The sequence below is a fragment of the Eucalyptus grandis genome, chromosome 3 (assembly GCF_016545825.1).
Source record: "Eucalyptus grandis isolate ANBG69807.140 chromosome 3, ASM1654582v1, whole genome shotgun sequence".
Classification (NCBI taxonomy): Eukaryota; Viridiplantae; Streptophyta; class Magnoliopsida; order Myrtales; family Myrtaceae; genus Eucalyptus; species Eucalyptus grandis.
The window spans coordinates 8,775,521-8,917,648 of record NC_052614.1 but is presented as its reverse complement, the minus strand read 5'-3'; the positions used below and the strand labels follow the sequence as shown (position 1 = coordinate 8,917,648).

At 41.0% G+C, this 142,128-nt stretch overlaps 12 protein-coding genes, 1 long non-coding RNA gene, 1 other non-coding gene and 1 pseudogene across 14 annotated transcripts; 10 read left to right on the top strand and 5 right to left on the bottom strand.

The window, feature by feature from the left end:
• Positions 1-14,219: 14,219 nt before the first annotated feature.
• LOC104436415 (thiol protease aleurain) lies at positions 14,220-17,093 on the bottom strand. Its single transcript, XM_039310087.1, has 7 exons — positions 16,813-17,093; positions 16,521-16,642; positions 16,260-16,375; positions 15,711-15,784; positions 15,310-15,574; positions 15,061-15,192; positions 14,220-14,851 (listed from the first exon to the last, which is right to left on the bottom strand). The coding sequence occupies exons 1-7, from the start codon at positions 17,007-17,009 to the stop codon at positions 14,687-14,689; spliced, it is 1,071 nt and encodes a 356-aa protein (XP_039166021.1). The 5' UTR covers positions 17,010-17,093; the 3' UTR covers positions 14,220-14,686.
• Positions 17,094-25,548: 8,455 nt separating this feature from the next.
• LOC104436409 (serine/threonine-protein kinase RIPK) lies at positions 25,549-27,961 on the top strand. Its single transcript, XM_010049169.3, has 5 exons — positions 25,549-26,154; positions 26,270-26,405; positions 26,534-26,670; positions 26,795-26,918; positions 27,029-27,961. Exons 1-5 carry the CDS (start codon positions 25,774-25,776, stop codon positions 27,574-27,576), a joined length of 1,326 nt encoding a protein of 441 aa, XP_010047471.1. The 5' UTR covers positions 25,549-25,773; the 3' UTR covers positions 27,577-27,961.
• A 2,945-nt stretch (positions 27,962-30,906) lies between these two features.
• Positions 30,907-32,070, top strand: LOC104439002 (RING-box protein 1a-like). The gene is made up of 4 exons (XM_010052137.3): positions 30,907-31,130; positions 31,293-31,343; positions 31,484-31,543; positions 32,018-32,070. The coding sequence occupies exons 1-4, from the start codon at positions 30,989-30,991 to the stop codon at positions 32,068-32,070; spliced, it is 306 nt and encodes a 101-aa protein (XP_010050439.2). The 5' UTR covers positions 30,907-30,988.
• Positions 32,071-34,437: 2,367 nt separating this feature from the next.
• LOC104436408 (RING-box protein 1a) lies at positions 34,438-37,785 on the top strand. Its single transcript, XM_010049168.3, has 5 exons — positions 34,438-34,684; positions 34,847-34,897; positions 35,028-35,087; positions 37,313-37,384; positions 37,479-37,785. The coding sequence occupies exons 1-5, from the start codon at positions 34,543-34,545 to the stop codon at positions 37,514-37,516; spliced, it is 363 nt and encodes a 120-aa protein (XP_010047470.1). The 5' UTR covers positions 34,438-34,542; the 3' UTR covers positions 37,517-37,785.
• An 884-nt stretch (positions 37,786-38,669) lies between these two features.
• On the bottom strand, positions 38,670-38,751 carry TRNAS-GCU. The gene has a single exon. It is a non-coding gene; the product is annotated as a tRNA-Ser (tRNA).
• A 2,250-nt stretch (positions 38,752-41,001) lies between these two features.
• Positions 41,002-43,497, top strand: LOC104439001 (subtilisin-like protease SBT1.8). The gene is made up of 3 exons (XM_010052136.3): positions 41,002-41,593; positions 41,695-42,714; positions 42,830-43,497. Exons 1-3 carry the CDS (start codon positions 41,002-41,004, stop codon positions 43,495-43,497), a joined length of 2,280 nt encoding a protein of 759 aa, XP_010050438.1.
• A 1,255-nt stretch (positions 43,498-44,752) lies between these two features.
• On the top strand, positions 44,753-45,241 carry LOC108958105 (subtilisin-like protease SBT1.8). Its single transcript, XM_018870007.2, has one exon. It carries the CDS (start codon positions 44,753-44,755, stop codon positions 45,239-45,241), a length of 489 nt encoding a protein of 162 aa, XP_018725552.2.
• Positions 45,242-54,808: 9,567 nt separating this feature from the next.
• LOC120291333 lies at positions 54,809-57,733 on the bottom strand. The gene is made up of 2 exons (XR_005549335.1): positions 56,354-57,733; positions 54,809-55,043 (listed from the first exon to the last, which is right to left on the bottom strand). It is a non-coding gene; the product is annotated as an uncharacterized LOC120291333 (long non-coding RNA).
• Positions 57,734-65,875: 8,142 nt separating this feature from the next.
• LOC104436407 (subtilisin-like protease SBT1.8) lies at positions 65,876-68,502 on the top strand. Its single transcript, XM_039307998.1, has 3 exons — positions 65,876-66,467; positions 66,573-67,589; positions 67,705-68,502. Exons 1-3 carry the CDS (start codon positions 65,876-65,878, stop codon positions 68,361-68,363), a joined length of 2,268 nt encoding a protein of 755 aa, XP_039163932.1. The 3' UTR covers positions 68,364-68,502.
• An 8,377-nt stretch (positions 68,503-76,879) lies between these two features.
• LOC104436406 (subtilisin-like protease SBT1.8) lies at positions 76,880-80,876 on the top strand. The gene is made up of 3 exons (XM_010049167.3): positions 76,880-77,642; positions 77,766-78,800; positions 79,815-80,876. The coding sequence occupies exons 1-3, from the start codon at positions 76,880-76,882 to the stop codon at positions 80,480-80,482; spliced, it is 2,466 nt and encodes an 821-aa protein (XP_010047469.2). The 3' UTR covers positions 80,483-80,876.
• Positions 80,877-90,551: 9,675 nt separating this feature from the next.
• LOC120291472 lies at positions 90,552-94,431 on the top strand (annotated as a pseudogene).
• On the top strand, positions 94,222-95,592 carry LOC120291615 (subtilisin-like protease SBT1.8). The gene is made up of 2 exons (XM_039309274.1): positions 94,222-94,416; positions 95,335-95,592. The coding sequence occupies exons 1-2, from the start codon at positions 94,222-94,224 to the stop codon at positions 95,590-95,592; spliced, it is 453 nt and encodes a 150-aa protein (XP_039165208.1).
• A 538-nt stretch (positions 95,593-96,130) lies between these two features.
• Positions 96,131-99,233, bottom strand: LOC104436404 (cation/calcium exchanger 4). The gene has a single exon (XM_010049165.3). The coding sequence runs from the start codon at positions 98,659-98,661 to the stop codon at positions 96,697-96,699; it is 1,965 nt and encodes a 654-aa protein (XP_010047467.2). The 5' UTR covers positions 98,662-99,233; the 3' UTR covers positions 96,131-96,696.
• A 3,825-nt stretch (positions 99,234-103,058) lies between these two features.
• Positions 103,059-107,578, bottom strand: LOC104436403 (methylthioribose-1-phosphate isomerase). The gene is made up of 9 exons (XM_010049164.3): positions 107,259-107,578; positions 107,065-107,120; positions 106,613-106,771; positions 106,289-106,388; positions 105,908-106,050; positions 105,715-105,820; positions 103,879-104,017; positions 103,506-103,774; positions 103,059-103,411 (listed from the first exon to the last, which is right to left on the bottom strand). Exons 1-9 carry the CDS (start codon positions 107,352-107,354, stop codon positions 103,337-103,339), a joined length of 1,143 nt encoding a protein of 380 aa, XP_010047466.1. The 5' UTR covers positions 107,355-107,578; the 3' UTR covers positions 103,059-103,336.
• An 18,684-nt stretch (positions 107,579-126,262) lies between these two features.
• On the top strand, positions 126,263-133,764 carry LOC104436401. Its single transcript, XM_010049163.3, has 13 exons — positions 126,263-126,836; positions 128,186-128,338; positions 128,460-128,672; positions 128,785-128,874; positions 129,024-129,140; positions 129,228-129,497; positions 130,332-130,488; positions 130,726-130,803; positions 131,031-131,128; positions 131,535-131,705; positions 131,811-131,885; positions 132,113-132,220; positions 133,155-133,764. The coding sequence occupies exons 1-13, from the start codon at positions 126,429-126,431 to the stop codon at positions 133,482-133,484; spliced, it is 2,268 nt and encodes a 755-aa protein (XP_010047465.2). The 5' UTR covers positions 126,263-126,428; the 3' UTR covers positions 133,485-133,764.
• The last annotated feature ends 8,364 nt before the right edge of the window (positions 133,765-142,128 follow it).

Here is a 142,128-nt window from a genome sequence, read left to right as displayed (position 1 = left end):
CTGATTGATGTGGGTCAGGTTCGGTCGAAGACCGGACTAGGGTTTGATTAGGGAGGGCGAGTCACCGCCGGGTTTGACCTAGCTCGTCAAGCCCTAGCAAGACCGGGCCTAAACTACAGGCCCAATCCAGCTCAAAAAAGAGTCCATCCGAAAAAAAGAAACCTAAATAAACTAAGCTTGGCCTAACACCAAAAAAAAAAAAAAAAAATCTAATATTAAACTGGCCCAAAGGCCTTGCTTGAGCCTAGACGCGGCCTGCCCGAAGAACAAAGAAGCCCGGATTGGCCAAAACCCTACCCGATTGATTGCACCTAGCCCGACTCTTTTGACACGGTTTATGCCTTCTTCTCTAAGGCTTCTTTGTGGTGTCGAGGGGGATGGTCAGGACGCCGTCAAGCAACGACTCAATAACGGTGGGGACGCGACGGGTGATGGCATGGTGGTGGTGGCTTGGTGCAGCGATGGCATTAGGATCCCGTGGTGGCTCAGAGCTGGTGCTGTGATGGGGCTAGCTTGGCACAATGGGGGACACGGATACAACGATAGTCATCAAGGATGCATAATGGCAAAGGCAAAGCAAGGACAGGCAGCGGCTACATCAGTGGCAATATCAACGGAGTCGAGCCGCAACAAGGACGATTGCGTCGGGGATAGAGTTGAAACGGAGGCGCGGCAGCAGTGGCACTTGTGGCTTCGAGCTAGGTGACAGCAGTGTCGGTGGCGTGGAGGTGCGGTGATGGGCAGCTACGGCAACGCAGGTTGCAAGCGTTGGGCAGAGGCACAGCGACAAGCGAATAAAGGCATAGCATCAATGGTGCTCGCGGCTTCGAGCTAGGCAACAGCAACAATGGTGGCGCGGTGACGGGTGCGGCGATGGGCAGGGTGTCAGCTTGGCTAAGGGATGCAACGGCGACGGCGTTCGGAGCTTCAGTGATCACGAAACAACAGTTGTGGTGGTGCGGCGAGGGGGCTTAGGCTACTGGTGTGGCGGTGCTTGTGGCTGCAGGTGTTGTACCGGCGTCAAGTTGAGGCGTGGTGGAGCTCCGGCTGCTAGCATCGGCAGCAATGGCAGTGAGTGCGGGGGTCCACGTTTAGAGCTCCCCCCGGAAGGAAGAGGGTGCTGAGCGGGTCCTCCCCTCGAAGAAGCCCCTGTTCTTCTTCTTTTATATTTTTTAATTTCTTCTCTCTTATTTTTTTTCCTCTCTCACACGTTCCCTCTCTCTACACCCCCATTGCTCTCCCCCTTCTATCCTTGCTCCCCTGTCTTTTCTCCCTGCTTTTTTTTTTTCTACAGGTCTTTGGGCGCAAAGATGGCTAGAGGAGTGGAGAAGGCTGGGGCCGAGCCACGCGGGGAAGGAAAGAAAAAGGTGGGCTAGGCTGGGCCAAGGCTAGATCTGGCCTAACCTGGCCCTTCCATGTTTTTTTTTTAAAATATTAATTAATTAGTTCATTAAAAAATTAATTTTTTTATGTACTTAATAACACAAATTAGATGTCAAGAGCTGCCCTTTTTTGAATGTAGCCTCGAAGAAGTTGTCTTAAAAAATAGAAGAGATCTAAATTATTTCGACAGTAAAGAGACCCTGACTGCATAGGCTTGCATCAAGTCAAGCTATGGAAGTATGTGTTGAAACCCGATTTTTTGTCGACATTTTAAACATCCTTTTTGCAAAAATAAAAAGCAAAAGAAAAAAATGAAATGAAATGAAAAGAGAAAAAAATTACAAATAAGGAAAATGAAAAAGAAAAAGGAGAGAAATAAAGAAAAATGAGAGAAAAGGAAAAAATAAAAGAAAGAAAAAAATTATAGAAAAGGGAATCGGGGAAAACTAGCGGGAAAGGAGGCTCTCACTACTCTCCGAAGGCTCTCTCTACTCTCCGTGAACTCTCTCTCTCTCTCTCTCGGAGACTCTCTAGATTCTCTCTCTTGGTAACTGCTGGAGCTTCCATCAGAGACTCTCTGGATTCTCTCTCTCGGTAACTGCTGGAGCTTCCATGGCGGATCTTGAAACCCTAGCCTCGCTTGCTGTCTACCAGAGGGAGCTTTCGCTTCCATCTCCAGCGGTTCTCCGTCGAGGTCCCTGGCTTGGCTCTGTTCGATTCTTGAAATCTCCAGCACGCAGCAAATCCCCTCGCTGAACGGAGCTTCCCTTTCCTTTGTCCCTCTCTTTCGGATTCTCTCTCTGGTTCACTCAATCGCAGCGACATCGGCGAAGACGGTGGCGGTTACAGCAACGGCAACGACACCAGCGGTTCTCTGCTCGCCGAATCTGGTTCTCTACTTGCCGGATCTGACTCGATCCCAGGCTGACGGCAGCCGTAGTGACGACGGCGGCAAATCTAGTTCGATGGATCACCCTTGGAAATCGAAGACCGATGGTCGGGTATCGCGAGGGAGGCTCTCGATCGCTCTCGGTTTTCTGGTACAAAGGCTCGCCAGACCCGAATCTCTCTAGATCAAACTCGCCAGATCGGTGAGCTCTCTTTCTCTCTCTTGATCCATTAAGTTTTTGGCATCTGGTTTCTCTCTCCCGTTCGCTCCCTCTGACTCGAACATTTTCTCTCGACTCTATCTTGCGCGCCGGATTTGACCTACTGGAACGGCCGATCGAGGAGCTTGGAGTTTAAGGCTTAAGACCGCGTCGTTGGCAGCCACAGCTTCGATCCTTCGCCGTTCATTCAAGGTTATCTATCTCTCTCTCTCAATCGATCTATCTCTAGTTCGACCAGGTGGGGAAGAACAAGTTTATCAAGTTTCTCCCGGTAAATGTCGTTTGTTTAGGCACTGCTGTTGTCGTCGTTGTTATTGATTGATGGATTTAGAGGATCTGTTTAGGCTCCGGTTCAGATTTGATCTTGAGCTGAGTAGATATTTGATTAAGCTGTGTTCCATGCTATGTAATCAAGACGAACGATTGTTGTATCGTACAGGGATGGAAATTGGTGTTGGAATCGTTGCTTGTATGCTTAGATTTCTCTATTATATCTCATTTTCCCCTGTCCGTATCACTCTGATGTGTCATCGCTGTGTATGTGGTGTGGCCAGCGATCGAGTGAGAGCTTGCCTCTTCAAATAGAAGTTTACTGACAGTGGTTGACAAGGCCACAATCATTGACTATGGACTCTCTGCATTTAGTTGTTTTCATTACTTGTGTTTCTTCTTTTCCATCCGCCATTCACATCTTTGTTATTGAGCTACTTCAATGCCCTGTTAACATGAAGGTGAGACTGTACAACATCCGAAGTTTAGAATAATTACAAACTATCTTTTCATGTTGAGTTGGGGAAGTAAGAAAATGAGTTTTACTCTTAGTTTGTCTATGAGTAGTATTAAGAGGGCATTAGCCATCAGTGAAGTTGTTTACTACTGAGGAGTGATGGTAGTATTCTTGACTGTTATGCTGTTGTGATTTGTTGTTATCATGTGTGCTTTTAGTGGGTCAAATGCGGGTCACGTACATTTGATGTTTGTTGTTCATGCATGCATTTTCTGTGTTAACTGATGTTAGATAGCAAAGCTTTTTATAACATAGAGAATCAAACTTCCTTTGTTGCCATATAACCTGGGTGGGATTTTATCTGTTCGCAAGATTTTGCTGCCATGTATTATTTCCCTTTGCTTTCAAGAGTTTCTGTTCTGTTATGCTTCAATGTCCGTGAAATGCTGTGTTCTTACATCCCAATTATATCATTTACTTAGTGACCTGGTTCACGATGCATGAATTTCCAAGATTAATACATGGGAATATTCTGCCATAAATTTCTTCTCTCCCATGAGTTGTTATGTTAGTGCTGGTGGTGGACCTGTTAATGCTTTTCGGTAATTCAAAGAAATGGTAAAAGCTTTGCATGGTGTTGGCATTGAGATCATTCTAGATGTTGTGTACAATCACACTAATGAGGCTAGTTTGGTTATGGATTGATGCCATTTTGATCAAGTAGACTCATACATGCTTGTGAGAAAATATGGCTTCAATTTCATGGCAATTTGTCATCAAACAATCACAATTTGCAGTCTCATGTGCTCTGTTACAATTCTGATTGCATGCTGGAAGTTGTGGATTAAGCATAGATTAGATGGAATTTGTCTTAGCTTATTTGCCCATGGGACAATGATATCACATGTTCAAGTCTCTTGTCAATTTCACATGTTCAAAAATGCATATTTTTTAGTAAGTGATCCTTTGTCAGCTCATTCATTTGTTTGATTAACTAAGAACCAATGTTATATGGCTTGGATGCTTGTCATCTTATATGCTTTGCATGTGATCATTAAATGAATGATTTAGGTGTGGCACATAACAATGCTGAACCTTGGGATATCACCTAAAATTTGATTTAGGGACTTCATGACTTTAGTCACCATTTCTGAACACAAAAGATGTCTTGTTTTTTGGTTGTTTTGATATGCATGTTTGTTTCTCTCATTTGTATGTACCTAGTTATTAGTTTCTTGGACTAGGTTTAGAATAGGATCCTAAACATGGATAAAGCGTGAAGATGGTGGAGGTCGATATCCACTCCAATCTTTATCATGTAATATTCGTTTTTCCCAACATATGTCTCGGGTTCCATGCATTGTATAAAACCCGACGAGTTGCGGGTTTCCTTTCTTTCCCAATTGTTTTCTCTTTTATATTTTTAGAATTGCATGATTAGGTTTACTGCTTTTCTTGATTGTTTAGTTGATGTCTTGTAATTTCAATTTCATTGATTGTTTTCTTTTCATTTTTTTAGAAATAGAATAGAATGAAAGTAATCCACCGCGATCTTTACAAAAAAAAAAGTAAGTAATCCACCGTGCATGATCACTTACTATAGAATTGATGATCTCGAAAATGTAGAAAGAAATGCATAAACATGTTAGGAAAAACACAACATACTGTTTAGGTATCGAAATGGTGCTAATAGAAGTATTAGCGTAACCCAAGTCCTTGAACATAGATATCTGGTTGTATAGGAATCGAGGGAACTCTCCCGACCCTCGATTGGGTTTTCTAGCCGACCCCCAAATAATGAGGCTAGTGGCGACTCTTGTCTATTTTTTTAGGTTGTTAAATACCTAGATCGTATAAATAAACCCGTTATCGTGCGGGGTATGAGCTTGGGATAGCTCGCAATCTCATGAGGGAACTCTCGTGATCAAAGTACCCCTAAACCCGACCTTTTCCCACCTTTGACATTTCAAGAGGCGGCAAGATCGGGTCGCGACAGTGTGTTGTGTCAATAAGAGGAAGAATGACCCCAGGCTATAAAAGTACGTCATGTCGTAGAAAGAAAGAGAGACCCCGGGCTACAAAATCACACTATGTTATAAGAAGAAAGAGAGACCTCGAGTTACAGAAGCATGCTGTGTCATAGGAAGAAAGAGAGACTCCGAGCTATAAAAGCATGCCGTGTCATAAGAAGAAGGAAGACCCCAGGCTACAGAAGCATGTTGTGTCATAAGAGAGAGAGAGAGAGAGAGAGAGAGACTTCGGGTTACAAAAGCACGCCGTGCCATAAAAAGAATGAAGACCCCAGGTTACAAAAGCACACGTGTCATAAGAAGAAAGAAAGCTGCCGAGTTACGGAAGCACACCGTGTCATAAGAAGAAGGTAAGACCCCGGGTTATAGAAGCACGTTGTGTCATAAGAAGAAAGAGAGACCCCAAGCTACAGAAGCACACCGTGTCATAGGAAGAAATAGAGACCTCAAGCTATAGAAGCACGTTGTATCATAGGAAGAAAGAGAGACTCCGGGCTACAAAAGCACGTCGTGTCATAAGAAGAAGGAAGACCCCGGGCTACAGAAACACGCTGTGTCATAAGAAGAAATAGAGACTCCGGGCTACAAAAGCACGCCATGTCATAAGAAGAATGAAGACCCTGAGCTATAGAAGCACGTCGTGTCATAAGAAGAAAGAGAGACTCAAGGCTACAAAAGTATGCCGTGTCATAAGAAGAATGAAGACCCCGGGCTACAGAAGCACACCATATCATAAGAAGAAAGAGAGACCTCGGGTTATAGAAGCACGCTGTGTCATAAGAAGAAGGAAAGACCCCAGGTTAAAAAAGCATGCCATGTCATAGGATGAAAGAGAGATCCTAGGCTACAGAAGCACGCCGTGTTATAGGAAGAAATAGAGACTCCGGGCTACAAAACCAAGCCGTGTCATAAGAATAAGGAAGACCAAGGGCTACAGAAGCATGCCGTATCATAAGAAGAAAGAGAGACTCCATGCTATAAAAGCACGCTGTGTCATAAGAAAAATGAAGACCCCGGGCTACAGAAGCACGCCGTGTCATAGGAAGAAAGAGATACTCCGGCCTACAAAAGCATGTCGTGTCATAAGAAAAAGGAAGACCCTGGACTACAGAAGCACGTCGTGTTATAAGAAGAAAGAGAGACTCAAAACTACAAAAAGCACATAGTGTCATAAGAAAAAAGAAATACCCCGGGCTACAGAAGCATGCCGTGTCATAAGAAAAAAGAAAGATCTCGGGTTACAGAAGCACGCCGTGTTATAAGAAAAAGGAAAGAAATGAGGTCTCACCGTGTAACAACGAGTTTCGACCGAGTTGAAAATGCATGATTTGAGGAAAACCAATGAACATTTGTAGATGTCAATCAGCATCATGTGGCGCAAAATTGTCATTTTTCTCGGGGATGTATCATTAATCATCAAATTCTCTAGAAGTCAAGTTTTTATCAGAACGGCTAAAACTCGTAACAAAGGCTTATTAAGCATGCTAAACTAGTACTTCTTAGTCATAAAGGGTTTCTCATATACTCTCGATAAAGTGGTTGCTTGATCTCATCTATTCATGTGGGAGATAATTGGTTGCTGAGGGTATTTCACATAACTTATGTCGAAGGCTTTCAGAAACATTAACGATGAGCACAATCTGATCGATCAAAAAAGTCTTTTGAAAGGACCGCAATATAGGCTCGATTAGGGCTTACACAAAGAGATTATTGCTTTGAGGCCAGTAAATGAATATTTGTCGCTATCTTCGTCGAGTTTACAAGTCGAGAACTTAGAAGATAAGACAAGATAGAATTGTTTCAACTCCTTCAAGCAGTAACTTCTTTGTGGCATTCTCATTTTCACTCGAACCATCCCAATCAGAAGAGACTTTGGCAGAGGGTTATAATGTTGGCTCAGGAGAGGCTCAAAAGACTTAAAATTTTCAAGGAGGCTTTTAAGAGTCGGTGATCATCATGGCATCATGACCAAGTCACTCAATCTTTTGAAATCATTTGGCTTTTGAAATACAGCACATCTCGAAAGTCCCTTGACTAATCATTTTTGCATGGGAGCTTTGCTCCTTTCTCTAATTTCTTTTGCATTTATGATTTTTTTTTTTACCGCAAGCACTTGGACTTTGATAATTTTTCTTTCATATAAGATGTAGCCTTTTGGCTCTTTTTTTTTTTTTTTTACGAGCATTAGCCTTACTTTTACTAGGCACACTACTTTTTCATGCCCCCCTAACTTGTCGAACTTTTTGCTCTTTGAACTTTTGGAGCTCTTATGACTTTCGAGATACTTTTCACGTTTTCTCATAACTATCAATTGTATTTGGTAAATTCTTATGCCTTGCCCTGGTGAAGGGAGATGATCACCGCTCAGGATTCAAAAATGAACAATCGGGCCCAAATTGGTTAAAGCAACAGGTATTAGTGTTTGGGTAGAGAATGAAATGCTATTCTTCACATTGGGATGAGTCAAGCTCTGATGAGAATTCCTCTGAAGCTATCACCAGAAGATTGATACAAGTGAGTAATAGAATTTTTCTCAATCCTTCGCTCTACAACACGATCGTAACCTCCTATGTTGCCCCAATATAGGATCATTCTCGACAGGGGTACTTTGAAAGATCATCTTTATTTGGCCCATAAGGGTAGCAAGAGATTAGTGCAATACTTAGGATTGATGAATGAAACGCATTTATCATTTTGATCTTTGCACTTAATGCAAATGAATCATTCGTCCTAAGATAAGGTCGCTTTTCACTCAACTTTCAAAAGTGTTTGAATGACGTGTTTGGAAATGGCTTACCTTTCTTCATCCTAAACACTTATTGTTTAGCATAATTAATGTTTCACCTTTCACTCTGTTGAGATCATTTGAGTAGATCAATCTCCATAGGGAAATTTGATTCAAAATGAATAACTCACAAAACAATAAAACAATTTTGAGATAAAAATGATGTTTAAAAAGTTTGTAGAAAGTTTTTTTTTTCTTTTCTCAATTATTCATTTTTTTCTTGTTTTTAGGAAAGTGCCAAAGGTTCTTTTTTGTAATGGAAATTCTCCATTTAAAAAAAAAAAATTGAGAAGAAGGGTACTTACCTAAGGCATGGTGACTCGGTAACTTTATAAAGAATGTGAAAGAATATGTTAGTGTACAAATCTTTAGGGATTGAAATGTTGGAAACGATATATTAATACACTTCACTCACTTTTATCCTTTGGGTGCTAACATTTCTTGGATTCACCCTCGTGGATAATTGGTAATTCGACGTTACCCTTCACTTGTATTTGCCTTTAAGTGTTTGATGTCTTCCCATTTATTGCCTACAAAGAAAAGATTAGGAATCATTTAGGAACTACACACATCCCTTTATGCCAAAATGAATAGTCAGGTCTTAGCATGATTCCTTGATGGAAGGCGCTGCTTCTACAATCAAGGTGCAACATTTTTCCCCATTTATCACCTTCATTAGTGGGGGGAAGGAGAGTTTTTTCTCTAAATCAAACATTGCTCTCCTACTCTTTATTTGACAAACCTTTCTTTTGTTCAAGTCTGTCTTGTACCAAAGAAAATGATATGTCATTTTTTATGTTAAAGAAAATCAAGTTTAGGAACGAAATATATCATTTTCCAAAGTCTGGCGATCAACATCCCAAGGTATCTCTTATGGAGGAAGGGATAATATTGCCCCTCTGTTTCATTTGAATATTTCTTTGTTTAAGATAAACATGACTTAATAATGCTCTATCACGTTTGTTGGAACATTACAAAGCTTGGTACTCTTGATACCTTCTTGACAATGGAAAAAAAAAAAAAAAAAGTCATGGTAGAAACAATTTACTCTTCCTTCAAATTTGCCTTTTGGATACTAGGCAACTCCCCTCGTTTGTCTCATCATGCAAAAGAAACGAGATCAATGGGCTATTTTGGCACCTAAGGCATCTCCAAATAAAGAAACTTCCAAAAACGGAATTCAACTTCATTCTGCCTCTATGGAAGATTGCGCCAACGAAACCTTGACGCATGCTTGCTCATCGAGTTCCATGAGCCTATACTTTTATCATTTAGAAGGGGCAAATGCCAATCTTAAATAAACTCTCATTTTACCTAAGAAAGTGACCACGCGAAGAGAGGGCCTTAAGCAAAGCTTTCTTGACATTCATTTTCAAAACATTTTGAAGATAAACGCAAAGGTTTGTTTGAAACACTTCTGAGTTTGTTTTTAAAAGGATGATTTTCCTTAAATTGAATTCCATCATTAAACAAATTGTGAGTCGCGTGATTTACAAAAGCATCAATTGGATTCACAATCAAAACCCAAAATGGAAAATATGATTATTAACAAGAATAAAAAAAATGCTAAAATACAATAAACTCTTGCATAGATAAGAGTAAAAATCAACTCTCGTCCTAGCTCTAGAATTCACTTCTCTATGTGGTCGAACACAAGAATGTCAAGGAGCATCGCGCATAACCTGCAAAAAGACAACAATGTTAGTATGTGAATGAGAAAATGATCTCTCAATGAGGTCACTTCTTACAACAAAATCAAGGCGACGGTACATGCCCCATAGTCCCTATTATGGGATTTTGGTATTTCACCAAGATTAGTCATAAGAGAAGGGGCATCATTAAAAAATCGATCGATAGCTATTGTCCACTCTACTCAAGAAGTTTCTTATGCAAAAGTGGCATTGATTTTTTTAAAGATTGATTTGTGATTTTACTCCTAGAAAAATGAAGTGGCTTTTATCTTAAGAAATTTGTACACGGTGTGATTTGCATTTCAGTCCCAAAATGTGAGAATGAGAGAATTTGATTAAAAATGCAATTTAATTTTGTGCCCTAATATTTAATCACAACTTGATTTTTTTTTCGAAATGTGATTTTAAGCCCATAAATAGAAATGTAAACAAAACCATATGTGTTCAACAGGGCCAAATCAAAGTGTTTAGAACTTGCATTCAATGTTCAATTATCAAGAATGATTGCTAATTTTTTTCAATTATAAGCCTACATAACTGAGAACATTCGATTGGTCTCCGCAAATTACTAAATGAAAATTCAATTAAAAAACGAGAAAAAGAAGAATGATACTTACAATGAGGGGCGACTTTATATATACGTTTCAAAATGGAGCCATGAGATCACTGGACCGAACCAACAAAATCGCGGCTAGGTCATGTTACCCATGACTCTGGCTTCATCAAGAAACCGACCCGTGTTGCATGGTTGCAAACCGGAGTGAGGACCTTTGATATCAAGAAAGAAGTTTCGAGGTTGAGATGGGCAACTCATACTACATGGTTGTAGTCGGAATGGTATCCACCTTAAAACTATCTTAAGTGATCCTATGCGGCCTAGGCCCAACGGCAGGTAGTGTGTCATGGTGTAGTGCAATGCAAGGAATACATACGCGATAGTCTATAAACAAACACTACTTAAGCTCAACACATAAACGTTTATTTACAACTCCACACCTACAAGACAAGGGATTAATAGTCATTCCTCCCCTTATAACTCCCAATTGCAAAGACATTCTCACGTTAGAGACATACCTAGTATTCTTGCTGCCAAACAAAAATTATTTTTAAACAAGATAGATTTAGTCCCTAGTAGAGTCGCCAAGCTGTCGCGATCTACCCCTCAGGGGAGGGAATAGGTTTAGAGATATTGCCTAAAAGATGAACCTAAAGCCTAGGATTAGATGCAAACTCTCCCAAATCCATATCTCGCGTGACATTCAATAATTTTTAAGGATTTTGCAAAAAGGAGTCGCTACTAGCCTATTGGAGTCGGTTAGAAATCAAGTGAAACATGTGAGTGTACCTCACTTCCTACGTAACCAAAGAATCTAGGATTGAGGACTTGATTACACTAATTAATCAATTAGTGTCATTTTAGTACATAATCTTGCTCATTTAAAAAAAAAATTGTTAGGTAATTTGGATTGATTTTATACTTATTCACTAACATGTAAAGTGATCATGTGGGTACGTAATCATTAAAGTGACTATTAGCAATCAAATTCCTAATTGCAGTGAAATTAGCATATGTAGCTAAACAATCACAAACATAATTAAATATGTAAATTAAACCTGCAACATAATCGATATACGAGCAAATAAAGGCCTAATTACACTAAGAATGCAAGACATAGTAATTCCTAACCAAACCCTGTATTTTTTTAATTTTCGAATTTTTTTTTAATTATGGAAAAAAAAAAATTAGGCGAATCGAGTCGTCCTGGTCTAACCCGACCTGGGTTCAGCCCGACCGATGTGGGTCAGGTTTGGTTAGAGACGGAACCTAGGTTCGGTTAGGGGAGGGCCAGTTAGCCTCGAGTCTAACCTAACTTGTTAGGCTATAGCAAGGCTGGGCCTGAACTATGGGCATAGTTCAGCTAAAAAAAGAGTCCATTTGAAAAAAAGAAACCTAAATAAACTAAGCCTAGAAAAAAAAATTAATATTAAACCGGTCCAAAGGCCTTGCTTCAGCCCAGACGAAGCCTGCCCGAAGAACAAACAAGCCCGGATCTCTCTCTCTCACACGTCCACTCTCAAGTCCCCTCTCTTCTGCCCCTGCTCCCGTCTTTTCTCCCTGCTCCCTCTTCTTTTCTGCAGGTCTTTGGGCGCGAGGATGGCTGGAGGAGCGGAGAAGGCTGGGGCCGGGCCGCGCGGGGAAGGAAAGAAAAAGGCCCCCCTTCCACCTTTTTTCAATATTAATTAATTAGTTAATTTTAAAAAAAACTATGTACTTGAAAACACAAATTAGTTGTCAACAAGTATAATAGGGTGACTTTTTTTGGTAATTTTCCCACAAAAATAGAAACTTTGAGGGCTTACATGGGTTGGTAAAGTGATCGATGATCATTCCTACTCGTGAATTGTTTCCATTATTTAGAATTCCACTCAAGTGTTTCTCTTAGAATTTCCCTTAAGGGACCTTAAAGTGATCGATGATCATTCCTACTCGTGAATTGTTTCCATTATTTAGAATTCCACTCAAGTGTTTCTCTTAGAATTTCCCTTCTCTCTCTCTCTCTCTCTCTCTCTCTCTCAAATTTCTTTGTTGATTTCATGGATGATGCAATCGACATCCTCCATAGAAGTTAGCTTTGAAGATCGAAGAGCAAGTACCTCAGAAGAATGTGCTCTATCTGGATTTGCTTGCTCACTCTGACTTCAGGTGCTTGCTTCCAGATAGTCGAGTACTCCTCAAGTCTCCAAGGCTCCTTTGTTGCTGCCTTCGGCAATTGGCTTATTTTTAAGTTTTCAACGGTCTTTCTACCTTTTGGTATTGTTGTGGTCTTTATATGGTGATGGTGCTAGGGACGCTAAACCTAGGCACGTACTGCCTTTTAGCAAAACCGTAGCTACTATAAAGGGATTTCTTGGTATGTGATCATCACTGATAATAATGTGAGATTTAGTAATCGGCCACTGATTGTGCTTAGATGCTATAATAGATCCCTTTTTGCGGAATGAGCTAGTCTCTACAAGTTGTACTAAGTTGATTTGCTTTTCAGATTTACTTGCTTTGTGAGATTGCATCTTTGTCTTGAAATTATGTACCTCTTTGATATGAAATGAAAATTTTCTTCCCGACCATATTATTTAAAAAAAAAAAATTTGCTATCAATCTCGACAAAGTAGTTCCTCCCAATTTATAAATAGTAAGATCAATATCATCATCGGCTTTTGTCCATAATTCAAATAGGCCCTAAGATGATAAAATCAATGTAGTTAGAGACATGAGCCCGCTAGAAATCTAGCCCGTTCCGCTGGATAACGGCCCAAACAATTGCATAAGAGCAAATAAAAATGCGAAATTTTTGTCAAGGACACATTTGATGGGGGAGGAAGATGGAAAAATGAAGAAGAAGCTTAATGTTTCAAGATCAACACTAGTGTGACATCCTAAATTTTCCTTCTATTTATTACGTTGGCCATTATAGTGCAATGTAGAAGTATGGTTTCACGTTACATACTTAATCTAAACATCAGTGACAAGCCAAAGATAGGCTCTACGTGTATATGGTTGGGTACCATTCCAATATTTAGAGGAGATTTTTTTTTTTTTGTCTGTCTTTATTGTTTTTAATTTGTTTGAGAATACCTTCGGATCATACCTCTAAAGCATCCTTTTTTATTCTTTTAAATGCAGATGGGTCTGCCAGATGAAGACATGGAGTCTTTTTGATGTGTTCTTTGAACTATTTAATAATATTTATGTGAATGGATTACCGTTTGGGGGGTTTTTTATTGGTAATGTTTACAAGTGACGTTAATATTTGAGAAGAAATCCAGGACATAATCGAGACTTCACGACAATTTTTGTAGTTGGGTTTTGTCTTTGATTTCATTTGGAATCCTTTAATATTATAGATATTTCGATTAGAATAATAATTCACTGGCAGGAAATCTGATTTTCATTTGAAAAAGTGATACTTAGGTAGGGGAAACCACCAATCCATTGTTTCTAACTATTTTTATGAAAATAGATATGTGTTTGAAATGGTGATCAATACTTGAAGAATAAATAAATACATCATCAATATAGACCATGAATTGAGAATATGGATTGAAAATATAATTTATAATCCTCTTAAATTCTGCAATGCATTTTTGAAGTCCAAATGACATGACATTCCATTAATTTATATCAAGATCTGAGAAAATTTTGGGATCGTGAAATCTACTGAATAGATCTTTCCTGTTTAGTATCGGATATATAAATCCATTTAAGGGCTTTAATCAATGGTTTGTCTTTGATGATTTGACGACGAGTCGAGGGCCTTTTCCGTCGAGTTTAGCAGTCGTATACACGTTGAATGCAAAACAATTCAGGGAGACTGACTTTTGTTAGCGAGTTTTTTATCTAGGAGAATCCTTTTGACAAAATTGCAGAACTAGTTCATTCACTCGGGAAGGCGTAGCTTTGCCGAGAATTTGATTTACCAAAAGTCGGGTTCATAATGAATGTAAGCAATACGTTTCTTCCTTTCCCAGAAACACAGCGTTGGTGGGAATTTGATGCGTTATTCTTGCAAAGATAGCGTTCCATGCCACACAAACATAGAAAGGTATTTACAAGGTCTTTGTTCATATAACAATAACCATACGGAGTTGCAGCTGTCCTGATGATTATTTTTTGCACTAAGCTAAACCCTTTTGTGCTAACACTATAGCATTCCAACTCAGGGCGGAGCAATTCTTCATGCGAAATATATATATCTCGAATTACCTGGCACAAAAACCCATTGATCCTCTGGAAACAATCTAGGCCACAACAGGGTATGATGCACAAGTAGCGACTCCTGCAATTTAAGAACATTAGATGAGCAGGGAGTAACTTACTAGGAAATTAATCAAAGAATGAATGGACATGAACTGAAAGACTGCGAGAATTTCAAAAGCGTATATTTTGGTTAATACTACTAAAATCAAAGAATTTTATATAGGAGGGGACTTACACACATGTTCTTTCCCATCTCCATCTTGAAGTATCCGTGGTCACCCCAGTCTGCTCCCCAGGAATTCTTGATGAGCCAGAACGGAACACCATCTTCAACTCCATAACCAACAGCGAGAACAGCATGGTTCACATCCTAATATAGGACATTCAGTTTACATTAGACGAGAGCATGAACATCGCCTTGCATGCAAAACTTATTCTCGACAAGATAGGTACTCAAGTAAATGTCATGGTTGAGATTTATCGACATATAGAAGGCTCTCTAATTCCTACACACTAGCATCCTTCAGACATGATCGAGATGGCGATAGTGCTCCTTTCATTATATTAGCAAATGCTCACCATGGAAGTGCTACCGCATGTATCGCTCGTGTAGACACCCGACTTGTACAATCTGAAGTCTTTCACGACCTGGAATGCCACACTCACTGGCCGGACGAAGGCAACTGCATGCTTTAGTTCATCCTCAGCACCCTGAATCCACCATGTATGCAAATATAAACAGATCAGCAATTTGAATCTATCTTTATGCAATTTCTTTTCTTTTTCCTTTAATTTTCGCTAAATCTACAGATAGTCCACAAAACTTACCAAGGTGATGTTAACAGAGTCGAGCACTTGGACACCAACATTATCAGCCGAGAATTTGCAGCTACCATCCACTGCGGTATAAGGATATGCTTCCTCGGTATCAAGGCCACCGTTGTACTTGACGTACTCAAAGGCTTGGGATGGCAGTCCACCACTACATCCAAAGTTGTTGAAAGCCCCAGCGCAGTCCACAAGCTGCTGCTCAGACAGAGAGATTTGTTTCCCGAATGCTTGGTGATAAGCAGCCTCAAGAGCTCCAGTGGTACTGCAAAAGTTCAAATTAGAAGTCACCAGCAGTCTAGCATAATGACATTTCAATGAGTTCCAAAGCTATAACTGTGTCTGTTATAGCTATACTACGGAGAGACAAATATGAATCTAAAAAGGAAATAAAGAAAAACCTGAAAGTCCAGCAAGATCCACAGTGCCCCTGATCTTTAATTGGGCTTACAATGCCCTTTTCTCTCCAGTCTTTCTGCACATATGAAGGATTGGAAGAAAATGAACATCTAATACTGACATAGGTCTCAATCTTCAATGATATGCTAACAGATTCTACAGCAATCAGCAGTTTAGTCCTAGGTCTCATGGGAAGTGCTGAAACCTTGAGCTGGGGAATGATCGTTTCAGCAAGCATTTTCATTTGGTAAACAAGAGAACAAAAAAGTTCAGTCGACATCATGGATGGAGCTAATGGATTTTTGGTGCTATAACTGAATCGTGTATTAAATTATTGGAAGGAAACGAAAATATGATGCCAAGGCAAGGCTGTGAGTAGCAGCTGAATAATTGTTCTAATGTAATTTAGCAGAGAAAACGCCAGTCGATACGGAAGACACCACACAGCAAAAAAGTAGCACAGCGGCTAGTCTAATTTAAGTTGTTCTATCCCATTGAACGAAGGATGATATAAGCGGAAAGCTTCTTCGAGTCATCGAAGCGAAAAATACCATCTCGGGAAGAGCTTCGTCGGTGAGCTTGTGGTTGCCCTTGGTGGTGGCAGAGCAGTTTTGAGCAGCTCCCAGTCTGTGCCTCCTGAACTCCTCCCAGCTCCAATCAGCAAACTCTGTCAAACCCATCAAGCACAAATCAAAGTCAACGATGACAGCAGCAACAACAGCTAAAACACCATCTCTAATCGAACGACTATGATCAAATTGATCGTCAGTTCTAAAAGCAAGAAATCGAAACGGAGAAATTTCCACACATACTATTGACACCGAGGGTGTAGGGCAAGCCCTTCTTGTTGGTGGATCGGATCAACTTGAGATTCTCCCTGAAGATCTCGAACCGCAGCTTGATCTCCTCCGCGGTCTCGTACCTCTTCCCATACCTAAACCACAAAACACCAACCAGTCAAGAACCACCAACCACCACCAAGAACCGAAAAAAAAAAAAAAAAAATCGGAAAAAAGGTCGAAGCTTTAGCAGAGAAACAGGCGAATCGACAGGCGGAGAGCACACCCAGATGAGCGATCGTCGAGCGGGTCGTCGTTATCTCACCTGTTGGCGAAGCGGGCGAAGGAGAAGGCGTGGCGGGTGCGGCCGACGATCTGGACGATGGAGGACTCGAGGTCGCGGAGGCCGCCGTCGGGGAAGAGCCGGATGGGGTTGGACTCCTCGAAGCTCGACGCCGCGGCGGAGACGGCGACGGCGACGAGGAGGAGGACGGCGGAGCACAGGAGCCTCGCGCGAGCCATTTCTCTCTCTCTCTCTCTCTCTCTCTCTGTGGATTCCAAGAAATGTGGGTCGGAGATCGGACAAGTGGACGAGGAAAATGCAGGGAGGATGGAATCTCTTTTAACCACGAAGTCTGAAGAGAAGCCGAGAAGATACCGACCGGGCAGCGCCCAACCGCGGATCGCCACGTGGGGGACCCCAACTGGGTCTTGTCTTACGTACCGAGAATGAAGGGGAGGGGCAGGTGACTGTTATTAATTCGTTTTTGGTTTCTTCCCCTCTTTATTTTTCCACGGGCCTGACGTGTGTGATGACGTGGAGTCACTATTGCTCACTTAAAATAAGTGGCTAATAAAAATATTTTTATTATTGATAACGACTTCTATTTAAATATTTTCATAAATAATAAAATACTTTTCCCTCTTTTAATTTTACAAACGATATAAACAATCGTTTTTAAGAAAGTATTTTCTAAATCATCTATTCTTCACGAAATAAATAAAATCTGAATAGAATATTAAGATACATATGAAATGATTTGTATGATTACCGTAAGATATACGTCCCCACGACAATTTTCAATTGTGTGATTTGTCTTTCAAGAAATTATAGATTCATTGCTTGAAATGGTGCTCTTGAGAGTGAAATGAGTATATTAAATAGTTCTCTAAGGCTAATGAGCAAACAATCAAGTTACATGTTAGCTATTCGAACTCAATTGACTAAAATTTGATCTTGAATTGAATCTTTTTCAATATGAGTACGTCAATTATGGGAGATTGAGTTCTTTTTTGTCATGAATTTTGTTGTAAAGGGCTTTTGAGGCACTTATCAAACAACTAAATGAGGAAACAGTGCATAAATGCCGATTATACCCATAATGCGCACAACCGTTGTTTAAAAAATTGCATATTTCCTCATTAGGCATAATTTAACAAATGCCCAGATATAGTCATTAGCAAGACCCCTTCCTTTTTAGGTTTGCTCCGAGTTGGAAGTCCAGCTTGGAAATGCGTGATTTGAATGGGTTGGTGAATCTAATATAATTAATTGGGTTCTCGTAAAATCTTAGTTCTATTCATACATTCACTATAGTAAGAAACGCGTTACTAATGTTTACTTTGATTTTTATGAATAGGATGGGATTTATGCAAAGTTTAAACTTGAATGAGCTTAGAATTTACTTTTGATATGTGATTAAGTTAGGTTACACGTGAAAAGAAATACTATATTAAATTAAAGTTAGGCATCCCACGTGATGAATATATTATGCGAGAAATCAAGCTCGCACAATTGACTTCACCCCTTCTATTCAATTCGAGTATATTGAGCTTAGTCACACCAAAACAAAGGCCAGCTCACGTCGTGTGGTCCACAAAACTTCGCTCAAGAAAGATTCTCTCTTTCTTGATTGGCCCAATAATCTAGAATTGAAGAATTTTTTTTGGCCAAAAATCTAGATTTGGTGATAAAATTGAGATCCAACACGAAAAGTCATAGAAAAGTCATGGAGATGGAAAGCTTCAACCTTTCCCCATTTTGATGATGAACGGCTTGGAATATGTTCATTAAGGAGATGCAAAAAAAGGAATATGAGGAATCAATGAAATCAAGCATTTAGCGCAACTCGAAATCCTGAGTTTATTATGTGCTGACTAATTTAGAAAAAAAGGACACCATAAATATAATGGTGCAATAATTATTCAAATGATTGGTCTTGATTTTTTTTTTTTTTTTTTAAAAGGATAAAACCACAAAAAGAAAAGTTGGTATATTCATATCACATTTATGTCAAATTAATTTTTACGTCATAAAAACTTTTGAATTGGTAGATTTGTGCCACATTTTTTAAACTGGTATATCCATACTACCTTCATTTTAAATCGGTACACCTATGTCATAATTACCCTATAAAAATCTCAAATTTACCATAAGTTTGGTGTAAAAGTAGCATAGGTATATGCTAATTAGAGACAAATATAGTACAAGTTTATCAATTGGAGATTTTTTGTGACATGGTCAATAAGATTGGAGCTAAATTGAAGTGTTTAGCATGGATAATCGACTCAAAAAGTACATCTCGATCCCACTCAATTCCTTGATCGAATTAGATCTTCATCTTATTTTTTCCTAAATTGCCATCCATGGTCATTGAAAATGATCACCTAAAGAGTCTGTTCAACCTATACAACCCCTTTTTGTCATATGTTAGTGGAGCGCACATGACCAGATTATTCTGCCTTGTACGTGTTGTATTATTCGACCACTTGAATTATTATTTAGAAAACAACAAGAAGCATGAGATCGATGGTAGAGATGAGATATTTTTTCAGCACAAGAAAATTGACAGAGAGAGACGCCTTGTTTTGTCTTGATTGATGGCGATATTGCTCCTATAACAAGAATCTACGAATAAAAACACACGACCTTATCACTTTGTGAACCATATGATGAATGTGAGATCAAGAGAGCTGACGGGGAATAGGATGCTCTTGCGTTTTTTCTAAGAGCTCTAGGTATAGATTCGATTTTCAACGTCATCGGATACGACTGATGGTGTCGTGCTTTGGCCTGAGCCTTTCATTGGGATTAGGCTTGTATTTGACCTTGTTCGTGAGGTAAGTTGAGGGTTTGATGGACTCAAGACTTAATTGATAGGCTTTCTTCGTAATAATTTGCTAGGCAAGTGGAAAATGACTTGTATGGTTTAGGATGAACCCACTGAAATCCCATGGGAGATCACTTGATCCCACAATTCATGTGAAACAAATTAAAACTTCATCCGATCATATGTAATAGAATTTAACCTATCTCTTAGGCGAAAAAAGTACGATTACGATAAGTCTTGCAAAAAGTAGCACATGATAATTTCGAGAAGATCTCGGAATTTAAAACTTCAAAGGGCTTGAATGAGAATGGTGAAGTGATGGATGATGATTCCTACTCGCGATGCTTTGCCATCGACTCACGACAAAAGCAATTCCTCCCAAAATTACAAAGAGCTAGAGGAATTGTCAGCATCGACTCTGTCCAAGATTCAGACAGGGCCTAAGATGACAAAATCAACGTATGAGCCCATTAGAAACCTAGCCCGTTCCAGTTGATAACGGGCCGTGCAATCGCACAACAATATATAAAATGTGGAATATTCGTTCGAGAAGGACGCATTTGCTGAGGAGGGAAGATGGTAAAAAGAAAAGAAAAGAAGGTTTATGTTGCTTGATCAGCACTATAATTGGGGGGCAAAAAAAAAAAAGCCAACTGCGTCTACCTTTCAGTTTTTATCCTCATCTAAAGTGGGTTTACATCTTAAAACACTGCAACGTCATTTAGCAACAGATTCATGTATTTTGACAAAATTTTTCTTATCTCGAAACACAAGTTTTAATGAAAGTTAATATGATTGGAGCTTTTCGCTAGCGTGCATGTCCATATGCTGGATGCAGGTCGGCTGTCTCTCCTTACGTATGCATTTCTTTGTCCCTCATCATCACGATATCGTGTTGTCTGTCCATCTCATTTTGAGCGTTCACCGCATCGGATTCAATCCCGCACGAATTCAAGCACAGCCGCTTTCCATCTCCTATGCACCTCAACCTGCAGCCGCCTTCCGTCGCCCACAAAACCACTCGAGCGCCTCCACCGGTTTGTCATCGTGTCCATCATCGTTGTCCAGATGTCCAATAGCCCATCTCCGCTCACCCTGTCGTCATGCTGCGCTGGGCTTGACGTCGACAATTCACGCTGCCGAGCTCGGCCTTTGACGAAGAAGAGAGATGAAAAGGTGACGCGTTGTCCAGATATCCAATAGCCCATCTCCGCTCACCCTGTCGTCATGCTGCGCCGGGCTTGACGTCGACAATTCACGCTGCTGAGCTCGGCCTTTGACGAAGAAGAGAGATGAAAGGGTGACGTGAGAGAGAGAGAGAGAGAGAGAGATGCGCGCGCCCCCGTCGTTGGCGCCAGCAATGGTGGTGGTGGTCGCTGTCGCCGTGGTAATCAAGCAAGGCGAGGGACGTGGCTGTTCATGGGGTTGTGCCAAGAGAGGGAGAGAGAGGGGCAGGGATGAATTGGGTTTGAGAAAACGATAGTATGGTCCAGTAAGGTTCGAAATAAGTTGGAAAGATGGCATGATCTCGTTTGGGCGATCATGGGGCGATGCATGACCCATGTCACGGGCATAGGAATGAGTTAAGAATGACTCATAATAATGTTCAATAGTCCCCGAAATAGGTGTCAGCCGATCGACAAGCACACCTCTAGACAAAGACAAATGCATCGCGTGGCTCCCCTCAAGCAGGCATCATGGCCGAGCACATGGGTCGTTTTCAAGCCAAGCGGGCATAGAGGATGAATCGATGACCGAGTTACTTGGGAATTGATGGATCTATGAGTCTCTTCGGTAAGATGAATGAACGAGCCACGGGCTATCAATCCACGATCCAAACAAGATATTGGTGTTCTCGCGTCTAGCGGTGTGAATGCGACCTTGTTCGATGACTCCGTGTGTTCCTTAAGTTCTCATGCTTGAGGAGCTATGAATGAGTCGGCTTGATTCATTTTCATTTTACGCGATGGCGTGTGAGAGACGATAGGGAAATTGAAGATAGATACACCAATAGGGACAGCTAATTTTGGTATCCGCACGAGCTTATACAATCCCCGTCTATGTTTTGATTGTTGGACACGTTTTGGGGATCAAAGTTGCCATAAAGCAAAAGGTAACATCATGTCATTTTAATGGCGGCCATAGTGAAATTTCCTCACGCGTTTGAATTAATTGCGCGTGTGCGAGAGAGAACAACGTGCTCCATTGAAGCATGGCACGATGATCGCACGTGGAAAATTTTGTTACATTAAAATAATCTATACATTTAAACTTAACCGCCACATTTTTAATGATAGATTGTTGCATTTTTGTTTGCTTTCTGCGCAAGATTATACTTTTCAGCAAGACGATTACGAAACTAAGCCTCCCATGCCCGCATGAAGCTTGCTCTCCTACTAATGTTCTACGCCTTTGCACATCACCGCGTTCCGTATGTCATCCGTGATGACATCTCCTAGGCAATTCTCTAATTTCTACCGTATGTCATCCGTGATGACATCTCCTATGCAATTCTCTAGTTTCTACCACGGCCGCCACTAATCTATTGATCTTAGGAAGAAAAAAAGGTCCAAAGTGCCGTGATGGCAATCGTTAAAAGAAAACGAAAAACGTGGTCAATGGGTGACATGGTTAGCATTGTTTTTGAATGAGAAAATTGACTATTAGGTGGGTCGGTGAAATTCCATAAGTCTAGGTGAGGTGGTTGCAATTGCAAGGAACGTTCGTAGCAATTGGTCACCCTCTTTTGACCATTAGAACTAGATGATCATGCACAAATTCTAAAAGATCTAATTAGCAACATTTTTTTAGAATGAAAATCGGGAAATAAAACTAGATAGATGTACCAAATATTAGTTATCTTTAATGCAGTATATAATCTTCCTCTTCCATTTTTCAAATTGTAGTTTTTTCGTGATCTTCCGACTAAGTCAAAGTTTGTTTTTTTAAGAGAGAGTTCATACAATATTATAATTGAAATTATTAAGAAAGAGGTTAGTTATTGACATGATATAATAATCTCTAAATTCATTGGTGTCAAGGTAAAAGTTATGAATAGTCATCGACCGGGGAAATGGTAGAAGAATTGGACCTATTCTAGGACATACAATGCATTACAAAATTCTTTTGAATTTCAATTTGACAGCTTCGCTTTTATAATGTGCGCAATATTTGCTTCGGTTTTAATTATTGATGGTAGGTTGAATTCCGAAAGAAGATGAATACTATGCAAAGTTTTAGAAGTTGTGTTTCAATAATTTATTCAGCTATATAGTATTAAGCTCTTTCTTTTACTCTCTTTTTTTCCTTCTTAAGGAAACAGATTAATTGATAAATGCTTTGATTCTCCAGTTAAACTTTGTTAGGAATTTTTAACAAATTGAGCTGTCCACTGAAATGCAAGTTGCACATTGGGGTCTGTCTGGCAGAGGCAGACAAAACTCTCATCTTGGCCTTTTGCCTTAGCTGGCCTTGTCCCACAATATAAACTTGGTCATGGCTACAAAATCAAGACATTAAATACATAGCCCTATTTTTATTTAATTTTGTGTGCTGATGAACAGCCATTGGGGGGAACTTTTTCATTCCAATTATAAAAAAAATTATCATTTTGTGATTGGAACAGACTGGAGCACACAAGTATCCTATTCTATTGAATGGAGCTTCTAGAATGTCTCTAAATGGTGCTTTGTTGCGTTTTTTTATTTGTTATTTTATTTTAAACACTTGCAGGGATTATCAAGGAAGAAGCCAAAGATTTATTCGGCGAAAGCAACATTAGCAAGCATAAGATCCCTCTCATGATCATAAACTAATTTTATTTTCATAATCTCAACTTAAAGTATTCGAGAACCTTCTTAAGAGGAAACACAAAAAGAAAACATCACATATTTCAAAATTCCAAATGATATAATTCAGATGAATAATCTATTCAATATGATATATAAAATTTTGATAAATATTTAATCTAGTCTCTAAATTATATGAAGATATTTAATGTTATCATTTCATTAATTTAATTTAAAAGGAATTTGTTGATTTGGCTTCCAATTAAGCAAGTTTGAACAATAGACCCAAAAAAAAAAAAAAAATTACACAAGAACTTTCCATGTAAGATATTCAACTCAGATAATGATATAATAATCTAAATCATCAAGTAACATAGATAATCATTTTTTTTCAAGTTAAACATATTAAAATGGTAATTATATTATAATTACATGGAAAATTCACGTATAACATTATTATTATTTTTGTCCACCATTCAGTAGTACTAGATCGGAAACCAAATCAGCAAATTCTATTTACTTAAATTAAAGGAAGGATAACATTGATGTTTTCATATAATTTACAGACTAAATTTAGCAATTACTAAAAGTTTAAGAATCATATTAAATAAATCAAAAGTTTATGGACTATTTTGCATAACTAGTCAAAGTTTAGGGACTATTTGTATATGTGCAATTTTGCTATTTTAGAGATGAATGTCTTCCTCCTTGAGAAGAACTAAGTAAAAGCTTCCAATCCTTTGACAAAATTGCAAAATCAAAACACTGATCTTTGACTTTTTGAAGGCTGACGCCACGGATTACGGTCTGCCACCTACTTTCGCCTTGACCAAATCACTCCCAATCAAAACTATTATTTTTTAATCCTTTTCAATTTTTTGGTTTTTTCTTCCAATTATTGATCAATCCACATTTGAGTGCACAGCACTCCTTCGAGGCCAGCACCCAAGAAAACAATTGATTAAACGAAAGAAGACAAACCCAAGTTTCTGCAGCGGATGATCTGCTCATGTTCATCAATGTCTTCCTTGTGTTTTTCCACATCTTTATTGGTTCCTGAATAACAAACAGGAACGGGCCGAGCTTATCAGGAAATTGAGTGGATGATAGCTCAACCGCTACCAAGTGGTCTGTTCTTTAATTTGCCGAGGTCAACTTCAACTTTTTAGAAACTGTCATCACCAATCAGACCTGCAGAGAGCAAAGACTCGGCACCCAACTTTCGGTTTGATTAGATTTCGTAAGACTGAAAATATAACAAAAGTCTTGGTTGTGTTCGACTTGTTCTGAACCGGAACGTGACTATTATCTATCCACGTCGCGGATAAGCTTCTAGAATCCAGGAACAGGAGAGAGACAATGTAAAGCAACCTAACCCAGACAGGAATTATACAGACAATACCAGAGAAAACAATATGTTTTGACAAGTGGGTTCTGACCATACCTCATGTTTACACGAAAATAAGCAAAGTACTTTATCGCAACTCTATTATTGTATGTGTATTAAATTAGGTGCAATATACTTTGTTTCGCCTTGCCGTTTGCGTGTGAAATAGCCGAATAAATCATTTTATCTTGGTCCTAACTTGTGGCTGGGACCTGTTGGATCTATTCACATAAGTGCAACAGTTGAGGAAGAAACCAGGAAATCAACTCTTCTTCAGTTTTCAGAGCTTCCTTTTGTTTACCGAATCAAGTAAAGCTGATCAATCATTAGTCAGAGGAGAAAGCAAGCTGCTCGATTGCATTGAGAAACACAGGTTTACCTATCCACTCAGCAGTCTTGAATTCCTCTTCTGCGGCTCCCATCACCTAGAGCTTTCATTAGTATGAAACCAGAATCACACGAGCCTAATCAATTTGAAAGCTATTTTCTTTTTTCAATTGAGGTTGTTACCAATTGTGCAAAAGTCAAAGAGGGGCATCCGTGTTATTGTCCCGCGTGTGGAACAGTCATCCGTGTTATTGTACCGCGTGTGGAACATTCATCGAGAGAGACTCGGGACTCATCGCTTTACAATATAGGAAATGGTCAACGGAGGGGCTGTTTCCAAACAATACTGTTATTGCCCGCTGTTTTCTGATGATACAAGGAATATATTTAATGTGAAAAGAGGAAAAAAAAAGAATACTAGAAAAGAAAGAAGATAGATTAAGAAAATTCAAACGGGTTGTGTGAGGAAGTTGCAGACCTATCTGAATTTGAGGGCGGTTGGGGACTTGAATAAATAGTCCCTAAATCATCTCCATCACCAGCCATTTTTCCATCTGCAACTTTCTGGCTTGATTGCAGCTGGAACTTTTCCCTCATTTCCTAGTTGACCGCAAAAGAAATGGTCTTGTGATTTTCGAATCTAGGAAGCGAAGCGATTTTAATCTGCATTGTCGATGGCGGTCAAGAAGAATTTGTGGAGCTACGTTGTGCCATGCTGTGGCGGGAAAGGAACCGAGCTCGGCAAGCCCAAGAAAGTGGTGTCCAAGCAGAGTTCCTTCCAAAGGATTTCTTTGTCGGATTTGAGCAACCCGAGCTTGACGCTCTCAGAAGACCTTTCCATATCTCTTGCAGGGTCGAACCTCCATGTGTTCACCCTGCAGGAGCTCAAGCTGATCACCCAGGGCTTCTCGTCAAGCAACTTTATTGGTGAAGGGGGGTTCGGGCCTGTTCACAAGGGCTTCATCGACGACAAGCTTAGGCCTGGCTTGAAGGTCCAGCCTGTGGCTGTCAAGCTCCTGGATTTGGATGGATTGCAGGGTCATAGAGAGTGGTTGGTAAGCTGAGCTTATTGTCTTGAATTCACAATCTGATGACTAAATGCAGTTAGAACTTTTCCTTCTCATCATCTGTTTGGATCAGAACTGATTTTTTGGAATTTCTCTTTGGCAGACAGAAGTGATATTTCTCGGACAATTGAGGCATCCTCATCTGGTGAAGCTGATCGGTTATTGCTGTGAAGAAGAACACCGGCTCCTAGTATATGAATACATGCCTCGTGGCAGTTTAGAGAATCAACTATTCAGAAGTATGCACTCTGTTCTAGCTTTCAATCATCTGCACATATTTGCTTCTGACGATCATATTGCCTATTACTTAGCTTCTCCCACAAGCAACATCCGATTATAACCCGGTTAACTTTGCTTTTGCTTGCAGGATATTCAGTTTCATTGCCGTGGTCAGCGAGAATGAAAATTGCTCTGGGAGCAGCAAAGGGCCTGGCCTTCCTGCATGAAGCAGAGAAACCGGTCATATACCGAGACTTCAAAGCCTCAAACATCTTACTAGACTCGGTGAGCATTTCTTTTGTGTATTAGCACAAGCAGTGATTATGCTTGCCCTGAAAACTGAAACTTCGATGATTAGGATCTGTAATGTCTTGGGCTAATGGATCCTCCATCTTCGGTCTGTTTACAGGATTATACTGCGAAGCTCTCAGACTTTGGACTAGCGAAAGATGGCCCCGAAGGAGACGACACTCACGTTTCAACCCGGGTCATGGGCACTCAGGGCTATGCAGCTCCAGAATACCTCATGACCGGTAAGAACAAGTGCTCGATTGAAAAGCAAACTCTAATAAGTCCTTTGAAATTAACGCGTCACTTACATCCTTGAGTTTCCTAAAATCATCTCTTCTCAATTTGACTTCAGGTCATCTTACGGCGATGAGCGATGTGTACAGTTTCGGAGTAGTCCTGCTGGAGCTCCTGACGGGGAGGAAATCCGTGGACAAAACCAGGCCTGCCCGGGAGCAGAAGCTGGCCGAGTGGGCCAGACCGATGCTGCGAGACCCCAGGAAGCTGGGCCGGATAATGGACCCGAGGCTCGAGGGGCAGTACTCAGAGGCCGGGGCGAGGAAGGCGGCCGAAGTGGCGTACCAGTGCCTCAGCCACAGGCCAAAGCAGAGGCCTACGGTGGGGACCGTGGTGGAGACGCTTGAGCCGCTCCAGGACTTCAACGACCTCCCGATGGGCACGTTCGTGTTCACATTTCCTCCTGATGGTGATCTGAGCAAAAAGAGAGAGGCGAGGGAGAGTGACAAGCCGAGGCAAGCTAAGAGAGACCGCGGCCATCATCATCGTCATAATCAAAGGCATCACAGAAGTCCATCTCCCAAGTCTGTGATTCAGTCAGACACTGCTTTGGGACACAGAAGCCCTAGACATGGGTTTGGTTCACCATTGCACCAGAAAGGATGAGAAGAATATGATTGACTGATTGAAGGGGCAGTGTAAATAATCACAAGGTTATGTTCAAGATGGTTTTGGATGACATAGAGTTGATTGTAGGCTTGAATCGTAAGGTTCTTCGTCGTCGTCTTCTTCTTCTTCTTCTTTTTTTTTTTTTGGGCCTCTTGGAGGGTTGCCCTATTTCCAGTGAGCAAGGCTTATTTTGTTCCCCATTTTTTGAATGAACAGACTGATCGGTTGATTCTTTAATACAAGTATAATGTACAGAGTCAAGTGAGTGAAAAGAACTTGTACATCACTCCATACCAATGTTGCTATTGAGGTCTTTAGGACTATAGAAGAAATTATAGAAAAGTCTAAAGTTTATTGTACTTCTTATGCTAATTTAGTCTCAAGCCTTTTTAGTTTGGCTAATTTAATCCTGAACCTTTTGATAATTTATGAATTGAATCTTTTCAGTAAATTTTAGCTGGAAATCTTTGACATAAATATCAATCATCCTATGTAACTCAACTAGCTCTAATGTGGACACAGTTTTTACAACTATACAGGAGTCATTGGACCAAGCAATTCAATTGCTTTCATAAATGCGTTGCCCCAATTTTTTTTTCAGAAAATTAATAAAAAAAGAAGCACGTAAAATTTTTCTTAAAATATAAGAAAGTAACGGATACTCCATTTGTTTTGCAGGAATTGAATGATTTAGAAAATGTTTTCCTAAAAATAATCATTTTCGTCGCTTTAGAAAATGAATGACTGAAAAATACTTTCGTTTAATTCACAAAAATTTTAAAAATAAATTATTGTCCATAGATAAAATATTTTTCATTGACTAATATTCAAGTGATATAAGAAATCATTTTCAAAAAAATATTTCCCAAATAATTTATTTTCCTGTGAAACATGCGGAGTATGAATAAGTGGTCCAAATGCGAACTATTCATTTACACATAGGCTCAATTCATTTTGTAAATAATAAATTATTTGAAAAATATTTTCCTAAAAATGATCATTAATATTGCATACAAATATGAACAAATGAATTTTTTTTTTCGTCTACAAAAATATTGAGACATAATTTATTATCGATAATAAAAATATTTTTTTGTAAACAACTATTTCAACCAATATAAAGCAAATTTTTTTAGAAAAATGTTTTCCAAATGATCTATTTTTTGCAAAAAAAAAAAAACCCATGTGTAATTTATAGTTTGAATTTGTGCCATATTTATATTAATAAATATTAATATAAGCCCGTGAAACCTATGGATAAATTAATATCGTTATTAAATATTCTAATAGAAAACACTTATTTTTTTAATAAAATAATATCGAATTGATATAACTAAGATTAATTTGTATCATTTTCCTTGCTTTTTACCAATAGCTGTATTATGAAAGTCGAGTATGATTTGCTTTTTCTTTTTAACATGCCATATAATTATTATGACCATTTTTTTTGTCCTGTAAATAATATCATTAACACAAATTTTCTTAATCACTCGTGGATTAGGAGCACAATTCAATTTAATATCATAAATTAATGACTGAAAAAGGGTGAAAAACAAATTTAAAAAAGTTGGATCAAAAGGGAAAAGCTCGAATAAATTTGCAAACTTCCATTGAGCTTCTAAAATCCCAAGCTTGTACATTAGTTATAATTCTAGGTAGGGAAACCGCCCACTTTGAAGCTGATTACCCCTAGTTTGATGTGCCTTGTTAACATTGAATTTGTCTAATGTGGTCTTCAAATTACTTCCAAACATTCGATTTAGTCTTCAAACTTTCAATTTGTTTGATATAGTTTCTCTTTGACCCAAGCAAAAATCTAGTCCCTCAACTTTTCATAATACAATACAAATTTTTCATAATTACACTACCATCCGGATTTTTATCCATTTCCTAAATCAACAAAAACATGGCTATCTTTCTGTTACTTGTTCTTTTTTTTTTTTTATTACCTTTTTGGTCTTTACATTTGTAGCGAGTTGATATTCCTACTATTTTAATTTCCTAATTTATAGATTTGACTAAATTGAATTAAGAAAACGTGAGATACAAAAGACTCGGAAATTTTATTTTAAAAAAATCATGGACAATATTTATATTAATATGAGCATGACAAACCTATGCATAAATTAATATCGTCGTTAAATATTCTTAATGAAAATACCTATTTTTAGAATAAATAGAATATCATATTGATATAACTCCAAATGACACTGCACGTCGAGCTAGAATCTAAGAATTAATCTATACCATTTTCCCTTGCTTTTTACCGCAAGCCATATAAACCTACGCATAAATTAATATCTTCGTTAAATATTCTTAATAAAAATACTTATTTTTAAAATAAAAAGAATATCAAATCAATATAGCTTTGAACGACATTACACGCTAAGCTAGAAGATAAGGATTTTCCATGCTTTTTACCGCAAGCCATATTCAGAAAACCAAGTCCAAACTTGCTTTTTCTTTACCCAAAAAATTAATTGCGTCGTGCCAATGATATCATTACCCACTAAAATTTTCTTAATCACTGATAATAGGAGCAGATTATGGAGTGAACATAGTTTGTGTGGGTGGTTTTCACTTTGGAATCGAGAATCGTCTACCAAGCATTGCTTCTAAAAAATGGTACCGGAAATTGTCCAAGGAATCGGGTAGGTTTATGGAACTAGTCCCACGTGGAAAGTTCACCTTTTTTTTTTTATATCATTTTTATCTTTTGACAATTAATAACCCAACTTTTTATCAATACACTAGAATGATCATTAATTAACAAAGATGATTAATACTGCAATAATTAAAAAAAAATATTCAAAGTTAAAAACAAACCTAAAAGAACCTTAGGCTAAAAGTTAAGCTTTGCATTTAATCTATAATCAATTTTTTTAATATAATTTTTAAATAAATTTACTAATATGTATTTTTATATTACTCTCAACATGAAAATGTAAAATATTATATACTCATTATTATTATTTTTTTACAATTTTAGAAATGCTAAAACTAAAACACTTAATTTGGTCGCACCAAATGAATTTTCAAATACAAGTTTACCAAATAGTTTTGCATTTCCCTAAAACATTTTTTAGTTTTAGTTTACCAAACAGTTTAAGATTTCAAAAATCCATTTATCTTAAAGGTATTTGTATTCTCTCAAGAACATTTTTCCAAAACCGAACCAAACGGGCCTAAGGACCTGCTAAGGTTTGACTCACATATAACGAGTGCACTTCCAATTTAATATAAAATATTAACGACTGAAATAGGGAGAGAAAAATTTATAAAAAAAAAATGAGTGCCGTTTTAGAATCTCGACGGAAGTCCGCCAACTTATTCGGGTTTTTTTACCTTTTCTTCCAAAAAAAAAAAAGCAAAGCCCTCTCTCTCTTCGCTTAGGAGTTCGCGATCAGCGATGGCGACTCTCGATTCCGACGTCCCCATGGTCCCCGCCGGCGAGGGCTCGAGCAGCGGCGCCGCCGCCTCCTCGTCGTCGTCTAAGAAGCCGAAGCGGTTCGAGATCAAGAAGTGGAACGCCGTCGCCCTCTGGGCCTGGGGTAAGTTTTCCGTGGAAAGAAAGCAAAAAGAAAACCCTAATCCGAGCCGATGATGATCCTGCCACGCCGCATCGAGCGCTCCGAGCGCCCGCGGTTTTTCTTTGGATCGTCCTCTTGTGGTCGGATGGCGTCGTGATGTGATGCGGCGTTTCTCCTTTGCAGATATCGTGGTGGATAACTGCGCGATTTGCCGGAACCACATCATGGATCTCTGTCAGTAGCTAACCTGCTCGTTTCTTTTTCTTTTTCTTTTTAAATTTTTTTTACCTCGATTTGTGGATGTTGGTTTTTCGTTGATTTCGTTTGTGGCGATTTGGATTTTGGATGGCCTGTACTGAAGATTTTTTGAGCAGGCATCGAGTGCCAAGCGAACCAGGCCAGCGCCACTAGCGAGGAGTGCACGGTTGCTTGGGGTAAGAATCCAGTGAAACTGTTGTTTTGTTCCTTGTTCTGTGATTCCTGTACATCGATTATACATAGAAGGGCCCAATTGTGTCGATCGGATCGGCTTTTCGGAGTTTTTATATGTTTCGTCATGCTGTATTGTTTTTCACCCGTAGCCCTGTTGCGTGTGCTGATGGTGGAAGGAGGTTCTAATTGGGCTATCAAGTGTCCATTGAGTGCTTTTCCTCTCTCTTCCTAGAAGTTGATTCGTTTGACTCATAATATGGACGTTTATCAAATTTCAGTGAGCAATTTATAGGAGAGACACATTCTCATTTTGAAAAATCTTGACTTGAAAAGAGTTCCTGTTTTAAATCGAGGGGTTAGAGAGGTCCTTTCTAGTAGAACAGATGGATGAACAAGTCTGCATGCGCTATACTTAGCATCAGCAAAATAGAGTACCCATAGGAGCAAGGTGAATTCTTATCGCTTAGCAGTCAAAGTAGTGTGCAAAATTAAGGATTACATTTTGACGGTCAAAGCTGGTAAACTTTAGGGGACAATTCTGGGAATTTTTTTTTTTACAGTGCATTGAGACTGCAGTTTCGATCATCTCCTCGAGGCTTCGATCATTATGAAGGGTCAATCTGTCAAATGTTCTCTTCCTTTCCTCTTGCGATCCCTATCCCACACTATTACCCTGTCTCTCTTCTTTTCTAGTGTTTGGGTCTCTATCTGTCTTTCTACTGTAGGAGGCTTCTTGATGATGGAGTTTTCATGGCTTCTTCACAAATTATTGTTTTCTTTTCAATTGATTGAAGTAGCCTGTTTGTTTCCTTGCATAATGAGTAATCTAAGTGTACAAATCTCCCTTTTGCATTATACAAATGTTCTTTTCACTTTATATGATGGAGGCTCCTTGATATGCTTTATCATCTTCATGAATAACAGAAGGGTAGTTTTGTTTTCACATAGATTTATATGAGTGCCTTGTTTGCACATAGATTCATACCAAGTATAGAGAGACTTTTTCTATCTGAGACCAAAATTATGGGAGTCCTCAAAGTTTTCTGAATGCGCTCTGGTCTATGATCATGTGACTTCTCATCTTTAGTTTTCTGTCATTATTAAGTCTTAGTGCGTTCTGAATACCTGGCTCGTTAATTCGTAGATTTTAGTGATGATAGTCAAGCCCATCTTTAGTTTTCTGTCATTATTAAGTCTTAGTGCGTTCTGAATACCTGGCTCGTTAATTCGTAGATTTTAGTGATGATAGTCAAGCCCATTTTTCACTTATAAGTGAGAATGTTGCTGGGGGAGTTTAGAGCACATCTCCTAATCATTTGACTTGCGAACATGTTAACTTCAACTGCACGATACGGTGGCGGTAAGATAAGTTGAAAGGCCTTAGAAGAAATTCAGTGGCCGTACTTCTGAAATTTCCACTCACTGTTATCTGTAGACACGAAGCACAAACAAGAACAATTGATTTTACAAAGACGAGTGGATAAAAGAAAGAGAAAAAGAGAGGCTTGGGCTTAGAGTCCGACCTAGTGGACATACTTGACGAGTCTTCAACCAACGACTGATGCAGTAAAAGTGAAATGCATGGTTGCACACTCCTATAAGATCAAAAGCACATTATTTTGTACTTTTAAAGCCAAGCATGCTAGGTGCAGGAGACAAAATGTGACAATATGAACCCATTATACGGGGGAGTAGATTTGAATTGCGTCCGTGGTCCAAACAAGTTGACTTTCGGATTTGAAGCGAAGCCGCTCGATTTTTTGCTCTTCAATCTGGTCATTCTTAGATGAATTTTGGGGAAAGTTGGGTGAATATCATGTTACATTTGATTAAGTTTTAAGTGATTTTTGATATGGGAAACTAAACAAATGGGGACGAACGGACGAATCGTTGGGCCGATTGGACCGAGCTATGTCTATTGCGACTAAATGGACCGCGACAAATGAAGTCTCGGTACTTCTTAGCAAAAGGACATCCATTTTTCGGGCTCTCCGCTTCCATGGATTCGTTCTGAGCTTGGACTCCATAGCCCCTCATCCGAGAGAGAGACAGGGAAGCTAATTACCACCTGAAAAAAACGAGGGGGAAAACAAAGACAAAAGAGTGAAAGTACAACAAAAATATGGCTATCTTTCTGTTACTTGTTCTTTTTTAATTACCTTTTTGGTCTTTACATTTGTAGCGAGTTGATATTCCTACTATTTCAATTTCCTAATTTATAGATTTGACTAAATTGAATTAAGAAAACGTGAGATACAAAAGACTCGGAAACTTTATTTTAAAAAAATCATGGACAATATTTATATTAATATGAGCACGAGAAACCTAAGCATAAATTAATATTGTGGTTAAATATTCTTAATGAAAATTCTTATTTTTAGAATAAATAGAGCATATTGATATAACTCCAAACGACATTGCACGTCGAGCTAGAATTTAAGAATTAATCTATATCATTTTCCCTTACTTTTTACCGCAAGCCGTATTTATATTAATATAAGCACAAGAAACCTATGCATAAATTAATATATTCGTTAAATATTCTTGATAAAAATACTTATTTTTAAAATAAAAAGAATATCAAATCAATATGGCTTTTAACGGCATAGCACGTTGAGCTAGAAGGTAAGGATTTTCCATGCTTTTTACCGCAAGCCGTACTCAGAAAGCCAAGTCCAAATTTGCTTTTTCTTTACCCAAAAAATTAATTGCGTCGTGCCGATAATATCATTACCCACTAAAATTTTCTTAATCACTCGCATATAATGAGTGCACTTCCATTTTAATATCAAAAAATTAACGACTGAAATAGGGAGAGTTTGAAAAAAAAAAATAGGAGAAAAAATTTTAAAAAAGGGGGTAAGAAAAGGTAAAAAACCCGAATAAGTTGGCGGACTTCCGTCGACCTTCCAGAACGGCACGGTAACGAGGAAAAAAACAAAAAAAAGCGAAGAACTGTCTCTCTCTCTCTCTCTCTTCGCTTCGCAGTTCCCGATCGGCGATGGCGACTCTCGATTCCGACGTCCCCATGGTCCCCGCCGGCGAGGGCTCGAGCAGCGGCGCCGCCGCATCCTCCTCCTCGTCGAAGAAGCCGAAGCGGTTCGAGATCAAGAAGTGGAACGCCGTCGCCCTCTGGGCCTGGGGTAAGTTTTCCGTGGAAAGAAAACAAAAAAGAAAACCCTAATCCGAGCCGATGGTGATCCTGCCGCGAAGCCTCGAGCGCTCCGAGCGCCCGCGGTTTTTCTTTGGACCGTCCTCTTGTGGTCGGATGGCGTCTGATGTGATGCGGCGTTTCTCCTTTGCAGATATCGTGGTGGACAACTGCGCGATTTGCCGGAACCACATCATGGATCTCTGTCAGTTGCTAACCTGCTCGTTTCTTTATTTTTTATTTTTTTACCTCGATTTGTGGATGTTGGTTTTTCGTTGATTTCGTTTGTGGCGATTTGGATTTTGGATGGCCTGTACTGAAGATTTTTTGAGCAGGCATCGAGTGCCAAGCGAACCAGGCCAGCGCCACTAGCGAGGAGTGCACGGTTGCTTGGGGTAAGAATCCAGTGAAACTGTTCATTTGTTCCTTGTTCTGTGATTCCTGTACATCGATTATACATAGAAGGGCCCAATTGTGTCGATCGGATCAGCTTGTCGGAGTTTTATATGTTTTGTCATGCTGTTTTGTTTTTCACCCGTAGCCCTGTTGCGTGTGCTGATGGTGGAAGGAGGTTCTAATTGGGCTATCAAGTGTCCATTGAGTGCTTTTCCTCTCTCTTCCTAGAAGTTGATTCGTTTGACTCATAATGCGGACGTTTATCAAATTTCAGTGAGCAATTTATAGGAGAGACACATTCTCATTTTGAAAAATCTTGACTTGAAAAGAATTCCCGTTTTAAATCGAGGGGTTAGAGAGGTCCTTTCTAGTAGAACAGATGGATGAACAAGTCTGCATGCGCTATACTCAGCATCATCAAAATAGGGTACCCTTAGGAGTAGGGTGGATTCTTATCGATTGTGCTCAAAGTAGCGTGCAAAATTACGGATTACATTTTGATGGTCAAAGCTGGTAAACTTTAGGGGACAATTCTGGGAATTTTTTTTTTTTTTTTTTAAAGTGCATTGAGATTGCACTTTCGATCATCTCCTCGAGGCTTTGATCATTATGAAGGGTCAATCTGTCAAATGTTCTCTTCCTCTCCTCTTGTGATCCCTATCCCACACTATTACCCTGTCTCTCTTCTTTTCTAGTGTTTGGGTCTCTATGTCTTTCTACTGTAGGAGGCTTCTTGATGATGGAGTTTTCATGGCTTCTTCACAAATTATTGGTTTCTTTCAATTGATTGAAGTAGCCTGTTTGTTTCTTTGCATAATGAGTAATCTAAGTGTATAAATCTCCCTTTCGCATTATACAAATGTTCTTTTCACTTTATATGATGGAGGATCCTTGATATGCTTTATCATCTTCATGAAGAACAGAAGGGTAGTTTTGTTTTCACGTAGATTTATATGAGTGCCTTGTTTTCACATAGATTCATACCGAGTATAGAGAGACTTTTTCTATCCATGACCAAAATTATGAGAGTCCTCAAAGGTTTCTGTATGTGCTCTGGTCTATGATCATGTGACTTCTCATCTTTAGTTCTCTGTCATTATTAAGTCTTAGTGCGTTCTGAATACCTGGCTCATTAATTCGTAGACTTTAGTGATGATAGTCAAGCCCTATTTTCACTTATAAGTGAGAATGTTGCTGGGGGAGTTTAGAGCACATCTCCTAATCATTTGACTTGCAAACATGTTAACCTGTCAAGTCTATTTTTATATGTGCATTCCAAGTAGCTTTGAAGTAGATCCTGGAACTATATTTCTAGTTAACTTGTGTGATGTTTTGTTCATCAGTCATATAAACTTCACCACTTAGCTACTTTAGGTTGGGGGTTAGGTCTGGGTGGCTATCCATGGAACGTGAGATGGAGATGAAGAATCACCTGTTTCCAGAAGAAATTGAAGTTGGTTATTTGTCCCTGCGATTGTGTCTAACCTAAGGATTAACTTATCTTGGGAATTCAAGCTACTGTTGTCTTCTTGTCATGCATTTGTCTAGTTCAGAATCTGCAAAATGTTCAAAGTAGGACCACTTCTTTGATTTGTCTTCTTCTTACAATCTTATTTGATAGTGATAAATTGATGAAAAATATCTCATTGATTATTTTTTAATGATAGAGAACTTTGATTTTTTTTTTTTTTTTATAAATAATTACTCCTTTCCATGAACAACCTATTTAATTAATGCCTTGAGTTCAAGAGTAGAAGTCACTCAAGCTCATTGGTGGCTTAGTCCCAGTTTTATGAGCACATTTTTAAGCTGTTCTTGTTTAATGTCAGTTGCTAAGATTTGCGTCGATATTGCTAGTCTTTTAATGGGTCAAATCATTTTTGCAATTTCACAGCTTAGTGTATAGTTTTTTGCTTTGTCCTTTTTCTTTTGCGTAATAGATGTAGTTGGTTGAGCTCTTGCTTTGTAAAGAAAGCCGGTCATCTTTCTGCAAGACAAAAATTTGCGAAGTCATTGAATGGCCTCTGAAGTTTAGCCAGAAATGCCGTTGGTCTTTGACATACGCGTAGATTTCTTGGGTTTATGGCTCTGTTTCTTAGTTTATGTTCACATGCTATCTTGGTTGTGCCATGATGAAGCATGGGTTCATATTGTCACATTTTACCTCCTGCACCTAGTATGCTTGGCTTTAAAAGTACAAAATAATGTGCTTTTGATCTTATAGGAGTGTGCAACCATGCATTTCACTTTCACTGCATCAGTCGTTGGTTGAAGACTCGTCAAGTATGTCCACTAGGTCAGACTCTAAGCCCAAGCCTCTCCTTTTCTCTTTCATTTATCCACTCCTTATTGTAAAATCAATTGTTCTTGTTTGTGCTTCATGTTTACAGATAACAGTGAGTGGGAATTTCAGAAGTACGGCCACTGAATTTCTTTTAGTGCCTTTCAACTTAATGCAACAGTGTTGTGCAATTGAAGTTGGAAAAGCATTTCTTGTTCTCATGTGATCTATTATCTGTGAATTGAGTTAATTGAGTATTTGGTGCTGCAAACTGGTTATACCTGCTGTTACATAATCTAGCGTGTTCATTTTGAAGTAATCCTTGTGATGCTAGATATGGACGAGCTACAGTAACATTCAAGGAGATTTGATCATATCTATGCTTTCTTTTAGCTCTAGGCATATATATATTTTAATTTTTTTTTCACTGAGATTCAGTCCTATCCCTGTGATCCTTTGGTGACGAGTCCCGGAGATGAAGTACATCCTCAGTATTCAGGCATTGCGCATTGGGCCAGATCCCATATTCACCCCATTCAGATATTTCGTCCTTAAGGCTGCTGCCCTTTTGAACCATTCAGCGGCGGGGTGTTACTCATTAATAAGATTTAGGAAAATTTTTAGTTTTGTGAAACGGGGAGTTGATCTGGTTAGGCAAATGACCCGCTTTAGCCAAGTGTTTCGCGAGGGAAGCCTGAAGACAAAGTATTGTTGATGATTGAATTAACTTCTCTTGGAAGGTTTGACCTTTAACCCTTTATGTCTCGCTCTCCTCTTGTCGCGATGCATTTAGGTCGAACTTGGGTTGAGGAGCGTTGATTCTGAGGTCAATCCTTGATTCGGCGATACCGTCACAGGGGAGTAAATTTGAATTGTGTCCATGGTCCAAGCGAGTCGACTTTTGGATTTGAAACAAAGCGATTTGATTTTTTACTCTTCAATCTGGTCACTCTTGGATGAATTTTGGGGAAACTTGAGTCAATATCAGGTTTCCTTTGATTAAGTTTAAAGTGATTGTTGATATTGGAAGCTAAATAAATGGCGACGAAGGGACGAATCGTTGGGCCGATTGGACCGAGCTATGTCTATTGCGACTAACTGGACCACGAGAAACGAAGTCTCAGTACTTGCTTCTTAGCAAAGGGACATCCATTTTTCAGGCTCTTCGCTTACATCGCTTCGTTCTGAGCTGGACTCGATAGCCCTTTTTGACATTGACTCATCCGAGAGAGAGAAGCTAAGTACTACCTGACGAAAACGTTGGGGAAGACAAAGACAAAAGAGTGAAAAATAAAAGCGTCGTCGCCTGAGAGATTCGAACTCTCGCGGGGAAACCCCATGTACTTAGCAGGCACACGCCTTAACCACTCGGCCAAAGCGACTCTGTTTGTAACCACTATATTTTATTTATTATTTAACAATAAATATAAACCTTATTTACAACCCCGTGAAGGATAACGCAAATTGCGCTTCCGATATTTCCCCTCAAGAACCAAGAAACGAGGCCACTTTTGCATGTAACTAATGTTACACGGATATTAAGAATGTGTAAAAGAATCGAAAACCATATGAATCACACAAAATTAGATTGAATTGACTATTTTACGCAGTTTTCATTAGGATCGGTCCAGTTCTAGGTGTAAAACAGTCATCCTAAATTACTTTGATTGAACCGGTACATAAATTTGAGCTCTTTCATGCTTTTTAGTAAAAGAAATCCTAACCCTCTCAATAAGTTCTTTTGCTCGTCGGTCCTTAGACTCCTCACCTTAATCCTCCACCTTCTCACGCACGATTGCTCTCAAGAAAGAAAGAAATCCCAGCTCTCTAAACTCTCTCACCTCTTGGTTTGTCGATCGCCTTGCCTCTTAGCGAGTCAACTAAGCTCTCAGTTTCACGTTCGGCCCTCTATTGCGTCATTGCATTCATGGTCTTGCCTCCAGCCCTCCCTTGCAATTAGCCTCCTTCCCTCTCGCTGTCTTGCCTCACAAGTCTCTTGCCTCCCTCTTGTTGCTTGATGTATGCTTGCTCGTACTTCTCATTGTTGCTTGTCTTTGTTTGCTACTGAGAGTCCCTTTGAATGTCGATTTAAGGTCAGTCGTCATTGCTGCTTTGTTGCTCGTTGATTTATGTTGTCAATCATATTGAGCATATTCCGGAAACACAATACAAAGCTAAGGTGGATTGTATTAAAGCTAATATTTCAGTATAGAAGATGGGCTAATTTAGTGGACATTTTCGACATAAAACACTTCCGAAAAATCACCTAATCATTTTTGTTATGAAGTTGACCGTTTCTATGGACCTGCCTAGGAATTGGACCACCTATGGGCGGTTCCCAATTCTCATTTTGTGGAACCGGCCCTTAACGAGAGGTTCCTGATTCCAAAGTGAGAAGCGTCTATCTTGGAATCAATCACTCCTAATATATATTATATTTATTCATGAATTGCTCGTTGAAATATATGGGGAAATTCCATTTTCCCAATAAATATCACCTCAAAAGGTCCTAATATTACATATGTAATTATGGTATCCACTACATTAGGATTTGATTTGATACATAGGACTAGCAATTACCAACTTATAGATCGTTATCCATACAAATGTATAGCTAGTAAGTCGAAATTCATAAAAATATATGACGTCAACCAAAGACACGGTATACGACGCTCATACATTATATGCACGTCCACACTTAACCTCATCGGCATCCCCCCACATATGCTGTCATCTTCCCCTACAAGACACGATCGATAATCAAATTCGAGCTCAGATTGCCTAACTTTAGATCGAAGAGCGTCCTCCTTTCGGTGGCCTACGAACGTACACGCGTGTTAATCGAATCATTGTTGTATGAAGTTACATCCACGGACGATGGAGATTGCTATTCCTAACTATTGAACCAAGAAATTGCGATTTTTAATCCATCAATCTCAGTGACCATGTCCACCAAGTTGTCTACGCTACAATTATAGTATGACACCATCCATTGAGACAAAAGCATTGATGGGGCCGGCCAAAGCTTCTCTGCGAGTTTCGGCCTGACAAGCCCAGCAAATGCCCTTCCATCAACCACCTCGACGTCGGAATACCGGCGCATGTCACATGCATGGAAGAGAAGTTAAGTGGTCTTCGTGATTACAGGATGTGAACAGAAGAACCTCATAACCAAAAAGTGCCACAGATGCATGCACCACAAATAGTAATTACCTGATAATGCGTCACATGGAAAGATGGCCACAAGATAATAACATGTTACATGCAACTTCCACGGAGCGGCGAAGATCAGTTCAATTCTAACTGAGATTGAGAAGCTGAACAGCCTGTATGGAAACTGAGATTGAGAAGCTGAACAGCCTGTATGGCCCTTGTTCATTGCACCAGAAAGCTAAAACAGAAGTTAATCCATATTTAGAATTTAGATTCACTTGCTCTAAATATACCAGATTCATTCCTGCATGGATCTGGATTAGATTTAGAAATGCAAAACACGGAGGCCAAAGAACCAACCGGATACAGACTAAAAATAGCAACGCAAGAAGAATCTTCGACTATAAAGATCAGAATTTACAAGGTTGTGAGGAATCAATCCTCTTTCGGGTTTCCAAGCAACGGGAGATCATCCAGCCATGGCTTCTTCCGCTGCTTGGTTGCCGTTCTTAGCTCTTTCTCTTCTTGCCTTCCCTTGCGCAATGGCCAAGAAGACCTACATTGTTCAAATGACAGACCAAAGCGTCCCCGGGACATTCAACACCAGCCAGGATTGGTACAGCGCCAACCTCCAGTCTCTCGCCTCTGGTGCCACCGATATACTCTACGTGTACAGCGAGGCCTTCCATGGCTACGCTGCGTCCCTCGAGCCAAATCAAGCAGAGGCCCTCCGGTCATCAGACGCGGTGCTCGGGGTCTATGAGGACGTCATGTACCATCTCCACACAACCCGGACGCCAAGCTTCTTGAAAGTGGAAGATGAATTCGGGCTGTGGCCCGGCACGGGGAACCCTACCGAGAAGACTGATGAACCATTTCCTGAAGTAATCGTCGGCATTCTTGATACAGGGGTCTTTCCCGAGTCGAAGAGCTTTGACGACTTGGGGTTCCCGGAGGTTCCGGCCCGGTGGAAGGGAAAGTGCGTGAAGGGACCAGATTTTGATCCTTCGCTGTGCAACAAGAAGCTCATCGGCGCTTATTTTTTCGCCAAAGGCTATATCGAGGCTTTAGGTAACCTTGTGAACCGAAGGACCTTAAAAGAAATCGTAGGCAGAAATGCATCGAGTACTTGAATTTATATGGATATTAATGTGGTAACGTTCATTGTGCAGAGGGTAACATGACAGAGGTACAAACCCCCCGGGACCACGATGGACATGGGACGCACACGTCGAGCACCGCCGCAGGCTCCCCAGTGGCCAATGCCAGCTTGCTCGGCAAAGCAAGAGGCGTCGCACGGGGCATGGCTCCCCATGCCCGGGTGGCCAGCTATAAAGTATGCTGGGAAAATGGCTGCACAAGCTCCGACATACTCGCTGCCATGGACCAGGCCATAAAGGACGGCGTCGACGTGATCTCTCTCTCCCTTGGTGGAGGTGACGGGGAATACTACGAGAATACCATTGGTATCGGAGCGTTCACAGCAATGGAGAAGGGTATTTTCGTCTCTGCCTCCGCTGGAAACGATGGTCCTCAGCTGGGCACTCTCTCGAATGGAGCCCCGTGGATCATGACCGTAGGAGCGTCTACCCTGGACCGCAACTTCCCGGCCCATGCATTGCTTGGCAACAAGATGCGGTTCCCTGGAGAATCGTTGTATGGTGGCCCAGGAATGGGGAAGAAGCTGGTTGGCCTGGTCTACAACAAGGGAAACGAAAGCAGTTTGTGCTTGCCAGGCTCACTTGACCGCAGGGTGGTGCGCGGGAAGGTGGTGCTCTGCGACAGAGGGATAAATGCCCGCGTCGAGAAGGGCGCGGTGGTGCGTGATGCCGGGGGAGTGGGAATGATACTGGTGAACACAGCCGAGGAAGGTGGTGAGGAGTTGCTGGCAGACTGCCACCTGATACCGACCGTTCACCTTGGTGCAAAGGCAGGGATAGTGATTAGGGAATATGCCAAGACCGATCGGAACCCTACTGCCCTGGTCATTACCAGCGCACAGGAGGTCAATGTCAGGCCGACGCCGGTGGTGGCCGCGTTCAGCTCAAGAGGGCCATACTTCCAGTCCGTGCAGATCTTGAAACCTGACGTGATTGGCCCAGGTGTCAATATCCTGGCCTCTTGGCCGGCTTATGTGAGCCCCACGGAATTGCCTACTGACAAAAGGAGTGTCCAGTTCAACATCATCTCAGGTTCATTGACATTGCCCACTTCTCTCGTCCTTCCTCTCCTCTGTTGAGTAAACAATCAAGCACGTGGTGTGCGCACTCCAGAATCCATAATCTTTTCTAACGGCTCCATTTTCAGGCACATCCATGTCTTGCCCACACGTCAGTGGCGTCGCCGCGCTGTTCAAAGCCGCCCGCCCAACCTGGAGCACAAGCGCAATCAAGTCGGCGCTCATGACCACCGCCTACGTCCACGACAACACCCGGAAGCCCATCACCGACGCAGCCGACGGAACCCCAACCTCCCCGTGGGACCTCGGAGCGGGCCACATCGACCCGAGGAAGGCCCTCTCGCCAGGCCTCGTCTACGACCTCACCGCCGACGACTACATTGCCTTCGTCTGCTCCCTCAACTACACGATCAAGCAAGTCCAGAGCACCGTGCGGCGAACGAACGTGACCTGCTCGACGAAACTCTCCGACCCGGGGCAGCTCAACTACCCGTCATTCTCGGTCCTATTCAGGCCCAACAGGAAGGTGGTCCGGTACTCGCGCGAGTTGACGAACGTGGGGGACGCCGGGTCGGTGTACAAGGTGGCGGTGCAGGCGCCAAGCACGGTCGCGGTGAGGGTGAAGCCGAGGAGGCTGGTGTTCGGGAAGGTGGGGGAGAAGCAGAGGTACACTGTGACGTTCGTGGCGCGGAACCAGACCGACGAGACCCACGGCGGGTCGATCACGTGGAAGAACCGGCAGCATCGCGTGAGGAGTCCGGTCGGGTTCTTGTGGGGAGAATGGGGAACTTTGTAGAAGGTTTTATGGGCGGGGAAGAAAGGCAATTCTAGATTTCGAGTTAGACCCAGCATGCGTTGCCCCTCTCTCTCTCTCTCTCTCTCTCTCTCTCTCGCTCTCTATCTCTAGGATGCAGAATGAAATTCTTGTCTTCCCAATCAGTGTCTGCATCACACAAAAGAAGATGATAACTTAAAACGTAGCATGATCATGCCTTCATGCTGTTGGATTAATAATGTCTCAGTCGCTGTTTTCTGTTTTTTTTTTTTTACTCTGTTTTACTCTGTTTTTTTATTAAAAAACAGCCAAGTTCATTTAGTTATACATTTAGTGTTTTTGTCATTTTTTAGGAAGTTAATAGCACGTTTGTGTACAGTTATGTGTTTCATGTACTTGAGCAGTTTTTGTTTTGTGTTTAGTGGCTGTACTTACTTGACAGTTTCTTAAGAAAACTGACGTACGCAAGTTTGTGCTCTGTTTTCTCTGTGCTTCTCTTCCTCATTCAAAAACTATAGCTTCTAGTTTTTCTGTTTCTAGTTTACTGTTTTGATCAGTAACAACACATGCCTCAAATTGACGGTAGCAAAAAAGAATAATAACTTGGAAATCATAGTCATATGAATACCATCAAATGCTATGCAGATCCATTTTACTTGAATCGGCCATTACATAGCAACATAGGGTATGGTGCAAGATGCTCGCTTTGAATCAGTGACCTTGACTTTAAGATATCAAAATTAAGAGTGTAATAATGCAACTTTAAGAAATCAAAGTTCTGTTACGCCCAAATGATCTGCTTTTGGTATTGACCATGACATTCTTCTGTCCGGGATGTGAGGTACTGGCCTGAACAAAGAGGAAATATGCATGAAAGAATGGAAAAAGAGTGACCTTCATTCAATCGTGTGACATTCCTCACTCTTGTCCTGTATGTAGCTTTCATTTAGGTCCAGCATTGTGCTGGTTAGTCGATTATGTATTGCCTTTGATGTGGACTTAGTTTTGAGTCCTTCATCTGATGAGATATAACCAGGTCCTGAGGTGGAGTGGCAGAGGGCGACACTAACGTAATTATGCGTAAAACAAGATTACAAGATTGCCGTTTAAGCTAATTAAACCGCCGCCCGGGGGGGTGGGGGTGGGGAGTGGGTGGTGAGGAAGTGAATTATGCAGATGAAGTAGTCCTACTCATCCACTTAAAAGTGTTCGTGGTTAATGATGTGCTTGCTCTGATCCAAGCTTCTCATGTTGGTCTATCACTACAGGCACATCCATGTCATCCCCACGCATTAGCAGCTTCACGGCTCTCCTCAAAGCTGCACACCTGAAATGGAGCCCAAGCGCAAGAAGGTCCGCGTTCATGACCACCACCTACACACCCGATAATGCCGGTTCCCTCTCCTCGATGCTGCCGGTGGCACATATTCCATCCCATTGGCGCACGGTGCGGGATAGGTCGACTTCCAGAAAGCCCTCTCCCTTGGCCTGGTTACGATATCTCAACAAATGTGTCACCTTCCTCTGCTCATCGGACTACACCATCGATCAAGTTAGAGCTGTGGCCAAGCACCCCAGCGTCATGTGCTCGCCTAAAGTTGCGGACCGCAGCCAGCTCAACTATCCGTCCTTGGTCTTGTTTGGGAGCAAGAGGGTCGTGAGATACAGGCGCGAACTGACAAATGTCAGGGGTGCACAGTCAGTTTATGCGGTGACGGTGATGGGGCCATCAGCTGTGAAGGTGATGGTGAGGCCGCGAAGTTAGCATTCGCTAATGTATGGTACAAGAGGAGGTACATGGAGACCTTCGTGCCCAAGAAAGGCACACGTCACGCATCTAGCTCGGACTTCGGCACCATTGTATGGAGCAACGCTCAACATGAAGTTCAGAGCCGGTCGCATAATGTATGAACCCAAATCGAATTAGGGGCTTAGTTGATGTTCAAGGCTGCTTTGGGCTTTGCTTCGGCACTTACATTGGCAACAGCATTGTCGATGGGCAATGCAAAGGGTCGATTGGACGGAAGCAAACATGGTGGTGAAGTGGCAGCGACGTTGGCAAGCGGAAGGTAAGGGACGGAGAGATTTGTATTTGTGCGACTGTAAAAGCAGTGCAGCAGATCGAATTCGTAAGACAGACGTGAAGAAATGAATTCTGGATGTGAGGCTCCTGGGACCATGCCCCTCGTCAAGAAGAGAAAATCAAGAGACAACAGTGTCAATCAACTACAGCACTAACAAAATAATTACAATGTGAGATATGACAGACTTGGTTTTCCGGCCAGGCAAGCCCGGCAGATGCTCTTCCATTGACCACCTTTGCATCGGAATACCGGGCGCGTATTGCATGCATGGAAGAGAAGCCATGTTGCGGTCGTAGCCGTCCTGATTACAGAATGCAAATCCAAGTCCCTCATGGGAAGAACCTGCCACCGATACATGATGCACCACCCACATTGTAACTAGTACTACTCAGAATCCAGCATTAAACTGATAATGCCACACAAAGGCCCCCATTTCTCTCATTTTATAAAAAAATTGATAAATATGAGTGTTCCATTAAAACCTGCGAAAGTGGAGTGATGCGACGTGGGTGGAATCGAAATGCAAGAAAGGATAGATGAATTAAAAAGGATGGAAGGCAGTGAGAGCACCTTGAGCAATATCGAAAAAGGTGCACATCACAGAGGCCGTGATCAGTGGTTAAATGTAGAGTTTGAAGTTGTCATACCCCGAATCCTGGTAGGAATTGGTATGATACAGCCGTTCTTTCATATGAAGAATGTAGCCTCAAACTATACCCAAAATTCCACCTCCAAGAGGCTCCATTGTTAGCACTCTCGCACTATCGTTGTTAACCGAACAACCTAAAGCGATACTTAAGTGCCAAAATTGAGAAAAAAAAAATAGATTACTTAAATGCCAATTCGGCCAAAATGCTAACGTAACAATTTTCTGGCAAAATAAATGCAAAATGGTGTCGTTTTACATGCTAACGTTGCTAAACAATGCAAAAACGAGTCATTTTAGTGCTGAAGTGGTAAAAATTAATATAAAAATAATTAAATTAAATTTAAAACTAAATTTATTTAAAACATTTTTTTAAAAAAAAGGAGGGAGGCGGCCGAGGATGAGCCTCGCCACCGCCGTCGGGAAGGATTGGCGATGGAGGGGGGAGGGTTGGCGAGGGCCCGCAAGCCCTAGCCCAAATCTAGTAGCAGCCCTTGGCCGGATCGAGTGAGGGTCGCGACCCTCGCCCAAATCTGGGACGAGGGCTCGCAACCCTACCCAAATCCGGTGAGGGTGCAGCCCGTGGCTCGGTCTGGGGAGGGTCGCGGCCCTCGCCATCGGTCGGCCGGGGTCGCCGACCCTTGCCCAAGGCTCGGTAGCGGCAAGGGCTGAGCCCTCAATCGCCGGCTACCTTCTTTTCCTCCTCCACCTTTTGTTTTTGTTTTTTTTTTTTTAAATATATATTATTTTGTTTTAAATTAAATTAAATTATTTTTATATTAAAATTCAAATTATACCAAAACGACGTCGTTTTTGTGTGTGTTTTGCTGAGTCAACTTATAGGCGAGCCATGTAAGCAAGAAAATTAATAAAAAAAATCTCACATAGGATTTCCACGGGGTTCGTCGGATGTGGCACTCAAATGTCTCATTTATCTTAAAAAGTGGCAGTGCCACTTTCGTAAGTTTTGGCACTTAAAGTGTTCTTTTGCCTATAAATCTTCTAAGCTTATCAACCTCCCACCTTACATATTTACACCTCAAATGCATGACTCATTTATGCTAAACCAAAATATAATAACTTACAAGAATAAAATGAGTTATATATTTTTTTCAACCTTACTACATTAATAGCAAAATTTCCCATTCATCCATAATATCAAAACAAGTATTGCTAGTTTAGTTCAATGATCAAACTCATCATGTCTCATGTCAATGCTTCATTCCATTTTCCAAACTCATACCACATCGCATCTTAAGGCTGTAGAGGTGGCTCTTACGAGATCGTGTCATCGTGTAACACTTAGTCCGTGATGTATATATTATTAATACAAGGATCTGGAGGCGACTCCTATGAAATTATGTTATCATGTAACACTTAATCCTTAACTGACTCATATCAATAATACATGGCTCCAAAGGTGAGAGCCACGAAATTACGTTATCGTGTAATACTTAATCCTTAACTAATGTATATCAATAGTACAAGGCTAGCTCCCATGCAACTTAAGTCATGATGGAGTACTTAACCCTTAACTACAAAGTCTTAAAGGTGGTTCTCACAAAGATATGTTATCGTGTAATACTTTAGTCCTTTACCAAGTAATTTCACAATTGGCTTCTCAAGCCAAAATATAACTTTTCACAAATCAATTTCTCCCTAAAATGAATTCAGAATCCATGTCACTAATCAATAACATTTCGAAATGTCTTTTTCATTAAACATTTCTCAAATCATCAAAGAACCCATTTCATATCTTAAATGTACGAAATAGTATGCATAACTCTTCAAGAAAGGTTTACCGAACCATCCTACAATAATTCAAAATTACCATATACTCCATTCAGTTTTATACAATAAATGTGTTCGCACTTCCATATCGAATTACTCTTACCTCCATACATGGGTATTACAAAACCAAGGAAAATATTAGTACCACTCACCTAGGGATGCCCCAAAACTAAATAATGAGCATTATTCGAACCGTTTATCTTGCGATCCTATCAAATAGGTGAGAAATAATGTTAAAATTGAGTAACACGTTACCTCAACTACGAAATTGTTATATTATGCCTTAATATTAACAAAACGACTCATGTGCATTAATAAATCACATACTCAAAGTAATTATTCAAGCGGTTCGCAATGTGAAGCTTGAGCACAAAACTTGGTCACCCTATAACTTTTTCCACCAATTCTCGTTTTAAACATACTAATAGTCAATAGAAAGCTCTTCAAACATACTTCAAGAATTCCTACTTAACCATCCCAAAATCAAACTGAAAACTGACAAAATATGGTCCCGAATATGTTGGACGTGCACTGTTCATCGCATGTGGAAAAGTTCGAAATTTTGTTTCAGGCAAATTGTAAGCTCAAATCAAGATCGGTAAAATCCTATGGCTCCTCAATATCCTAAACTATCATTTCTATACAAAAAAGATGCAGCTCAATGACTCAAAAATCGAATTTCACCGTTCGATTTTCCCAAAATTCTGAATTTGAGCCCCAAACTTAAAAAATACTTCGATTGGATGAACGGGGGACTTGAGCACTCATTGAGCATTGCGTTACAGAGTCGAGTTGGCTTGGCGAGGCGTGTATGCGCCAGACCCTGAACGAGGGACTTGAGCACTCATTGAGCATTGCGTTACAGAGTCGAGTTGGCTTGATGAGGCGTGTATGCGCCAGACCCTTTTCTTTCCCAAAATTCTGAATTTGAGCCCCAAACTTAAAAAATACTTCGATTGGATGAACGAGGGACTTGAGCACTCATTGAGCATTGCGTTATAGAGTCGAGTTGGCTTGGCGAGGTGTGTATACGCCAGACCCTGAACGAGGGACTTGAGCACTCATTGAGCATTGCGTTACAGAGTCGAGTTGGCTTGGCGAGGCGTGTATGCGCCAGACTCCTCCTCCTCCTCCTCCTTCTCCTCCTTCTTCTTCTCCTTCTCCTTCTTCTTCTTCTTCTCCTCCTCCTCCTCCTCCTCCTCCTCCTCCTTCTTCTTATTCTTCTTCTTCTTCTTCTTCTTCCAGGAACAAAAGTTTTACTAAATACATTTTTGTTCTTTTTTTGTTCCTCGGAAGAAAAGAACAAAACTTTTTGTTCTAGAGAACAAAAACAAAAATAAACAAACATGCCCTTATTTAGCCAACCCCACCTCCTTCTGCTTTTATTTTGACATGGCCAACCATTTTTTCTTTTTTCTTTCTTTTTTCTGTTTTAAAACAAAAGTGGGTTCCACCACTTAGTTGAGAAGTCAAATATCACATTATACCCTCCTTATAAGAAATTTCATCCTCGAAATTTGATCATATCTTAATTATCAAACAAATGAGGATATTTGCGTTTTGTCTCCTCCTCAAGTTCCCAAGTGGCCTCTCTCTTGTTGTGATTTTGCCACTGTATCTTCACATAAGAAATAGTTTGTTGCCATAACACTTGATCCTTCTTATCAATAATGTGAATAGGCTGCTCCTTATATGTGAAGTTTTTCTTTTAACTTTAATGGTGTAAAGTCCAATATGTGATTAAGATTTGGCACATAATTCCATAACAAAGAGACATGAAACACATTATGAACACCTGATAGCCTTGATGGCAAAACTAATTTGTAAGCGACTTCATCAATCTTATCTAAAATCAAGAATGATCCTACAAATCTTGGACTCAACTTTTCACGTGTGTCAAATTTCACTACATTCTTCATAGGAGAAATTTTTAAGAATATGTGATCTCGCACACTAAATTTTAACTTGTCCCTTTTAAGATTTGTATAACTTTTCAAATGACTTTGAGTCATTTTGAGACGTTCTCGAATCAGCCTAACTTTTTCTTTTGACTATTGTATAGCCAAGAGTCTCGACACTAAGCAATTTTCTAACAAAAGCACTTTTGGTTCCATTTTCCACGTGTCAAGTGCCAAACATATTGTAATAACAATTCTACCAAAAAAAAAATATTATAATAACAACTGTCAAATTTTCAGGAATTAGAGCCTCTACCGAGACAATTGTTGTCTCAAAGTAATCCGAGCACTTCTTGATAGAGAACTTGAAATTTTTTGGCCATTCACCAAGTATTACCGCGTAAGAAGGAATTTCACATTAGTAAACCACACGAGTACATCGATCACTCCAATTATCGATCTTAAAACCTCTCCAAACTCATTTAGCTGGTTCTTTAAAGGGTATCCTCCTCAAGTGTGATGCTTCATGGATTTGTGAGTGCACCTTTCTAATTTTGTGGTAATTCTTGTTTGTGTAACCAAGCAAATATAATTTTCATTCACAACATCTGTCCTAGTAAAACGGTAAAAGAACGCTTCAAGTGCCATAACTTGGCACAAATGGACAGTTAAGTGCTATAACTTACGAAATGGATACTTAAGTGCCACATTCGAAGAAAAACAGATTACTTAAGTGCCACTCTGGCCAAAATCCGGCTAAAAGGCTGATGTGGCATTTTTTTGGTGAAGCAAGCCTAAAATGACACTTTGTTTTGCACGCTGACGTGGCCAAATAATGCAAAAATAACGTCGTTTTGGGTTGACGTGATAAATAAATAATACAAAAATTAATTAAATTAAATTTAAATTTAGTTAAAATATTTTAAAATAATAATTTTAAAATTAAATTTAGTTAAAATATTAAAAATAATAAATTAAAAATTAAAAATTAAAAAGAAAAGGGGGGTGATGACTCGCCACCGCCGCTGCCTCCCGTTGTCACCGGGAAGGGCCGGTGACGGAGGGGAGGGTCGGTCGGGGTCGCCGGCCCCGGCCAAGGGCTAGTGACCCCGACCAACCGGTGGCGAGGGTCGGTGGCCTTGCTTGGCCAGCCAAGGGCCGCGACCCTCGCCACTCGCCACGATCCGGTGAGGGTCGGCGGCCGTTGCTCGGCCGAGCCAAGGGCCGCCGCTTGTTGGGGTTGCCTCGATGTGCGGCGGCCCTTGGCTGGCCGGGTGAGGGCCGCCAACCTCGCCGGATCTCGGGTGAGGGCTGCAACCCTCGCTGGATCTCGGGCGAGGGCTGCAACCTCGCCGGATCTCGGGCGAAGGCTGCAACCCTTGCCCCACGAGCCCTCGTCGCGCAGGTCGGGGTTGCCGACCGGGCCGGCCTTCTCGGCGACGGCGGTGAGGCGGCGGCAGCGGCTGTGGTTGAGAGCCCTCACCCACCGCCACCCCGCCCCCCTTTTCTTTTTAACTATTTTTGAATTTTTGAATTATTATTTTTTAAATATTTTAATTAAATTAAAATTTTTAATTATTTTTTTTTTATATATTTTAACTAAATTTAATTTAATTAATTTTTATATTATTTTTTTACCACGTTAACTCAAAATGACGCAATTTTTGCATTATTTGCCCACATCAGCGTGCAAAACGGCGTCGTTTTGGACTCGCTTCGTCGGAAAAATGCCACGTCAGCCTTTTGGCCGGATTGACACTCAAGTGATCAATTTTGCTCCCATTTTGACACTTAAGTGTACATTTTGTAAGTTATGATACTTAAGTGTCCAATTCTGTCAAGTTATGGCACTTCAAGGGTCCACGTGTCCTAGTAAAACCATACACTTCATTTCTTGAATTTTGAATTCATCAGAACTACTTTAGTAGTCTTGCTAACCGGCTCGCTCTCTCTGATAAACAATCCTTGATCAACCCCAAAGGTTGAGCTCATAACACTCGACACCCGCATATCGACAATATCTTTATCACTAATCCTATACCGTCGCCTGACGCGAGTTCCTTTGCAAGCGAGTTTGATATCTTCCTTTCCACCTTGAATAATGGTTGCTTGCTTCACTTTAAATCTCTTCCAATGCCTCTAGTGCTTTCTCTGCATTGTTCTCTTGACAAATTCTAACAATGGCATTCATATTCGAGATCAAGGAAATCACAAGGGGCTCCATAGATGCAGTTGTTTGCATCTCTCCACCTTCCTCACCACCCAATCAAGCCAAAACAAAAGAAACAGTAGTAGAAACCATTAAAATCCTAACTAAGGTGTCACTAAATTGATCCAAAATTGGTTTAAAAAGATCAACACACCCTCATGCTTCTCCAACTCCTTATACCCGTAACTCTGTCGCCCTTTTTCTATTTTTTCATATGATAATCTTGACTGTTCTTCAATGACACCTGGTCTTGGTTCATCCGTCAAGCTATATGAAGCAAGAGGAACATCGTTCAACATGTCTCTTTTTCTCTCAACCCAATTTTATTTTATTTTTTACAAGTCATCAATTCTCCTAGCAGTGGTCTGCAAAATCACCACCCAAAAGCAATCCAAACTCCAGGACTGCTGATTTTGTTGGTGTTCCATGATTGCTTACCATCTTTATCCTCGACAACTTCGGAACTTGTATTTAGAAGTATTGCCTACCAAAGGATGGCTAAAACTTCACATGTTTCTAATTTTCAGGTATCTTTACCCTTAACTCCCTTCATGTCTGTAGCTTTACTAGTTAACCATATATTATCAACAATCGTGTGGTTTATGGTCAATGTTCCAATCTTATTAGTTCATGTGCAACTAGCAGAACCACGTCTCGCAAGCTGAGAGGCGTCTCACAGGTGTCTAGTAATTCATTAGCTTCTTCATAGGCTCAGTGTCACTGCCAAAGGCAGTCCTTCCTGTACATTAATGCCTATTATAGTGACTACAATGACAAAATAATCAACAAAGTGTCAAAGCATCTGTAGAAGACCAGCTAGTGGATTCATGTTTTAATGCTTTATCCACCAAGGATCATATTGTCGCACCATGAAGGTGATCACCGCAAAACCCAAACCAGTCTTACCAGTTACTATGGCGGTCCAGTTAGCTCAGCCTGTAGCGGCGTGTCATTATCTCCACCCTCACCCAATGTTTCCATCAACTTTCCCCACTCATTTCTTACATCAACATCACCAGCATTTTCTCGACCCATCTTGCACTTTAGTTCCAAAAGGAAGAAAAGGCTTCTCCTCATAAACATTGATTTATTCACTCTCGCCTGACAAGCTCGACTCGTCAATTAGAAGGCTGTATCTTACTATAAAAAGACTATTTGCTGGAACTATGTCGCTAATGGATATATGAACATCATCCCCAACAACTGGGTCATAGATAGACACTTTTTCTCTTTTTACATCCCCAGGTAATCTGAATAAATATGTTCTTTTTCTCCCGATCCAAATCTTTGAATTGCAAGAACTACTTATAGTCACTAACTGCTTTTAATATGACCACCAAGAAGTTTCAAACGCATTATATCATTTCCCCTACTATGGATATGAGTTCTTTTTGTTCAGTATTAAACCTGCTTCCCTATTTTCATCAGAGAGCATGTATTCAAGCAGGCCGCCAGCATCAATGAACTATGAAGCTGCTTTCTAAAACAGAGTGCAACTCATATCTTTTTGTTGTACTAAAATTATCTGTGTTCTCCAACAAACAGCTTCCTCATCACTCTAGTCGCTTAACACGAAGAAAAACTTTAAATAACGTATCCGAGTTTTAATAGGCAATACTTATACTCAATTACCTCAATATCCACCAAATTTCGACTTTTTTCCGTATCTTAGAAAATAAAAAGCTCCTTAAATACATATCATCAAAGGCTTGAAAGCCGAAGCACATAACAACCAACGCAAACTTCCGAGGAAGGAAGAATCCAGATTTTCCTCAACGGATTCAGTAGAGATGCCAACAAACTCGAAATCTTCCGAATCACTATGACTCTTCTGCTCTCAAGTCGAAATCGATGATCACTTGAACCTAAAACAAAGAATATGTTCTAGCACCTAACAAAAGATTAATGCGTCATAGGCTAACACGCAACCTTACAACATCCCATAAAATTTACACCCAAACATATTACAACAAAAGCTCTGATACCAAAAGATGTCACACCCCGAATTTTAGTAGGAATGGGTATGACATGATCGTCCTTTCACCCAAAGGATGTAGCCTCAAACTATACCCAAAAATCCGCCCCCAAAAGGCCCCATCGTTAGCACTCTCGCACTATCATCGTTAACCGAAGAACTTGAAAAGATTGGAAAAGAGAATGATGAGTAATCACAAGTCACTGAGTAGTATAAATCTTCTAAGCATATCAACTTCCACCTTACATATATACAACTCAAAGGCATGACTCATTTATGCTAAACCAAAATATAATAACTTACAAGAATAAAATGAGTTACATATATTTTTCAACCTTGCTACATTAATCGTAGAATTTTCTGTTCATCCATAATATCAAAACAAGTATTGCTAGTTTAATTCAATAATCAAACTCATCATATCTCATGTCAATGTTTCATTACATTTTTCCAAACTCGTACCACATCACATCTCAAGGCCCTAGAGATGACTTTTATGAGATCGCATTATCGTGTAGCACTTAGCTCTTAATCCATAAATATCAATAGTACAAGGTTTTGGATGTCACGCCCCGATCTTCGGACACACACACATCCTTCTACTTGGTCGATTTATGAATGCGATATCCTAGAACTATGTATCGCCGACCCTTTCATTTTATTAAGCACATGCGGAAGCAATTATAAATCCCCAGACAATAAAACAATGGGATATGAAAGCAGGCCATATTTTTCATATTGAAATTCACAACCACACTTTCATTAACAACACAACTCATAGTACATTTACAATACTACTCATAGCTTACTTGTCTCACACTATCTATACTAAGACAGGGTTCACAAAAGGGATGGGATCTCAATCCACATCCGAGTTATACTCAAGATCCCTCTCTGGATCATCTGCTTCTTCAAAAGTCTTTCTCCCATTCAGGTTCCTCATCCTCAGCTTCTCCTCAGGGTCCTGAAATGGTTATTCAATAACCAATGAGACCACGTCTCAGCAAATTCTACTCCCTAATACCCGATTAGTAAACTAATACACCTTAGGCTGCCTAAGCACATCATGAGTCAGAGAACTTACCTTGGCCTCAGCTCCTTACTGCAAGTTAGTATATATATCAAATATACATCATCACATCACATCACATCACCCAATCAGATCGAATCGTTGATCAATTGACCTAGTCGATTACATGTCATCCAAATTATTGCTTGATCGACCCCTTCCATACTTTCTATAAGTCTGATTAACACCCACAACTACTCACCCTAGGTGATATATAGATAATATGTTATCTTATCTCCAGACGACATATAGAGTCATCAAGCTATCAAATCATACCGTACTGTCTCAAGATGATCTGTAGGATTATCGAGCCGGTAAATCATACCGTACTGTCTCCAAATGCTCCGTGGAGTCATCGAGCCAGTATACACACAATTTATCATACCGTACTGTCTCCAGATGCTTCGTAGAGTCATCGAGCCGGTAGATCATACCGTCCTGTCTCAAGATGCTCAGTGGAGTCATCGAGCCAGTATACACACAATTTATCATACCGTACTGTCTCCAGATGCTCCGTAGAGTCATCGAGCCGGTAAATCATACCGTCTTGTCTCAAGATGCTCCATGGAGTCATCGAGCCGGTATACATGTCATTCCAAGCAAACAATCAAATAACCAGTTTTATCATTCCCGATAAAATGCCATGAGTGGGTACTTGATCGGCCATAACCAAAATATAATAGTTTCCTTTTTATAAATTTCACCATTTTCTGTAGCCCACTCAGATCCTTTTGGCATTATCAACCGATGCCCAGTTCTTTTTCAATTAATAATCAAAGATTATTCAATTAAAGAATAATTCATTCTTTCACAAATAATTCAATTCAAGATGAAATATGGCTCAATTAAATAAATGAATTGCACCACGACAATCAGCATAAAATTCCGGTCACCGGCCATCCCGGTTGAATTTCCGGACAAATAATAAATAAATAATTAAATTAAAAAAAATACTAAAAATCCAATTTAGGCCCGTAATGCCCGATTGGACGCCAAAACGGATTGGGAAAAATCCCGAGATACGTTCAATAAATAATAGAAACTCTCTACTTGCTAATGACTAAGTCTAACCACCTAACATGCATCATTAAGTCACTAATTTAATTGTTCTAGACTAATCTAACCACCTAATTGCATTTAATTAAATCTAATCAACCCCTAAGCATAATTAGCAAATTAAGAAAGCATTAGTGAGTAAAACTCACTTGAGCAAAGCAAAGATCGGAACACTGCGATGGCGACGCGGCGGCGGCCGAAATCCAAACTTTCGGCGGCGTCAACGGACACTCGGGCCGGGCCCAAAGATCTTGCCTCGTGGGCTTGGGCTTCAAAAAGACTTGCTGGACTTCACTGGACTGGGCTTGAATCAAGACTGAACATGGGCTTCAAATGGACTGAAGGTTGCTGTGAATGGGCTTGAACCAGAAAAGAATCTGCTGGGCCGAAGACTGCTGAAATCATGGGCTTCCAATGGGCTTGCGGCTGAACTCACGAAGGAGTTGGGCAGAGTCTCACATGGGCCGCAGACTGACTGGATTCACGGGCCTGCTTCGTGGACTGGAGTTGCCGTGGCTTCAATTGCAGGGCCGATCCACGAGCTAGCGAAGAAAGAGACGAAGACGCTGAAGCTGCAGGCGTTGGATTTGCTGGCATCGAGCTGCGGACGACACCGGTTTTGCTCGAGCTGTTTGGGGATGTCTCGTAGAAGCGAGAAGTGGGTTGGCGTGTGTTGTTACGGAAGATGGGAGCACGCGGACAAATGGCCGAAGCTGCTGGAGTTGGCCAAGGTTTCGTGGATGCTGCTCAGTCAAACATCAAAGCCAGCGAGAGTGTTTTGACCGAGGGAGACCAACGCTAGTGGAGATGGGCGTTGGTAGCTTCGGTCTTCGTGGGGAGGAGACGCAGGCGCTGCTGTTGGAGGAGAAGACCACGTGGCTGAGAGAGGCGGAGAAGCGGACGAGGGAAGTAGCAACTGCTTCGCTTTGGTGATGTTGAGCCCGTGAAATTCGCTGGATGAGGACTGCACGAATTCGGGGGAATCACGGTCAACAAATCTGTAGAAGCTGAACCCGAATCTGCTGGACTCACGGCTGAATTCTCTAGCGTTGTTCGGTTGAGGACACGTGCAGATGGAGGAGTTTCGGCGGATGAAGGGCACGTGAGAAGTCAACTTCGGTGGAGGAACTTGTCGGGTTGTTGACTTGGTTTGCTGCGGCAGAAGACCAAAGATTGTGGGAGAGCAGCTTCGGTCACCGCCTGGGAAAATCTTGCGACCGTGCTGGCAGTCGAAGGAAAAGAAGCGGACGCGTGGGGATTTCTTCGGTGGACTTGCTTCGTGGAATTTTGGGGCTGCTTCAGTCAACTAAAGCTTCAATGGTTGACTGGAGATGGGTGTTTTGCAGACGAGTGGCAGCTTGGCATGGGATGAGGCGCGCGAGTGAAGAATTCTAGCGTGAGTGGTGTCTGCTGGAGGGGAAAAATGGTGAAGACGGCAGCACATGGAGGGAAAGAGAACATGGAACGAAGGCGACGGCCACAGGGGTTGTTCGGTGGAAATTTTTACTGGATAATTTAAATGAAGGAGACGACAGAAGATGGAGGTCAGCAGCTTGGTCCGCACGAAGGAGGGGAATAGATAAGGAAGAGTGCCCCAAAAGTCCACGACTTAATCTCTTCCATTAAAATCTTGTCCCCTCTAATTCTTTCTAGAATATAATTTCACAATTTATTCCAAATTAAAGCCAAAAATGCAGCCCTTAGTCCAATTCCGAATTTCCTTAATTTTTTGCTACAATTTCTTCATTTGATTCTCCAAATCAACGTCAAATTTTGCTAAAGAAAATCCTGAATAATTTTCTATAAGTCCTTGACACTCAAAAACTTGGCTTGGAAGTCCAAATTTTCTTTAATTGAGTCCATCCAAATTTCCGTTAATTTCCGCAACGTCCAAATCGATTTTCCGAAAAAATCCCAAAATCTCCGAAAAATCTTCTGAGATTGAATCAATGTTCCTAAAATAGCTCGTGACACCACAGAACTTTCAATTTCTGAAATTGGGTTCAAATTCACGGTTAATTTCCATTCGATGCGTTTTTAGCATGACCTAAACTACTGGGTAGCTTTCAGAAATTTTCTAGTGCAAATGACCCGTGGTCGATTTTCTTCGAGCCACTATGAACCCACTCGACTCATTGGCGACTTTCGATTGTCGTGAAAATCTCGAGAATTCAAGTACGGACACAAGGTACCAAAACAATAAGAAAATCAGTTTAGTGTTGGTCGATGAGAATTTTCCAATTTAGTGGTGTCACCCACGATTAGCCACACATCTCAATCGAACCAACCTGTATCTGATCTCAAATCGATTTATATCTGTGCCGTAATGGTCTCGACAGATGAACACGGTCGAGAAGTCGATTCACGGTCGAATTCTCAAGTCTATTTGCCTTAAAATTCTTAATGGCTTCTCCAGATAGTCTAGTTATCTCGAGAGTGATTAGTTCCGAGAACAGCCCTATAGACGCATCAATGAAATGCCCGATTTATTCAATAGAAAACAATATTGAAAATCTAGGATGTCACATTGGAGGTGACTCTCACAAAAATACGTTATTGTGTAGCACCTAATCCTCGACTATAAAGCCTTAGAGGTGACTCCCACGAAATTACATTATCATGTAACACTTAACCCGTAACCAACACATATCGATAATACAAGGTTCTAGAAGTGGCTTCTACAAAATTACGTTATCATGTAGTACTTAATCATTGACAACGTATATCAATAGTACAATACTATCAATAGTACAAGACTTTTGAGGTGGCTTCCATGCAATTTGAGTCGCCGTGTAGCACCTAACCCTTGACTATAAAGCCCTAAAGTTGGCTCTTATGAATATACGTTATTGTGTAGCACTTAGTTTTTTACCAATTCATTTCACAATTGAATTTACAAACCGAAACATAGCTTTTCACAAATCAATTCTCTCCTCAAAATCAATTAAGAATCCATATCATAAATTAATAACATTTCGAAATGTCCTTCTCATTAAATGTATTCTCAAATCATCAAAGAACCCGTTTTATATCTTAAATGTACAAAATAGTATGCATAACCCTTTAAGAAAGGTTTATCAAACCATCCTACAATAATTCAAAAGTACCAAACACTCCCTCCTGTTTTATACAACAAATGTATTCTCACTTCCATATACATGTAGATGTGGAGTTACTCCTACCTCCATACATGAGTATTACAAAACCAAAGAAGATATTAATACCACTTACCTGCAGATACTCCAAAACCAAACAACAAATGTTATTCGAACTGTTTATCTCGCGATCCTATCAAATAAACAAGAAACAATGTTGAAATTGAATAACACATTACCTCAACTACGAAATGGCTATACTATGCCTAAATGTTAACGAAACTGACTCCTATGCACTGATAAATCACATATTCAAAGCAATTATTGAAACCGTTTGCAATGCAGAGCAATGCAGAGCTTCAGCGCAAAACTTGGTCACGCTATAGCTTTCTTCACCAAATCCTGTTCTAAACATACTTATAGTTAATAGAAAGCTGTTGGAACATACTACAAGAATGCCAACTTGACCATCCCAAAATCAAGCCGAAAACCGACAAAACGTAGGTCCAAATATGCTGGACGCGCATTGTTCATAGCACGAAATTTCGACATTTTGTTTTGAGCAACCTGTAAGCTCAAATCAAAATTCATAAAATTCTACAGCTCTAGGACATCATAAACTATCATTTTTATAAAAATACGTGGCTCAACGACTCAAAAATCGAACTTCGCCATCCAATTTTCCCAATTTTTTTGAATTTGAACCCTAAACCCGGAAAATACTGGACATTGCTGGGCATTGCGTTGCAGAGTCCAGTTGGCTTGGCGAGGCGTCCACCGTGTGTACGCACCCAAGCCCTTTCCTCTTCTTCTACTTCTTTATTTTCCTTTCTCTTTCGCTCTTTCTCTTTTGGTCGAGGGAACTCTCGGCTTCTTATTTAGCCGAGCCCCCGTCTTTCTGCTTTTATTTTGACTTTTCCAACCCTTTTTTCCTCTTTTTTTTGTTTTTTATTTAAATCAAAGTGGGTCCCACCACTTAGTTAAAAAGTCAAATATTACAGAACTCTTATGTTGCTTTCCACCATAGTATGTTTGATAGAGATTAAATTCACAATCTGGTGCTTCACGTGTAAGGCTCGACTAATAGACCATAACGATATTCGGATGTGATTGATGATGAATATGCATCGGGGATTCGTTTCTTGAAATTTTGATCATTTCGAAAAGAAAAGGGTGTCTAAAGGAGTAATTTGCACAAATCCGAGCATAAGAAAAGGAGATCAATGATATCATACTCCCCATATTTACAAGATATTTAAAAAAAAAAACACACACAAAAGTATTCTCAATTGGATAAATCTTGGAATCAAGTCCTAGTTCAATTTCAAGTCTTATATGATAACATTAACATTAAAATCTCCTCTCATGAGGCTCCAAATCAAATACATTGTATCAAACGAGTAGCAGTGCAAGAGACAAATAAGCATGACATTTTCACAAACAAGGTGAGACTCGTGAGCACTAAAACTTTCAATCAAAATAAAGTCATAAGCATCAATACAAAAACCAATGTGAGAAATTTGATGCTCCATCTATTGAGATAGTTGAGATTTGTGAATGAAGAGAGAAATAATATTCTGTTCATTGACTAACAAATAGTACACATGCCTATTTATAGGCTTTACATAATGATTATCTAAATAAAAAAATAATAATAAATCAAGGAAAATATAAATAATCACAGAATATCCTAAATATATCTCTAACATCTCCCTCAAACTCAAGATGATTTGAAAGAAGTCAACTTGAGTTTGGAAAATAAATCTAGAAAATGCTCTAGTGATTGTGTCTTGGTGAAAACATCTACAATTTGTTCAGCAGATGAAGTAGAGATAAGTTGAACAATGCCACAAAGAACATGATATCGAATGAAATGACAGTCTATCTCAATGTGCTTGGTGCGTTCATGAAAAAAGAAAATTACATGCAATTTGGATAGCACTTCGATTGTCACAATGAATGACTTTTCCGGTACGATGACGCACTCTTATATCTTCTAGTACCCATCATAAACATAACTTCAATGTTGTATTAGCAAGAGCTTGATATTTTGCTTCTGTACTAGAACGAGCGATAGTGGTTTGTTTCTTGATACGCCTTGAGATAAATGAGTTGTCCAAAAAGACATAGTAGCCCATAATGGAGCGGCGATTGCGAGGGTCACCAGCCCAATCATTATTAAAAAAAATAAAAAAGCTGTCGACTCCAAGGTAGAATGAGCAAAAAAAATCAAGACCATGAAATAACGTAGCCTTGACGTAGCGAATAATTCGAAAAACCGCAGCAAAATGAGTCATATGAGATGCAGTCATGTACTGATTAACAATATGAACAGCATAAGCAATGTTGGGACATGTAGCAATGAGATATATAAGACTATCAACCAATTGCCGATAAAGTGTAGAATTTGAAAGAAGAGTTTCATCTTTGTCATTGAATTTTGCATTCAACTCAATGGGAGTAGAGCAATCCTATTATCGGTGAGCCCAGCCCGAGAAATAAGATCAATGGCATATTTTGCTTGTGAGAGATAATAATCAAAAGCATCACATGCAACCTCCAAGTCTAGAAGATAGCCAAGTCGCCCCAGATTTTTCATTTCAAACAAATTACTAAGTTAATCCATATTTAGAATTTAGATTCACTTGCTCTAAATATACCAGATTCATTCCTGCGTGGATCCGGACTAGAATTAGAAACGCAAAACCCGGAGGCCGGAGAACCAACCAATACACACTAATAACAGCAACGCAAGAAGAATCTTCGACCATGAAGATCAGAACGTCGGAACTTACAAGGTTGTGAGGAATCGATCCCATTTCACCCCGGAGGTACGTATTCCACCCCATGGGCACACAGTGCGGGATAGGTCGACTTCCAGAAAGCCCTCTCCCTTGGCCTGGTGTACCATATCTTGACCAAAGACTGCGTCGCCTTCCTCTGCTCATCGGACTACACCATAGATCAAGTTAGAGCGGTGGCCAAGCACCCAGTGTCACGTGCTTGCCTAAAGTGACCACAGCCAGCTCAAGTATCCGTCCTTCTCGGTCTTGTTTGGGAGCAAGAGGGCCGTGAGATACAGGCGCAAACTGACCAATGTTGGGGCTGCACGGTCAGTTTATGGGGTGACGGTGATGGGGCCATCAGCTGTGGAGGTGCCGGCGAGGCACGCGAAGTTAGTGTTCGCTAATGTCTGGGACAAGGGGAGGTAGACGGTGACCTTCGTGTCCAAGTAAGGCACACGTCCCACGTCAAGTTCAGATTTCGGCAGCATTGCCTGGAGCAACGCTCAACATGAAGTTTGGAGCCTGGTCGCGTAATGTATGGAGCCAAATCAAACGAGGGGGTTAGTCGATGCTCAAGGCTGCTTTGGGCTTTGCTTCAGCCCTTGCGTCGGCAACAGCATTATTGATGGGCAATGGAAAGGGTTAGATCGGACGGAAGCGAATGAACTCTGGATGTGAGGCTTCTGGGACCATACTCTCGCCAAGAAGAGAGTATCAGGAGACAACGGTGTCAATCAACTACAGCATTAAGAAAGTGATTACAATGTGTAATCTGACAGGCTTGGTTTTCTGGCCAGACAAGCCCGGCAGATGCCCTTCCATCGACGACCTCGATGTCGGAATACTGGTTCATATGGCAGGCACAGAAAAGAAGCTATATTGCCGACGTCGTCCCGATTGCAGAATGCAAAACCAAGTCCCTCATGGGAAGAACCTGCCAGCAATACATGATGCACCACACACATCCTAATTAGTATTACTCAGCTGATAATGTCACACAAAGGCCCCAATTTCTGTGTCTTTCTTTTTTAAATGATAAATATTGTTCCATAAAAACCTGCGAAAGTGGAGTGAGGCGACGTGGGTGGAATCGAAATGCAAGAAAGATAGATGAATTAAAAAGGAGGACTCCATGGATTAGGTTGCAAGGCACTGAGAGCACCACGGGCAATAAACAAAAAGGTGCACATCACAAAGGCCGTGATCAGCGGTTAAATGTAGAGTTTGCACTCTTGTGTTGCTTTCCACCATTGTATGTTCGATGGAGATTATATACACAATCAGGTGCTTCGTGTGTGAGGCTCGACTAATAGACGAGAACGATATTCGGATGTAATTGATAATCAATGTGCATCGGAGACTCATTTCTTGAAAGTTTAATCATTTCGAAATGAAAAAAGGGTGTCTAAAGGAGAGAGCATACGAGAAGGAGGTCAATGATATCATACTCCCCATCTTTACAAGATATTTTTTTTTTTTTTATAACACGGAAGTATTCTCAATTGGATAAATCTTGGAATCAAGTCCTAGTTCAATTCCAAATCTTATATGATAGCATTAACATTAACATTAAAATCTCCTCTCATGAGGCTCTAAATCAAATACATAGCATCAACCGAGCAGCAGTGCAAGAGATAAACAAGCATGACATTTTCACAAATGAGGTGAGACTAGTGAACACTGGAAACTTACAATCAAAATAAAGTCATAAGCATCATTACAAGAACCAATGGGAGAAATTTGGTGCTCCATCTATTGAGATAGTTGAGATTTGTGAATGAAGAGAAAAATAATATTCTGTTCATTGACTAAGGAATAGTACACGTGGCTTTTATAGGCTTTAACATAATGACTATCTAAAGTAACAAATAAGAATAAATCGAGGAGAATATACATAATCGCAAAATATCCTAAATATATATCTAATATTCCCGCTCAAACTCAAGATGATTTGAAAGAAGTTAACTTGAGTTTGGAAAATAAATCTAGAAAACGCTTGGGTGAATGTGTTTTGGTGAAAACATCAGTAGTTTGTTCATCGGATGAAATAGAGACAAGTCGACTAGTGCCACGAAAAACATGATATCGAATGAAATGACAATTTATCTCAACGTGCTTGATGCGTTCATGAAAAATCAAGACCATCAACCAACGTACCCTTGATGTAGTGAAGAATTCGAATAACTGCAGCAAAATAAGTCATACGAGATGCAATCATGTTCTGACTAATAAAATGAATGACCTAAGCAATGTTAGGACATGTAATAGCAAGATATATAAGATTGTCAACCAACTGCCGATAAAGTGTAGGATTTGGAAGAAGAGTTCCATCTTGTCATTGAATTTTGCATTCAATTTAGTGGGAGTAAAAGCAATCTTGTTATGAGTGAGCCCAGCCCGAAAAATAAGTTCAGTGGCATAGGGTAAGTACACTATCAGTGCCATAAGTTATATACGGCGCTCATTTGGTGTCAAAAGTTTTTATCAGATCACTTAAATGCCAAAAAGTTTGAAAAACGCTCACTTTGGTGCCAACTCCGATCCGGTTGGCCGGAAATCTAACGTGACACTTTTTTTTAATTAATTTTTGAAGTTGATGTGGCTCGCCGGAGAGTACACTCAGCATCCTAACACCAAAATGATGCCGTTTGGTGTCTCCCCCAATTCAAAACCCTAAATCTCCGGCCAGTCACCGTCCTCGACGGCCCCTGCGCTCAGCGGCCGCGGCTCTGACCCTGACCCCGACCCCGACCCCGACCTTGACTGCGACGATGGCCACTCGGTAGCTGTGGCTCCGACCCCAACCCCGACCTCGACGACGGCCACTCGACAGCCGCGGCTCTGACCCTGACCTCGACCCCGACCCCAACCTCGATGATGGCCACTCGGCGGCCAAGTCGAAGGCCATGATCTAGCCGATGCTCGGAGAGGCCACCGACGAGTGCGCCGCCATTGATGTCTCCCTCTCCATCTCCGATCTCCCCGACAAGTGCCTGACCTAGGCTCCAACGACTGGGGCTGGTGCTCCCTTGTGTGCTGTCGAGGGTGTCCAAACAGCACTGAGCAATGGCAGCTGAGCGAGCGATGATGGCCTAGTGACGGCGGAGGCCGAGCGACGACAACCGAGCGAGCTAGTTCGGAAAAACCCTAATTTCAATCCCCAAATAAAATAAAATAAAAATCCACAAATGACTTAAACGGCGTCGTTTTTGTGAGGCCATCCATGTAGGATGGCAAAATGACGTCGTTTGAAGGCCTTGTTGATTTTTTTTTTTTAAAGCCACGTAATTATTTTGGTCGGAATCTTTCACCGATGGCACCAAAGTGATCGTTTTTCTTCCGATTTGGCACTTAAGTGATCCGACGGAAACTTTTGGCACCAAAATGAGCGCCATATACAACTTATGGCACTAATAATGTACTTCTCCCGGCATATTTTGCTTGTGAGAGATATTAACCACAGGCATCATACGCAATCTCCAAGCCTAGAAATAGCTGAGTCGCCCAAGATTTTTCATCTCTAACTGATTACTAAGTTAATCCATATCTAGAATTAAGATTCCCTTCCTCTAGATATAGCATATTCATTCCTGCATGGATCTGGACTAGATTTAGAAACTTATCCATGACCAAGGACTACAAATTGCAAAATACAGAGGCCGGAGAACCAACCAATACACACCAAAAATAGCAACGCACGAAGAGTCTTCGACTATAAAGATCGGAACTTACAAGGTTGTGAGGAATCAATCCTCTTTTGAGTTTCCGAGCAGCGGGAGATCGTCCGGCCATGGCTTCTTCCGCTGCTTGGTTAACGTTCTTAGCTCTCTCTCTTCTCGCCTTCCCTTGCGCGATGGCCAAGAAGACCTACATTGTTCAAATGAAAGAGCAAAGCGTCCCCGGCACATTCAACACCAGCCTGGATTGGTACAGCGCCAACCTCCAGTCTCTCGCCCCCGGTGTCGCCAATATCCTTTACGTCTACAGTGAGGCCTTCCATGGCTACGCTGTGTCCCTCGAGCTGCATCAAGCGGAGGCCCTCCGGTCGTCGGACACGGTGCTCGGGGTCTATGAGGACATCATGTACCATCTACATACGACCCGGACGCCAAGCTTCTTGAAAGTGGAAGACGAATTTGGGCTGTGGCCTGGCACGGGGAACCCTGCCAAGGAGACTGATCAAACATTTCCTGAAGTAATCATCGGCCTTATTGATACAGGGGTTTTTCCCGAGTCGAAGAGCTTTGAAGACTCAGGGTTCCCGGAGGTTCCGGCCCGGTGGAAGGGAAAATGCGTGAAGGGACCGGATTTCGATCCTCAACTGTGCAACAAGAAGCTCATCGGCGCTTATTTTTACGCCAAAGGCTATATCGAGGCTTTAGGTAATCTTGTGAACCGAAGGACCTTAAAAAAAAATCGTAGGCAAAAATGCGTCGAGTGCTTGATGAATTTATATGGATATTAATGTGGTAACGTTCATTGCGCAGAGGGTAACATGACAGAGGTACAAACCCCCCGGGACCACGATGGACATGGGACGCACACGTCGAGCACCGCCGCAGGCTCCCCAGTGGCCAATGCCAGCTTGCTCGGCAGCGCAAGAGGCATCGCACGGGGCATGGCTCCCCATGCCCGGGTGGCCAGCTATAAAGTATGCTGGGTAAATGGCTGCACAAGCTCCGACATACTTGCCGCCATGGACCAGGCCATAAAGGACGGCGTCGACGTGATCTCTCTTTCCCTTGGTGGAGGTGACGGGGCATACTACGAGACCACCATTGCTATCGGAGCGTTCACAGCAATGGAGAAGGGTATTTTCGTCTCTGCCTCCGCCGGAAACGAAGGTCCTCAGCTAGGCACTCTCTCGAATGGAGCCCCGTGGATCATGACCGTAGGAGCGTCTTCCCTGGACCGCAACTTCCCGGCCCATGCATTGCTTGGCAACAAGATGCGGTTCGCTGGAGAATCGATGTGTGGTGGCCCAGGAATGGGGAAGAAGCTGGTTGGCCTGGTCTACAACAAGGGAAACGAAAGCAGTTTGTGCTTGCCAGGCTCACTTGACCGCAGGGTGGTGCGCGGAAAGGTGGTGCTCTGCGACAGAGGGATAAATGCCCGCTTCGAGAAGGGCGTGGTGGTGCGTGATGCCGGGGGAGTGGGAATGATACTGGTGAACACAGCCGAGGACGGTGAGGAGTTGCTGGCGGACTGCCACCTGATACCGACCGTTCACCTTGGTGCAAAGGCAGGGATAGTGATTAGGGAATATGCCAAGACCGATCGGAACCCTACTGCCCTGGTCATTACCAGCGCACAGGAGGTCAATGTCAGGCCGACGCCGGTGGTGGCCGCGTTCAGCTCAAGAGGGCCATACTTCCAGTCCGTGCAGATCTTGAAACCTGACGTGATTGGCCCAGGTGTCAATATCCTGGCCTCTTGGCCGGATTATGTGAGCCCCACGGAATTGCCTATTGACAAAAGGAGTGTCCAGTTCAACATCATCTCAGGTTCAGTGACATTGCCCACTTCTCTCGTCCTTCCTCTCCTCTTTTGAGTAAACAATCAAGCGCGTGGTGTGCGCTCTCCAGAAGCCATAATCTTTTCTAACGGCTCCATTTTCAGGCACATCCATGTCTTGCCCACACGTCAGTGGCGTCGCCGCGCTGTTCAAAGCCGCCCACCCAACCTGGAGCACAAGCGCAATCAAGTCGGCGCTCATGACCACCGCCTACGCCCACGACAACACCCGGAAGCCCATCACCGACGCAGCCGACGGAACCCCAACCTCCCCGTGGGGCCTCGGAGCGGGCCACATCGACCCGAGGAAGGCCCTCTCGCCGGGCCTCGTCTACGACCTCACCGCCGACGACTACGTCGCCTTCGTCTGCTCCCTCAACTACACGATCAAGCAAGTCCAGAGCACCGTGCGGCGGACGAACGTGACCTGCTCGACGAAACTCTCCGACCCGGGGCAGCTCAACTACCCGTCATTCTCGGTCCTATTCGGCCCCAACAGGAAGGTGGTCCGGTACTCGCGCGAGGTGACGAACGTGGGGGACGCCGGGTCGGTGTACAAGGTGGCGGTGCAGGCGCCAAGCACGGTCGCGGTGAGGGTGAAGCCGAGGAGGCTGGTGTTCGGGAAGGTGGGGGAGAAGCAGAGGTACACTGTGACGTTCGTGGCGCGGAACAAGACCGACGAGACCCACGGCGGGTCGATCACGTGGAAGAACCGGCAGCATCGCGTGAGGAGTCCGGTCGGGTTCTTGTGGGGAGAATCGTGAACTTTGTAGAAGGTTTTATGGGCGGGGAAGAAAAGCAGTTGTATGTAGATGCTGTAAATTGGGTTGAAACAGAGGAACGTGTACAATTGTGATGGTGATTCCACACTAGTGGAGAAATGCAATTCTAGATTTCGAATTAGACCCAGCATGCGTTGCTTCTCTCTCTCTCTCTCTCTCTCTCTCGCTCTCTATCTCTGAGGATGCAGAATGCAATTCCTGTCTTCTCAATCAGCGTCTGCATCACCCAAAAGAAGATGATAACTTAAAACATAGCATGATCATGCCTTCATCCCTCAAATTGACAGTAGCAAAAAAGAAAAAGAACTTGAAATCATACAGTCATATGAATACCATCAAATGCTATGCGGATCCATTTTACTTGAATCAGCCATTACATAGCGACGTAGGGTATGGTGCAAGATGCTCGCTTCGAATCGGCCACCTTGACTTTTAAGATACCAGAGTTAAGATTGTAATAATGCAACTTTAAGATATCAAAGTTGAGAGTGTCATGCCCAAATGATCTGTGCTTTCCGTATTGACCGTGACACTCTTCTGTCCAGGATGTGTGGTACCGGCAAGAACAAAGAGGGAATATGTGTGGGGTACCAAAGAGTACGTCGCCTTCCTCCGCTCATTGGACTAGACCATCGATCAAGTTAGAGCTGGGGCCCAAGTACCCCAACATCACGCGCTTGCCTCAAGTCGCAGACCACAGCCAGCTCAACTATCGGTCCTTCTCTGTTTTGTTTGGGAGCAAGAGGGTCGCGGGATACAGGCGCCAACCGACAAATGTCAGGGCCACACGGTCAGTTCATGCAGTGAGGCCCGCAAAGTTAGTGTTCACTAATGTCTGGGACAAAAGGAGGTACATGGAGACTGTACAAATAGAGAATCCAGAATCTTATAAGACAGTCTAGGACTCCCTCCCTTGGCGATATGGGACAAGAAACGCGCCACCTCCTTGCACACGTCCGGGGACCGTGGCACGGATGCACTGCCATCCCTTCTCCCCGCGCACCGCCGCCTAGGCCGTCATAGAGACCTTCGCGTCCAAGAAAGGCACACATCCCACATCTAGTTCGGATTTCAGCTGCATTTTCTGGAGAACGCTCAACAGGAAGTTTGGAGCCTGGTCGCGTAATATGTGGACCCAAATTGAATGAAGGGATTAGTCGATGTTTGAGGCTGCTTCGGGCTTTGCTTCGGCCCTTGCATTGGCAACAGCATTGTCGATGGGCAATGCAAAGGGTCGATCGGATGGAAGCAAACGTGTTGGTGAAGTAGTGGCAGCGGCGTTGGCGAGAGGAAGGGTAAGGGCCGGAGAGATTTGTATTTGTGCGACTGTGAGAGAAGTGTAGCAGATCGAATTTGTAAGACATCCGGAAGCAATGAACTCTGCATTTGAGGCTTCTGGACCGTGACACGGATGCACTGTCATCCCTTCTCCCCGTGCACCACCGCCTAGGCCGTCACAGAGACCTTCGTGTCCAAGAAAGGCACACATCCCACATCTAGTTCGGATTTCAGCTGCATTTTCTGGAGTAACGCTCAACATGAAGTTTGGAGCCTGTCGCGTAATATATGGACCCAAATCGAATGAAGGGATTAGTCGATGTTCGAGGCTGCTTCAGGCTTTGCTTTGGCCCTTGCATTGGCAACAGCATCGTTGATGGGCAATGCAAAGGGTTGATTGGCTGGAAGCAAATGTGTTGGTGAAGAAGTGGCGGCGACGTTGGCAAGTGGAAGGGTAAGGGCCGGAGAGATTTGTATTTGTGCGACTGTAAGACCAGTGTAGCAGATCGAATTTGTAAGACATCCGGAAGCAGTGAACTCTGCATTTGAGGCTTCTGGGACCATACTCCCTTCAAGAAGAGAGTATCAAGACACAACAGTGTCAATCAACTACAGCACTAAGAAAGTGATTACAATGAGTAATATGACAGGCTTGGTTTTCCGGCTGGACAAGCCTGGCAGATGCCCTTCCATCGACTGCCTCAACATAGGAATACCGGGCGCATATTGCAGGCATGGAAGAGAAGCTATGTCGCCGTCGCCGTCCCGATTACAGAATGCAAATCCAAGTCCCTCATGGGAAGAACCTGCCACCAGTACATGATGCACTCCGCACATTGTAATTAGTATTACTCAGAGTTTAGCATGAAACTGATAATGCCATACAAAGGCCCCAGCTTCTCTTTTCTTTTTAAATGATAAATATTAATGTTCCATTGGAACCTGCGAAAGTGGAGTGATGAGACGTGGGTGGAATCGAAATGCAAGAAATGATAGATGAATTAAAAAAGGATGACTCCATTGATTAGGTTGGAAAGCCCCGAGAGCACCATGCGCAATATACAAAAGGTGCACATTACAAAGGCCATGATCAGTGGTTATGTGTCGAGTTTGAACTCTTATGTTGCTTTCCACCATTGTATGTTTGATAGAGATTGTACTCACAATCATGTACCTCACGTGTAAGGCTCGACTAATAGACAAGAACGATATTCGGATGTAATTGACGATTGACATGCATCGGGGACTCATTTCTTGAAGGTTCAATCATTTCGAAAAGAAAAAAAAGGATGTCTAATGGAGTAATATGTACTAATCCGAGCATACAAGGAGATCAATGATATCATACTCCCCATTTTTACAAGATAAATTTATTTTTAACGCGAAAATATTCTCGGTCGGATGGATCTCGGGATCAAGTCCTAGTTCATTTCCAAATCTTTTATGGTAGCATTAACATTAAAATCTCCTCTCATAAGGCTCAAAATCGAACACATAAGTATCAAATAGGTAGTAGTGCAAGAGCCAAACAAGCATGACATTTCCACAAACGAGGTGAGACTGGCGAGCACTAAAACTTTCAATCGAGATAAGCTCAGATGCATTATTACAACAACCAATGTGACAATATGACGATCCATCTATTGAGATATTTCAAATGAAATCCTGATTTACTCAAAATAAATAAAGAAAAAAAAAGAATTTTTTTTTATGTGAGGATAAACATAGTAGGGCTTACCACTACCTGCGATGGCCCAGTTAGATAAGGCTCCCATGATCCTTTACGATGAGGAGAGGAATTCGAATCCCGCTGGCTGCACGGGATCTTAAGTGCGACGTCTAGGTGGATATTTCAAATGAAATCCTGATTTACTCAAAATAAATAAAGAAAAAAAAAAAGAATTTTTTTTTTATGTGAGGATAAACATAGTGGGGCTTACCACTACCTGCGGTGACCCAGTTAGATAAGGCTCCCATGATCCTTTACGAGGAGGAGAGGAATTCGAATCCCGCTAGCCGCACGGGATCTTAAGTGCGACGTTTAGGTGGTGGATCATCCGTTAGCGTCGCCCCAGGGTTTACCCCCCGTTGCCCCAGGGTTTACCCCCCGGGCATGTCGGGCTGTCCGTATTGGTACGGTGCGGAGTTTCCTAAGTCATAAAAAAAAAAAAAAAAAAAACATAGTGGGGCTTTCTCTTCTCGAGAGGACCCTACATCATGTGGAGCATTATTTTCTATTACATTGTAAGCCGATGTGATATATAGAACCGGTTATTAACAACTCATGTTTTTATACAACCACAGTGCTAACGAAGTCAACATTTATAGCAATATGTCATGTCAACTGATGACGTAATATGCGACGTTCATACATTATATATAAGTTCACAACTTACTTGATCATCAAACCCTCCTTTGCTCGTACATGCAAGACGTGATCGATAATCGAAGTCTAGTTCAGATCGCCCTAACTTTTTGGATTGAAGAGCGTCCTCCTCTTGGCCGCCCGTGATCAGAGGAATATTGCAGTTGCAACCTACCAACGAACACGCATGTGAATCGAGAGAACACTATCGTATGAAGATCTGGACAATAAATGATTGCCAATTCCCATCTATCGAACCCCGAATCGATTCCGATTGCTGATCCGTCAAACCCACCTACCATGTCCATCAAGATGTCTCCAATCCAAAGTACGGCTTGACACCGTCTGTATAATAATCACAATGAGATCCTCCCTGGATCTTTTGTATATTTTTCTTTTCCCATGTTGCTGCAAGAATCATTTCCCACAGAGCACATACTGGGCAGGACAAAGCTCGCATGTGCTCTCATGCGACCCACCAAAAATAGTAACTTTTCCTTTTCCTATAGTCACTAAAAATGATTTTGTCTACATAATCATTCCCAAAGCACATATCGAGCAATGTTCATCAATGAGCAGACTGATGACAAGAGCAAGAAAGAGGGCGAGGGAGATTTTTCCATTTCTTCTTTTGCTTGCGCATAATCTAAGTTTGACATGACAAGGTCAATGAAGATTGCCCACTTGGGATTTTCCCCAGGGCGATTGTGATTTAGGCACCTTCCTCTCTCAAATAAAGTTACCAGACTGATAAAAAAAGTTTGAGATTTATCTCTAATCGATCTTTATGTCTAATCGGCACTTGCACGTCGTCGGTCGGAGGCTTATTAACAAGAGGTTGGTTAACATCGCGTCGTTTGCTTCTTGCGATGACATTTCTTTACGTCTAATCGACAATGTACCCCTCGAGTGCCCCGTGAGTTTATGATGAGCATCGCTTTAAAGATATATGTCAATTGGTAATCATTCTTAAGGGCAAGATGATCGAGAAATCTCGGTTCGATCATCCTCTCTTCACTTTCCTTTTCACATCAAGTACTATGCATTATTATGGAGATGCTAAATAGAGATTGCATGTCCTAATCAGAGAGGAATGCACGTTAGTTTTTCAATGCATAATCCTTCGGAGTTAGCCGAAATTGATTCTGATGCAGCTTTCAAATCTCGATGAGTGTATTTTGACTTGATTAGATACAGAAGAGTTACTCGATTTGAATATCATCCAATTAGGATAATACGTAGAAGAAAGAACATATGACTAAGGACGACAATATTCAAAATTTCGAACAAGAGTCCAAATAGTATTTCCTATGGGCTACGTATGTCTCTGTGGACGTGACTTAGAAATAGCTCGATCAACGTGACCATCGTGATTTTTGGTTGAGAAAAAGAGGAGTGGAGAAGAAACCCCACACGGTATTACGCTTTAGCTTATTGTTGTCTCATATGATTGGGCTACAAAAGTGGGCACCAGTACTACACCTTCCAATGAAATTGCAAAGTTTCTTAGCAAAGGACCAGCAGAAATTAAAGTGGAAGTCTAATCTCCATACAGTCATTCAAGAGTTTTTGTCAGGCTACATTCATTGTACGATTTTCTCGATCTTCTAGCATGAAACCCTTGGCAAATTAATTGATGGATGTGAACAATTATCACGCCTTGTCTCCAAAAAAAAAAAAAAAAAAAAAGGAAAATTATCACGCCGGTCCATTGAAATTCAAAGAAGTACTTGTATGCTTGATTCATGCAGGGTAGGCCTCCTAAATTTTATTGAAGTCTTGAGTAAGATATTACCTTCAACTATCATTTTCAAGATGATCTTGAGAGGAAAAAAAAAGAGCTACGCAATGCTTACCAAACTCGAGTGGCTAGGCATGTGCGCGCACCCGGAAATTAGAAGATTTCTTTTCTTTTTTTGGGGTTTGAAAGTGGGGAAGTAAGCCTCAACTACAATCCCCACTGCCTTTGAGCAAATGATTAAAAATTATGTCTAAATTGAAACCGGCAAAAGTAGTGTGATGCGACGTGGGTGGAATTGAAATGCGAGAAATGATTGATACATTAAAAAAGAAAAAGAAAAAAAAGATGTTTCCATTGGTTAGGTTAGGTGGCACTGAGTGCAATATGGGAAATAATAGAATTTCCAGAGTACTGGGAGAGAGACACAAAAAAGAAAATGAAGAAGAAGAGAAGGTGCACATTAGAAAGACCATGATCAGCGCTCATTACATGTACTTGAGGCGTACATTTGCATCCAGCTACAAGCAAATGAGATTTTGCATTTCCTAAAATTTCGTCTAGACTCAAGATTCCTCGATCTTTATGTCCACTTCGTGCCTAAGGCTCGACCGAGACGAGGAGAATGTTTGGATCTAACTGATGAACGATGAACATCGCCGACTGGGTCCTCTGCAAATAAGCACATATGCATCAGCACCAGAATCAATGGGAGAAGCTGACGATCCATCTAATGAGATGAAACCCTAATTTGGTCAGAAAAATATGAAGAAAAAAGGGTTTCTTTTTCTGTGAGGATAAAGAGGGTGGGGTTCTGTTCTCTTCAGTGGAGGGCCCTCCATTATCCGGGACATTATTCATCTCTACAGCTGTGTTCTCTGTGTCATCTTGTGCCTTCGTTTGCGTGTGAAACAAACAGGACAGAGACAGAGCTCACATTACACAGCAGCAGTAGCTTACAAAACCCATCTCTCGTCCCCAAGTTCACAAGCTGCAATGACAACACACTCCTATGACATGACTTTGCATTGTGGGTACCTTCTATTCTATTCTATATATATACACATCTATCTAAGTACAATGGAAATTGTCCGATTCCTAACCTATTGTATATGCATTGATTCAATTATAAACTTTTCGATTTTATCAATTTAACCCTAAATCTTTGCACAAAATTCTAATGTAGTCTTTTTTGCTAATTTTCACCAGAAATCGCTCAAACGATGACTAGACCCACATGTCAACGCCGGTCAATACTTGATTGAAATGACTAGATTGAAATTTCAAGCAAATAATCATAACTAAATTGATAAAATTGAAAAAGTTTAGGATCAAATTGGTATCCTTCAATAATACGTCACATTATTCTTTCTTGTAGAGGTTTCATTGAAGTTCTAGTCTAGAATTTTGCAGATGTCGATACATGCGATTCTGCACATTCATGACTGGTAGCAATCCACATTGTAATTCACGAAGAATGTTATAATATATCAGGAAAAGTACTGATTTTGTCTAGATTTTCCATACAACATGTGCACTTGATGACAAGGTTGATTGAAATTCTTGTTCGAGCTTGGGCATTATTTTGCTCTTTATTGTTGCTTCAGTGCCTGGGCTTTGGACACCACTCTTTCGCATTTGTCGTTTTACCTTAATGTCACGGGTCGGTCGATTCCGATCGATCAAAACACCATGTGGCCTTAGGATTATCGATCCCAAGTCAGCCTTACGCACACACGCTCGAACATAAGAATCAGATGGGCAAAGAGAGTGTATATTCACTTGTGAACGAACTAGTTACAGCGAGGGAAATTGATCCCTATTTATACAAATGCAGGTTGCATCTCAGCCGTTGAGCGTCCATTCGATCCAACGATGCATTTCAAATCAGTATCATCATTACAAGGCTACACAGCAGGCTACTCGAAGGCTACTTGATGACTGTACACGATAGACTCTTGGGAAGACCATGGGCGTGTGTCAAAAGCAAGATCAGGGTCTGCAAGTCCGCCTGACACGCGAGCAGCTGAACGGTCTACTGCTCGATCATTGCGCATGGGTCGCTTGTGAGCCTTGGTCCGTATCGCTCATGAATTGATCATGAGCTGTTCTTCGATCAGTCCTTGGGCGTGACACAGCCTATCACGGTCGATCTTGGTTCATGCTCTATCCGTGGGCCATGTCATTAGCGTCAAGTTTTTTTGTGGTTTTTCATCGTGCCTAAACTCAGTGATTAGGAAAATAATCTGGATTGTGATTATTTAGGGAGAAATATTTTGATGCGTGGACTCCATTTGTTGTTCATCGTTCTTTCTTGCTGTCCATTTGAAATCTGTGGAATCTGGCCATGACATTTCTGTCATAAGAACAAGATAGAACGAACAGGTTAATTTTGCATGGGAGAGTGTCGTGACACAGCATGTTATGACCACCCATCGGATGAAGATGGCTTGTCCTATTCTTGTGATGATAGTTTACTACTAAAAGTAAGAGATTTTATGTAGTACCGGTCTTTTTAACAGATTAAGTTCCTGGAAGTTAAGATATTGAAATAGGTTTAATTAAAAGATTAACTATAACTGGTTTGATTTGAGCTATAACTAGGTAAGATCTCCCAAACTCATTAGTGGGTCGGAAGTCCATGGCTATTCTTATGAACTCGCTATCAAAGGATGACATACCTAGGAAATCCCATGTGGCTGTCATGTACATGGCGACTTAGCAAATGAGGAAAGGCCACATGGGAGACACATGGCATTGGAAACTCATTCATGGCGAGCTTAGGATTTGATTGGACGTCTTTTATGGAGGTGGTAAAAGACTTCATTAATCGATACGAAAGGTTAAGAATCCAAGTGACCGATATGCCAAACACCAAAGACTAGTGGGGCACTAATTTCAATTAATTCGTCAATATGTCACAAGCTTTTAATTGGGATTGACATACGAAGAGTGCTTACCAGCTAAACTCAATCTCTCTCTCCCTCTCAGATGAGAAGGTATTTTGGGGCATTTTTTAGTCACACGAGTTCAGTTCACATCTACCGTTAGATCATACGAATCTATACGTACCCATCTCATCTAACGGTACATGTAATTAGAGCCCACATACGTGAGATGCATCCAACATTTTGTCCTCTCACGCACGCTCACTTCCTAGTTCCTACAGTGTCACGGGCATCTTATAAAAGCAACGCCCTACCATTTACGAACTTGTGGAAGTTATCTCTCTCTCTCTCTCTCTCTCTCTCTCTGAAAACTGCCATGGCCACCGTGGCCCAGTCCCTCCTCTTCCTTGTCTCTCTCCAAGGCCTCCTCACGCTCTCTTTCGCGGCCGCCGCCGCTACCGCCGCCGCTAGAAGGACCTACATCGTCCACATGAGCCACCATGAGAAGCCCTCCCTCTTCCCCACCCACCACGAGTGGTACCTCTCCCGCCTCCTCTCTCTCCCCTCCTCCTCCTCCTCCTCCCCCTCCTCCCCCACCCTCCTCTACTCCTACTCCGCCGCCTACCCCGGCTTCGCCGCCTCCCTCGACCCCTCCCAGGCCGCCTCCCTCCGCCGCTCCCCCGCCGTCCTCGGCGTCTACGAGGACGCCGTCTACTCCCTCCACACCACCCGCACCCCGGAGTTCCTCGGCCTCTCTGCCGAGCTCAGCGCCCACGATCCGAACCCGGACCCCAGTTCCGCGGACGTCGTCATCGGAGTCCTCGACACGGGCGTCTGGCCCGAGTCCAGGAGCTTCGACGACTCGGGCATGCCCGACGTTCCCGCCCGGTGGCGCGGCCAGTGCGAGTCGGGCCCCGACTTCGACCCGAGACTCTGCAACAAGAAGCTCATCGGGGCTCGCTCTTTCTCCAAAGGCTATCACATGGCCTCGGGTACTTACGAGATTTAGTTGATTTACCACTTACTTTTTCCCATTGGTCAAAGTGCGATTCCAAAGGATGGGTCGGTGTCAAAATCAAATCTTGCTTAACTTTTGCACTTTTTCGTCTATGTAGGTGGCAGTTTCTTGAAGGACCCGAAAGAAACGGACTCGCCCCGGGACCAGGAGGGGCACGGGACCCACACCGCAAGCACGGCCGCGGGGTCGCGCGTGGCGAACGCTAGCCTCCTCGGCTACGCCAGCGGGACGGCGCGTGGGATGGCCACGCGGGCCAGGGTGGCCTCCTACAAGGTCTGCTGGAGGAACGGCTGCTTCGGGTCGGACATCCTCGCCGGCATGGACCAGGCCATACTGGACGGCGTCGACGTCCTCTCCCTGTCCCTCGGCGGCGGGTCCGCGCCCTACTACCGCGACACCATTGCCATCGGCTCGTTCGCTGCCGTGGAGAGAGGCATCTTCGTCTCCTGCTCCGCCGGCAACGCTGGGCCGGCACGGGCCACGCTCGCCAACGTGGCGCCGTGGATCATGACCGTCGGCGCCGGCACTCTGGACCGGGATTTCCCTGCTTACGCTGTTCTTGGCAACAAGAACCGGTTCACCGGGGTGTCGCTTTACAGCGGGCCTGGAATGGGGAAAAAACTGGTCGGTCTGGTTTATGACAAGGGGTCCGATGGCTCGGGCAACTTGTGCCTGCCCGGTTCACTTCAGCCAGCCTTGGTGCGGGGAAAGGTGGTGGTGTGCGATAGGGGAACCAACGCACGCGTTGAGAAGGGCTCGGTCGTACGTGCTGCGGGTGGGGTTGGGATGATACTCGCGAACACCGCGGCGAGCGGCGAGGAATTGGTGGCGGACAGTCACCTGTTGCCTGCCGTGGCCGTAGGGAGGAAGGTGGGGGATCTGATCAGGGAGTACGCAAGCAGCAACCTGAATCCGACCGCCACGATCGGCTTCGGAGGGACCGTGTTGGGCGTGCAGCCGTCGCCGGTGGTGGCGGCATTCAGCTCGAGAGGGCCCAATCTGGTGACGCCACAGATACTGAAGCCCGACGTGATTGGCCCGGGGGTCAACATACTGGCGGCCTGGTCGGGGGCGGTCGGGCCAACCGGGCTGGAGAAAGATACGAGGAAGACCCAGTTCAACATCATGTCAGGTGTAGTATTCATTGCCCATGAACTTCTAGTGATTATGCTTAGGACTTCTAATTGATGCTTGGTAGGAATAGAAATTCAAATGACGCACACAAATTTGTAACTTGATTAACATCTCCTGTCAAGGAGGTTTTTTTCCTTTTCGTTTGACTTCTCTGCATAGTATAGGGTAGGCGCGTTCACCTGCAACACATAATCTGAAGATCCAAAAATGTATTTTATTTTTTTTCCTGTCTGTAATTGTAGTTAAATCTGTGCAATGTGTAAGATTCAACAACCATCAAGTCCAATAATCAAATTGGGCTAGTTAGGTTGTGGACCTCTGTAGTTAGTGCATGGAAAGTGAGCATTAATATTCATTGTTTTTTTTTTTTTTTGGTCGAAACATTAATATTCATTGTTAGCGCGTTAATTTAGCAGCTTAGCTAGGTCTAGTATTCAATGCATTAGTTGCTGCTTCTGGAGCCCTTCATGTACATGACATCATTACAAGCATGGACAGGGGACTTTTCCACTTTCGATTGGTTAGCTGGAGGGCATTAGCAAGAGACTGTGGCTTTTGCCTTTCCTCTGCACGTGATCGAAAGCGAAAAAGAAAGGAGAGAGAGAGAGAGAGAGATTGGTGTAGTGTAGTAGCCATCACTGGTCTCTGATTATATAGCTTTTTCACCTTTAATGGACGTCCTACTGAGAAATGCAGAGATGCCTTTCTTGCTTTTCCTTAGAGATCATTAGCCAGCATTACTATAATGTGGTATGTGGCTGTGGGATTGTTGATAGCCCTGAATAGGTATGCCCAGGTTCTTTAGGCTGAATGGCAGAGCAGTGCAGGTTTTTAGGCTAAGTAGCAGTCTGTGGCAGTAATCATAATCATATGTAAACAACATTTCAAGATTACCATTTGGGCTAATTAGACCAGGGAAGTGAATTATGTAGATGAACCAAAGTGTTCATGGTTGATGATTTTGCTTGCTGTGAGTCTGATCCAAGTTTCTCATGTGGGTCTTTCCCTACAGGCACATCCATGTCGTGCCCGCACATCAGTGGCCTCGCGGCACTCCTCAAAGCCGCGCACCCGAATTGGAGCCCGAGTGCAATCAAGTCTGCACTCATGACCACCTCCTACACGCACGACAACACCAATTCTTCTCTCCGTGATGCTGCTGGAGGCACGTATTCCACCCCTTGGGCACACGGCTCGGGACACGTCGACCCCGAGAAAGCCCTCTCCCCTGGCCTGGTGTACGATATCTCGACTGACGACTATGTCGCTTTCCTCTGCTCGTTGGACTACACCATCGATCAAGTAAGAGCGGTGGCCAAGCGCCCCAATGTCACGTGCTCACGTAAATTCGCAGACCCCGGTCAGCTGAACTATCCGTCCTTCTCGGTCTTGTTCGGGAGCAAGAGGATCGTGAGATACACGCGCCAACTGACCAACGTCGGGGCTGCAGGATCAGTTTACGCAGTGACAGTGATGGGGCCACCGGCTGTGGAGGTTACGGTGAAGCCCCCCAAGTTGGTGTTCGCCAAGGTCGGGGACAGGAGGAGTTACACGGTGACCTTCGTGTCCAAGAAAGGCATGAATCAGACGGTTAGGTCAGATTTCGGTAGCATTGTCTGGAGCAATGCTCAAAATGAAGTTCGGAGCCCAGTCGCGTACGCATGGACCCAAATCGGATGAGGGGCTGGCTGATGTTCGAGGTTGCTTCGGGCTCTGCTTCGGCCTTGCATCAGCTAGAGCAACGCGGACTGCAATGTGAAGGGTTGTTTGGAAGAGAAAGTGGCGGTGAATTACCCGTGGTTGATGGACTCAGGATCGGCAGCGACTTTGGCGAGTCGAAGGTTGACGGACAGAGTGTGAGATTTGTATTAGTGTGACTGTAAAAGTAACGTAGTAGATTGAATTTGTAAAACATCCAGAAGAAAATGAACTCTGGATGTGAAGCTTCTGGGACCATTCTCTCGTCAAGAAGAGAGTATCAAGAGACAATAGTGTCAGTCAATTACAATATACTAAGTAAGAAACAAATTACAATGTGAAATATGACTGGCTTGGGCAAGCGATCTCCCTCAAAGGTCTGGATGTTCCTACGTAATATTCCCGCTCTCTTGGTAAAACTCTACTGATGGACCGACATGGGCACAGTTTGTTCAGCCCGGCAGCCCGTCCATCGACCGCCCCGATGTTGGAATACCGGTACATATGACGTGCATGGAAGAGAAGTTAAGTGGCCGTCGTGATTACACAGAATATGAATGAAAGTCCCTCATGGAAGGAACCATACTAAATGCCATTGATGCATGGACCACACTCTGTAGTAATTAGGATTACTCAGAACCTGGTTTTTACCTGATAATGTCGCATGGAAAGGCCACGAGATAATAATACGTTGTATGCTATATCTACCGAACAGCAAAGTTCAATAAATTCATCGTTCTTTTAACCGAGATTGGGAAACTGAATGGCCTGTATAGCACCTTCTTTACTGCCCCCAAGAAGTTAAACAGGAGTTAATGCACTCTTAAATATGCCAGATTCATTCCTGCATGGACCTAGACTAGATTTTAGGAACTTAGCCATCACTAGGGATAGAGACTACAAATTGCAAACACGGAGGCCAGAGAACCAACCGATATGTCAAAATATCACTTGTATACTGCTTTCTCACTTGTAAGATGTATACTGCTTTCTCACTTGTAACATTATATAATCATAGCCCTATGTATAATACATATATAGAATGCCCGAGTACAATATTATAGTTTTCAATTGATGAACCAATTAGGATCAATCAAGTACAACAATATCTTTAACACTTCCCTCAAGCCGGCAGTCTATACACATCAAGAATGCCTAGATTGCTTAATAAATACGCATATTAACTCTGACATAGAGATTTAGTAAAGATGTTTGTGCACTACTCTGTCATTCTTATTTCGCGTCTTGATTATTCATTTGGAATCTTGTCTCCGATAAAATGACAATCAATTTCTATTTCGTTCTTTCATGAAAAATCGGATTCACTGCAAATTTAAGTACAACATCATTGTCACAAAATATAATGGTTGGTTCTTTTATCCATACGCCAAGATCTTGGAGTAATACTCCTATCCAAACTATTTCACAACTAGTCTTTGCCTTTGCCTGATATTCTGCTTCAGCTGACGATAATGAAACAGTTGACTATTTTTTTTATTTTCCAAGAGAGTAATGAATCTCCCAATTTGATGCAAAACCCCGTGACAAATTTTCTACTCATAAGACAAGTATAATCTACATCACTATATGCCGTCATTCTCAAATTGTTGTCCCGAGATAGTAATATTCCCAAACTTGGGCATCCCTACAAGTACTTAATCACTTTCAATGCAGCATACATGTGGGACTATTTTGGATTATGCATGAATTGGCTAAAAATCTGCATGGCATAGCATATGTCGGGTCTAGTCACGGTTAGATAAATGAGCTTTCCGATGAGTTTTTGATAAATAGAAGGGTCTTTGAGCAAAGGATCATCATTCGAGGGTGATAATCCTTTGTCATACTCAGCTATTTTCAACTCAACATTTTGTTTTATTGGAATATATGCTGGTTTGGATCTCGATAATCTTGCTTCTAATATGATCTTTAGGACAAATTGTATTGACTAAGACAAATTCCCTTATCTGATCGAGCAATCTCTCTTCCAATGAAATATTTAGGACGACCCAAATCCTTAATTCGAAGGCGGAGTGCAGGTACCTTTAAACTTCTCAATGACCTTTTCATCAATCCCCATAACGAGTCTATCATCAATGTATATAAGCAAGTAAATCGAAAATGTACCTTGATTCCAAGTGAAAAGAGCATAGTCATGTTTGGATTGCCGGAATTTTGCAATTATAAGTGCAAAGGTGAATTTGGCATACCATTGACGAGAAGCCTACTTAAGTCCGTATAAGGATTTATGGAGACGACACACTCGATTCTCCCATTGTCTGCATAAACCTAGTGGAAGATCCATGTAGATTTTCTCTTTTAAATCTCCATGGAGAACGGCATTATGAATGTTCAATTGACGAAGGGACCAATCACAAAGAGTGAAATAGAAAGAAACGAATAGTGACTTCCTTTGCTATTAGTGAAAAGGTTTCAATGTAATCAAAACCTTCAAGCTGTGTGAAACCCTTGGCCACAAGTCCTACCTTAGAGCGCTTAATAAAACCTTCATGCTATGTGAAACTTTCAACAGCACTGTTTTGTTAGGGGGTATATATGAAAGAACTTCCATGAAGAATGCCATGTGCATTGAATAGTGAAGAACATTAATGATTGAAGAATTCTCAAGCATTATCAGTTCAAACTTGCTAGACAGATTGATGGAACTGATTTGGATAAGAGTGAGAAATTTTCGAAAATGGGAAAGAACTTGGCATTTGATTACATTAGAAATACCCAAGTGGCTCGTGTTTGATCATCCACAATGGTAATAAAAAAAAATGAGATCCATCACGATGTGGAGTTAGGGGTGTCAATGGGTCGGGTCGGGTTTTGATGTTACCCGACTGACCTGAATCATAAAGGGCCACATACTATGACCCAACCCGACCCTAAACACATTAGACCTGCATTGAAAATTTGGGTCGGGTCGGGCTTTCGGGTTTTCCTCTCTTTTTTTCTCTTTTTTTTTCCACCCACCTTTTCTCTGGTATAATTTTTTTTGAAGTAAAAGACCATTTAACTTCTAAAGAACAACAAATCTGAAAAGATAGTGCCTTCAGCCTTAAGGTTTTAGGAACTTTTACCATAAGCAAAAATTGAAAACGAATTTACCCGCAGGCGAGCAATCCACCATAAATCGTAGACATATACATGGGAATAGATAAAGATGCAGTAGGAATAACAGCTAAGGCATCATCCCAAAATTAACAAATTTTAGAAAAGAAAGGTCTAACATTGGGAGTAGCATTCCAAATGGAGAGACGCTATTTGGGAAGAAAGCAAATTGACTTTCTAACTCCTAAGAAACTGCTAGATACATACCAAAGAAGTGGAAACTCCTAGCAAACTGCAGCTTGAATACGAGGAGACAGAAGCCCAACTGTAGGCAATAAGATAAGAACTTTATTAAATTCGCACACTACAACCATAATGTAGACATGTTCAGGACAATTGTTTCTATCAAAGAAAGAGGTAAAATTCTAGACAAGAATGAAGCATACAAACATTGGATGTGCTCTCAAACAAGCAAATATAATTTCCAATGCGACAAATTTGGTAAGAAGAGTTAGTACTCATGTCCTTAGACTAGAAAGTTTGTTAGTGTTCTATTTTCTGCAGCAAATGAGGTTAAGCCTATGACAGTGCCATATCCATTTGCAGTCAAGAGGCACCACTAGGGGTCCTTCAAAAATCGAAGAATCTATGTGCTTGGTGAGCAAGGAAGCTAGCGATGCTTGTAACTGAATTTAGCACAAAATTGAAAAATCTTAGAACTAGAAGATATTATTAGGAGTGCAAAAAGAGAAATAGGACTTACACAAGTTGCATTTTATAAAATACTAACCTCTAATATGTCAATCATCGAGAGAAGTCAATATCGAGTTTGACTCCGTGGTCGCATTTGGCAACTCTACAATAAATTCACGACGAAAATGAAAACTAAAGTATGCATTAAAATAAAGAAATGTATAAATATTCTACAATAATATTTTCTCACCTGACTCAAAGATTTGAAGGTCTTCTAAGTCCTCCTCAATCGAACGTAAAGTGGCACGGATCGTAATCAATCTTCCTCCACCATGGTTGGGGTCAAGGAACTACAAAACACATCTAGCACATGACCTCTTGTGCTAAATGCCACCTCCGATGCTATGGGCACAGCCAAAATATCTCGAGCAATGGTAGAAAGTATAAGATATCTCTATGAATTTCCTTTCCACCAGCTTAAGATATCAAATTCAAAATTATAACGTTCATATGCTTCCTCCAAGTACTTGTTCAATTCAGATTTTTCATCCAAATACGGTTGTCTGGTTTGGCTAAAATACAATTTAGTCATAATATTAGCACCAACCACCGGGGAGCTTGACATGCTTACCATCCTTGTGCTCTTTAGCCTTAAGTTGCTTTGAGGGCATACACCCATGCGATATTGCTCAAACAATAATGTCAAAGAGTTATCACTTTTTCTTGTAAAATTTCTGCCTCATTGCTTTTATAAACATGACTAATCATCCACTTTACATAATCTCATTTATGTCACGGGTCAAGTACGCAAGTAATGAATAAAGTGAGATTTATGTTGTTCGCGTTGCCAAAATACTTACGAAATTTCGGTTTCATTCTTTGAGCCATTTCTCGCAAGTTCTGGTTCTCATTTCCATAGTACCTCTCAATCATCATATAAATCCTGTACACGTCCTTCGCCATATTATTGCCAGTGACATAAGAAGAACTTGAAACTTTTATAGGTGTATCAAAGAACAACTTCAAAAAAAGGAAAAAAGTGATGTGCATAATTCCAATCCTCACTGGTGGGCAACCATTTCCCATTGGGAATCTTTTGGGCATATTTACTATTCTAAAGTTATATATTGCTAAAAGCTCTTTCAAACTTCAAAGCTGATTCCGGCATCATATATGTTGAGTTCCAACAAGTTTCCACATTTAAACATACAAAACTCTTCGACTCCATATTCTCTAACTCAACAAAACCCTTGAACTTTTTTAGCTTGCTAGAAAAAAATCTCACATAACGTACGGCTGAACGTATTCTAGCAATTGTCTTTTAACTCCTCTTTAACAATCAAACTTAATATATGGGCATAACATAGTAACTCACCTCTTAATAATAGAGAATTCCAATAGTTAAGTATCTTTTTCAGGTATTAAATTCCCAATCATTCGAGTTAGCATTATCTACAGTGATAAAAAAAAAAAAAAAACATTATGGATTCCCTAATCAGTCAAACATTTGTCAATTGCTTTTCCTATTATCTTAGCAGAATGACTTTAGATCTGACGAAAATTTAATATCTTCTTTTGCAATTTCCAATCGGCATCAATAAAATGAGCAGTCAGACACATATAACTTAAGTTTTGACAAGATGTCCATGTGTCAGTTGTTAGACATACTCTAGGAGATGTCTTGGAGAAATATTTCTTCAATTTACTTCTTTCTTCCATGTATAAATCATAACAATCATGCATCAATGTGTTGCGTGACGGGATTAAAAATTTTGGTCGGATTCTAATCACAAATCGATGAAATCCCTCATGCTCTACCAACTTAAAAGGCAACTCACTAAGAATAAACATAATTGTTAATTCTTTTCTGCTAGCATCTTGATCAAATTTCCAAGGACCTAATGAACTACCACCCCCACAACTTGACTTGAGGCACTTTTTTGCCTTTTTCCGACGTCTGCATATGGATATTCCTTACATCTAGCTAAATGATGATGCATTGAGCTAATCCCTTGACCACTAGCACAACCAATAAGGGTGCTACAATATAAACACTCAACCTTTTCTTAATCATGAATCTTTTTAAAATGTTCCCACATTGTAGATCTCCTTCTATTTGTAACATTAGAACCACCCGTTGAAGACATCTAACAATCCTTCTATTTATAACACTTAGAGCTTGGAAATTATTATTTCAATAATTTATAGTAAGCCATACCCTTAATCAACATTAGGAATGCATAAAAAAAAAAAAATCAGTACCATTGGAGTATGAAGCATTCAAGCATACAGCCTAATTACATGTCAGAGAAATTGTTACAATCGCAGAATAATGATAGAATGGAAAATTTCATCAATGAGTGTGTGAAATCATGGTTAATTTTTACCTCTAATTCAACACAATTTTTCTCCTTTTGTCCCCAGTAATATTAGCTCAAAAAATCTTGAAAGACCCATCAACAAAATCAACATGAAAGAAAAACAGAAACTTGAAACTAAAACGTGCAAAGAGCACAAAATTCATGAATTTGAAGATCAAACATCAATTTTGATGGATGTCTTAGATGCTGCAGGTGATAAAGTAAAAGGGAAAAAAACCAATATGAAGACTAAATAGACTCACCATTTCACTATGCTATTAGCTAATTGGGATGAGTGAGGACACCCTTGGAGAATCTTATGAGAAGGAATTTCCACATACTCATGGAGAAAATGCCACTTTAAATCATAGGTACAAACTGATGTGAATCGTTGCGGAAGGATCGTTCTACGAAGGCCCAGATGGTGCGAATTGCAACCTCGACCTCCAATCAAACCCGTGATTGGCAACCTCGGTATGAACGTGACCTGTTGACGAACACGTGTCAACCAACCAACGTTATAGACGCCACGAGCGAAAGAATTCGCTATCTCGCTCGATAAGTCGAAGAGAATCTTGATTAGGTCAAGTCCTCAAAAGAACGGTAAAAAGAGAACCTCTCAATTCTTTTCCTCCAAAAAATAAAATATCTCCGTCCTCAAAGAAATTTGGCAAATCCTTTATATAGGCTGCCACACAAACCCTAAAACCAACCCTAAAAATCTAATGCGATATATTCTAAAATATTCTATTTTAGAATATTCTTAAACAAGAATATATATATAAATTGACTTGGTCAATTATTTGGTGACAAGATAATTAAATTGCACCAAGATTTCCAAGATTCTTCAAGATTTGATCCAAGGTCATCTTCACGCCAAAGATCACGAACCATGACGCCAACACTTGCTTGAATTGTTTGGCCCGCGCTCGAGTAATCGAACCAGTAGGAATAGACAATGGGTCCCTAGCACCTCCTCCTCGATATGACTCGATGTCCACATCACAAACAAATGGTTCACAAGAGATTGTTCATCTTTCCAATTCTCATCACCTCCCAAGGTGCTTCGATATTCGAGAACAGGAAAGAAATAGCTGTGAAAGTAGAACCTCATCAATCAAGGTAATCTTCTCGTCCAACCTGAAGTTAGTACATATTAGTTCCGACAACTCTGCAGTCAATTTCCATGCTACCTAGATAGGGTGATAAAATCAACCTAAACCTATTATAGCCTCATAAGTCCTAATAATCCTGCTATACATGCTCTACGACTATTGAGATAATATAAGGAAAATTCACCACCATTGACACGAAACCTAATCAAAAGCTGCTATAGTTATCTCATTACACCATAGCAAACTAGTAGAAGAGAATAACTTAGCAGATCTATGCGCCTAACAGGAATCGCAAGCTGATAAATATAACAGGACAACTAAACATGCTTCGCTGAACATGCAAAAAGGCTCAAATTAGTCTCATCTCATTTCCTCCATGTGCAAACACCAAACATCCAAAATCAAACCAACAATAGCGACTCAAACCTCAAATCACCATAATGCACATGCACCAATCCGACCAAGAATTAACCATTGAATGAACCGATCAATCAGCAACAAGAATGGATTAATGTTAAAAGGGGTCCAATCGCCTGGACTCTGAAGATATGGCAATCCAAAGCAATGAAGACTTAACTTGAAGATCCTTCACCAAATTCCTCACCTTCAACATTATCTCTTTTCCATTTCAAGCAGGAGCACAAAGGGTCAAAGAAATCGGTAAGTGGGTGAAGTTAGAATTGGAATTCCATTTCTCAGCTAGTGAAGCATGAATCTCACTTTTGAATTAGTCGTCCCATCGTTCACCGGAATTAAGATAGAAACAAACCACCAGATGATACTGGACCCCTCAATCTCTTCTCCTTTTCTATGTGCTCAATTGTCACCCTCCTCATCTTCTTACCCCAATGCCTAATCGCACCACGTCCTCGGCAACCTCGCTAGCTTCCTCATGTGAGTGTGGAATGGAATTGCTCGACCTCCCCAATATTGTGGCAACCAATTACAAAGACAACTCGTACAAAGAGATTTAAATGGTAGGGAGCCTCAACCACTCCTTTGAATAGCAAACCTTTGAATCTGAACACTATTCCCAAAGTCCCAATAGCCAAACCAGATAAATAAAGAGAGAGAGAGAGAGAGAGAGAGAGAGTTCACACCTCAAGAGAAGAAAAGCTACAAGAAAAGCTTTCAAGGGAGACAAGGGTCGGCGCGAGTGGAGCGTAGCAATGGCCGCAAATGCCAAACCAGTAGTCGTGAACTCAAGCGACGAAAGCTCCTTCGAAGATCCTGATCCTACTGTGAAGCGAAGCCCTAGAATGTGAGGAGCAAAGAAGAGGGTGGGTGAAGTCGACGAGAAGGAGAAGGCACGGTCGTTACCTCATCAAGAGGAGAAGTTGGAGTCAATGAGGGTCTGATGTGTTTGGCTTTGGATGAGAGAATGTATTGGTTTCATTGTTTGGGGTCAATAACGTGTTTCAAGGCGGAACAATGTTCCGACTCTAACCCGACTCAAAACATATTTATTTACTTGTTTTATAATCATTACCCAAATAATATTAAAACCCGAAACATGTACTTAATTTGTTTCATGTTCGGTTCGTATTTGGGCAGTGTTCAGGTTGGGTCGGGTCGGGTCGGTTTTTGGACACCCCTATGCTAAGTGTGATATGGTCCCCATATGTCCATATAAAGAAGAAATAGAGGCGCATTGGCATGTGATGTGCTTTGCGAAAAAGGTAATCATTACTATTTAGCTAAAGGACAAATAAGACACTTGGGGTGAGGAAATGACACCGATGAGATAAATAAATAAATAAAAGAGTATTTTTTTATTGATATTTGCATTACATAAGGTGCCCTTATCAAAGGGAAAATGTGAAATATCGAAATCTTTGGAAATATCAATCCAAAAATAAGGTCCCTTGTGAATGTTACCCAAGCCCATCAGTTTCTCAGTCGAAAAGACTTAAAATAAACAAATGTCAAAATCGAAGTAGACCCGACGGGATTTATCTTTACAGAGTTTGGAAACATAAGTGAGATAGAATTGGAATTCGGGTATAAGTAATGGAAGAATTGAGTTGAACTTTCCCAACTTTGGTGACAAAAGTGTCATTTCCATTTGGAAGATGCACTGAGGTATGTGAAGAGTATATATGAATATTGAAAAATAAACACTCATCACAGACTATATGGTCACTAGTACCTGAATCAATAATACATGCCTTCTATGAAATGATATTTGGATAATGAGGAGTACATGCATAGCTTTCCATTTTATCATGTGTCCTCCGTTGGCTTAGAGCCCTCTTAATTTGCCAAAATTGATCCTTATTGACCGGCCGATGTGCATTGGCATGTGTCGTGACTAAAATGTCTTGCTCTTTCTTTTCTCATTTCCTTAATTTTTCATTTAATTTCCTATAATTTTCTCAAGTATGGTAAGGACATTTACAATAGTCACAGAAATTACCTTTCCTTGTTGGAATTTTTGGACTTGTTGGAAAATTTGGCTACTTGATCCTCTCCACGTGGGTGCTGAGGTGGCTCGATATCCACCATTTAATCTGGAGGTTACGAGAATAAGTCCTAAGTTGTCTGATCACACGGGATATCTTGAGCCATCCGATCACCTGATCTCATAGAGTCCATCGAATCCTACAATCAGATCTCAGAACATTCATCCCAATTAAAGCTCGAGAGTGTCCTAAGCCATTAGACGAGCCTATTAAATCTTGTTTGTTCAATTCAGAAGAGCATATGTCTTCTGCTTCCTCCGGATCTAGGGTTTGTCAACCTTGGCTGCCTCTTGAGTTCTCGAAGCTTCCATGGCTAGATCTTGTCACGAGCGAGCATTGGTTTGGTGTTGCTTTGACCATGAGGATGAGTCAATCCTCGACCTTGAGGTATTCCAACGAGGCCAGCTGTTGCAACTCCTCTTGCATTGCGAGTTGGTAGATTCAACTGAGGGAAGGGACAGGTTCCATGATGAAAATCTGGCTACGAAATGGTAAGTAGTTCTCATTTAGGATTAACAAGAAGCGTGTTACCTTTTCCCTTTCTCTGATTGTGCGGTATTGGACCCAGGGTTTCTTTGGGCCCCCATAATTTTTCTTCGGCCATTTCCAATTCATTTCACAAGGCTGATAATCAATTGAAAATCATAGAAACTGAAAGACTTCCTTGTTCTAATTCGGTTAAGGCTTGGGTTATGGAGAAGAAAAATTTGCTCTACCGAGCTTTCCACACTTCTCCTTAATGTTTTCCCAAGACGTTTGTCTATCTTCCATCAGAGGGAGGCCAACGGCTACTTCAAGGGTGAGACAGTTCCCAACCTACACTTGGACAAGCTAGTTGCACTTCCTTTAGTGTCGGGAATGATGCTGTTAATGAAGCCCTCCTTATCTTTCATAATCAACACTCGCTGGAGCTCCCATGACCAAAGAGAGTAATTTTCCGGCGCTGAAATTTACTGTGAAATCAACCGCAGTTTAGGTCCGTTGGCGGCGGTCATGTACAGGGGATCCCCTGGCTCTAGTCAGTCGCCGGTGAGACCTGCAAAGGGAAAGTAGCCGGGTCCATAATTCGGGTATGGAAAACGCAATGGACCCAGATTAGCTTGATTCGGAACCAACCCGGTCCTTGTCCTGGGTTGGAAGGTTGCCCTCCCCCTGGCCCGTTGTTTTCCATAGAGCCCATAGCATTCTGGACTGGTTGGACTTGAACGGGAATTCACTGAACATAGGATCCTGGGAATAATTGCCCTGAATTGAGCTAAGGAGGGCCTGAATTGGGTTGAATTGGGCCCGAGCCTTCTTCAAGGCTGTACGTAGTCCTATTCATCAGTTTGGTGTTCTTCCTGCAAAAATTGTCAAGGATCCGAAGGTAAGTTCTCCAAAGCTTGATTGTTGGAAGCAACTTTTGATTCACCGGACATCCCTGGTTTTGAGGCTTGATTTCTTGGCATGATTTCTCCCTTTGTTGATTGGTTCTAAGAAAAAAAAAGATATGCTTCACACGTTTGGTGTGTGAAAAAAAAAAAAAAAATTTGAGAAAAACCGCTCTGATACCATGTTAAAATATCAAATGATGGAAAGAAGTCGAGAATTTGCAAATAAGATGTATATTGCTTTCTTCTCACTTGTAACATTATGCAATCACAGCCCTATATATAATACTTGTGGTTAACTTAATTAAGGAGAAAATATATTCTAAAGATATACAAAAAAAAAAAAAAGAAACAGATTCCCAAAGTATACAATATTCTAGTTTCCAGTTGATGAACCAATGAGGATCGATTAAGTGCAACAGTATCTTCAACACAACACACACTAACAATAGCAACGCAAGAAGAATCTTTGACTATAAAGACTGGAACTCACAATGTGGTCAAGAGTTAGTCCTCTTTCGGGTTTCTGAGCAACCGGAGATCGTCCGGCCATGGCTTCTCCCGTAGCCCGGTTAACGTTCTTAGCTCTTTTTCTCCTCACCTGCCCTCGGGCAATGGCTAAGAAGACCAACGTTGTTCAGATGAGAGAACAAAGCATCCCTGATTCCATGTGACATAAACAGCAAACTAGCAATAAAATTCCAATTGATTCTGAAATTATGAATCGAAAAAAAAAAATAAACAGATCCAATAAGAATAATCAAATTTTCAAATTAAAAAAAAAAAAAAAAAAAAAGGCAATTTGGATAGACTGCCTCTTCTCGCTTATGTTATCCATTTTTTTTTAACCAAAAAAGACTCAACACCAGCCAGGATTGGTACAGCGCGAATCTCCAATCCCTCGCCTCTGGTGCTGTCGATCTCCTTTACATCTACAGCGACGCCTTCAATGGCTACGCCGCGTCCCTCAAGCCGGATCAAGCGGAGGCCCTCCAGTCATCGGATGCAGTGCCCGGGGTCTATGAGGACGTCACGTGCCATCTCCACGCGATGCGGACGCAGGGCTTCTTGAAAGTGGAAGATGAATTCGGGCCGTGGCCAGGCACGGGGAACCATTCGATGGAGGCTGATCAACCATTTCACGAAGTAATCATCGGTCTTCTCGGCATAAGGGTTTGGCCCGAATCAAAGAGCTTTGACGACTCGGGCTTCCCGGAGGTTCCAGCCCAGTGGAAAGGCGAATGCGTCAGGGGACCGGATTTCGATCCTTCCCTGTGCAACAAGAAGCTCATCGGCGCTTATTTTTTTCTCTAAAGGCTATGAAAAGGCTATAGGTAACCTTGTGAACCGGAGGACCTTAAAAGAAATGGCAGGCAAAAATGCATCGAGTACTTGACGAATTCGCATGGATATTAATGTGGTAGCATTCACTGTGCAGGTGGTAACATGACAGAGGTGCAAACCCTTCGGGACCATGATGGACATGGGACTCACACGTCGAGCACCACCGCAGGCTCCCCAGTGGCCAATGCCAGCTTGCTCAGCAGTGCAAGAGGCGTTGTTCGGGGCATGGCTCCCCAGGCCCGGGTGGCCAGCTATAAAGTATGCTGGAAATCGGGCAGCATGAGCTACGACATACTTGCTGCCATGGACCAGGCCATAAGGGATGGCGTGGACGTGCTGTCTCACTCTCCCTTGGTTTAACTGACCTGACATACTATGATGCTGCCATCGCTATTGGAGCCTTCTCAGCGATGAAGAAGGGTCTCTGCCTCCGCCGGAATCGAGGGTCCTCAACTAGCCACGCTCTCGAATGGAGCCCCCTGGATCATGACTGTAGGAGCGTCTACCCTGGACCGCAACTTCCCGGCTTATGCATTGCTTGGCAACAAGATGCAGTTCACTGGAGCATCGTTGTGTGGTGCCCCAAGAATGAGGAGCAAGCTGGTTGGCCTGGTCTACAACATGGGAAACGCAAGCATACCAAGCAACTTGGGCATGCTGGGCTCAATTGAACCCAGTGTGGTGCACGGGAAAGTGGCGGTCTGTGACAGAAGGAAAAGTTCCTGGCCAGAGAAGGGCGCAGGTGCGTGATGCCGGCAGGGTGGGAATGACACTGGGGAACAGAGCGGAGGACGGCAGCGAGGAGTTGCTGGCAGACTGCCACCTGATACCGACCATTCACATCGGTGCGAAGGCAGCTAACGCGATCAAGGAATATGCCAAGACCGATCAGAACCCTACAGCCCTGGTTGTTACCGGCGCACCAGAGGTCTATGTCAGGCCGACACCAGTGGTGGCTGGCATCAGCTCAAGAGGGCCATACTACACGTCCATGCAGATCTTGAAACCTGACGTGATTGGGCCAGGTATCGATATCCTGGGCGCTTGGCCCGACGATGTGAGCCCCACGGAATTGGATATTGAGAAAAGGAGGGTCCAGTTCAATATCCTCGCAGGTTCGTTGACAGGACACACTTCTCTCGTCCTTCCTCTGTTGAGCAAACAATCAAGCACTTGGCGTACGCTCTCCAGGAGTCTAAATCTTTTCTAACGGCTCCATTTTCAAGTACATCCGTGTCTTGCCCACACGTCAGTGGCGTCGCCTCGCTGCTCAAAGCTGCACACCCAAATTGGAGCACAAGCGCAATCAAATCGGCGCTCATGACCACCACTTACATCCACGACGACACCCGGAACCCCATCATGAAATTAGTCGATGGAACCCCATCCGCCCCATGGGCCCTCAGAGCAGGCCACATTTACCCGAGGAAGGCCCTCTCGCCAGGCCTTGTCTACGATCTCGTCACTGACGACTACATCGCCTTCGTCTGCTCCCTCAACTACGCGATCAAGCAGGTCTAGAGGGCTGTGAGGCAGACAAACGTGACCTGCTTGACGAAACTGTCCGACCCGGGACAGCTCAACTATCCCGTCATTCTCAGGGCCCGTTTGGTTCAGTTTTGGAGAAATGTCCTTGGAGAATGCAAATATGCTTTTCGAAATGCTAGACTGTTTGGTAAAGTATAACTGAAAAGTATTTGAGGGAAATGCAAGACTGTTTTGTAAACATATATTTGAAAAGCCCTTTAGTGTAACCAAATTAAATGTTTTAGTTTTAGTATTTTTAAAATTACAAAAAAAAAAAAAAAAAAAACAATGACTATGTAACATTTTACATTTTCACGTTGAAAGTAATGTAAAAGATATATATTAGTAAATTTATTTAAATATTATATTAAAATAATTTGATTATAGATTAGATACAAAGCTCAACTTTTAGCCTAGGTTCTTTTAGGTTTGTTTTCAACTTTGAATAATTTTTTTTAATTATTGTAATATTAATCATCTTCGTTAATTAATGATCATTCCAAAGTGTATTGATAAAAAGCTGAGCTATTGATTGTCAAAAAAAAAAAAACATGAACCCAACATTTGCAAAGAATTTTTATTATTATTTTTAAATATAAATATGAAACTCCGTTGCTGATATAGCGGTTGGGATGTGGGGAAGATGATCGGTTTAAAAAAAAAAAGTCAACGAATGAATAGTTGAGATAGACTTGTATTTCCGAAATGCTAAAAAATCAAAACAGGTCCCCACCTGTTTTGGGCTTTCAACATTTCAAAGGCCAGCATTTGGCCAATGACATCTCCAAATACTGAACCAAACACCTAAATTTTTTCCTAATGGGTTTTCGGGACTGAAAGTCCTTTAGAAATGCTGAACCAAATAGGACATTAGTCATGTTTAGGCCCAACAAGAATGTGGTCTAGTACATGCGCGAGGTGACCAATGTGGAGGACGCCGGGTCGGTGTACAAGGTGATGGTGGAGGCGCCAAGCACAGTTGTGGTGAGGGTGAGGGTGAGGCCAAGGAGGCTAGTGTTTAGGAAGGTGGGGGAGAAGCAGAGGTACAGGGTGACGTTCGCGGCAAGCAACAGGATGGACGAGGCTCACGGTGGGTCAATCACATCGAGGGACCGGCAGCATCACGTGAGGAGTCCAGTCGGGTTCCTGTGGGGAGAACCGTGAACTTGTGGAAGGTTTACGTTCGGGGAGAAAAGCAGTTGTACATGCTGTAAATTGGTTGAAGAAGGATGAGTACAATTGTGATGGTGATTCAATACAGGGAAGTGGGGTCATCTGTTATTTTGCTCTAGAGTTCGAACTAAACCGAGCATGCGTTGCTTCTCTCTCTCTCTCTCTCTGTGAAGATGCAGAATGCAATTCTTGTCCTCTCAATCAGAGTGCATCACACAAAAGAACATGATGACATAAAACATAGCATGATCATGCCTTCATTCGTCGAACTGACAGCAAAAAGACAAAAACTTGAACTCATACAGTCATACGAATACCATCAATTGCCGCTTTGATTGCAAACTTAACTCATTGCAGATCCATTTTACTCAAATCGGCAATTGCATAGGGATATAGGGTATGGGGTATGGTGCAAGACGCTTGCTCCATATTGGCAACCTCTCTGCTTTCGTTATTGATTGTGACATTCTTCTGTCTCGGATGTGTGGTGCCAACAGAACAAAGGGAGGAAATATGCATTACCAGAACGAGAAAGAAAGAACTTCCATATAACCGAGCCACATTTCTCACTCTTATCCTGCATGTAGCTACATCTAGGTCCAGTAATGTGCTGGCTAGTTTCTCCAATCACTAGCCGAAAAGCAACCATTCCAATCCAAAACACAAAACATATTTATGATCTGATACTTTGTCATTTATTCGTTCATTCATTTGCAATCTGACAGTTTCTACGTTCTTCAGAAAATGAGAAATAACAATGATGGTGTCAGAAGCACAGATAGCATGTCACAAGCCAATCTCACAAGTATCCTATGTTGACCTTCAATATGAAAAAAGCAGCAGCATTTGGAGATGATGGACTCTCACAAAGATAATTCAGTACTGTACATCGAGTGGATACATTCTTAAGGCCCAGCTTACAGCTCAACTATTCTTATGTAACTTTTTCAATGTGCAACACTAAAATGAGCTACATGATCCAGGCAACAGGCACAAAGCAGTGTCCGTGGCGAGAAGGGGGCATCCATATTTTAAAACACATTACCCTGACCAGAGTTCCCATGCCTCATGCCTTGACCGTCAACTAAGACCATTCTATGAGACCACACCCATAGATGTGATTAACCTTGAAACCAGAAAGACCAGATAAATTGACATAAGGCCAATCCCCAACATCTTGTTCGGTCGCATGTCATGCCGGGGCAAGACGATGAGTGACCAAAGAATTCCGCTCATCAGAAACCCCATCGTGTAAAATAGACTGCTATCCTGGGGGATTACAAATGATGCAGGTCTACTAGACCAGGCTCCAAGAAACAGTGAAACTCCCAGACCAGCAAGTGTGTTAAACATAGGCCCAGCATAACAACCCGACATTGCAATCTGCACACCATCTCCACCATTCATTGCCAATGCTACATTTGACATCAGATCACCCATAGAGTTTCCCCAGGCCAAAACTGTCAAACCAAGGATAGAAGGATTTATGCCAAAAATAACACCCAGAGCTACCAGCAAAGAAACAAGCTCGTTTGCGACTATGTAGAACCAGATTATACTCATGAAGAATCCCCCAAAGACCCAAGGAAATAAGAACTTGCGTGGTGGTTGATCAGCTCTGGTGTACACATATGCAAAAACACCAAGTACGCCCCCAGCACATATGCCAATAGCATATGCGATTTCTCTGCTCAGATTTCCAACATCATCTTGCGTGTTCCATAAAAATGCCAAAAGAATAGGTGCTAATGAAGCACTGGCAACGGCATATGTCTTTGACCATCTTTCTTCCTCGACTATAGGGATTGTCAGCCGCCTTGGTAGTGTCAGCGGCATCTCCAGTAGAGAAAATAATTTTGACCATGTGAAGGAAGAATTTCCATTGGCCATTTCATCATCATTCCAACCCCACAACTGCTTTGGGCTATCCGGATTGACTTTGACAGCCTCATTTGAATAAATTGCAACATTTGAAGCCCACATCCAGTGTGGCAACTCGCTTTGCAGATGAGGTACATCACCATCAGAGTTTGACTCAATCAGTGAGGCATAAATAGATTCGTCTTCCTCACTTCCTTGAGAAAAGATGCTTCCTCTGACAGGAAGTAAAGGTGTAACAGAATCTAGCCTTAATTTCCTGGCTTGTTTCCTCAGCATCTCATTGGCGGCAACTGCAAAGGCATAGAGCCCATATATAGAAACAAATGCAATAGCACCCCCAACACTGACCTCGCCAACAGTCAAAATAATACCAAGGCAAATCAAAGTGAAGAGGAAGAAGGATACATCTCTGATAAAACACCTCCTATCAATCTGGACCCTCTGCTCTGCCACAGAGAAAGAAACAGCCCCCACGACAACACAAGTAACAAAAACAGCACCACCCAACACGCTATTGAGACCCACTGCCCCTGCATCTTTCCCCATAAATGCGGCAATGCTGGCAAACACATCAGGAGCCCCATTACCAAGCGGAAGCAGAGAAACCCCTGCAACTGTGGGCGGCAACTTCAGAAGACTAGAAAGCTTCTCCAAACTACAACAGAAGTAATCTGCTGCAGTGTTGCCCAACAAGTAAAACAGAGCAACCAGCCACAGTGCCAGCACGGCATACCCCACACCCGTGAATTTCTCGCAATCACAGTAGAAGAACGAAATGTAATGGAAGAACCCACCGGCATTACACTCAGGATTGGCGATCAGATACTCGCACTTGCTCTTATAACCTTTGTGCTCATACAAACCAGCGCACAGTTTAGGATTCTTAGCAGTCAAATCATTACCGACGGACTCGTCCACACTCACCGTCCCATTCAACCCAGTAGCATTAACTTCAGCAACCCTCCGGTGTATCACCTTGAACCGATCAACCCGATCAGCAAAACCCCTCGAGCGCCAACCAGAAGGCAGGACCGAAGGCGAATCCCCCAAATAGGAACCCCTCCTAAAGAATTCATCTTGCGTATAGAACATGTATAACAAGACCGCGGCGCAAATCCCATTGAAGACCCCGCGGAATTTAGGGTTTCCGGCGAAGCCATATCGCCCGGGCTCCACCATACTCCTTCTCCCTTCAGCCCCCCACCCCCACCCCCCAAAAAAGACCCACTAAACAGAAAAGCCCCAAGCTACGATTTTGCGGCACCCAAACACTCCCGAAGACGAAGATCAATCGAGGGTCTCAACGGAATTGAAACCCCAGAACGCGGAACGATCGAATTGGAAACTCGTCGGCCAAAGAACACCAGATGAAGGGCGACGAGCGGGGACAGCGGGAAATTTCCCGAGATCGTGTCGGCGCCTGAAGAGCGAGAGGTACCTGAGGGGGGCCGCAGCTTCTGGGTAGTTTCTCGAGATTTGTCCGGTCGGGGGGGTGGCTTGGCCGGTTCTTCGAGGGGGTGTCGTCTCGCGCGAAAGGACGGACCGATCGACGCAGGAGCGAGAGGCGAAGCCGCGTCGGACAAGGCGGGCGGCGGATTGGGTACGACGTAGAATCGAGAATTGTCGTCGCGAATGGCGCTAAGAATCGATTCCTAGCTTCCTTGGAGTCGTAAACTTGCCCCGTCGTTCGGTCGTGCGTTTTGACGCTCTGGTTTTGAGGCTTCGAGAGCTGGTTGGTGAGGTGCACTGGTCTCGCTTCTGACAGAACGAAAATCCCAAGCTAACACATTTTATTTCTTATGATAAATTTAATTAAAAATCTTAAGTCAATATATTAATGATAAATTTATCCTGACTTAATATGAATTTCAATATGAGACCATCATATAAATTGAGTTATTGTTATGTATCATTTAATTTAATAAATTTATAGTAAAATTTGACGAAAACTAATAGAAAGTAAATATATCACAAATGTACTAATTTGTGATTTTTGGTAATTTAAAATTTAATTATCTGATAAATTTCTAATAATTGTACTAGTTTGAGATTTTTACTGATCTAAAAATTGGTTTGGGTTAAATTTAATATATGTGTACTAATTTAAGGTTTTTTTATGATATTAACCATTTAATTAATGAAAAAAATAATAATTCATTTTTTACCTCACAAATTTTTACGCTGGAAATTCTTTTCTTGTGGAATTAGGATACTTTTCTTAGAACAAAATACGACTTCACGAAACGCAGAGGCTCTTTTCAATATGAACAACAGTTAATTTCCATGAATGGGCGCTTGCATAATTAGCTTCCATTTTTGTTGCAAAATGTAACGAATTGTAATTTGATGTATAACTTTAATTGGATGGAATATCCGACACTAGTTTCTCTCCTCCTAGAAGGCAAAAGAAAAAGATATATTTTGCCGAATGAACATTTACTTAAATTTGGAAAGAAGAAAATAAGAGAAGCATTCTAAACTTCCCTCCAAAGAATAGAAAGAGTAAAGTTGGCAATTGCACGATAAGAACAAAGGTTTTTTTTTTTTTTTTTTTTTTTTTGGTAGAACGATAAGAACAAGGGTTAATACCTTAAAAAATCCTAATTTGGCACACCTATAACGATTTTACCCCAAACTAATTTTTTGACCACCAAAAACCCCAAATTGATACACTTTAGACAAATTACCACAAACTAGTATGGTTGTAACAAATTTACCTTCTGTTAGTTTACGTTAAATTTTACTATAAAATTACTAAGTTGAATAACACGTGACAATTGATTAGTGTATCAATTTGGGATTTTATTCTCCATTTGTTATAGTTATACAATTTTTGTGATTTTTCGTGGTATTAATCTAATTTAACAAATTCTATATTTATCACAAATATACCAATTTATGGTTTTCGATAGTCAAATAAATTAGTTTGAGATAAATTTATCACAAGTGTACCGATTTAGGGTTTTTTATAATTACTCAAGATACATTTGTAACAAGTGTATTAATTTGAGATTTTTCAAGATATTAATCTAAGAACAATTAAAGAACTTTCCCATGGGTGGCTTCTTCCTAAAAAGTAGGTAGAAACTTCCTTCTTTTACTTTTCTTGTCATTTTCCTTTGTCAATTCTAAAATCTTTTTTCCTCTTTAAAATCAGTCAACTAAGGGTGTAAATGATAATCATTTTGCTTTAAAAATCAATTTCTAGGTAGAAATTAATTTTTCTATTTCTATTTCATAAATGAGGTATAAACGAGGTTCTGAACAAAAATACATGTTTTATAATAAATAAAAAATTTGTCAAATGAATTTTCTCTCTCCCAAATGGTGGGGGGAGGCAGCCGACATGCAAGGAGGCTGGTATTCGATAATTACTAGTTGGCGTTTAGCATGTGGCAACTAACGATCGGCAATCAGTGTCCGACGACTGTGCATCTGATGACAGTTGATCTGCAACGATTGGCCAGCAGCCAACAACAGGCATCCGATGATTGACATCAAGCGTCTAGCATCCAACAATTAGTGTTCGGCATGCGACAGCCAGTTATTAACATCTAGCATTTGGCGACAGGCGACAACCGATGTCCAACATCCAACGACCAGAATCCAACATCTCGTGGGCAACGAGCAAAGTGCGCAATGACAAAAATGAACGATAAGAAAAGTTTTCACTTCTTACTTTTGTTCTAAAATTAGAAAAGCTAAAAATTTTAATTTCCAATTTCTAGTCCAACCCTACTTATGAAGTAAAAATTTGTTTCGGAAATTGAAAAAATGAAATTACGTTACCAAACGAATTTCTTTTCCAAATTTATTTTCGGGAATAAAAAAAAATTAGAGAAAGATAATGATCATCATGTTTGTCTGAGTATATGAAGGCTAAATTGGAAATAAAAAAACGCAGACAATCAATGGTTTTGATTAGATATGTAGATGAGCATTTCAAGTCAATTCTTAGTTTTATCTTTCCTTCTTAAATTGAAATATAAATTTTGTTCTTGGAAGAAAAGTTCAAATGTGACAATTTAGAAGTGCTCTGAAGCGAACCATATCATGCAGGCTCTCAGTCCCGATGGGTCGAAAGATACAAATTTTCCTATTATTTGATTACTTAATGAGTGTCGTGGAGCCTCTTTGACAAAATCGAAGTAAAAAAAAAAAATTATCACTTGAAAATTTAAAATTACAAATTACGTTGTTCAAAATTTTATTACAACTGTTCGAAACTCCTTGAACTTTGACACCATTGCATTATAGCGCTCAAATTTTGGAAAGTTGCATAACAAGTAGTCGAATAATGATTAGAAAACAAGCGACAGCAACCTAAATCAATATTAGAGAGGAGTAATCTGCAAACTTTTCGAAATTTGAAGGCTATCATGTAATGATGTGTAATGATGTCAAAGTTCCCTTGGGGGGAGGGGAGGTGTTAATATGTAGTTTTCCAAAGTCTTGAGGGCTAATGTGCAACAATGTCAAAGATCACGAGATTTTCAACAATTTTCCCTTTTCCTATCTTACAGCAGAAGAGGTAAAAAGGCACAGCCATAATCAATTAGCTGTGTCATCCCAATCACTCCCAAACATCGAATGTTATTAAGTACTCCCGGCCCATATTAATCCATTTCACACGAGCTATAAGTAGAGATGGCAAAATGGGTCTTAGACCCATATATGACTCATTTAAAACATAAATAAGTCATATATGGATCACTTATTTTTTAAAGAAACTAGTTTTTTTTTTTTTAACAGGTTAAAGAAACTAGTTAAATGGGTTTAAAAATGGAGCTTAGACTCATAGGTGGATCTTAAGTGGGTATTAAATGGGTTAGATTTAGCACTTATTTTCAACTAAAACCTCACAATCTCTTTCTTCCCTCTTTAACTTTACAAAAATATTTTTTCTATAAAAATCGAAATTATAATTATATTTTAATTTTAATTTTTTTTTTTTTTTTTATTTTTCTTTCTTCTTCCTCCTTTCGGTGGCCAAGCACGACAATAGCCGACAACCGGCTAGGCGAGCCTCGAGCTCGCCAACATTGGGCAAGGCTCAAGCCTCGTCGACGTTCGACAAGGCTCGAGCCTTGCCAATCTAGTGAGCCTTGAGCTCGCCAATTGGCGAGCCTGGGTGAGCTTGAGCCTCGCCTCGTGGCCGATCACCAACGTCGTCATGGCCAACGGCTGGCCAAAGAAGAAGGAGAACAAAAAGAAAAAAAGAAAAGAAAATTAAAAATTATATTATTAACAATAATAAAAAATAAAAATAATAATTATTAAAAATTAAAATTGAATTTTTTTAAAATGATTATTTTAAAAATTATAAAAAATGTCCATTAAATTTATGTTGTATAAAACTATTTTAGCAATACCATTTTTAAAATATATATAAGAAAAAAGTTTTCTTAGGTTTAGTCAAATGGGTCGAGTATAGGTCAAAAAATTTGCATTGCAATAAATGGATCATAAACGGGTTAAATTGATTGATTTGGGTCGAACCATTTATTACTCGATTTGACCCACCCATTTAACAGGTCTAGCTATAAGATATGCGATATGCTACCCACATTATTTAATGACTAATGTTGGGAATGCCCATCAAATAAAGCAACACGGTTCATTATATGATCAAATTCAAGAACCTCTTCATCAAATCCCGGGGCTTCGACCATAACCTCTTTCTGTCCTAATAATTTCAGCTTCTGCTAATCACTTTCAATTCAGAAAGTCAGATCAGATCACATATAACAAGGCCGCCTCGGCAATTTATTCAATATCTAAGTGAATTTTGAGTTACGGCTAAGATGAGCATACGACCGTACTCTTTCTCGTTGTTCCTGTCGCACCCCAACTCTCAGCTCTTACCATCTAGCTGAAGTGCGAATGCTTTCATGTCGAAAGCATCACTGCCCTTCTTGGTGACAACACCCTGGTCAAATACATGCATAAACAGGAAGTTAGCAAAATATCCTATGCCAATACATAATTATACTATCAATTAGCTTGTACTTGAGCGAGGGTACCTTCTCAGTTATGATACCAGCTATAAGATTTGCAGGTGTGACGTCGAAGGCAGGATTCCAGACAGATATGCCAGATGCAGCAACTTGCTCCCCGAGGCCTCCGCGTGAGTTCAGCAATTCTTTCGCAGATCGTTCTTCAATAACAATATCTTGACCCGAAGAAAGAGATAGATCGACAGAAGTCAGAGGTGCAGCCACATAAAAGGGAATATTATGATGTCTTGCACACAAGGCAAGACTGTAAGTTCCAATCTTGTTAGCGGTATCACCTGCAAATTGATATTAAGTTCATTAACATGCTTCCTTGGAGCAGCTCAAATAAGAAAAAAATAATAGGAGAGAGAATTAATATTAATTAAATGCTTCAAGCTACCATTTGCAGCTACACGATCTGCTCCAACGATGACAGCATCCACCCTTCCTTCCTTCACTAGTGCTGCTGCAGCACTGTCTGCAAGAAGGGTTGCCGGTATCCTCTCATGGACCAATTCAAAAGCTGTAAGCCGAGAACCCTGGAACAGGTGTCAAAGACATTTGCTTACACAAATGATAGTAATCACAAACAAACCAAAAATTATAGCCCAATTTTCTTCATCACAATCTACTGATACAATATCAAAGTTTGTTAGGGCAGTCGTAAGCCAGACCCAGGTTTCCCATTGCTTGGAACAACAATGCATTCTTCATCACTTCTCAAACAAGATACTACCCCCAGTGCACCTGAACTCCACTTTACCACTTTCAATAGTGTCCCTTTCATACAGTATACTCAGAGATAACTTCACCATCAATGTTTCGTGTTTCCTATTGTCATTGTCCTAGAAGTCCTTTCCTCAAATTTCCAAAAGCAAAAAAAGGTACCAAACGATGGACAAAGAAGGGGGGCAAGAAAGGAGTATGGATTTTTCTGTCATAAGTGAAAATAACAAAATTTGATAAGTACATACTAATTCTGAACTATAATCCAGAATGAAATCGATCATTATTATTCTCAGCTTCTAATGCAATGTAAATACCTGCCTGCGTGGATGAGAACAGATTTTTGATGAGCAATTCAAGCTCATAAGAAAGTAATTGTAAGTCTTCCAAGTCACAATAGGATATTTAGTTATTGTCATGACTGCACGAATCCTCTGTACAGTAAGCAACTGTATTGACAGTCTATTTCCGCCATCATACGTATCATTAAAACTGCAAATGGCATATGACCCTACACACTAAGAGGCTGTTTGCCAACTTGCCAAACAGTGATAATTTCCGTTCTTTTGTTCCCGGAAGTAGATTTGGAACAGAAATTCGTTTGGTAAAATTTTTGTTCCTAGAAACAAATTTCTACTTTTTGTTTCCGAAAGTAAATTTGGAATAAAATTGATGAGTAAAAAATAGTTGATTCTTTGTTCCCTGAAACAATTATAAAATCAAGACCCCTATTTTCTCTCTTTTCTTTTCTTTTTACTTGTTCTTCCCTCTTTCTTTTTCTTCATCTGCTGCCACCGCCATCGTTGCCGTCCGCCGCCGTCCCCTACCCACCACTACTAGTCTTTGGCAACCGGTCAAGCGAGATCACCGGAGGCTCGCCAAGCTAGGGGGAGATCCCCCGGCCACCGGCAACCAGGTGAGGCTCGCCCGGCCACCGGCAACCAAGTGAGGCTCACCCGGCCACCGGCAACCTGGCGATACTCGGCTAGCCCCGCTGAGGCTTGGCCGACGAGGCACGGCCTTGCCAAGGGCCGGCGACACTCTGGTGAGGTTGCCGGCCCTCGTCTAGCCAGTCACCGATCATCCCAAGGCCGGCAACTGGCTACTTGAAGAAGAAGAGAAAGAAAGGAAAAAAAGAAAAGAAGAAACAAGAAAAAAAAATGAAAAAAGTAATAAAATTATTTAAAAATTAAAAGAAAATGATTTGAAGTAGAAATTTTGAGCATAGGACCGAATGCAATTCTATTCCGGGAATTGAAATTTTGGACAGTTACCAGATGGCTTAAAATACTTAGAAATTATTCTTGGAAATAGAAATGTTACCAAACACACCCTAAGCAGCACAAGCCCTAAACAAACACTAAGCATGGAGTAATTTGCTTGACTGCATCTACATAGTATATGAACAACCTACAACTACATCCAACAATCCACCAATCCCAATGATCACCGATAGCATGCAGAATACATAAAGAATGTGGATACAAACAATCAAGAGATAAATGTTTACTTGGTTGAATGGGCGTGTTTCTGTGCAATAAGCCCTTTCCAACGCCCCTTCAGTATGAAGTGCACGGATTACGCCTAAGGCTGTACCATATCCAGCCGTAGCAAGACTGAGAGAGAGAAACAGAGAGAGATAAGGATGCTGTGTTACAGTGACCAAGGGAAAGAGTGGGACACCTACAATCAACTTAAAGTACCTGCCAGTATTGCAATGGGTCAACACAGAGAGTCCTTTGGACTTTTTCTGATTTAGCTTAAGGAATGAGGCTCCATAGCCACCAATTGCTTTGTTTGAAGCAACATCATCTTTTAGCATGACTTCCGCAGCTTCTGTATAAGCCTACGTAACATTGAAAGGAAATTTCTCTAGAAATTGGTAGAAAGAAAGAAAACTTCTCACTGATTAACGAGTTCAAGAAAAGAAAAATGGATTCTTTTCTTTTTTCCCTGAGCAGCATGTCATTTGTTTCATAGATGTCTTTTATCCTTGATATGCACCACAATAGAAACTTGGCGGAAAGATATGCAGAATTAGTGTTTCCTTGATTCATGAAATAAAGCAGAGTGGCAATTATTACCTGAAAGATACTTTTGGCTTCCGAAGCTGTTGCAGCAGCATCAGAGATGACTTCCTTCAGTTTTGTTGCAGCATCGGATAGATTCACGGCAGTTGGCCGACTGAAGGAGCACAAAAGGTCGGTTCATCGACAGCAAAAGTTCAACAGTGACTGTTATGTTCCATGACACTAAAGCAGCTTAACCATGGCTACATCAGTTCAAGTATGGTCACGCATTTGCACAATTACAAGAATATAACAACATCTCAAAAGTTTCAATCAAGACTCGCAAACATGTTCTTCCATAAACAGTGGACAGGACCTCATCATCTGCCACCACAATACCTCGAAACAAGATAATCCAACTTCCCAATGAGAAAAGAGGCCGCCTCAACAGCCGTCCCACTAAAAGCATCCAAGTGATACACTTCCACCGCCAAAGAAAGTGCAGCCGCAATAGCAATAGCCGGCGCCCCGCGGACCACCATATCCTTTATCGCATGCCTGAGCACAAAAAGAAAGACAAGCTCTTCTCACAAATCCTTTCACTGCCGTCGCATCCACATCCCACACGACCGACCTAATCTAACAGAAAAAACTCTACATCTATATGAATGAATGAAACTGCATCGAAACACTTATCCCAACGAAGGGTATACGCTAGACTCGAGGACATGTACAATAATAAGCAGCAGAAGGACACTAGGGTGGACTTGGAAATAAGGACCATTTCAAGAAGCGCAAAAAGGGCTCCCCGTCATCAACAGAATATCAAGATTTGGCTCAAGAAAAGATACCATCCATCAGTAGCGTCTTTTATATCCAGGTAGACCGTCTCCAGGGGAAGCTTTCTCTGTCAAAGCCGGAAGAAAACAGTGAGACTTGCAACCGGGAGCACGAGAGAAAAGGGCAAAAAGGCCGAGCACAGGGGAGGGAGGCACATCCCCAAATCGATCCTCGACCCAAGAATCGAACTGGGAAAACAACCCACTTGGTCAAGCAGCCGGAGGGAACCGCGCTCGTAGCAGATGGACTGCAGAGAAGCGTCCGCGCCGCCGCCATTGGAGGGGCTCGAATCGAGCGCCATTCGACCGCCACCCGGGAACCGACGAGAGGACCACCGGCGAGATTTTCGGGGCGGCGGCGGCGGCGGCGGCAGGGACCGATGCCGAGGAACTCGGAGAGCGATCTCGGCTCGTAAAAATGCGAGCTTTTGCCTTCGATTCCTCAATGCGTGGACTCTGCCATAGGGAGAGGAAGGAGGCGGCTGGCACTGGCAGCCTCTTTTTTGTCGTTTTGCTCGCTTTGTGATTAGTGGGGGCGCCGTTTGGTATCTGTTTAATCAATTGAGCCGCACTTCGGAGCGCAAGGTAATTAGCGCATGACCCATGTCGGTCTTCGCCAATAAAACTGCCGTCGTTTCTATCCCCCCTCTCCTGTAAGTTTTAAATTATTTCAAATTATTTGACAAATAAGGAAGAAGGAATAATTGTGCTTTCATAAGCGGTCGTGGCCGTCATGAACGGAAATTTATAATCTTCTATGTGACTTTTATGATTAAAAATACAAGATTATATATTCAAATTAACAATTCTCAAGGCAAACTTATAATAATAAGCAGGACAAGATGATAGTGACGGAACATTTGACTGGAATAATAATTTGTGAAAATCGATGAGAGAGATATTAAAAATAAAAGTAGTTGTGTTGGATGGCTTGATAAAATAACATAAAAACAATAAATATTTTCTTGAGAAAGAGAGAGAAAGATGGAATGGTATTTCAGTTCTTCAAATGGAAAAAGAGTGTCTTCACCAAAATAAGAGTGAAAATTTACTTTGTTACATTTAAGGCTACAGTGGGGATAATCTTAAATTGATCTAGGATCTTTATCTTTGTAACTATGCAAAAGAATTTTCCATCCTCTAAGTGATGACGTGTTCCATTGGGCAAGAAATCTCTAATTTGAACTTTTCCAGTTATATATAATAAAATAAAAAAAAAAGGATATATACAGTGAAAGTTTCAAAACTTGTCACGAAAGTATAATAAAATCATAAAATTTGTCAAGTTGATACAATCGAATTCTTCAATTATCTACGTCCATTTAGACTAATGGAAAATGTTAATATGACTTTTTTTCTCTCTCTCCTATGTGGCAGTGATGTGGCTTAAATTCTAATTTATTTAACTAAAATATTAATTGAATGAAGCAAAAAAGTATTTCAAAAAACAAAAGGGAAGGAAAAAAAAAATGAAGCTATGGGCAAGGGCGGTAGGCCCTTGATGCCACTGCCACCCCATCCCCGAAAAGGGCTGGTGTGGGTTGGCCAGAGCCGGCGAGGGTTGCCAAGGTCTAGGCCAAGGCAGGCGACCCTTGCCGATGGCAAGCGAGGGCCTGATGACCCTCCACACAGTATGGATGACAATGACCCTCCACACAAATCTGGATGAGGGTCGTCAATCCTCATCCGACTATGGTGGCCCTCAATGAGGGTGCTAAACTATGCCTGGCTATGGTGGCCCTCGCCGAGGGCCACCACTCGATGGAGGGTCACCAAGCCCTCACCTGCCATCTGTGAGGGTCACCGGCCTTGGCTAAGGCCCCAATGACCCCATCGGTGCTCATCAAGCCCTCGCTAGCCTTTTCCGACAACAAGATGGCAGCGACAGAGGCCTCTCGCCCTTGCCTTGGCTCTTTTTGCTTTGTTTTTTAAATTTTATTTTATTTAATTAATCTTATGATTATGAAATTAGAATTAAATTCAAAACGACGTCGTTTTAGTCTTGTGTTTCATGTCTTAGCCACGTAGGAGAGAGAAAATATTTTAAAAAGCCACATTAGCATTTTCCATTAATGAAATTGATGATGTTAACTTTAATATTTGATTACATCAATTTGACAAGTTTTAGGACTTGATTGTACTTTTTATAAATTTTATAACTCAATTATACTTTTATAATAAATTTTAGGATTTCTAACGAATATATCCCTATAAAAAAAATATACTCTTTGACCATGTGGTACTTTTGGGAGTATTGTACAAAGATGCTTTGCGTGTTTAGTAAACTTGTCAAACAAGTAGATTAAGTAAAGGTTGGATGAATTCAAAATATGTACTGACCTAAATTCCCATTTAACTCTTGTTGACCCGTTTTTCATATAATATAATTTTAGAGGCTCCTATACTTGATCATACCCGCGGCCAACTCACACCGAACGAACCGAATCTGATTCTTAGCAATTTTTTCCTGTAAGTATTAAAAGCAAATTGATCACGAAAAAATTAGCAACGACAAGGCAGTAAAAAGTTTGACCAATGGAGATACTGGGGCACATCTCCTTTTATTTCTCCCGGTACTAGACCTAGAGACCATGCGCGATCGATTAATGTGAAAAAAATCACTGAAAACATCAAAGTAAAGTCTATTTGATTAACTCAGATGAGCCTTCTCTCTCCTCTTTCTCATCTTCACACATTTTTCTTTTTCGACCTTCATGGGGAGAAGGATATGAGCTACATCTCTCCCTTCCTTCCCTTTTTCTTTGACTGTTTTGATTCTTTATTTTATTCTTCTTACTTTCCTCTGTTGGGGAAGATTTTCCCTTTTGATCTAGTCTAGATCTAAAGGCTCCTATCTCTCATTTCGGAGATATTTCTATCCAAATATAGTCTAGAATTTAGGATTTTTACATGTATAATTTTGAGGTCTTGCTTCCCTTGGGTTTTGTTGGTGCACAAGTCTAATTTTGAGGGGGACCGGAAGAGTTTCATGAAGGTTTCGCTCTCATGGACATTAGATCTGAGATCGGTCAATCTTTTTACTCTTTTTACTCTGAACAACTATGGTGTTAGGGAAGGTGCATCTAGATGTGCATTGTCAAAAGGAAAAGCCATTGTAACATATGTATATCTCGATATGTGTTGATTATTGAAGACGGATTTGGTAATCGGCCACCAATTTTGACTTAAAAAAATTACAAATCTGCACTCAATCTAGAGCTTATTCTCTTTTGAATCTATCTCGAATTTATCTTTGATTTGCAGTTTGACTGCTTTATATCTCTCTTATATTTCTTTGGAAATGAATGAAATGTCACATATTCTAGCAGTGTTCATTGGTTGGACATTGGCTAAGTTATTGATGAGGCCAATCAAATATGACGTCTAAAATAAAATCTGATGTTGGACGTTCTCATTTAGTGTCCTTGTACCCATTAATCGTGAAATCTTAATTTATTTAAAGTACTTAATCCCCCACTAATTTTTCACAACTTGGAAAAGGTGTGCGGCACTATAGGAAAATCGGAGGCGAGGGATCGATCATCTATCGGGTCGGTAAGGTATCAAGTCAAAGGGACATCGGAGAGTCATGTAATGAAGAACGTACTGAGGAGAGGTCGGTCCGATCCAGTTAGTTTGGACACAACTTCATCCCGTTTTGTTGTCTGCCTCGTGGAACGAGTGGGACGACCTTATGGTCCTTAACGGGCCATGAACACGACAGCTGAGGATAGACAGGGAACCTTCAATTGTCCTGAGAAGTCCTTCTCGCGGTTGTATTAATCGTACGTGCCGTTGAAAAGCAGGCATGAGATCGGAAATTTCGATGGGGGATCGCCGATCAGTCTGAGGTTTTTTAATCGATAAAAAGGTGGGAAAGGATGGGTAGCACTCGTGACTTATTCTGGACGGCGTCGCAAGGGTCTGTCACCCGTCACGATCAGAACAAAGTCAAACGGGAAAGACGATGCTGAGTCCACGATTACATAATATGACTAGTGACTTTAAGCATGCGAATCCGTAATTTTGGCTGAGTGTTTTCCTATGAAAGATAATGGAATGTTCGGGTTCAATCGTAACTACTCCAATTCACTTGCAACTCAGAAGCCACGGTCAAGGTTAAGAAATCTTTTCCATGCCGATCTCAAGTTAAAATATAAATTATGCAACGCTATGAATATCTTGATAATAAATAACAATTCCATATTAAAACAAACTTTGGAAAACTCATGTCCAAATTAAAGTGAGAGCATGAGAGAGCAATAATTGGGTTAAAGCAAATAGCAAATTCATATTATTTTGAGCTTTGCAATTTTAGACTTATTTACTGAATATAAATAATTCATATAACAACACATCCTACTAAATATGGATTAAGAAATTGGTCTATAACCTATTTTGGCATGCTACTCTCGGGAAATTATTAGGGATGTGCAAAAGTACTAGAAATCGCACAAATCCATTCCCAGAATCAATGGTTCCCTGGGTACCAATTCGGTTTATGGTTCTAATTTATTGGAATCAGTGAGTACCGGTCTGGTTTCTTCCACCCGAATCGAATTGATATATAATTATGTTTACGTAAATCATTTATGTACTCTTGAGTTTGACATATTTGAGCCTGATAATAACCAAAGTGAGTTCAATTCCAACTCTAAGGGCTCTTTTGAGGAGTTTGATTCTATGGGTTAGATGAAAAACATGAAACCTCTCTTATGGGTGTTTCCTATGACTAAGCGAATAGCTTGGGTGCTATTGGGATTAACGGATCCCGAAAACCGGATTCAACACTAAATCGAACCCTTAAAGTAATGCGGAAGACGAAGCCCGGGAAAACACGTATCGCCGATCCTAAAGTACACCACGGATTCGAGCGTACCTTGTTAGTCACAGATTAAACACCGATGCTGAAGATCGAGAAAGAAATTCTGATCCGATGATGTCAATTCGCCTTGAAAGGGAAACGGCGTTGTCGCGACCCAATCTCACCGCCCCTCGAAATGTATCCAAGGTTGGGAAAGGTCGGGTTTAGGGATACTTGATCTCAAGATCGCGAGCTCTCCCAAGCTCGTACCCCGCGTGACAGTAGGTTTATTATGCGATCTAGGTATTTAACAACCTAAGAATATACATGAGTCGCCACTAGCCTCAACTTTGGGGGTCGGCTAGAAACCCAATCGAGGGTCGGGAGTGTTCCCTCGATTCCTACGCAACCAGATATCTAGGTTCGGGGACTTGGGTTACGCTAATATTGCTATTATTGCCCTTTCGGTACCTAAACAGTATGTTGTGTTTTTCCTAACATGTCCATGCGTTTCTTTTTACATTTTTCAGGATCATCAATTCCTAGACTAAGTGATCATACGTGGCGGATTACTTTCATTCTATTCTATTTCTAAAAAATGAAAAGAAAACAATCAATGAAATTGAAAGCACAAGATATGAAGTAAACAATCAAGAGAAAACAGTAAACCTAATCATGCAATTCTAAAGAATATAAAGAGAAAACAATCGAGAAAGAAAGGAAACCCGCAACTCGTCAGGCTTTATACAATGTATAAAACCCGAGACATATGTTGGGAAAATGAGCATTACATGATAACAGTCGGAGTGGACATCGACCTTCACCATCTTCACGCCTTCTCCATCTTCAGGATCCTAATCTAAACCTAATCTAATAAACCTATAACTAGGTATATGCAATGGAAGGAAACAAACAAACATATCAAAACATCAAAGAACAGGACATTATTAGTGTTCAAAAATGGTGACTAAAGTCATGAAGTCCTTACACCAAATTCTAAGTGAAATCCCAAGATTTAGCATCATTATGTATTACACCTAAATCATCTATCTAACAATCACACACAAAGCATATAACATGACAAACATTCAAGCCACATGACCTTGGTCCTCAATCAACCCAAAACAATGAATGAACCAACTAAAGATCACTTATTCCAAAACATGCACCATTGAATTCACTCAACATATGTATTTAAGGCAAACGGAGCAATTAATGTGTAACCCACATGGTACCTAAAGCCGTTTTGTAGACAATTAATAAAGGATGTCATTCCATGAAGGAAGCACCTCAAGATTCCTAACGCATGAATTTCTAAAAAATATTAAGAACATGAACAAGTCAATCAAGAATAGATCATAGTAGCATGTCACACTGTCATTCTACAACATATTGAAAGCAATTTGGACAAATCTACTATTTCATCTTAAGACTAACAACAACTAGCCACAGAAAAGACAGCATTGCAGTTCAAGACAAATTCCAGATTTCAAAGCTCAATTTGAAAAAAAGGAAGGGCAGGGCAAATGATGGGCAAATTGGACAAACTAGGCATCGTTAGAAAGCTTAAGGTGTCCTTTAAGAATTCCTATTAGGTGACAATTGCAATTTAAGTCTTTTTCTAGCTCAAGCAAAGCCATTTGTATAAATGGTCAGATCAAATCATAACAAGCAGAACACATCAGCAGATTAGTGCTCTTTGCAAGAAGCATCAGGCAGGGCAAATGATGACCAAATCGCACATATAATATGTCATTAGAAAGCTTGAGAAGTCTCCTATAAATCCTTAGAAGGTCATGAACACAATTGAAATCATTTTCTAGCTCAAACGAAGACATTTAGCAAAGAGGTCAGATCAGTAACAGAAACAACCACACAGACCAGAACAACTTTCCAGATTCTGGAGTAGACTTTTAAAGAAAATTTCATGTGGCTAATGATATCGGATCAGGACGTATTATAGCTCGTTAGAAAGCTAATCAAACCATCTTTGACTTTCATGAAGACATCGAGCACAGAAAACCACAACAACCAGCTCATATCAATTCATTTGCACAGAAGGTTAGATCAGCGAAAGAAACAGAAAATCAGCAAGTAATGCAGGTCACTGAGGAGCGGAACAAAGGCATAATGAGTTTCCAAATGCCTGCAATCACTGATGGAAACTTGAACAGCACTAATTTGATTTTAATCTAGAACATGATGTTTTATTTACCTTTCTTTATCGAAACAGGACATAACAAAACATGTTCAGACGACAAACAAATAGGCATGAAGATCCATATGACTCTCCTCGACCATGGCAAAACTTATTTCATCAATGGTTCAGTTTCAGACATGAATCAATTATATCTACCGATCAACGGTCAAAAGACATTCGAAAGCCAACTCTGATCTAACTTGAGCATTTCATTATATATTGTAACTAAAAGCACGTGAATTTACAAAATCCTGGAAGAGATCAAGGTCTATCAAAAGTAGAACAGGGCAGCAAGGCAAACATACAACCATATTTTTTGCAGTTTTTATGTGAAGGACAACCTTGACCCAAAAATAGACATGAAACCAGGAAAAGGCTAAACTCACATTAACTTTTAACCTGAAGAAACAACGAGACAACAAAAAAGATAAGAAGACAGAAAAATAAAGGCTCACGATATTCAAAGTTTATTCCCAGCACGGTACAGCAGAACCTAAATCAAGAAGACCTTATCCAATGGATAAGCAACCCATTATGAAAAAAAAAGAAACCATCATACAAAACAGAGAAAAGCCAACATAATCTAATATTAAACTGCACAAACCCAAGCTACCCTTAACAGAACACCAGATGGTTCTCACCGTAGATCAAACCGTGTTTAGTTATGGTGCATGGATCCAGAGGCATATCAGGTGCAGGGGCAAGGGTAATGCTTGTCACACCTTCGAGCAGGTTTTTTTTATGATGAAACAGATAGTGAATGAAAGCATCCCAGGTGCCTTGGCTCCTAGACAGAAATCCTTATTTCTAGGCCAATTTTTCTAATTACAAAGTAGCTTTCGAATATGCCATTGGCGAGCGAGAAAGAGAGAGACACAATCGAGTCAGAGAACAATTCGAGAGAGAGAGCACAACAATTCGTGCGTGAAACAGAATAATTAAGAGAGAGAGATAGAGAAAAACCTGATCCAGAGAGAGAGACACCGATCGAGCAAGCAAGCGTATGATTTCCGAGAAAAAATCAGGTCTTCACGATCTTCAACCGCCGGCGCTTGATCTTCAATCGTTCGCCAATGGAGGAAAACCTTTACCTCCGACCGGAGCTCGGGAAAGAACAGCGAAACAGAACCGAGGGAGAGAATTCAGAATCCACAGATTGAAACCGCAAACGAAACCCTAACGGATCGAGAGTGATAGAAAGAGAACTCACCGATCCGGTGAGCCCAATCCCGAGAGAATCGAGTCGGACGGGCCTCTGCACCAGCGAACCGAGGATGATCCGCCGAACTAGATTCGCCGCCGTCGTTGCTGCGGCTACCGTCGCTTCGGATCGAGTTAAATCTGGCCAGCAGAGAACCAGATCCAGCGAGCAGAGAACCAAGAGGGGGAGGTCCGCCGAGAAAGAATCAGATCCGGCGGAGCCAGAACCGCTGGCGTCGTCGCCGTCGCTGTCACCGCCGCTGATCAGCTTCGGATCTAAGTCTCTCACCTCGAGCTCCTTCGCCGGCGGTTACTCTATCTTCTAGGGTTTTTCCCGAAGTGCAGAGGAGGAGGTCGAGATTTAGAGAGCGAGCGTCCGAGAGAATCCCCCCAGAGAGCGTCCCCTCAAGAGCGAGAGAGAGAGAGTGAGAGAGCCCCCGAGAGGAGAGAGAGAGAGACCCAAAAAAAAAAAAAAACGATTGTGAATGGCCTCCTATATATTTTTTTCTTTTTTTTTTTTTTTCTCCTTTTTCTTTTTTTTTTTTTCGTTTTCCTTATTTCTTATTTTTTTCTTTTCATTTCATTTCATTTTTTTTTTGTTTTCTTTTGTTTTCTTTTTGTTTTCTTTCTTCTTCTTTTTCTTCTCTCTGTTTTCTTTTCTTTTCTTTTCTTTTCTTTATGTTTTCTTTTTTTTTGCTTTTCTCTTTTTCTTGGCTCTTTATTTATTTTTTTGTATTTTTGCAAAATGGATGATTAAAATGTCGACGAAAATTTCAGGTGTCAACAGGCGTCACCTTAAGCGTTTGGAGGGAAAGAGAGAGTGAGGAACGTACGTTAAAATGGCCAAAGGGTTCGTTCTCTCTCTCTCTCTCATCCCTTTTATACGTTCCCTTATCAATGGGCCCTAATTCCGTGGGCCGGGCTTTTAGGCCCAACATGGGCGGACGGGCCATAAGCCCATCACTAATAAAACCATCATCTCCCACTCGCACATGGTGGACAGAACAGAATTCTCTTTACCTCTCTTCAACATTCATATTGGTGAATAATCCGTGCGACCAGCATACTTTGAGAGCTCGTTGCCATACATCTGTTAGGAATATATAGCAGCTCATAATGAGCATCACATCCTGAGTAGATTTAGTATACAGTACCCTAGATCAATCGATCACATTTATATCTCTCTTGATCTCTTTCAAACAATGATATATATATATATATATATTGTATTCACAATTATGATTATCACAAAGACAGTCATAATTGGTTAACCGGTGAATACAAAAACTACAATGTGATTCTCCAAATTCGATCTTCCTCTTCCCTTCAAACTCTCAATTTCAGTTCAGCTTGCTTTTCTAGAAATGCCCCATTAGATCGAATCAACTCATGACCATTGGCAACATTCTAAGATGGCGAACACTAAATAGAAATCTTGAGAATAAGTAAGAGTCATGAGGGGACTAAAAATTGAGGAACTCTTTTCCTCAAGAGCCTCACACGACATAAAAGTTGAAATCAAACTTTTGCCTCTCTTATTGGTCGTCTCATGCATACGTAGTATGAAACACGTATTACAGTATTAACTCATTTCCCATAGAGCGTATGTCTATTCCTTTCAATACCGTACAGATGATAGTTCAGACATACCCAATGTCTAACTTGAGTTCACTTATCTACTCATTCACAAAATTCATCAGAACTAACATCTGGCATCATAGACAAATAAAGTAAAATATGTGGGGTATTTTACTTTCGGACATAGTAAGTATTACGTCCTCATCTTAACACCCAGTTAAGACGACATACGTATTTTAAGCTTGAGCTCTCAATTATCACCTAAATAATAAGCTTAAAAACAGTCCCATCTCTATTTATCACATAGTAAATAGAGGCGATTACCCGTGTGAGTGGGCTAATCTTATATCTATCCGACATACTTTCTCAAGTTAAAATAATGCACTGAGCATTAAAATGCATAAAGATCAAACAAAGATACATAGGCATTAATGATGAAAAAACACAAATTCATCATATGTGAACACTTCAAGGAAATTACAATCCAGTACATCAGACTCTACGCAATCCTAGAGATTTTACATAGCCACAAAACACATCTCTAGGTATTAGCTTTGTCGTAGGATCTGCTACCAATTCTATGCATAGATATGTACTGTAAGTTCACATCATTTCGTGCAACCATTTTTTTTTTTTGACAAAATTATACTTGGTATCTATATGTTTGGTCTTGCCATGATATTTTGGATCTTTGGTTTACACTTTTGCTGCTTGACTATCACAGTTAACCAACAATGAATCTGCACCACTTCTAATAACACCTAAATGATCCAATAATCTCTTAAGCCAAACATCTTCTTTTATTACTGCTGATAATGCCACGAACTCAGTTTCCATCGTGGACAAGGCTATACACTTTTGTTTCTTACTGCTCCAACATATGGTGCCATTATTCGGTAAGAAAACAAATCCAGAGGTAGATTTTCTTTCATTTAAATCTCCTCCCCAATCAACATCAGAGTAGCCTTAGAGTTGCAGATCATTTCCTTAATAACTTAACGTATAATCAGCAGTCCTCTTTAGATACCTTAGTATTCTTTTAACGGCTTTCCAACGTGCTTGACCTGGATTGGATTGGTATCTGCTCACCATTCCAACTGCATAACATATGTCAGGTCTTGTACACATCATAGTGTACATCAAGCTACCAACAGCACTAGCATAAGGAACATATTTCGTTTGTTCCTTCTCTTGTGGAGTCCTTGGACACAGTCTATGGCTCAATCCTTCACATTTTGCAATAAGAGTGTCTATGGGTTTAAAATCTCATATCCTTCAATTCAAAATTGGAAGACAACCAACTTTTGACAGTATTGACAAGCTCCATATTGCTTCCGGCAATTAGTATATCATCAACATATAATGATATGATCACAAATAGACCTTTGGATCTTTTGATATATATACAATGATCATTATCTATCATTGTAAAATCATATGCCATTATGGCATTATGAAATCGTATATACCATTGTCTTGACGACTGCTTAAGGCCATATATTGACCTCAAAAGTTGACATACTTTTTTCTTATTGGCCTTTCACTATAAAACCAGCAGGTTGTTCTATATATGTTCCTTCTTCTAATTCTCCATTGAGGAAAGCAGTCTTTACATCCATTTGATGTAACTCAAGATCCATACTAGCCACTATTGCCAGAATAATGCGAATCAAGGTAAATCCTTCTACAGGAGAAAATGTATTTTCATTATCAATTCCTTCCTGTTGATTATACCCCTTCGCCACAAGGCGAGCCTTATGCCTTTCTATCGAGCCATCAGCCTTTCGCTTTATTTTGAGAACCCACTTGTTCCCAATAGCTCTGCGTCCCTTTTGGAAGATCAACCAGTTCCCAGACTTGGTTTGACTTCATTGACTCCATCTCCTCTTTCATTGCATAAATCATTTTTTCCTTACTAGGGCATTTCATAGCCTCATTAATATTTCTTGGCTCATCCTCATCTTGTGGAGCAACCATAAAAGTTTCCCCTTCAATGTCAAAACGTCGACCGGGAATACTTTGGCAACTTGTTCGCTATATGGGAGAATGTACACTTAGCACATCATTCCCCATTATGCTCCCACTCGGATTAGATAATGACGATATCATCTCATCATGTGGTTGTAATTGAGAATGAGTTGAATTCAATTCATCACTTCTCATATTACTCCCACTTGGACGAACTCCACTAACATCATTATCCTGATTCGAGGTCTCAAATAGGGGTAATCTTCCCCTATTTCGCCCTTCTTAGGAAATTCATCCACTAAGAATGTGACATCCTGTGATTCAAATTCAGTTATACTCTCGCTTTCCTGCTCACCTACGAACACATACCCTTTCGAGTGTTCGGAGTATCTCATTAAAATACTCTTATTTCCTTTAGGACCCAATTTCCCAAACTTGTGAGAGGACTCATAAATATAGACAGCACAACCCTATGGCTTAAGAAAACTTAAGTCAGGTTTTCTACCTGTCCATAACTCATATGGAGTAGAAGTAACTGATTTGGAAGGCACCCGGTTAAGTATTTAGGTAACAGTTAACTACGCATTACTACAAAAAGTGATATGTAAGTTAGCATGCGCTATCATGGACCTAACCATTTCCAGTAGGGTTCTGTTTCTTCTCTATGCAACACCATTTTGTTGAGGAGTATATGGAATAGACAACTGTATTTCTATTCTTTTTCATCACATTATTTTCTGAACTCACCAGATAAATATTCTCGACCTCGATCGAATCTCAATGCTTTTATTTTCTTGTCTAATTTGATTTTCTACCAAGTTCATAAACCTTTTGAAACAACTTATGCTTCAGATTTATGAGAAATCAAATAGACACATCTGAATCGAGTATAATTATCTATTAAAAGTAATGAAGTAAACAGTCCCATGCCTTCCTCTCACATTCATTGAACCACAAACGTCATAGTGGATTAAATGCAGAGGAACGTCAGCTCTTTTACCTTTTCCAAATGGTTTCCTTGTCGTTTTCCCTTCTAGGCAATACTTACATATGGACAAATCGACTTTTTCAATATTGCTCAACAAGCCCTCTTTGGCTAGTCTATTCATATGTTGTTGGCCAAAATGACCAAATCTAGTATGCCACACATTCACATCATTATCACATGAAGTAAAAGACGTGAAACAAGGGAATAACATATTGACATCACCACAGTCAACATTCAGTACAATAAAACCGTCCAGAAAGTGACCACAACCATAGTAGTTTGTATCTAAACACAAATCTACACCTTTATTATGGAAGTTCATACCAAAACCAAGCTTAACCAACACCAAAACAGACACTTAAATTTCGACGAATCTCTGGAGCATATAGATCATCATGTAGGAACAAGTTGCGTCCACCACGAATGTTCAATTGGCAAGTGCCAATCCATTTAACTTAATCTCTGGAGTTATTTCCTACATAGATCCACTTAGTTCCAGTAAGTACCTGTCGAAATTCCACGAAGGATCATCTATCATTTGCTACATGGTCTGTCGCTCCTGAATCTATAGTCCACAAAGGATTGGATTCAGCCAATAATTCAGAACTTGACACATAAGCAAAGTTCTCAAATGTACAAGAGGTGTGTACCTTCTTTGGCTCACGACAGTCGCGAGCATAATGACCCTTCTTGTCACAATTGTAACACCCTACCCTTGACATTTTCTTCACTTGAGGACGTTTTCCTCTCTTGTGTTGGTTAACTCTTGATCTTTTGCAATAAGGACTTGATCATTTGCATTTCCATATATTGAACGAATCAATACGCTTGCGCTTAGAGCTCAAAGCCCTTTCTGAGCTAGAACCAGCATTGCAAATATCTATTTTCAGCTCACATGCCGTTAAGCGGTCCTCTACCAGCTCAAGGTAGCGCACAGCATCCTCAAGATCTTCCATAACATGATTAAGAGCTTCTAGTGCTTCTTGCTTTTCCAGCACATATTGAATCTTCATATTCAATATTTCACAATTGTTGCCGTTCATATCAGTAATTACGTTCTTAATTGCTGAAACCATCAATCTGAACACATCGACATATATGCACGAATAATTAATGCCTATCATTTATGCATCCACTTTGCACGAGACCCATCATATCAATGAATAATTTCAAGTAAGGTTTCAGAATCAAAATGTCACTATGTTTCCAATCATCCTCCAAAAATCCTAACTTAAAACTATCATTAATATAATTGTCTTATGCAAAATAAATTCTATGAAGTTACAAAAAACTTCTATAACTACCTACATCAATCAGCAATTAACAGAAAGCAATAGATAATTGACATCAAATAAAATAATAATGCTTTCAACTAATTCAACAATCCATTACACTAAGTAATATATCCAAAAAGAAATATCAATATAGAAAGAGATATTCAATACTAAAAAACATCTCAAACTAATCTAAGAAATAAATAGGGAATGTCCCTTCTAATCTATCGGTCAAAGTATTTGAGAAAACTGAAGACACATTAGCCAACTATGGAAAAACTTTTGGAGAGCTTTCATGTCACCACCAAGGCGCATTTACTCTACGCCATGTGGCGCTCAATCTAAGGGTTGAAGTTTTGGTCAACTCAATCCTATAGTACTCTCTTACAAAAGCTTCCACTAGCCTCCTATAATCCGGGAACACGTTGACCTCCCATAGCCGATCTAACACTGCTTGCCATTCAGGTGGAAAAGTGTTCATCAAAGCCGGCACCTTCTCAAAATTCGGCATAAGATAACCATTCCAGATGATTTCCTGTATCATTTGATTGACCCTGACCATGTGTGATACTAAATCACCATCAAGCCACCGATAATCGCCTAACTCTTTCATCGGCCTTTTCGCCTAGCTCTTCCTTCGTCCGTTCTCGGGATTGCGGGTATCCGTGCATAACGCATCTTAGTTCCCGCAACAAATGCGAACTAATAAATTGATCACTTATAATCCACAATAAACAAAATGGAAAATACATAATTTTCCATGATTCATGCAACAAATGCAGAATAAAAAAATGGATTACCTCTAACTCACACAGACATTTTTGAAAAAGAAACAAATCATTTTATTTTTTTTTTCAGGTCAACGGTCAACGGTCGTCGGTCAACGGTCACGGTCAACAGGTCAATGGTCAGGTCGTTGGACCGGTCGGACCGGTCGAGCCGGTCGGGCCGATCGGGCCGGGTTGGACGAACTGACCGCACGTGCCGCGCGCGTGCGCGGGTTGACGTCACGCAGACATCTGCCGGCACGTGCCGCGCGCGTGCCAAGCGTCCGCGGGTCGAGTCGGATCGGATCGCCGGTCGGTGACCGCCCGGCCAACCGTCGTCGGCGCTGACGTCAGCGATGACGTCATCCCAGCGGTTACCGACCGTTGGATGACGTCATGCTGACGTCAGCACGCGACGGTCCGCCGACCGGCGCGTGCCGGTTCACCACCGGCGTCGCGCACGTGCCGGTTCGCCGGCCAGCGCGTGTGGCGCACACGCTGGCCAATGCTAGCGCTTTGGGCGCATCGCGCACACGCGCAGCGGCTTCTGGCCGCGCATGTGGGCGCGTGCGGCGTCGCCCGGCGGCGCACGACATGTCGTCGGACTCGCCTCGACGAGCTCTTTCACCCTATGCTTTCAGAAATCGATTTTGACTTACGGAAACTCGAAAAAATCGATGAACAATGCTCGGGTGTCGGGATTTCTCGCCCCTATCCGTGCCGGCCGATTTTCTTCGCGAAAATTCAATCAAAAAAACATCAAACAGGTCGGGAAAATGTGAACTAGGGCTCTGATACCAATGTTGGGATTAACGAATCCCCAAAAACCGGATTTGACACTAAATTGAACCCCTAAAGCAATGTGGAAGACGAAGCCCGGGAAAACACGTATCACCGATCCTAAAGCACACCACGGATTCGAGCGTACCTTGTTAGCCACAGATTAAACACCGATGCTGAAGATTGAGAAAGAAATTCTGATCCGATGATGTCAATTCGCCTTGAAAGGGAAACGGCGTCGCCTTAAGCGTTTGGAGGGAAAGAGAGAGTGAGGAACGTATGTTAAAATGGCCAAAGGGTTCTCTCTCTCTCTCTCTCTCTCTCTCTCTCTCTCTCTCTCTCTCTCTCTCTCTCTCATCCCTTTTATACGCTCCCTTATCAACGGGCTCTAATTCTGTGGGCCGGGCTTTTAGGCCCAACATGGGCGGACGGGCCATAAGCCCATCACTAATAAAACCATCAGGTGCTATAGGCATCTCTGGTCCAGCCTTCTTCAAATCTAAAAGAAGTTGATAGGCCAAAGAATTGTTTACCATAGATGTTGAGATTCTTCGTGGCCCAAAGTAATTGCAATGAGGTGAGGTGAGTGACGATGCCTTTAGAAAGCTAATAATGTGAGTCTAGGTTGGAGGTGCACTTATAAATGGTTCAAAACACCTAGGAATGAATTCATTGGGGATATGTCTACTAGTTTCATGGAACCATAGATTGATTTCACGGAACCAACGGGCGATTATCGATTTTAATAGTGGAAGTTGCCTATCCAGAATCCGATTACTCCTTAAAATTAGAATTGGGAGTCAATGGTTCAATGAAACCAGTCGAAATATTCCCAGCAAGGTGAAAGTTGCTGCCTACTCAGAATCCGATCGACCCTGTAAAATGCACATGCGGAGTGGCCGGTATCTATTTGCAAAAGGGAGAATGATTCGTTCCTTAGCAACGCCGGCAAGGGCCTAGCCGTCGAGTGCTCATTGGCACGGAACTCACCATTGTCAGAAAGCTGGACTACGTACACCTCATCTAGAGCTTCTCATGTGTAACAACGCCATTTGTACCTCGTTTTGGCTAAGACCCTCCTCTCTTTTTTTCTTTTCCTTTTTTAATTAACCGATCAAAATATCCTTCTCTCTTCCCAATTTATTGATTCTATTTTTTTTTTTTCAGCTTAACTGATAAAGTTGTTTTTATTTCTACCCCCTCTCCCTGAAGTTTCAAAATAAGGAATAATTGTTATCTAAAAGTGGTTATAATCATCATGAACAGAAATTTCTAATCTTCAATATGACTTTAGTGATAGAGAATATGAAACCATAAAGTAATTTTAACAACTTCTCTAGGCAAAGTAATAGCAGCATGCAAGATAAGATGATATAGAATTGGGTGTGATGGAGAATTTGATTGAAACAATAATCTTGTAAAACCGATAAGAGAGCTGGTAGATACAAAAGTAGTTTTGTTGGATAGCCTGATAAAATACAAGAACAATAAATTAGGGAGAGGGGAGGGGGGAGGGGAGGATATTTCAGTTATTTAAATGGAAAAAGAGTGTCAAAATTTATTTAGTTCACATTTAAGGCTACACGGTCGACAATCTCATACTGATCTAGAATCTTTATCTTTTTGTAACTATGCAGAATGGTTTTTCCTCCTCTAAATGATAACATCGTTTCATCGGGTAGGAAATCCCTCCTTTGATTTTTTTTCCAGCAATATATAAAAAAATGTACTCTTTGACCATGCTGTACTTTAGGGAGTGTCATACAAAGATGCCTTGTGTGTTTGATAAGCTTTTGAAACATATAGATTAGGTAAAAATCAAAGGAGAGATTTCTTGCCCGGTGGAACGATGTTATCATTTAGACGAGGAAAAATCATTCTGTATGGTTACAAAAAGATAAAGATTCTAGATCAGTGAGGTATCAAGTCAAAGGGACATCGGATGAAATGAAGAACGAGCCGACGAGAGGTCAGTCCGATCCGATGGTTTATACGTGACTCGCGCCAGCAACGACGTGGATGTTGATTTCATGCCGTTCTGCAGTCCGCTTCGTCCAGCGAGCGAGACAACCTTATGGTCCTTGACGGGCCATGAACACGACAGCTGCTGGACAACCTTATGGCCTTGTCCTTAACGGGCCATGAACACGACAGCTGCTGGACAACCTTATGGTCCTTAACGGGCCATGAACACGACAGCTGAGGATGGGGACCTTCACGTGTCCTGAGAAGTCATTCTCGTGGTTGTATTTATTGTACGTGCCATGTGTGGATTCCAATAACGGTCGAAAAGCGAACATGAGATCTGAAATTTCGATGGAGGACCGTTCGTGAACTTAAGTTTTTTTTAATCAATAAAAAGGTGGGAAAGGATGAGTAGCTCCAACGAGTTCGTGAACTTAAGTTTTTTTTAATCAATAAAAAGGTGGGAAAGGATGAGTAGCTCCAACGATTTATTCTAGACGATGTGGTAAAGGTTTGCCACCCATTATAAAATGTTCGAGTTTAATCATAACTACCCCAATTCACTTTCAACTCAGAAGCCGTGGTCAAGAAACCTTTTCTATACCGATCACAAGTTAAATATAAAGTACATGGCATTATGATCATTGCATCTATATTATATGTTGAAAGTAAATAACAATTCCAAATTTAATCAAATTTTGGAGAACTCGTGCCCGAACTAATGTGAGAGCATAAGATCGAGCGAAGGCGGGAGAGTAAGAGTTGGGTCTAAGCAAATAGTAAACCCATATTATTTTAGGCTTTATAATTCTAAACACATTTACTGAATATAAATAATTCATATAAAAACCCATTATGGCAGGTTACTCCTAAAAAATTATTAAGGGTATGCAAAAGAACTAAAAACTGTCCAAAACCATATGAGCATTTCATAATAAGTGGTAGAATAAGTGGTTCCCATGGGGACTAATCCGATTTTCGATTCCAATTTACTAAAATTGGTGATAATCAGTCCAGTTAGCAATTTTAATTGTGGAACTGTCCACTCGCTTACTCGAACTAAATTGGTATGTATATAAAAAAAATTAAAATTTTTATGTAAATAATCTATGTACTCTTGAGCTTAACGTATTTGAGCTTGGAGATAACCAAAGTGAGTTCAATTCTAGCTTTAGGGGCACTATTAGCGAATTTGATTCTATGGGCCATATGGAAAACATGAGAACCTTCGAGGGGTGTCTGTCGTGACAAGACGAATAACTTGAGTGCTAGAGGCATCTCTGGTCCGATCTTCTTCAAACTCGAAAGGAGTTGATCGGCCGAAGGATTGTTCACCATAAGCGTTGAGATGGTTTATGGTCCAAAGCAATTACAATGAATGAGTGGTGTGGCTTTCAAAAAAACTAATAATGCCAATTTGAATTGGAGCCGCACCATTCAATGGTCCAAAACACCTCGTAAATGAATTTATTGAGAACATTTCAACTGATTCGATAATCTCAATTGGTGATTCCCTGTTCTAATCTTTCAGATTCTTAGCGTATGGCTCGTAGTTCCCATTCGGAAAAGGGAGAATGATTCGTTTCTTAGCGAAGCCGGCGGGGGCCTAGCTGTCGAGCCCTCATTGGCGCACACCCCAATCGAGAGAGCCTCTCGTGCGTAACGGTAACATCACGCGTCCCTTTCTCTCCATTTCCCGACGCCGCCCCCATCCTTTTTGCCTTCCCCCAATCCTTTCCAACTCCAAATCTCAGTAAAATCGCGCCCGTCAACGATCACAATCCCTCCTATCTCTCTCTCTCCCCGAATCTATCTCCTCGCTTCTCGCCAATCACCGACCCCTCGCGATCCGATGGCCGACGATTTCGCGAAGGCGGTGGACGACGGCCTCCGCCTCTCCAAGCGCCTCTACTTCGGGAAGGACCGGGCGGTCACCGCCCCCCGGTCCCCGGCGCCGATGGAGAGGGCGCCGGCGGCGGGGGAGGCGGCGCTCCTCCTCCTCCCGGCGTCGCCCATGGTGTACGCCGTGATCCCCGACCCCACGGTCGTGGACAACCCGGACATCCCGAGCTATCAGCCGCACGTGCACGGCCGGTGCGACCCCCCCGCGCTGATCCCGCTCCAGATGAACGGGATCGAGGTGGAGGCGGACTGCCAGCTCGACGCGGCCGTCGTCCGGGTCAGCGGCTCGTGGCGGGTCCATTGCGTCATGGGCAGCAAGTGCTGCGACTGCCGCGTCGCGATCCCCATGGGCGAGCAGGTGCGTTCGTGGCTTAATCGGACGTGTTCCACTCGAGGTTGTGTCGCCTTCGGATTTTCTGTTCGATGACTTTGTTTGTGAACCTAGACGAGTTGGTAAGCTGTTCATCGAAGCTTTGCACCTGTGGATCATGAGTTCAGTCCTGAGTCTGAGTTTCTCCAAAGCGTAATGTCGAGGATTAGGCTGTGAGGAAAGTAGTGTACTTGATCGGGGCCATGAGAAAACGATGTAGCGCCACTCTTAGTTCTTGTTCTTGTTCTTGTTCTTGTATAGTTAGCATCGTTGACTGGACTAGGGGCGTGGATGGCGGTTGCTAGTTCTGATTTGTCGAGTTGGTAAAACATTAGTTACCTGGACCGCGTGTTTTTTCTTATACAAGTGTCTCCTTCAATCTATAATTTTAATGCGGCCTCTGCTCGTCAAATTGTACTTGTCATTCCTTATCCAGCTTGCATGTGAGCAGGGTGTCATAACGTATTTTCTGTTGGACTTACCAAACGTGACTTATATCCAATGGTTAGTCTTGCTTTGTGCAATCTTTTAGCATCACGGCAGGAGTTGTCAAACATCAGGGAAGTGGACATAGTTCAATGCATGAAAATTTGACTATGGTACAACTTGATCATGACACAGAAACCAAAAAAGAAAAAGGAAAATCACTGGTTGACGACACTTGAATGGGAAAAACATTGGGATGAGGCTAATGATGATTTTTGTCTTCGGTTGGACAATTACGAGTATGATGATAGTGTGAAGATCCTGTTGGCTGATGAGTCTGAAAGCTGGAAATAGATAATTGTTGCTTTTAGAGTGAGTCGTATCATATTTATGTGCTTCTGATAATGGTTGTCTTCACTTTAATAAGGGAACATTTTTTTTAAAGTGGTAGAGTGTGAGTTTCTTTTGCAGCTATAGATTGTGATATGCTATGTTAACGTGTTTAAAGGGCGATATGAAACTTTATTAGACCATGTTCAGTGAACAATTGCTGTTTGCCAAAATTCAATTAATGTCAGGACACCTAGAATGTTAACATGATCATTAATGGCCATCCAACAGGAAAAAGGGAGTAAATGCTTGGAAGACCAGATGTTGTCATAAGTTTTTTTTGTTTTTTGTACTTTCTGACCTTTTGAACCCAAAACATGGGAATGATTGATGTACCATGCTCATCCTGTGGGAACTAATTATTCCTGAAATTTCTGTTTCTCTTCAATATGTAATAAACAAAGGTATGATTGGAGAATAAATGCAGTGTAATTTTATAAAGTGATCAGATTGAGTGCATTTAGTCTATCACATCCCATTTGCACATTATCTCTTCTCAAGCAATACTATTTGGCTAACAGGGATCAGTTTTAGGTCTTGAGGTAAAAGTTTCTAAAAGATCGTATGTCACACAAATTGTTGCTGTGGAAGACAAGAAAGATATAGACAAAGCAGCAAGAGCTGAAGACGGGGGCTACCTTAAACCCCATATATTTACCTTAAGAATACCACGGGTAAAGAAACTATGCAGCTGTTACTTCTTCTATGGAGTTACATACTCTGCGTATCTCTTTGCTTTCATATATTCCTTCTTTTATTATTTATCCTAGATATCTATAAGTTGTTTGCTTTCAGGTGGATGGGGGTTCAAACATATCAGTCAAGGTCTGTTGGTCTCAGAAATTATCATATTGTAATGGTCAGTTCACCTTGAGCGTGCCATTTAGTTTCCCTGAGTATGTTACTCCTGCTGGGAAGAAAATCTCAAAGAAAGAAAAGATACAGGTGAATGTGGACTCTGGCACTGGAAGTGAAGTTTTGTGCAAAACGACCAGCCATCCATTGAAGGTGCCCATGATCGAGTATTGTATGGTTCTGTCTCATTAAACAGGAGAAAAGAGTACATGATCCTTTTTACTTTCTCTTTTCTTTTCTTTTTTTATTATTATTTAATTTTCAGGAAGTGAAACGTCATGTGGGGAAGTTGGCTTTCCTGTACGAGTCAGAAGTTCTCACGTGGTCAAAGACTGACCTGAATTTTTCATACACAGTAAGCTGCAAGATCCTTCTCCCCTCCTTCCTTCTCTTCCTTTAGATTGTGCAGGAGAAAGTGTTCAGGCACACTGCAGACTTGTAGTCTTCCTTGTGGAAGTTATGTTTCATCAACAAAATGCATATTTCTGATTTTCTGTCTTATAGGTCTCGCCAGCTACTATGCTTGGGAGTGTACTCTTGCAGTCTCCATCTATTCATGATTTTGATCAAAGAGAAATGTTCTGTTTATACCTTCTTCCAGGAAACCAACAGAATAGGAAGGTTAGTCTAGTGCTAATTCACTTCTGGCACCCTTCAGTTAATATTGTGCTTCCTGTCATAGTTGCCTCATCCTATTCAGTTTGACAGGTGTTCAGAAAGGATGTAGTATTTGTTGTTGATATTAGTGGAAGCATGAAGGGCAAACTACTTGTGGATGCTAAAAGTGCCTTATCAACAGCACTGCGCAAACTTGACCCCGAGGATTCATTTAGTATCCTAGCTTTTAATAGTGAGGTTTACCAACACTCCACATCCATGGTGTTAGCTACCAGTGAAGCAATTGAAGCGGCTATTGAATGGATCGATAATAACTTTATTGCTGACGGTGGTACCAACATCTTGCAGCCTCTGAATAAAGTACTTTCATCTTCCATATTCTGAGACTACAAAGTGGACATCTTTTTCACATTGCAAAGTTATGCAGTACTCGATGCCCTCTAAAAGACAAACTATGATGTCCTTTCCTGGGGTTGATAATATGATATGTAGTGGCCCAATTAATCTAGATGAGGCTTCTGGCATTTTATCTCAATGAAGGAAAGTGCTACACAGAATTCTGTTGCTGCATCATAATAAATATGAGATAAGCTGCTCAGATAGAGAGTCTTGCCCTTGGTTTTCAACAATTTTTATTGGCGTGAATTGTGTTCTGCTTTTATTTTGTATTCCTTTCCTCTACTTTATATGGGGTACGTGCCATTTATGTTTTAGAAGATCATTCCTGTCATGATTTCATCTCGTGAATTTGTATTTTTTGGTTTCTTCAACCATTTCATGGAGATAATAGATATTCCCAGAGAGTTACAATTTCATCTCATGAATTTTTTTTTTTTTTCTTTGACCGTTTCATGGGGAAAATAGATATTCTCAGAGTTCCAACTTTTAGTTTGAAGGGAAAATGACCACAGCTGAGTGACATGCATTTATAGTTTTGCCAACAATAGATGCGCTATCTCTTTTCACCATTTATGGTTTGCAGTTTATTTGCTATCATCTGAATCAATGAGATTAAATATGTCCCTTTTATTTTCGCATTGTTTCACACTCTTCCCTTTCCTAGGTGATAAAGGAATGAACGGCAGATATTCACATCATACCTAATTCTCACAGATAGTATACTTGGTCCTCCCTGTAATTTGTAATTGCTTAGCTTTAGATGCTTCTCAGTCTTGCTAATCTCCACTTTTGCAGGCACTAGACATCCTGTCAGACTGTCAAGGTTCGATACCTACCATCCTCCTGGTTACAGATGGAACTGTTGAAGATGAGAAACACATTTGTGATGTAATGAAGAGTCGAATAAAGAAAGGAGGATCGTTATGTCCACGCATCTTTACTTTTGGTATAGGTAATGATTCGTTATTTTCTATGTGTCTGGCAGCACGATCATGTGCACTACTTTCTGGGCAGTGACATTCTCAGCTTCTGATATGTCACAAAGAATAGTTAAATTTCAGCTTCATTGGTTTTTATTTTGTGACAAGTCAGTGTGTTGAATGTGTTTTCCATGGACTTTGATCTGCTGTGGATAATCTGTTTTGTATCTCTCATTATGGAGTTTGACCTTTTCTCTGGTAATTTTCAGGAACATACTGTAATCACCATTTCCTACGGATGCTTGCCATCATAGGCAGAGGACAGTATGATGCTGCATATGATGTAGGTCAGGCAAATAAAACCATCTGGCTGCTCACGAGCATATTTTAGTTATGTCAGCAGTGCATTAAAATGATACCTAATAGAGGATTTGTACTTAATTGCCAGTGATGAGGACCATAGAACTGCTGCTTTTTTTTTCCTGAAAAGTATGATCATAGATCTAAGAGTAGAAAAGATATTGCTGATTTAATTGATCTGATGGTTTTTTAAATTATTAATTTGTGCTTCCAGGTTCAGTTGAGCTTCGGATGGAGAGCTTGTTTGCCAAAGTGACATCAATTGTCCTTGCGGATATAGTGATTGACCTGTTAGATGATCTTGAAGTTGAGGTACATTTGCATGAACATTGATGTCTCATTAAATAGCTCAGAAATCTTTGAAACAATGGGCATGCCATTTACTCTGCTCTCTGCAGATAATACAGGGAGATCTTTTTTTTTCTCTTCTATTCATGCCACTAAGTTTTGTACATTCTCTCTATTTTTTTGGTTGCATCAAACATGTTTCCAAAATTGATTATTTCATTGTATGACTTTCCTCAATCCACCTCAAAAGTAAAATGAAAACAGGAAATAGGTTTCTGGATAGACAGGAAGTTTCTTTGTCCTTTCTCCTTTTAATGATGATCGTAGTTGGTCTTTTTCTTTTCTGCAAGAATCATATATACCTGCACCTGTTTTAAGACCACATTGCCGAAAAAGTGACCTCTTTCCTCTTTACTATATACATCTGTAGATGTGTCCATCCCGACTACCAGACTTATCACTTGCATCCCCATTGGCTGTTTTTGGGAGATATAATGGAAAGTTTCCTGACCATCTTCAAGTAAAGGGTATCTCAGCAGATTGGAGCACTCATGTGATAGACTTAAAGATTCTTAGGGCAAAGGACATATTACTTGACAGGGTACATACCGCACTTCTCATTCTGTTTCAGTTTTGTAACTTCAGTTAGTTCTGTGCCTGGAATATGGTAGGGGCAAATCCTTTTTGACCCTCTTCTCTGCATCAGTTATTTGCAAAGCAACAGATCAACCATTTCACAGCTAAGGCATGGTTCTCGGAAGACAAACAGCTTGAGGAGAAGGTACAGCTTTATCTCCACTCATTACTCATTGAAGCAGTGTGTCAGTTTATAACTGGACTGGGGAATTTGTATTTGACCTTAGAATTCCTTGATTTGATGATATTTTCTCCTTCCATATTAAGTTAATAGGAAATTTTCCTTTTCCATTTGGAGCATGGTGACGCCTCAATGCCTTAGTTTCCACCATATCTTTCTTCATCTTTTGTCATTGCTACTTACTTCTACAGGTTGCAAAACTGAGCATACAGAGTGGTATTGCTTCAGAATTCACTCGTATGATCTTAATAGAAGCTGATGAGGCAACAAAAGCCACGGAATCAGCTGGTTCAGATAAGGTACACATCTGCCTCTAGTCATTGCAAAGCTGTTGCTGTCTTAACTTAATCTCAAGGGAGTTGGACGTTGCGCAGGCTTATTTATGTGGGCTATTACCATGTGGCTTTTGTACAGCCCTTCAGACTTTCCTGTCTAATTACACAATCATTTGTATTGTTAGTAACGTTACCAGTGCTTTTCTTCTAACTGAAGCACATTAAAGCATTTCAGATATGCCTGTGATTTGGACATTTGGCCACTTTAATGGTAAATATCAAGCAAAAATATCCATACCTAGGAAGGCACAGTTTCCAAAAAGTAACCGACCAGCCTGTCCTAAGAGAACAAGGCTCACTTCTAGCTATCTATTTGGTCAACTTTGGGTAATTTAATCTCAGTTGGACCTGTGTTGACCTCAGTTGGGCTGATGACCAGTTCAAATTGGCAACTTAACTGTTTGGATTTGACTGACATGATATTATGGATGTGGAGGGTGGAGACTTGAATCTTTTGGATGTTGGATATAACTCAATTATGGAGTTGATGTTCTCTTAATTGTGGTAAACAGTTACTACAAAAACGAAACCAAGATTGAAACATATGACACATGGTAAGGAAATCCCATGAGGAAAGAACAAAGTGAATCTCTGGCAATCGTCACTTTTCCTGTAGTGTGATCATATGACACATGATAAGGAAATCCCAAGAGGAAAGAACAAGGTGAATCTTTGGCAATCGATACTTTACCTGTAGTGATTCCAGCAGCTCCAAGTGCATATAAAAACTTTTAGTTTTGTATATCTCATCCGAATTTACATGAATATTGTCACTATTTTAATCCCATTTTGGTTATAAAAGAAATTGGCTGAAGTCAGCGGTCTTTCATGCTTGCTTCTTTTGTTGGTGACTGCAATTAGAACCAATGAAATTAACTATAAGAGTTGCTTAAAACAGGCACCGAGGAAGATGCCTGACCCCAAAGTCTATAAGCAGATAATGCTGAGAAGCCTTTGCATTGGCTTCGGCAACTTGACTGCAACCATTGAGAACATTCCTCCAGGGGCTGAACAAGTGAAATTGCCCGAAGCTGCAGAAATCTTAGTGAAGGCAGCGTCAAACTGTTGTGGGACAATATGCAACCATTGCTGTTGCATGTGCTGCATCCAGTGCTGCTCGCGGCTAAATGACCAATTCGTGATGGTGATGACTCAGCTATGTACTGCCTTAGCTTGTTTTGGCTGCTTTGAGTGCTGCGCAATATGCTGTTCAGGGAACGATGGATGAAGGAAACTCTCGATACCCCATCTTCTGTATCTCGTAATGTGCTGATTGTGATCTGAAATTTGTTTATTTTTTTGGGTAATACACATAGCGTATGTACCATATTATAGTACATTTGGTACCGAGACTAACAGGTGACTCTTGGACTCACTTTGTGTACCATATTTGCTTTACCAATGTATAGAGAAAGATCTTCATTCTTGTCCTGCCTTGTTTCTCCTTATGTAATCTTCTATCAAGGATTATAAGCAAAGGTAGAGAATATTGGAAGAGTTTTGACTAAGCCTCATACTTCTTTTTGATAGATAATACCCAGCGCATTTTATTTTTCAGATAATTTTGTCCCTGATTATACACAGAAAAAAGAAAAAAAGAAAAAAACCGGAACGGTTTTATTAAATGGTGACAACAGATCTGTTTGTAACCCCTGTGCAATCCTAGTCAAATTATTTCATTTTTGAAAATTACCACTGATGCAATGGTGGATTTCAAAATGATACTGGATATTAGAAAAATTTAGCATGCTAAACAGCATACTTGAATCAATGGTCATACAATTGAAAAATACTCTTATTAAATTTAGATATGCACTTCAACCTAATGAACAAATGACCTCATTGTTTAAAAATTCCCGTCTATTTGTGTGGTAACAACCCTTGTTGGATGATATCTTTTCTATATCAAACCATGTGGTCCATACGGATTTTCGTCAATTGGAATTCTTTTTCTCGTCATTATCATCGATCAAATTAAGTGGTCCTCACACACCCAAAAAAAAAAAAAAAAATTCGCTTCACACAGGATCGTCTTGTCGCGCATCGGATCTATTGTTCGAGGACCTTTGTCAGCCAGTCAGTTGCTGTCTAGATGTCGTCAATAACGAACATCACGTCACGTCCTGCCTTAATTGCTCATACAATTTTATCAACCATCTCAATACCATCTCCCTTTTTTTCTCCCTCCTTTTCCCTTTTCATTTGGAAACTATACATTGGGGTTTGTAGTGGTGGATTCGGCAGCAAGTACCCCTACCGTAGGAAACTATGGCCAAGTGGTGCCAATTTTAAAATTACAGATGAGTACCATCTTGTAACAAACGATTATGGGAGATGATACTTTTGCTTCTAGTACTGGTATAAAACAAAACTATCAAAGTACCAAATAATAATAAAAGAATGCTCTTAGAAAAGCCTGACTTAGCTAGGACTTGGAATTGGTGAAAGTATATGTTGATTTTCTTTTCGTTTTATCTTTTTATTTTTTTAATGCATAGGAACATGGGAGCCTTTCCACTTTGGGGAAGGTCTGGTGGGGGTTGACGTTTTTAGTGGAGACCAACCTTAATCTTCGAAAGCATGTGCATGTGGTTTTGTCCTTCCAAATAGTAAAACCAAGGACTTCTATTGGAGAGTTCGACAGTTTATGTGTTTCTTTGTCTGGCCATGGCAATAATAACTTTGAATTTTTCTTCGTATTGGAGTTTGCTCTGCTTTCTTGAGTGGAGACCCTCTTCCCCTTTGCACTCCATCCGCTCGCGCCTCTCAATGAAATCGCCTCGAGAATTTCTAGGAATAATAGTGAAATTCTCTCCATCGAAATGTGTGGGGAAGAGTCTTTTTTTTTTTTTTCTTTTTCTTTTTCATCCTTTTTGGCATAGTTTCCCAAACCCTTTTGAAGTTGTTGACGAGAATACTAGGAAAGAATAGTTCTCATAGCTTCTTGTTTATGATGAGAAGCGCATTTTTACAGCTCAAATTATTGTAATATTTTCAATATTTCATGGCTTTTGCTGCTTCTCATTATCTACGTTAGAGTATGCTGTGTGATTTCAGTTTTGGCTACTGTTACTGCATGCATAATATCTAAATTAGGGCCTTGTAGATCTTTATTTACCTGATTTCAAGTTAAATTTTGAGGTAAGATTATTGTAGTTTGCGTCAAATTAAGTTTCTATTACAATGATTATTTGTCTTTCAATTTTATTTTATTTTTTTGGTTTTGCAAAGTTTTATGAAGTGTTAGTCCTCAACCCTGCATCTGTTAGGAGAATTGGATTCACACCAGATATCACTGTGCACTTTTGGGTGTATCTGGAGAGGCTTTTCTGTTTGATTTTTTCAATTTTAAAATCTGACAGCTCAAGACCATGAGAGCTATACAAATTTTGATATTTAAAATTACATATCATTTTTCTCACATTATTTTTTCTTTTTTCAATTTTTAGAATGAAAGTAAACAGTGGAAAATAGTACTTTTTGAAGTGAGGCTCTAGTGCTGCAATTATGGGATATTTACCAATCACCTTGCTAAGACTAAAACATCCATTTGAAATTGTAATTGTCGGGCAAAAATTGTATGAAGAAACACCATTTTGAGATTGTACTTCATATTGTTGTACCTATATTATTGTTGTCACGCGTTCACATTTCTTAATAACCATGAAGAATCTGTGACATCTTAATTTGCATAGATTGTGAGAGATAAATTCCATGAGACGACATGAGACTAACACCCTTATCATCAAGCAAATCCAAAACGTTATAGGAGCCAAGAATTTGAATTCAGCACTTTTGCTAGTGGGATTAAAGCATCACTGCAACTAGCATAACACGCCCATCGTGATATTAAGGTGAAGTAATTTATTAAAAGTTCTCAGGAAGCAATTTCGGTCATGATATGATTATCAAACACCTTGTAACAACTCTATAGCGCAACCGTAAACATCTTTCCATATCAATCTTTTCTTAACTCTATACATCATGCATCAAACCCTCATCTACCACCATAGCTTAGCCATAGTCTCTTGATATATTCAACTCTAAGTCAAACTTTTCCATCATCAAAACAAGATCCAACGCAATACCGATTTCAGAATATTGTTACTCATGGAAGGAATGTTGAGCTCCCTCGGCAGTATTTTTGGAAACCACGGATGCGCATCTTCCACAAATAGATATTACAAATCCGAGGATAGACCATAGGTTACTATTCATCCTATGTAGAAAACCCTAGATCCTCGAGCCCTGCTATGCTCAAGAAATCTTGGACCACCCTTGAGGCATATGCACCAAACCATGGAGAAGAAATAGACCTTTTTGGACCACTTTGATTGCACAGTCCGAGTGCATTCCTCCTCACTGCATTGGCAGGAACGAAACAATATCGGACCAGCCTCATGTGCATCTTGAAGTTCATGAAACCTAATCAAACTTGAAGGCATACTTGAGAGATTTCTCATGCTCGCTATGTGATTGGAAGTCCATTCCCCAATAATTGTAAAGCTTTGTGATGAGGATACATTCGGTAACTTTGAACTTCCGGAATCCCATATAACGACACGGATTCATCTCCAAAAGGCGGATATCTTTCTTTGACCGGATCTTTGTTGACCGATTCATTTCGAGTCCCTCGTGAAACGTGAAAGAACTTGAAATGGAGATTATGAAGTGATGCGTAAAAGAAAAAGAAAAAAAAAGCACATCCTTTTAAGAGCAGCTCAGCCTATGAATAATCTTTCGTGTTTGCCACGTGAAAGTCGCCAGGCATTTACGGTGTTTTGCACTCAAGGCTCACGTAGCTCAAACGTGTGAGCTGCAATGTCTTTGCTCTAAGGATGACAATGTCGACATAGTTGGGTTGTGAAAATCGAAATTTCATAAAGAAGAAGGGAAGGTAATGATGTGATCGATATAAATGCAACACAACTTTACATGAAACGATCCTATCAAGGATTAGGCTTGCGCGAACAAGGAAAGGAAATAATCTCGCCCTCTTTCACTTTAGACCCAAAAACAAAATTGCGTGGTGAGATTTAGGAAGGTAATTTTAGTTTACTATTGTAATACTAGATATATTAAAATTGGTGGAAGTTAGTACATTAGGTGATGTCGTGTACTGTAAATTAAAACACTAGACTATTACGTCATTTCAGCGTATTAATTTAGTATATCAATTTCAATCTTTTTAAATGTTATTATTACCATGGTTTTTTCTTCTTCTTTTATTTTTCCTTTTGCTGTCTATTTTTTATTCCAATCGAACAGTGGAAATAAGCCCAACGACGGGCTGGTGCACACAAAACAAGGTGAAGATAGAGAAATTATAAACACCTAGATAGCAACAATTAGAAAATTTAAAAACCACCGACCGAGCATTTTGAGACACGTGTTGGTCGGACAACATTCTATCTCTGACATTGGGAAGCTTGTATGTTGACACCTGCCCCAAACCCCCCAGAAAAACTCTAATTCGTTTCTTTCCTATTTTCTTTACTTAAGTTTATTTTATTTATTACATTTTTTTCAAATTTCGATTTTTGGTGGACAACTTATAATTTATTTATTTATTTTCAATTGGCATGGGTGGACGCCACTTGTGCATGGGCACGAAGTGTGGCGAACGGACAGCTTCACGTGCCATGGTGGCGTCCCATGAAGAAAGAGAGAAGCATGCCGTCTCTTTGATTGGACGGAAGATAATGAGAAAATTCTAAATTAGTTTGTAAATTAGACAGGGGATGATAAACATCACATGTCCGTAATTATCTTTTTTTTAAATAGACAAATTTATACTTGATATCATTTACATACACAGAAAAATAATATATTATGGACCAACAATCATGGTGCATTTGTCAAATAAGAGGAGTAGTCGTATAGGGAGTGATTAAATTAAGCGTATCTTTATATCCTGAATCGGGAGGATCCTAACCGAAATTATTAGACCCTAAGTAATATGCATGAGAATTAGATGGAATCTAAGCGTAATGAAACTATAATTACAATTTACTCAAAGGAGTTTACATATATATCTTGTATTTAATTAATATTCTGGTTTAATTTGGGGAAAATTAGACCAAGTTAACTCTTCAATCCCTTTTGACAAAAAAAAAAAAAAGACAAAGGAAACTCTTTAACCCCAAATCATAGAAATTCTTAACCCCAAATCATAGAAATTCAATCATATCGATACTAGTTTCTTTCTTTTAACGTATGTGTTTGCTTCGTGCATCAAGAATTACTTGGTCAACTTCCTTTTGACCACAGTCTAAGTCTGGACTCCTAGAGATTCTCAAGTATCTGGGAAGATCTTCTCTCGACAAATTTAGAACAATATATCACATTGATCCAGGTAGTTCCTAAGATTTCATTTGACATCTGACGAAAATATCATCCGAAAACCAGGGATTTGCAAAGAATAATTAATACTTGCTCGGGTTTCCAAGGCTTCTTGCACCTAATTACCGCCAAGATATGATTGACTCATAACTAGTCAAAGATCAAGAATTCCCCAAGATCTTGCTATTAGATTTCAAGACTTGTCGTATGCATCTCATTGTGTTTGTGCTTTGTCCTGACATCTATTCAATAGAAAAAAAAAAAGCCCATTAATCTTTTTTCAATCGTTTTGATAACCGATTCGAATACGTGAAAGCTTGTTTAACTAAATCCTCTTGAATTTGCTATTCATGGGTGTGGAACCAATCTGTATTGCATTTGGATCGCCATGGTAGCAGCGTTCCATCGGCTCGGTTAGTAGGAGATAATGGCCATAAGCATTGGGACCCCTTGTTCCATTTCATACGTGACTATGACCAAATTTTATATTGTCTTCGGTGGATGTCATGCTCGTTGCACCAGATCGATCCGATCGCTTACCGAGAAATTAGACTTGCGCGATAAGATATTGAGACTATGCTAACATTACATTTGTAGATCTGCAAATTTCCACCTCGGGACAGCAAAACTCTCCCTTTTCAAACGACCGAGAAAAACCCCTCACAAAATTTCATTGATAGCCAGGGTTGAGGCTTTGCCTTGCTCCTATCAACGATCGTGGCATATTATTAGAAGAGCTTGCCTTAAAAGGGGAAACTCTTAGAATGAGGTGAAACGGGACGTTTAAGAAACTCGAAAAGTAATTATTCTATGGGTTACGTGAGATTCATGTAGTGCACTCAATTTTGACCGGAAGTGAGACCAAGTTCTTCATCTAGCTTAGCTCAAAGTTTGGATAAAATATGAAAGGCATTTATGCATACATATATAAGATGTATCAGGATAGAGCTGCCCGTTGGTTTTTGCGTGTATTATATGATGATTTTCCATATATATTTTGGCTGAAATGGAAAATGAGAAACAGTCCATAATTTGTTAGAGATGTTCTACAATATTGGAGAGATTGGGCATGTGGAGATACATATAATATTAGCTTGTCCGTTCCGATATGGCTCTCCACGATACACCATGACGTGACCGTGTACAATTTGATTATTATCTAGTCTACCAACGTTAATTTTGTCTTGAACTTGAGCGCGTTTAATTAAAAAGGCACATCCACTTGGGAGAAGCCCGATTACGTTGGAGAACAAAAACTAGGATTATGGATTCGCTTATAATCCCGTGGAGTTAAAGAATGGCTTGAAAATCCTTGGCGCAAGGTGTACCCAAATTGTAAATCTCTTGAATTATTTATCATATATTGTTAACTTATTTGGTAGTTTCTTCTTCTCACATAAATTTGAATTGTAATATTAATTTTCACTTTATCCTACAACAATCACAACACTCATGTGCTGTCAAGTTAAATTATTTTACAACAATCACCACATTATTGAGTTCTTTATCATTTATCGTTAACTTTGTTGATAGTTTATTCTTCTCACATTAAATTTGAATTGTAAGACCCGTTAGCTTTCATTTTACTTTACAACAATCACCACACTCATGTGCTATCAAATTAACATTAATATTGTTTCATCAATTGTGCCTTTGTAGTTCTACCCTAGACTAGAGCAAGATCATTTGAGGGCACTTGGGTGACACAAAGTATGGTGCAATATATGAACTTAATTTATACAAGGAATGTTATAAGAATAAATAAATCAATACGTGCCTATATATATATATATATAGAGAGAGAGAGAGAGAGAGGGGTGGGGGGGGTGGGGGTGAGCCTGTGTGTGGGAACTTGTACCACAAGCAACTATACCAGCTAGGCTATGGAACTTCTCAATTTTGCCTCTATTTAAGCTTTAGAATTCTCAGCTTCCACTGCCACATAAGATCTGCTCAGCTTCTCTCTCTCTTCTCTTCTCTCTCTCTCTCTCTCTCTCTCTGTGTGCGCTATTGCAAAGGCCAAAATGAAGGTAATAATCAAGAAACTATAGTTGTGTTTTCTTGACTCTTGATTTCATATTGTAACGTGATAACAAGATTTGAGAAGGGTGTGTTTTGATTATGCATATCTCTCGTCGTGTTGTGATTTGCAGTTGTTCATTTGGGTGCAAAGAAAGCTCAGTGGGGGCAAAAGACCAACGTCCAATGCCATTTCACCCGACTGTAAGTACCTCATTGCATTTCCATTTAGTAATTAACAATTTCCCACCTTGTTCTTCTGTATCTTTACTTAGTGCTAATCCAACTTCAAATATGAGTGCATCTCAACGTACTCTTGATAAGGAGTAGGTCTAATTATCTACTATGCACATGTGCTGTTATTTCCATAAGTTATATGTACTTGATCTGCATATATGAAAAACATGCTAATATCGAGATACGTGAGTGTCGACGAGATCTTATGCCAACTAAATCTATATAAACATTTAGGTTTTCATACCCCCGAACCTTTCAAAGAGGAATTCAGCGACTGGCCAAACGGATTGCTCACGATCGGGACGTTCGGAAATGGCGATCTGAACAAAGATCAAGCAAGGCAGGATCAACAAGATCACACCCCCTCTCCATCCCAGGACCAATTACCTCAAGACCTCACCATTGAAGAAGTGTGGAAACTTCAGCAAGAATTGAATTCGTTCTTGAACACGCAGCCCCAACAGCATAATCCCTCGGCCGGAACTACAGGCAATGGCGGCAGCTTCGGCGTGTACCGGTCCACCAGTTGCCCCATGAGCTCGGAGATCATCACTGACGAGAGAGAAATCGCCGAACTAATTGCTCATGAGCCAAACACAAAAGATGACAATTTCCAGGAGACAAACGGGGCGGTTGTTTCTCGCAAGTCAGGGAAAGATACTGCGGTCTTGGATGGTGCAAAGAGGAATCGGATTGGAAAGAGGTCATTGTCCTTGCTTATGAAGAAGATGTTTGCATGCAAAAGCGGGTTTGACCATGAGCTCTCGCCGGTTCTCAACTTAAAAGACCCTCTCCCCGAGACTAGAATGGAGAAGGTACGTACGTCGAGCTTCTAATCTCCCACATGCTTACGGTCGCGCTTATAATGCAATGAAATGCTAGCGTGACATCAAGAGCCATTGTATCGCGTTGTGTGGATCGAAGTCGTGTGCATCTATTAGTGATCGTGTTTCTTGTGGCTTTTGAAGTAACGCGGTCAATTACAACTTCTGGTTGAATGTCAATGTTCAGATTTTGAAGGCAATACTGCACAAGAAAATATACCCCCAAAGCTCAAGCCAAGCATTATCTGCGAAGAGATATCTGGAACAAAGGCCAATGCCCAAATCATCATCTGATCAAGAAGAAGTGAACAAGGAGACCACGAAAAGTAAATGGGACAGAACTGATTCCGAATGTAAGTTCCCGTACAATGTCTACTGTTTCGTACAGCAAAATTCGTGATTGTATGTGTACAAAATATGTGCGATGAGCCAGCAATTCATTTCATCATC

Excerpts from the sequence above, each read along its gene's own strand:
- LOC104436415 (XM_039310087.1), bottom strand. The coding sequence starts at position 17,009 with ATGGCTCGCGCGAGGCTCCTGTGCTCCGCCGTCCTCCTCCTCGTCGCC. Across the intron at positions 16,643-16,812 it reads TTCGCCCGCTTCGCCAACAG|GTATGGGAAGAGGTACGAGA; the intron begins GTGAGATAACGA and ends TTTGTGGTTTAG. Across the intron at positions 15,785-16,259 it reads ACGAAGCTCTTCCCGAGATG|AAAGACTGGAGAGAAAAGGG; the intron begins GTATTTTTCGCT and ends TCATATGTGCAG.
- LOC104436409 (XM_010049169.3), top strand. The coding sequence starts at position 25,774 with ATGGCGGTCAAGAAGAATTTGTGGAGCTACGTTGTGCCATGCTGTGGC. Across the intron at positions 26,155-26,269 it reads AGGGTCATAGAGAGTGGTTG|ACAGAAGTGATATTTCTCGG; the intron begins GTAAGCTGAGCT and ends TCTCTTTGGCAG. Across the intron at positions 26,406-26,533 it reads AGAGAATCAACTATTCAGAA|GATATTCAGTTTCATTGCCG; the intron begins GTATGCACTCTG and ends TTTTGCTTGCAG.
- LOC104439002 (XM_010052137.3), top strand. The coding sequence starts at position 30,989 with ATGGCGACTCTCGATTCCGACGTCCCCATGGTCCCCGCCGGCGAGGGC. Across the intron at positions 31,131-31,292 it reads CGTCGCCCTCTGGGCCTGGG|ATATCGTGGTGGATAACTGC; the intron begins GTAAGTTTTCCG and ends TCTCCTTTGCAG. Across the intron at positions 31,344-31,483 it reads GAACCACATCATGGATCTCT|GCATCGAGTGCCAAGCGAAC; the intron begins GTCAGTAGCTAA and ends TTTTTTGAGCAG.
- LOC104436408 (XM_010049168.3), top strand. The coding sequence starts at position 34,543 with ATGGCGACTCTCGATTCCGACGTCCCCATGGTCCCCGCCGGCGAGGGC. Across the intron at positions 34,685-34,846 it reads CGTCGCCCTCTGGGCCTGGG|ATATCGTGGTGGACAACTGC; the intron begins GTAAGTTTTCCG and ends TCTCCTTTGCAG. Across the intron at positions 37,385-37,478 it reads TCGTCAAGTATGTCCACTAG|ATAACAGTGAGTGGGAATTT; the intron begins GTCAGACTCTAA and ends TCATGTTTACAG.
- LOC104439001 (XM_010052136.3), top strand. The coding sequence starts at position 41,002 with ATGGCTTCTTCCGCTGCTTGGTTGCCGTTCTTAGCTCTTTCTCTTCTT. Across the intron at positions 41,594-41,694 it reads AGGCTATATCGAGGCTTTAG|AGGGTAACATGACAGAGGTA; the intron begins GTAACCTTGTGA and ends TTCATTGTGCAG. Across the intron at positions 42,715-42,829 it reads CCAGTTCAACATCATCTCAG|GCACATCCATGTCTTGCCCA; the intron begins GTTCATTGACAT and ends CTCCATTTTCAG.
- LOC108958105 (XM_018870007.2), top strand. The coding sequence starts at position 44,753 with ATGTCATCCCCACGCATTAGCAGCTTCACGGCTCTCCTCAAAGCTGCA.
- LOC104436407 (XM_039307998.1), top strand. The coding sequence starts at position 65,876 with ATGGCTTCTTCCGCTGCTTGGTTAACGTTCTTAGCTCTCTCTCTTCTC. Across the intron at positions 66,468-66,572 it reads AGGCTATATCGAGGCTTTAG|AGGGTAACATGACAGAGGTA; the intron begins GTAATCTTGTGA and ends TTCATTGCGCAG. Across the intron at positions 67,590-67,704 it reads CCAGTTCAACATCATCTCAG|GCACATCCATGTCTTGCCCA; the intron begins GTTCAGTGACAT and ends CTCCATTTTCAG.
- LOC104436406 (XM_010049167.3), top strand. The coding sequence starts at position 76,880 with ATGCATCCAACATTTTGTCCTCTCACGCACGCTCACTTCCTAGTTCCT. Across the intron at positions 77,643-77,765 it reads AGGCTATCACATGGCCTCGG|GTGGCAGTTTCTTGAAGGAC; the intron begins GTACTTACGAGA and ends TCGTCTATGTAG. Across the intron at positions 78,801-79,814 it reads CCAGTTCAACATCATGTCAG|GCACATCCATGTCGTGCCCG; the intron begins GTGTAGTATTCA and ends CTTTCCCTACAG.
- LOC120291615 (XM_039309274.1), top strand. The coding sequence starts at position 94,222 with ATGACCACCACTTACATCCACGACGACACCCGGAACCCCATCATGAAA. Across the intron at positions 94,417-95,334 it reads TCAACTACGCGATCAAGCAG|TACATGCGCGAGGTGACCAA; the intron begins GTCTAGAGGGCT and ends AATGTGGTCTAG.
- LOC104436404 (XM_010049165.3), bottom strand. The coding sequence starts at position 98,661 with ATGGTGGAGCCCGGGCGATATGGCTTCGCCGGAAACCCTAAATTCCGC.
- LOC104436403 (XM_010049164.3), bottom strand. The coding sequence starts at position 107,354 with ATGGCGCTCGATTCGAGCCCCTCCAATGGCGGCGGCGCGGACGCTTCT. Across the intron at positions 106,389-106,612 it reads TTGGATTATCTTGTTTCGAG|TCGGCCAACTGCCGTGAATC; the intron begins GTATTGTGGTGG and ends GTGCTCCTTCAG. Across the intron at positions 103,412-103,505 it reads CTGGTATCATAACTGAGAAG|GGTGTTGTCACCAAGAAGGG; the intron begins GTACCCTCGCTC and ends GTATTTGACCAG.
- LOC104436401 (XM_010049163.3), top strand. The coding sequence starts at position 126,429 with ATGGCCGACGATTTCGCGAAGGCGGTGGACGACGGCCTCCGCCTCTCC. Across the intron at positions 131,129-131,534 it reads TAGATGATCTTGAAGTTGAG|ATGTGTCCATCCCGACTACC; the intron begins GTACATTTGCAT and ends ATACATCTGTAG. Across the intron at positions 132,221-133,154 it reads AATCAGCTGGTTCAGATAAG|GCACCGAGGAAGATGCCTGA; the intron begins GTACACATCTGC and ends TGCTTAAAACAG.